General features: G+C 45.5%; 3 protein-coding genes across 4 annotated transcripts; 1 reads left to right on the forward strand and 2 right to left on the reverse strand.

Annotated features, from left to right (window-relative positions):
• Nucleotides 1–3,003: 3,003 nt before the first annotated feature.
• PPME1 (protein phosphatase methylesterase 1) lies at nucleotides 3,004–36,457 on the forward strand. Of its 2 annotated transcripts, none has more exons than XM_040426521.1 (15): nucleotides 3,004–3,108; nucleotides 7,447–7,544; nucleotides 7,631–7,724; nucleotides 8,024–8,116; nucleotides 8,662–8,719; nucleotides 8,825–8,876; nucleotides 9,137–9,291; nucleotides 11,751–11,841; nucleotides 11,924–11,989; nucleotides 12,518–12,647; nucleotides 12,859–12,988; nucleotides 25,897–25,941; nucleotides 27,416–27,480; nucleotides 34,737–34,804; nucleotides 35,497–36,457. In XM_040426521.1, the coding sequence occupies exons 2-15, from the start codon at nucleotides 7,450–7,452 to the stop codon at nucleotides 35,513–35,515; spliced, it is 1,161 nt and encodes a 386-aa protein (XP_040282455.1). In that variant the 5' UTR covers nucleotides 3,004–3,108; nucleotides 7,447–7,449; the 3' UTR covers nucleotides 35,516–36,457. The 2 variants fall into 2 exon arrangements, with proteins under 2 accessions (XP_040282455.1, XP_040282456.1); XM_040426522.1 differs by having other exon boundaries at nucleotides 3,071–3,121.
• A 16,526-nt stretch (nucleotides 36,458–52,983) lies between these two features.
• Nucleotides 52,984–87,026, reverse strand: P4HA3 (prolyl 4-hydroxylase subunit alpha 3). The gene is made up of 13 exons (XM_040426523.1): nucleotides 86,715–87,026; nucleotides 79,988–80,130; nucleotides 76,916–77,139; nucleotides 72,225–72,374; nucleotides 70,547–70,598; nucleotides 70,094–70,260; nucleotides 69,307–69,483; nucleotides 65,428–65,492; nucleotides 58,982–59,141; nucleotides 57,336–57,398; nucleotides 57,037–57,105; nucleotides 54,891–54,987; nucleotides 52,984–54,245 (listed from the first exon to the last, which is right to left on the reverse strand). Exons 1-13 carry the CDS (start codon nucleotides 86,891–86,893, stop codon nucleotides 54,175–54,177), a joined length of 1,617 nt encoding a protein of 538 aa, XP_040282457.1. The 5' UTR covers nucleotides 86,894–87,026; the 3' UTR covers nucleotides 52,984–54,174.
• Nucleotides 87,027–108,675: 21,649 nt separating this feature from the next.
• On the reverse strand, nucleotides 108,676–109,458 carry LOC120994045 (odorant receptor 131-2-like). The gene has a single exon (XM_040422505.1). The coding sequence runs from the start codon at nucleotides 109,456–109,458 to the stop codon at nucleotides 108,676–108,678; it is 783 nt and encodes a 260-aa protein (XP_040278439.1).
• Between the last annotated feature and the right edge of the window lie 34,721 nt (nucleotides 109,459–144,179).

The following is a 144,179-nucleotide window of genomic DNA, read 5'->3' on the forward strand; positions in this document are numbered from 1 at the left end:
CGACAGAGAAGAAATATGGTGAAGATGACCCCACGAAGACTACATACGGAGCCGGCGTGACTGACCAACTTAGCCTCTTCCGTATCTATTACTTTAGTTATGGGTTTTCTTCTCTGTTGGTAACAGAAGACCATTGTAAGTCCTTGCGATTAAAAAGGGTTACCCATAGGGCCTGTGTTGTTGATGAATACATGCCATTACACATACTACCTGCTACATCTATTACTCTTATACTGATGTTAGATATTTAGGCCCTAGGGTGAGCAATGGTCATATGCTCGCATTAGTGAGCCTTGCTATAGTTTTAACTTTACCCCCCTCCTCACCTCAGATACCTATCTTTAACACCACCGAAATAGGACAATGTTTTCTGTCTTATGTGAGGATGATATATCTGACCAGTTTATTCAATTGTTCTATTGTTTTATACCTTGCATACCTTTTTTACCTTCCCTATTTTTCCCTTTTACCCTGATATCTGTTTTTCGATTTTGCAGAGATTCTATAGCAATTCCTGGTGTTCGCTCTGGTACTCCATGGATACTGTAAAGATTTGCTCATGTAATGTGAGAGGCTTTTAAACACAGACCTAAAAATGTTTGCTAAAATGATAACATTAAAGGGAACCTGTCACCAGGATTTTGTGTATAGAGCTGAGGACATGGGTTGCTAGATGGCCGCTAGCACATCCGCAATACCCAGTCCCCATAGCTCTGTGTGCTTTTACTGTGTAAAAAAAAGGATTTGATACATATGCAAATTACCCTGAGATGAGTCAGGGACAAGACTCCTCTCAGGGACAGGACTCCTCTCAGGGACAGGACTCCTCTCAGGGGCAGGACTCCTCTCAGGGACAGGACTCCTCTCAGGGACAGGACTCCTCTCAGGGGCAGGACTCCTCTCAGGGGCAGGACTCCTCTCAGGGGCAGGACTCCTCTCAGGGACAGGACTCCTCTCAGGGACAGGACTCCTCTCAGGGACAGGACTCATCTCAGGGACAGGACTCCTCTCAGGGACAGGACTCATCTCAGGGACAGGACTCATCTCAGGGACAGGGCTCATCTCAGGGACAGGACTCCTCTCAGGGACAGGACTCCTCTCAGGGACAGGACTCATCTCAGGGACAGGACTCATCTCAGGTTAATTTGCATATGTATGAAATCGGTTTTCTTTACACTATAAAAGCACACAGAGCTATGGGGACTGGATATTGCGGATGTGCTAGCGGCCATCTAGCAACCCATGTGCTCAGCTCTATACACAAAATCCTGGTGACAGGTTCCCTTTAAGACTGAAACGTCTTCTCCCTCACATCATAAATAGTAAACAAGTAGGCTTTGTTTTGGGGAGAGAGGGGAGAATGAACACCACACGTTTACTACATATCATTAACCATGACTCTCGACGTTCTGCGCCTTTAGTCCTGTTGGGTACAGGCTCCGAAAAGGCGTTTGATCGCATAGATTGGATTTTTTATGCAACGAACCTTACATAAGTTTGGGATCCCGGATCAGTTTATTTAATCTATCATGGCAATGTATGAGAACCCTTCCGCTAAAGTTATGATAAATGGCACTTTCTCACCTCCCTTTAAAGGGGTTATCCCATCTTAGACAATGCTAGCGATATGCCCCCACTGTCTGATATGTGCGGTGCACCTACAAGGAGAACGGAGCGGAGAAAGTTGAGGAGGGCGCATTTTACGGAGAATTTACGGAGCATGTCCTATTCTTGTCCGCATTTGCGGACAAGAATAGGCATTTCTATAGGGGTGCCGGCCGGGTGTATTGCGGATCCGCAATGCACTACGGACGTGTGAATGGACCCTTACTCATTGCAATAAACAGAGAGATAGTTTTTGACCCACCTGTGTGTCACTGTCTGTCTCTACCACGCGTGGATATTAACCCTCGGGGTACCTTGATTTGGAGCACCAGAGTGTATCTTAAATGCTTTAATTAAAGCAACAATAGGCTATGGTTTTGCACTGCGACTGCGACAAGACAGTTACAAAAAATACAACCAAGATGGATTTTTCTGTGACTGTCGCGTCGCAGCATGTCACATGTCGCAGTGCAACACCATAGACTATCATTATAAAAATTGTCGTGCAACATCAATGTCACGCGACACATGTAGCAGCGTAGTTGTGCCCTATGTGTCGTGCGACTTATTGTCGTGTAGCCCTGGCCTAAAGCTGACCTACAGCAGTGAAAACGGCTGGGTTGTTATGGCAACCTGATGTGAAACTGTGTGTATGTGGAGACTAAGGGCCTGCGAGCTTCTATTGGCTGATAAGGGACATGTGACCGTGTGTATGGCAGTTGGGATATGAAGAGAAAGACTTGCAGGCTTGTATTGGCTAATGCAGGTGATTTTTTGGGAATATCTCAGGAACGGTACGTCCTAGAGAGCTGAGACCCCCACAAGGGATGTGTATACCAAGTTTCGTTGAAATCGATGGTTGCGTTTTTGAGTGATCGCGGAACATACACACATATATACGTCCTTCTTTATATATATTGATTATTGTTTTCTGATTTGTCCGTAAAAAATGTTGGCTGTCCGTGATTTTGAGATACGTTGTCCAGAAAAAAGAAAAATTCTGGTTGGCAAGCCTGCAAGAAAAGTTATCATTGTTCGCATTTCTCCATAATAATAAAGTTATTGCAATATTTTAAAAAAAACTGATTCGTTTTGTATAGAATAATAAAGTTATTGTTAAAAAAAAGACAAGAAAAGCTATGGTTGTTCGGATTTCTCCATACTAATAAAGTTACTGCAATATTTAAAAAACTGTTTACTTTTATACAGAACAATACAGGTATTGAAATATTGTAAGACAAGAATTCCTGTAATTGTTCGCATTTCTCTGTGCTAATAAAGTTATTGCAAAATTTCAAAAAGCGTTTACTTTTGCATTGAATAATAAAGTTATTGTGAAAAAAAAAGACAAGAAAATCTGAACAAATCAGGACGCGTCTCCCAGCGTACTCTGCGCCGTGACGTCAGATATGGAGGCAGCAATTAGTGGGTGGGGCTTGCTGTCTCCACGGAAACCTCCAGTGGCTGGTGGGCTGAGGCCTGCAGGGGACGGTTACAGTGACGGTACGTCTGACGGGTGGGCGCGGGGTGATGTTTACGGGGCGGGGGCAGTGTGACCAGGAGGAGCCCCCCCTCTATAGAGGATAGAGTCTGTGTGGGGGAGGGGATGATAAATAAGAGCATGAAGTGGTTTATTATAGGAGTCTATTATATCAGGGGGTGATTATAATGACATGGGGGCTGTTATAACGGTTTCTCAGGGAATGTGTGATTGGGGGAGGTGATCGCTGGCACCGAATGAGAACTCGGGGGTCTCCACTTCTTCGCATGAATAGAACTGCATGTAAACCCTGTGTAAGGAGCCTCAGCTGTTGCAGAACCTCTTGGGGGGGAAAGGAGTGTTTGACTGATATGAAGCTGTTGCTTAAAAAAAGAGGTTCTGCAGCAGCTGACCTGTATATTATAAGCTGTAATGTGGGAGCAGGATTCACACTCGTGAAAGATGGTGGTCGTGTATAAACGCCCGGTCACCTCAGAGTCCGGTGCCCCCCGCTGCCTGCGCACGGTTCAGGGGAGCGGTGGCTGTCCTCCATTAAAAACAAGAGAAGGTGCAGAATGTGTCAGGCAAGCGACACCTGGGTATGTCCTAAATGATGGGAGTCATTCATGTCTGTCACATGGTGTATAGTAGAACTGGCTTAGTTGCCCATAGCAACCAATCAGATTGACCCTTTCATTTTCCAACGGAGCTCTTAAAAATGAAAGGTGGAATCTGATTGGCTGCTAGGGGCAACTAAGCCAGTTCTACTATTCACCAGTTTGATAAATCTGACCCTAGGAGTCCTGCTGGGTCTCGCTAGTAAAAGCCATGAGGCTGTAAACTGTGCCCATGTATGTGGGAAAACTCTGGACCATTCCTTTAAGATTTCACAACAGGAAGTTCATTGCTCCTTGCTGTTAATTCTGAGGTTCTGCAGCAGCCGAGGTGTGCACTAGGAGGTTCTGCAGCAGCCGAGGTGAGTATTACAGTAGCCGAGGTGTGCACTAGGAGGTTCTGCAGCAGCCGAGGTGTGCACTAGGAGGTTCTGCAGCAGCCGAGGTGTGCACTAGGAGGTTCTGCAGCAGCCGAGGTGTGCACTAGGAGGTTCTGCAGCAGCCGAGGTGTGCACTAGGAGGTTCTGCAGCAGCCGAGGTGTGCACTAGGAGGTTCTGCAGCAGCCGAGGTGTGCACTAGGAGGTTCTGCAGCAGCCGAGGTGTGCACTAGGAGGTTCTGCAGCAGCCGAGGTGTGCACTAGGAGGTTCTGCAGCAGCCGAGGTGTGCAGCACATTATTCGCGCTCCTTTTCTTCACGCCGCTCATGGCTGACATTCATATTGTCACATACAGTCAGGACTCCAGATGGCGACCAAAATGGTCACCAATGCGACTTTGAATTTACAAATGGCGACAAGACTTTTTAGTCTTGTCGCCATTTGCGACTAGACCCGCAGCTCTGCCGTTGAATACAGCGGCGGGGCACAGGAGCTGATAGTTCTCTGCCCCGCCGCCGATGTTCTTCTCAGCAGCGCAGTGGAGGAGTCTCTCCCTCCCCCCTGTGCTGCCGCCGCCGCCAATAAGAAGAGAGACGGGAGGAGGAGGAGGGGCTGTGGCCACTGCGCCACCAATGAAGATAACTGACCTGTTAATACAAATACAGGAGGCGGGTGCCGGAATCAAATAGCCGGCACCCGACCTCTATGACAGGGACCTGTGATCAGCGGCTGTTAACCCTTCAGGTGCGGTACCTGAGGGGTTAACTGCAGCGGATCGCAGCTCCCTGTCATAGAGGTCGGGTGCCGCTATTTGATTCCGGCACCCGCCTCCTGTATTTGTATTAACAGGTCAGTTATCTTCATTGGTGGCGCAGTGAGCCCCCCCAACACCCCAGTATAATAAACATTGGTGGCGCAGTGCTAATCAGGGCTAAAAAATAAAAAAAAATAGCATTCTTTAATACAGAATGCTTAGTAGGTCAATTGAGGGTTAAAATTTTTAAAAAAATGAACTCGCCTCCTCCAATTGATCGCGTAGCTGCCGGTCTCCTGTTCTTTCTTCAGGACCTGTCAAAGGACCTGTGGTGACATCACTGTGCTCATCACATGGTACATCACATGATCCATCACCATGGTAATGGACCATGTGATGAGCTCAGTGACGTCACCACAGGTCCTGAAGAAAGAACAGGAGACCGGCAGCTACGCGATCAATTGGAGGAGGTGAGTTCAAGTGATGCGTGAAAATCACCGCTCATGTTTACAGCCCCATAGAAATGAATGGGTCGGTATTCAGTGCGGGTGCAATGCGTTCAACTCGCGCATCGCATCCGCACGGAATACTCGCCTGTGTGAAAGGGGCCTTATCCGGGGTTACAGTTCCGAGGATATGAAAAATATCCTCCCGGGGTCTACAACAATCCTTAAAAATTGGCCGATTCTTCCGATTTCTCATACACCATCTCGATTGTGCGGCAAAATAGTATCCTTTAAGGAAGGGGACAGATAATCCTCCTTCTTGTTCTTTATTATATGGATACTGTAGTTTAATTCTGACCCTTTTGCGACCCCCATATTAGTTTGTTAAAGAACATGTCTTCAATCATTATCGGGCTCGCGTTCAGTACATATAATAACCTCGGTAGGGAAGTCATTTTTAGAAGATCTCTACGACTGAGGGAGTTTTAGCCACTTTCTCCTTTACTTTATTTACCATTGGGGAGATATTCAGTTTCGTGTAGTTCTCCAATTTCGTCCCGATATGAATACCAAGATACAGCAAAGAATCAACTGGGTTTAGGATACAGACCCTAAAATCCTGACCCGAAGGCACCGGACATTTTAGCGGAAGGCATTTAGTTTTTTCCCAGTTTACCCCATAACCGGATAGATATCCAAAGTCCTCTATATTTCCCATAAGCCTGGGTAAGGTGACATATCCTTTTTTCGTCCACATATAGTCTTATTTTATCACCATCCCCCTCACAGCCAAAACCCAATATTTCCTCATCTGCTCAGATTTTTCATGCAAGAGGTTCAAGAAAGAATGAAAAGAGCCGAGGGGAAAGGGGGCATCCCTGACGTGTTCCTCGTGTTGGGGAGAGCGGCGATGAATATTCCCCATTAATACGAATTCTGGATACAGGGTTCCGGTATAAAATCTGAACCCATCCAGAGAAGTAACTGCCCATTTTCATTCGGGTCATCACCTTCCAAATATCTCCTATGCGGCGAGCGCCGTAACAGAAATAAATAAATAAAAACCATGCGATCCGCCATTTTTTTGTCATCTTGTCACCCCAAAAAATAGGATAGGACTGTTCTATTATGGGCCGAACGTTTCATAAAATGCTAAATGCACGCGGCTTTTTTTTTTGGTGTTTTTTTTTTTTTTTTTTGCGTGGTATTGAGTATCGCAATACTTTTTTTATGGTGACAAAAGCGAATTAAAATTTGGATTCGGTTTCGATTTGGCTCCTAAATTTTTTAGTTCAGGAGCCAATGGCTACTAGGTGTTTATTTTTTTTTAGTCTGGAGCACTGTCTGATGAAGCCAAGGTTGAGCTTTTTGGCCATAATTCCAAAAGATATGTTTGGCGCAAAAACAATACTGCCCTTCACCAGAAGAACACCATCCCCACAGTGAAGCATGGCGGGGGCAGCATCATGCCAAGGGGCTGTTCTTCTTCAGCTGGAACTGGGGTCTTAGTTAAGCCAGAGGGAATTCTGAACAGTTCCAAATACCAGTCAATATTGGCACAAAACCTTCAGGCTTCTGCTAGAAAGCTGAACATGAAGAGGAACTTCATCTTTCAGCATGACAACGACCCAAAGCATACATCCAAATCAACAAAGGAATGGCTTCACCAGAAGAAGATTACAGTTCTGGAATGACCCAGCCAATGCCCAGACCTGAATCCGATTGACAATCTGTGGGGTGATCTGAAGAGGGCTGTGCCCAGGAGATGCCCTCGCAATCTGACAGACTTGGAGTGTTGTTACAAAGAAGAGTGGACAAATCTTGCCAAGTCAAAATGTGCCATGCCCAAAAAGACTGAGTGCTGTAATAAAATCAAAAGGGGCTTCAGCAAAGTATTAGTTTAAGGGTGTGCACACTTATGCAACCATATTATTTTATTTTTATATTTTTTCTTCCCTCCACCTAAAAGATTTCAGTTTCTTTTTCAATTGAGTTGTACAGTTTATAGGTCACATTAAAGGTGGAAAAAGTTCTGAAATGATTTATCTTTGTCTCGTTATTTTACATCACAGAAAGCTGACATTTTACCAGGGGTGTGTAGACTTTTTATATCCACTGTATGTCACCCTCTCCGCGTCGTCTCATGTGGCAGCTTCTTGTCTTCCTCAGAATATGTCTGCCTTGGAAAAGCAACTATACGTGGGAATGTTGCCCCCAAGACCACCCATGCCTGGAGGCCTGCAGTCCGGGTCCAAGATGAGGATGGGGTAAGAGAAGACGCGCCGTCCCTGTGTATATAATGGGTATTTGGTCTGTTCTTCTGGGATTTGATGACTTTTTTTTTTCTTTCCAGGCCAGGAAGGAAGCGAGATTTCTCCCCAGTTCCCTGGAGCCAGTATTTCGAGTCCATGGAAGATGTGGTCGTGGAGAGTGAAACTGGCAGAGATATATCCTTTACTGTGTAATGGGGGTGTAGACTGCCCCCTATTTATTACCAGAGGAGAAAAATTGTGTGTGTGAAGCTGACCATAGACAGACCGCCCCCCCATGTCATTATCGTATACAGACCCCCCTCCTCCATGTCATTATCATATACAGACCCCCCCCCCCCCCATATGGTCCTCCAGAGCCCCAGAGGCTTTATGAGGACATGTAGACAGAGGTCGCCCCACTTAATCATGAGTGTATGGGACGTATCGTCATCTCATGGAGGCCTTGGCCCAGTCCCTTCCTTAACTGGGAACACAGCTTCCGTATTTACAAGAGCGGATCCGAGGGGCCGGTCCTGCTGCTTCTTCACGGAGGGGGACATTCTGCCCTGTCCTGGGCTGTGTTCACTGTGAGTATAGATATGGAGGCTGAGGATTCAGGAGGACAGGGCACAGAGTGGTACAGGGGATGCAGGAGGCCATTGATGGAGGAAGATGTTTAGGAGAATGAGCCGGGATCGGCAGGGAGCATGCAAAAGGAGGGTCACAGGGGTGTGAGAAGCCATGATGGAGATCAATGGAGCATGTTGGGTATGGTCACAAGGGTGCAGGAAACCATGATGAAGGTGAAGTGGAGCATGTTGGGTGCACGCAGAAAGCCATGATGGGGGTAGAGGTGAAGTGGAGCATGTTGGGTGGGTTCAGGGGTGCAGGAAGCTATGATGAAAGAGTTGAAGTTGAGCACGTTTGGTATGGTCACAAGGGTGCAGGAAGACCTTTTGGAGGTATGACTGTAGTGAAGAATGATGGGCGGGATGATAGGGGTGCAGGAAGTCATTATGAAGGTGCAGTGGATCGTTTTGGGTGGGGTCAGAGGGGTGCAGGAAGACATCAGTAAGAAGATCAGACTAAGTCTTGTGTAACCACCGGAGCGCTGTCCTTTTTCTCCTTCCAGCCAGCAATCATCGGCCGGATTCAGTGCAGAGTGGTTGCAGTAGACCAGCGAGGACATGGTGAGTGCCCGGCCCTGACAGGAATATGTCTGCACTCGTCTCTTTGTCCCTGTTCTAGAATCTGGTTGTTGGAAATAATTTTTACATGTTTGTTTTGTCTTTCAGGAGAAACTAGAGTGAAGAACCCCGATGACCTGTCAGCAGAGACCATGGCCCGGTGAGTCTGGGGCGCACCTATAGGTGCCTGACAAATGCTTCTTTAGTCCTCCTCATCAATATGGCTGCCTCTACCTAGTTTCGTGTCCCTATTACAGTTGTACCCAGCACCTCGGTATTGGTCGGACATCTCAGCCCTCATCTTCAGCAGCCATTCTCTTACATGACTTTATATGTCAACAAAGTATGATGAGGTCAGGCGGCACTGCGTGCTGGTCGGTGGGTGCTCGATTTATGCGGATGTAATTTATATGTCAACAGGGACATTGGGAGTGTGGTGGAAGCCTTGTACGGAGACCTCCCTCCTCCCATCATGCTTATCGGGCACAGTATGGGGGGAGCCATTGCCGTCCACATCGCCGCATCTAATCTCGTCCCCAGTTTGCTGGGCCTCTGCATGATCGACGTTGTGGAAGGTGAGTGCCAAGGGTTTGTAGTATTTCAGCCATTCAGTGGTAGTCTGCAGTAATTCCTACAGTTTTGGGTTAAGGGCATCTGTCAGCAGTTTTGTCCCTATGAAACTGGCTGACCTGTTACATGTGCACTTGGCAGCTGAAGGCATCTGTGTTGATCCCATGTTGATATGTGCCCGCATTACTGAAATAAACTATGTTTTAATATATGAAAATGAGCCTCTAGGAGAAATGGGGGCGTTACCGTTACACCTAGAGGCTCTGCTCTCTCTGCAACTGCTGCTCCCTCTGCACTTTGATAGGGCCAGGCAGTGATGGCGTTTCCCTGCCTGGCCCTGACAATCAGTGCAGAGGACGCGGCAGTTGCAGAGAGAGCAGAGCCTCTGGTTGTAACGGTAACGCCCCCGTTGCTCCTAGAGGCTCATTTGCATACAGTTAAAATCTTTTTTTCTCAGCAAGGCGGGCACATATAAACATGGGACCAACACAGATGCCAGTTTCATAGGTACAAATCTGCTGACAGATGCCCTTTAAAAGGGGTTGTCTCTCTTCAGGAAATGGCATTTATCCTGTAGACAAAGTTAACACAAGGCACTTTCCATATTGTCTCCTTTACCGGCTGGATTACATTTTCCATTACATTATACAGTCGTGGCCAAAAGTTTTGAGAATTACATAAATATTGGAAATTGGAAAAGTTGCTGCTTAAGTTTTTATAATAGCAATTTACATATACTCCAGAATGTTATGAAGAGTGATCAGATGAATTGCATTGTCCTTCTTTGCCATGAAAATTAACTTAATCCCAAAAAATCCTTTCCACTGCATTTCATTGCTGTCATTAAAGGACCTGCTGAGATCATTTCAGTAATCGTCTTGTTAACTCAGGTGAGAATGTTGACGAGCACAAGGCTGGAGATCATTATGTCAGGCTGATTGGGTTAAAATGGCAGACTTGACCTGTTAAAAGAGGGTGATGCTTGAAATCATTGTTCTTCCATTGTTAACCATGGTGACCTGCAAAGAAACGCGTGCAGCCATCATTGCGTTGCATAAAAATGGCTTCACAGGCAAGGATATTGTGGCTACTAAGATTGCACCTCAATCAACAATTTATAGGATCATCAAGAACTTCAAGGAAAGAGGTTCAATTCTTGTTAAGAAGGCTTCAGGGCGTCCAAGAAAGTCCAGCAAGCGCCAGGATCGTCTCCTAAAGAGGATTCAGCTGCGGGATTGGAGTGCCACCAGTGCAGAGCTTGCTCAGGAATGGCAGCAGGCAGGTGTGAGCGCATCTGCACACACAGTGAGGAGAAGACTTTTGGAAGATGGCCTGGTGTCAAGAAGGGCAGCAAAGAAGCCACTTCTCTCCAAAAAAACCATCAGGGACAGATTGATCTTTCATAAGGCAAAAATGATAACTAAGTGGCTCGGGGACCAAAACGTTGACATTTTGGGTCCATGGCCTGAAACTCCCCAGATCTTAATCCCATTGAGAACTTGTGGTCAATCCTCAAGAGGCGGGTGGACAAACAAAAACCCACTAATTCTGACAAACTCCAAGAAGTGATTATGAAAGAATGGGTTGCTATCAGTCAGGAATTGGCCCAGAAGTTGATTAAGAGCATGCCCAGTCGGATTGCAGAGGTCCTGAAAAAGAAGGGCCAACACTGAAAATACTGACTCTTTGCATAAATGTCATGTAATTGTCGATAAAAGCCTTTGAAACGTATGAAGTGCGTGTAATTATATTTCACTACATCACAGAAACAACTGAAACAAAGATCTAAAAGCAGTTTAGCAGCAAACTTTGTGAAAACTAATATTTGTGTCATTCTCAAAACTTTTGGCCACGACTGTACACTGCTTGTATCCAGGGGTTATGACCACCCTGCAGTGCAGCAGAGGTGGCCGTGCTTGCACACTATAAGAAATATTGCCGACCTCTCTGGTGACTGCAACGGTGGGAGCGCACCCAGGCACACATCCGCAGCAGCTCCTGTCCCAGTTGTAACCCCTGGAAACAGGAAGTGTATAATGTGATGAAAAAATGTGTCAGGCCAGCAAAGGAGGCAATATGGAGAATCACAATACATTAGTAAGTGCCTTTTTCTACATGATAAATGCCATTTGCTGAGGTGAGAGATCCCCTTTAATGGTATCAAATAGGGATGAGCGAGTCGATTCGCATAAAAGTTCGCTCCAATTCGGTACCACTTGGAACCAAACCCGAGTTCGGGAAATGTTTTTTTATAGACTTCGCGAAGCAATAACTTCAGCTCATCGGAGCCAATACATTCTTATACTGTACGGAGCTCCTGCTCCGTACAGTATTGGAACCAGCTTTTATGAGAATCGGATGTTCCATCCGAAGTTGATTCGCTCATCCGTAGTATCCACATGATACTGGTCTTTAATGAACATGGATACACTCATACTTTAAAAAACCACTTCCTATTTCTCAGGCACTGCAATGGACGCTTTGAACAGCATGCAGAACTTCCTGCGCAGCCGCCCCAAGACCTTTAAGTCGCTGGATTGCGCCATTGAGTGGAGGTCAGAAATCACTGATTTAATTTTGCGCCATTGTGGTTTCATGTATCAGAATGTAGGCAATAACTCTTACTACTTTCTTCAGCGTGAAGAGCGGTCAGATCCGGAACGTGGACTCGGCCCGGGTCTCCATGGTGGGACAGGTTAAAAAGTGAGTATTTAACTGAAAATGGGCAGTAGTGCAGCCTGCACCTCGGAGCTCATCTAAAGCCTGCCAGACGCTAGCGTCTCCCAACATCTCCTTCCTCCATATGCAGACTTGGCTTGGCTGAGCATGCATGTTTATCTCAATGGTGCGCCCTGCTGCCGCGGTTCTTCCGGGTCTGACATCCTTGGCAACATCACATGAGCGTCCCAACCAGTCGATGCAGTGATTTATTCCCCCTCCCCCCCCCCCCCCCTAGTAATGTCATGGCTGTTGTTGCTGTACACATCGTGCCATTGTACTGCTCTTAGAACTAAAAGTGTGTGAGAGGCACTATGGTTGGATTTTAATTGGAGTAAGATGGCGTCCGATGTGCATTGACTGTTTGATCTGTAGGGGCAAAGGAAGTTCTTTCCAAAAGTGTCCTACCTTTGCCGCCTGCAGCGATAGGAGCTTCAGGTGTTGAAGTGTAGACAGGGCCGCAAGGATGTACAATAACCAGATGTAACATGGCGTGTGCTGCTTTACCCGTAGATGTGAAGAAGCCACACGTCCTGAAGGACCAAAAGCTCTAGTAGAAGGAATCATTGAGGAAGAGGAAGAGGATGAAGAGGAGAACGGAGGACAATCCATTAACAAAAGGAAGAAAGAGGATGATTCAGAGGTAAGCGATTATCACTGGGTCTTCAGAACCCACCAGCGCTCCTGTGGTTAAAGTGGTTTTCCGGGTCCATATTAATGGCCATTCGTGTCTGATCGCTCTGACTCTTGACACCCCACCCATCAGCTATTTCCAGTGGGCACACTGCAGCATATAGTAGTCGCTGGCAAATGTATGAGTCTGATTTCTTCTCTTCGTTGCTGTTCTATTTCAGACCAAAAAGGAGCACCCCTATACCTGGAGGATCGAGCTGTCAAAAACAGAGAAGTACTGGGAAGGTTGGTTCAAGGGCCTTTCCAACCTCTTCCTCAGCTGTTCAATTCCTAAACAGCTCCTCCTGGCAGGTGAGTGACTTCTGCTGATAGAAATCTTATAGGGATCGACCGATATTGATTTTTTTAGGGCCGATACCGATAATTTGTGAACTTTCAGGCCGATAATTTATACCGATATTCTGGGAATTTTCATTTTAAAAAAAAAAAAAATCCTACACAAATCTGCTGAAAATGTATGTTTTTTTTTGTTGTTTGTTGGTTGTTAACGTGTATTTTTATTTTTTTTGTAAATCTTTCTTTTTCATTTATACTTAATATTTTATTTTATTTTTTCAAACTTTTAGCCCCCTTAGGGACTAGAACCCTTTCCCTATTCACCCTGATAGATCTCTATCGGGGTGAATAGGATCTCACACTGTCCCTGCTGCTCTGGGCTTTGTGCACACAGCAGCATGGAGCTTATCATGGCAGCCAGGACTTCAATAGCGTCCTGGCTGCCATGGTAACCGATCGGAGCCCCAGGATTACACTGCTGGGGCTCCGATCAGAGAAGGAGGGGAGAGGGGACCCTGTGGCCACTGCCACCAATGATTAATACTGGGGGGGCGCACTGCGCCACCAATGAACATAAATCTCTCATTAATTCATATACAGGAGGCGGGAGCTGGCTGCAGAATCACATAGCCGGCTCCCGACCTCTATGAGCGGTAGCTGCGATCCGTGGCACCTGAGGGGTTAACTACCGCAGATCGTAGCTACGCATATAGAGGTCGGGAGCCGGCTATGTGATTCTGCAGCCAGCTCCCGCCTCTTGTATATGAATTAATGAGAGATTTCTCTTCATTGGTGGCGCAGCGACCATAGCCCCGTCCCTTCTCTTGTCCTCCTTCCTCTCACTGGCGGCAGCAGCACAGGGGGAGGGAGACACGGCTTCCTTCTCCCCTGTGCTGCGGAGGGAACACTGAGAACGCTGTCAGCAGCCCGATCTGTGTTCCCAATACGTTATCGGAATATCTGCAAAATAGATGCCGATACCGATAACTGTCAAAATCCTGAATATCGGCCGATAATATCGGTAAAACCGATAATCGGTCGATCCCTAAAATCTTCCCTGCAAAACCACATCAGGTCCTACTCTCATTGGGGTACAAAACGTGACGGAGCCGCGTAAGACCACCAGTTATGGCTTAAATGTTTGTGATCTGCCCATTGAGTTTAAAGAGGCTGTGTCAGCATGATCAACCCTATTAAACCTGGCATACTGGTTTATTTATGCCTGGTGTAATAGGGTTCATGCTGACAAAGCCTCTTTAAATATTTGGGCAGGCAGTTCAAAGGGATTGTCCGCTTTTATAATAATGACGACCTATCCTTAGGGCTCATGCACACAAGTGTTGTTTTTTTTTTTTTTGTGCATGGCATTGGGGGACACAGCACCATGGGTATATGCCCAGCTGCCACTAGGAGGCTGACACTAGAAACAAAAAAAGGGTTAGCTTCTCCCAGATGGGCTATACCCTCTGCACACAGCCGAGAGAGATCAGTCTTGTTCTAGTGTCCGTAGGAGGCAGACCTGACCTGCCCTTTTTTGCGCAGGTCATCCTGCTATTTTTTTATTTTAATTTTTTCCCCTTTTTTCTTTTTCCTTCTCTGCAGGTTCCGGCCTGCTGCAGGGGTGGCTCCATCGTGAACCACTTTAGTTGCCCCCCTGCGGGCGCGTACTTAGGTACCTGGCAGCCACCCAGTCCCCAAATCTGCTTCCGCAGTGGAATTCCGGCAGTCCCACGGTTCCCGTGTTGAGTCCGCCGAAGGGGTGGTCATGCTGCGCCTGAAGACATCTGAGGGTGAGTATGTTCCCTTAGATTAGGGTCTCCTCTCTGGGCCTGGGCACGTCCCCCCCCCCCCCCTTCCTCTCCCTGCTCCTTCCAAGTCCCATGGTGCTGGTCTACCTGCATCTTTGGCCTGTATCCTGGCCCCAGAAGCCCTCTGGCTTTCCCTTCTTTCTTCCCTGGTGGTCGCTCCTGCAGATCTCTCTCCCCCACCTGGCCCTCGTCCGTCGCGGCAGCTCCGGAGCACTCCCGCGGGTGCCTGTCCCCGGCCGAACTCCATAATCTAGGCCCCGTTTTTTTCGGTCCTAATAGGCCGCAACTCTCCGCCCACTCCGGGCTTGCTCCTGTCTCCTCCCCTCGGGGGGGAGAGTCTGGGAGGGGCCTCTCCTGCCTCTCCAATCGGCTCCAGCACTGTCTCTCTGCTGGAGTCCTCCCTCTGGTCACGTGGGGATGTTCCTTCTTATGCTGCCGACTTCTCTTCACTGCACACCGGGTCGCCATCTTGCTGCTCCCCTCCTGGATCTGCGGCTGCTTCTCTGCTGGGACACAGCACCTGGGGTCTGTTGGGCAGCCCTCTGACTGAATTTTCTTTGGCAGGCTCCTTCCCAAGCCCTCATGTCTTTTTCTGGTCGGGATCCCACTCTCCCTGCAGGGATTACCACTCATTATGCATGTTCCCTTTGCAATAAAGTTTTCTTGCGGCCAGTCTAATTCACTCTGCGCGCAGTGCCTTGACCCCAGGCCCGCCCAGGCCGCCCCTGCTGCTCCCTCCGTGTCGGTTCCTCCGGAATGGGCTGCTACCCTGTCCCAAGCCATAGGGAACCTTGCCAGCTTCTCCCACACCCTGGCGCAGTCGCTGGATCACTTGCCTGCCCAGATTGCAGCCGCCTGTGGCAGGGACCCCTCCACCCCTGCTGGGGACGTCTGTTCTCGCTCCGGCACGCGGTCCCGTAAGCGACCTCGTAGGGTCCCAGCCGGGTCCCATTCATCCTCAGCTTCCTCGGATCTATCCCTGGATAGGTCTGAGGCGGGCGAAGTTTCCTCTTCTGCCGTTTCCGCCGCTCCTGGGGACTCCTCTGACTCCGATTCCGAATCGGAGCGGGGCATGGCGATGTCTGCAGCCGTACAGGATCTCATCAAGGCTGTTAGGGACGCACTCCATGTGCAGGATGATCCTTCTTCCTCCTTCCAGGAGTCTGTGTCCTTCCGCCGTTCCAGGCGCCTCGCTTTGGTTTTTCCTAACCACGCGGAGCTCGACGCACTCCTGGCCAAGGAGTGGCGTCATCCTGATAGGCGCCTCTACCATACCAAGGCTTCGGATATCCCTTATCCCTTTTCCGAGGATTCCGTCAATCTCTGGACGGTTCCTCCTAAGGTAGATCCCCAAGTGGCACGCTTGGCGAAGGCCACTACCCTTCCCTTGGCTGACGCGGCCTCTTTGTCGGATCCTTCTAACAAACGGATCGACTCTTTGGCCAAGTCCACTTTTATAGCAGCGGGTGCTGCCATCCGTCCTGCTTTTGCAGCTTCCTGGGTGGCCAAGGCCTGTGTGGTCTGGGCCAAACAGCTCATCCGTGCCTTGCCTCCGGATTCAACTCGGGGGGGAACTTGCCGTGCTTGCCTCTCATATCTGCTAGGCATCCAAGTTCCTTTTGCAATGCCTCTATGGAATCGGCTCACCGCTCTGGACGCCGCTTCCAAGAAGGCCCTCATATCCCTTCCCTTCCTGGGTGGGAAGCTTTTTGGGAAACGCCTGGAGGAGCTCATTTCTGAGGCCACAGGGGGTAAGAGTTCCCTTATTCCCCAAAACCAGCCTCGCCGTCACCGGCTTCCTTGGTCGTCTTCGCGGACGCAGAATTTTTGCTCCTTTCGAGCGCCCGGCCAGACAGGAAGTCCGCACGACCTTCCTTCAAGGCCAAGCCCTCCTGGCATGCCAAGCCCAAACCCGCTCGGCCCCAGTCCACTAAGCCACCGTCCGCATGACTCTGCTCCGGCCAGGGTGGGGGGGCGCTTGCTTGCCTTTCAGCGCATCTGGCGGGCAAGCGTAGAAGACGCTTGGGTTCTGGAGGTTGTCTCCTCCGATACAAGATAGAATTTTCCAGTCTTCCGTCGGGAAGGTTCTTCCTGACGTCGCCCCCCAAGTCACTCGTCAGAGCAGAAGGGTTTTTTCGGGCCATTCATTCCCTTCTCTCCCTCGGGGTCATCGTTCCAGTCCCGGACTCGGAACGTTTTCAGGGTTTCTACTCCAACCTGTTCACGGTTCCCAAGAAAGTCGGTTCGCTCCGCCCAATCCTGGATCTGAAGGCGCTCAATCACTTCATCCAGGTCCGTCACTTCATCCAGGTTGGTGATCGCCTCCTTGGAAGAAGGCGAGTTCCTGTCGTCCATAGACATCCAGGACGCCTACCTCCATGTCCCCATCGTCCACTCCGATCAAAGGTTCCTTCGCTTCGCGGTGGGTTCTCTTCATTTTCAATTTGTCGCCCTGCCCTTTAGTCTGGTTTCCGCCCCAAGGGTTTTCACAAAGGTACTTGCGCCCCTCGTGGCGCTTCTCCGTGCCAGGGGGGTCGCGGTGGTGCCTTACCTGGACGACCTTCTTGTCCGGGCCCCGTCCCTGGAGGACAACCTGTCCAGCCTCCATATCACCCTCTCGGCCCTGTCTCGATTCGGGTGGCTCATCAACCACTCCAAGTCCTCTCTTGTCCCATGCCGGAGGATGTCCTTCCTGGGCATGATCTTCTACACTCTCCTCGGGCGGGTGTTCCTTCCCCCGGACAAAATTGCCTCTCTTTAAGCAGGGGCGACTCGTCTCCGCGAGCCGTCCCCCCTGCCCATCAGGACGTGTATGCGCGTCCTTGGCAGGATGGTGGCCTCCTTTGAGGCCATTTCCTATGCACATTTCCACTCCTGGGATCTGCAATTATTTATCCTGTCCAAGTGGAACAGGTCTCCGGCGGTCCTCGATTGTCTGTCTCATCCGCCTTCCCCCAGAGCTTTGCCAGAATCTCTCCTGGTGGCTGAACTCTCGGACGATATCCCTGGGCCGGTCCTTCCTCCCTCTCTGTTGGCGAGTGATCACCACAGATGCCAGCCTCACGGGTTGGGGGGCGGTTTTCGAGTCCCTCACTGTCCAGGGCCTGTGGTTTGCTCAGGAGTCCTCCCTGCAGATCAACGTCCTGGAACTCAGGCCGATCTTCCTAGCACTGTCCCACTGGACCTCCTGTCTCCGCGGTCTACCGAATCGGATCCAGAAGGACAATTCCACCGCGGTGGCCTATCTGAACCACCAAGGGGGCACCAGGAGCGTGATGGCTCTAAAGGAAGCCTCCCGAATCCTGCGTTGGGCGGAGGAACACGTTCCGGTCCGCCGTTCACATTCCCGGGGTCGATAATTGGGCGGCAGATTTTCTCAGCCGTCAGCTGGTCGACACGGGCGAATGGTCTCTTCTTCCAGAGGTGTTCCTCTAACTTTGCCACCGTTGGGGAACTCCGGACGTGGATCTCTTCGCCTCTCGCCTCAATCACAAGCTCCCACACTATGCCGCGCGGTCCAGAGACCCTCAAGCTCTCGCGGTCGACACCCTAGTTTTTCCTTGGGCTCAGTTCGACCTTCTGTATCTCTTTCCCCCCATTCCTCTTCTACCCCGGGTCCCAGCGATCCTGGTGGCTCCGGATTGGCCCCGCAGGGCGTGGTACGCGGACCTGGTTTTTCTGCTCGCCGACGTTCCGTGGCGGCTCCCCCTGCGTCACGATCTCCTTTCTCAGGGCCCTCTGTTCCACCCGAATTTACGTTTGACGGCGTGGCTGTTGAGACCGCCATCCAGAAATCCCGCGGTCTCTCGGACTCAGTCATCCGGACGATGCTTCACGCTCGCAAGCCCCAATTGGCCCGTATTTACTACTGGACCTGGAGAGCTTACTTTGCTTGGTGTGAATCTGGCTGTTTTCGCCCTCTCAGGTTTTCTGTCCCTAAGATCCTGTCTTTCCTTCAGGCCGGGTTCGATAAGGGCCTGGCTTCACTTAGAGGTCAGATCTCGGCTCTCTCTGTTCTTTTCCAGCGACCTTTTGGCTTCGCGGTCCCAGGTTAGGAATTTTCTCCAGGGGGTTGCTCGCCGGGTCCCTCCTTTCCGCTTTCCAGTGGAGCCGTGGGACCTGAATCTCGTGCTGGACCCCCTCCAGACATCGCCCTTCGAGCCATTGGCAGAGATTTCTCTGTCCTTTGTCTCATTTAAGGTGGCCTTTCTCGTGGCCGTCACCTCCATCCGCCGGGTCTCTGAACTTGCGGCGCTTTCTTGCCGTTCGCCCTTCCTAGTGTTTCATCAGGACAAGGTGGTCCTGCGTCCCGTTCCTTCCTTCCTTCCTCCCGAAGGTGGTTTCCTCATTTCATATTAATGAGGAGGTCGTTCTTCCTTCCTTTTGCCCCAATCCTTCCCACCCGAGGGAGAAGTCTCTCCATTGCCTGGATGTTGTCCGGGCCCTTCGCCTTTATCTTCGCCTCACAGAATCCTTCCGGCGTTCGGATTCTCTCTTTGTGGTCCCGGCGGGCCCCCGGAAAGGTTTGCCTGCTTCCAAGGCCACCATTTCTCGCTGGGTTCGGTCGGATGCCAAGGAGGCCTATGTCGCAAAGGGGCGTGTTCCCCCTTCCAGAATGACCGCACACTCGACTAGGGCGGTTGGGGCCTCTTGGGCGGTGCGCCATCAGGCCTCGGCTTCCCAGGTCTGCCGGGCCGCCACTTGGGCGTCGATTCATACTTTTTAAAAAGTTTTATCATATTCATTCGTTGGCATCTGCTGACGCCAGTCTGGGATGCAAGGTTCTGCAAGCGGCTGTGCTTTAGATTGTTTGTTTGCATGGCGCTGTTTCTTCCCTCCCTCGTGGACTCCTTTGGGACGTCCCATTGTGCTGTGTCCCCCAATGCCAGGCACGAGAAAATTTAGATTTTTTTTTTTGTACTCGCCGTAAAATCCTTTTCTCGTAGTAGGCATTGGGGGACACAGATCCCTTCTTGAGTTCTTCCTTTTTTACAGTTTCGGCTTGTTCCTGAGCTCGGTTGTGGGGTTTCCCCCGTTGAAGACTTGTTGTCTTCTCAGTTTTTTGTTAGGTGTGGCTTTCCTACTGCTTTTGTACCGACTGATCTCTCTCGGCTCTGGCAGAGGGGTATAGCCCTTCTGGGAGGAGCCAACCCTTTTTTTTGTTTCTAGTGTCAGCCTCCTAGTGTCAGCTGGGCATATACCCATGGTGCTGTGTCCCCCAATGACTACTACGAGAAAAGGATTTTACGGTGAGTACAAAAAAAAAAATTTTTTTGCGGTCCGTTTTTAATTGATCCGTTGTTTTTGTATCCTTTTTTTTTTTTTTCTGTTTTGTGGCCGCATCCATTCCGTTATGCCACAAAACATACCCGTATGGTTTCTGTATGCGATCCGTTTTTCTAGTGCATGGCATTGGGGGACACAGCACCATGGGTATATGTCCAACTACCACTAGGAGGCGACACTAGACATAAAAAGTGTTGGCTCCTCCCCGTTGGGCTATACCCTCTCCACAGGCACTAGGCTGATCAGTCTTGTTCTAGTGTCCGTAGGAGGCAGACCTGACCTGCTTTTTGCGCAGGTCATCCTGCTACTTTTTTATTTTATTTTTTCTTCAATCATATTTTATTTTATTTTTTTCTTCTCTGCAGGTTGCGGCCTGCTGCAGGGGTGGCTCCATCGTGTTCCACTTTAGTTGCCCCCCTGCGGGCGCGTACTCTGGTATCTGGCAGCCACCCAGTCCCCAAATCTGCTTCCGCAGTGGAATTCCGGCAGTCCCACGGTTCCCGTGTTGAGTCCGCCGAGGGGGTGGTTATTGCTGCGCCTGAAGACGTCTGAGGGTGAGTATGTTCCTTTAGATTAGGGTCTTCCACCCTCCTGCCCGGGCCTGGGCGCGTTCCCCCCTCTCCTCCCTTCCTGGATACCTTCATCTCTTAGCTGTATCCTGGCCCCAGAAGCCCCCTGGCCTTCCGTTTTTTCTCTCTCTGGGGGTCGTTTCTCCAGTTCTCTCCCCTACCTGGCCCCTGTTCATTGCGGCAGCTCCGGAGCACTTCCGCGATCGCGGCCGTTTGTCCCCGGCCGCGCTCCACTAATTGAGGCCCCGGATTTTCGGGTCTGCTAGGCCGCAACTCCCCGCCCACTCCTGAGCTTCCCGGGCTTGCTCTGTCACCTCCCCTCTGTGGGGGGAGCCTGGGAGGGGCCTCTCCTGCCTGTCGAATCCAGCTCCAGCGCGGGTTCCCTGCTCTGTCTCAGAGGGGCGGTTCTTCCTCTTGCTGCCGGCTCCTTCTCTCACCGGGTCGCCATCTTGCTGCTCTCATGCATGGGGCACGCTGGGATACAGCTCCTGGGGTCTGGTAGGCAGCCTCTGGCTGATTTGCTTCTGCAGGTTCCCCCCCCCCCCCCCCCCCCCTCTCTCTCTCTCAATTGCCTCATTCTCCTGCAGCCCTGATCTATAGCTGCTGCGGCACCTCTTGGGAATTTGGCATCCGGGGCCAGATACGACAGCCCTGCTGCTCTGAGGGCCTCCTCTCCCAGCCTCCCTATCGGATCGTTACGTATTTCACGTGCGTCCGTTGTCTACGGAGGTTTCCATGTGGTCAGCTTGTCCCCCCCCCCCCCTCCCACCCTTTTGTGTAGGTCCCCCCTGAATGGGCTCCCTCCCTGTTGAACCATGGGAACCTTGCCTGACTCTCCCAATCCCTGGCGGAGTCGCTGGACCGCTACCTACCCAAATTGCGGTCACCTCCCCCTCCATGGGACACCTCTGCACCGATTCCCTCGGAACAGAGCATCAGGCGGTCTTCTACCATACAGAATCCCTCTGTGAGGTCAAGACAAACGTGCACGGAGGAACCTACCCTACCCAGGTTTGGTGCCCCTCTAGTGGACTTTCGGATGGCGCTCTCCTGACTGCACAGGTAATTACCGCACAGGTAAGGCAGCCGTCACCGTGCTTAGCAACTGGGACACCTACGCGGTGTCTGTGGTATGTACACCCTCGTAGGCTGTACACGACAGACCTTCCTGGTTCCCCTATACCAAGGGCTATGTTCTAGGCAAGCTGATAATTCAGGCAAACGCCTCTTGTAGGGTTGGTAACCCTTCTCAGCCTCTAAAAGGTCTTTTGTAGTGCCTGTACCAGAGAATACAGGCCGGCTTCTATTGCCGTGGCGATTACATCTGTCTGTTTCCAGCCGCCTTGTTACTTCCATAGGTAGAGTTCCTACACCTACTCCAGATGCTGTAGCCATTACTCCTGGCTGGCTCTATGGTGTTCCATGCGGCACTATTTCCCCCTACCGGGCGAGATACACAGGCCGCCTTCAATTGCCGTAGCAATTGCACCTGTCTGTTTCCAGCCACCTTGCTCCCTTCATAGGTAGAGTACCTACACCATCTCCTGATGCTGTATCCAATATCCCTGGCGGGCTCTATGGTGTTCCATGCGGTACTATTTCTCCCTTCCGGGCGAGATATAGAGGCCACTCTCAATTGCTGTAGCAATTGCACCTGTCTGTTTCCAGCCACCTTGCTCCCTTCATAGGTAGAGTGCCTTCACTATCTCCAGAGGATGTAGCCGTTGCTCCTATCTGGCCTTAGGGTGTACCTTGCGTCACTATTTCTCCCTTACCGGACGAGATATTGAGGCCACCTTGTATTGCCGTGGCCACTGCACCTACCTCATCATAGTGTGCACCAAACAGCCATCTTACTTCCTTCATAGCTGAAGTTCCTGCACCATCTCCAGATCTGTTGATGCGGCCCTGTTTCCCTCTTTTCAGGTGGTTGTTGGCCTTTGTGCTAGGGTTGCTCTTGCCATCCCTATAAAATACTACTGTCTGCGGCACTCCGCGTTACCCCATATTATAAAGGAGTACCCGCGTTGTTTACTATTACAGGGCGGACCATTCCTGGTGGAGTACAGTGATCTCCACTGGATCTTCTCCGTGTTGGGGCACGTAGCTTGGTGAGCACCGGCCGCTGCAGCAGTTTTCGGTCATCACTGGATGTCCTCCACCACACGGAATCATTCTGGGGTCAGCGACATTTTCCTCGCTGGACGTCCTCCCTGATGAGTCAGGGACAGAACCACTGAGCGCCACACACCTCCCTGGTAGGTGAATTTTCTGCTGATTGTTCTGGCATCGGACAGGGTTCCGTAGTTCCTTCTGGGTCCGGGTGTTCCCTTATATTCTCTGCTTAGTTGTACTATCCAACAGAGGGCAGTCCCCTGGGACCTTGCTATTGTCTGCGCCTGTCTGGTACTCTCTCCCCCTGGGAGCCTTCTGTATGTCGGTCGCAGCTGGTTTCTACATTTCGTGTAGTCACTCCCGTTTCTTTTATGGCGACTTCATTCCTTATGCATATGGATGTCTGTCGATTTAGTGGTACAACCCAAGCCGCTGTACTTGCCCTCCCCGCGACAATGTATGCAGATTGCTAGCCACTATTCTTAGAATGGCTAGTTGTCCATGGCCAATTCCTTCCCATATGATGGTTCTTTTAATTTTTTCTTGGATATTCTGGCTTTTGTTGTCCTCTGGTTCAGTTCCTGGTTCCTTGTGAGCCCATAGCGGGTACTCCTTTCTGGATTCCTTGTCCCCGTTCATTTGACCACACAGATTCTGTATGATAATCGTTGTTTGGGGAAGGGGGGTGGCTGGGTTGATTGTTCCCCTTGTGGGTTCCAATGGCCTTGTGGACCTCTTGGGATTCGTGTCTATCTTCCCATCCTCCCACGCCAAGTATCTGGTATTGAGTGGTTTAGTGCTATGGTCTGCATTTCCACCTTATAGTCTCCTTTGGGAGGGACTTCCTCCTGTTTGTAGAACCTTCCTCCTTAGACTGTTGTGAGTGCTCTCCTTCTCCTCCCATGTCTCTCAGTCCAGTGTGTCCTGCTGAGATTTCCTGGGCCTGCATCTGGTCCCCTTTTTTCCCTGATACTTCGTTTGGCCGGAGTTCCTCCAGTCTTGCGCTTCTCAGCGATATTTTGTTTTCAGAGGCTCGTTCCTTGTCTCCTGGTTTTGGGATGCAGGTCTTATCTTTTCTTTTCTTTTTTTCTGGCCTTTACTTACTACCCCCTCCCTTTCCAAGGGTTGGCGGTTTCCCTGAGAGCCTTTGGGGTTTTCTCCTTTCAATAGGGCGCTTAACTTCTTCACCTGCTTAGCGGTGAGGGGAGACCTGCTCCCTTCACATGTGAGCCTTGCTATGGCTTCCCTCACTCGTTTGGCCTTCAGTGATTCCATGTTCCCTTGCTCCCCTGGCCCGTCAGGGGTTGGCCTCAGGGTGTTTGTGCTTTCGCCTGAGACAATTGGGATGTTGGGTAGATCCAATACGCGGTGCTGTCCTACTTTCTCTCCAGCCTTCGGCTGAGCTGGGTGTTCCCCTTTGCCTTCTTCTTGCATTTGGGACTTTCTCCCAGGCATTTGTCCTGGGGTGCTGGCAGTCGTCACTGTGGCTTCCTTGGGGTTTCTCCCTGGTTATGTGGCTTCCTGCCTATTCCATGCTTTTCTCCTGTTGGGTCACATGGTTCTCCCGCACCTGTATGCCCAACCGGTGGCAGTTCTTTTCCCACCCTCGGGGACTGCTTTGGGACGTCCCATGGTGCTGTGTCCCCCAATTCCATGCACGAGAAAATTGGATTTTTTGTACTCACCGTAAAATCCTTTTCTCGTAGTAGGCATTGGGGGACACAGATCCCTCCCTATGTTGTTTTACTTCCGCTTCTCCGGGCTGGTCTCTTGATCTTTCCCGGTACGGGAGTTGTTGGTTCCTTGCCTTTCTTCTCTCTCCTACTGCTTTGGTACAAACTGATCAGCCTAGTGTCTGTGGAGAGGGCATAGCCCAACGGGGAGGAGCCAACACTTTGTATGTCTAGTGTCGCCTCCTGGTACAAACAGGAAGTTTATCATTACTGTAATGTTTGCAAACGGTAAACACATGGGCGAAGTGGGCATGGATCCGCAAAATACAGATGACATACGGATGTGTTCCATATGCATGCCGTATTTTTTGCAGACCCATTGACTTGAATGGAGCCACGGACCGTGATTTGGTGAGAATAATAGGACATGCGCTACTTTTTTGTGGAACGGAAATGGAATGCAAACGTCCTTTCCGTTGTTTTTGCTGCCCCATGAATGGTTCTGCATACGGTCCGCAAAAAAAAAAAAAAACGGAACGGACACGGAAAGAAAATATGTTTGTGTGCATGAGCCCTTACTAACAGATCAGCACGAGGCCGACTGCCGGCCCTCCCACCGATCAGCTGTTATGTGCGCTGCGTTCTCTTCTCTGTTTACCTGTTCACTGTCGACATCGCAGCGGTGAGCAGTGTAATTACATCTCAGCCGTCCCATTCACCTGATGGTGAGCAGGTGAACAGCGAAGAGAATTCGGATTGGATGTTTAAATGCCCCACAAAGGTTTTTTTTTTTTAATTGGGAGCCCAAAGTGTAAAATAAAAAGAATAAATAAAATATAGCCCAAATGCCACAACACGTGTCGCTGCATCTTCTTGTCCTGCCCTTGGTGACCCAAAATGACCGTTATAGAAAGTGGACATAATTTAGAAAAGTATTTTACTAGCCTTTGTGCTAGTAAGAACAAAAAAATATTAAAATGAACAGGAAAAAAATGTTATGGCTTTCAAAGATATATATGTACTAAGAAAAATGCGTCTGGGCTGGATTAGAAGAAATAGATACAGTTCCCAGTACATTCTGTGCCTCTCCCAGCCTGGAGGGAAATGTCATGGGTAAGAATAGTGGGGTGTGGTGCCCAAATTATTATTATTTTTTTTTTTTGTAATAATCTTTTTATTGTAATTTTCAATTACAGTACATATAAATAAAAGGTATAACAAATACAAGTAATAAAACAGTTGTGTATATTAAGATATAAATTAACCATAAATCTCATGGTCCCACAAATCTAGACCAGTGAGACGATGGCATATATACATGGAGGCATCGTCTGTGCACATACTACATGTATGAGGATTGTATGCCTGTTCGTTGTAACACAAGGTCATTGTATGTAGTGATGTAATCGGCACCGTGGATCTGCCTGATCTTAGATTTGGATGATGAGACCTTTCACGTTTTGTCTTTTCAGGAGTGGACAGATTGGACAAGGACCTCACAATAGGACAAATGCAGGGTAAGACCATTGGTCTCTTCATACCCCCCCCCCATGCCCCATTGACCCTTCATGTTTGTGTACAGTACATTCTTCACGCAGCCAGGTCCCGCAGTTGGCGGTATTACATGTTGTCATTCTAATTATTGGGTGACCTTGTAACACAGCCCTCCAGAGCAGGAGCTATTATTTTAAAGGGGTTGGATCCTATCGCTAGGATATACCACCGAGGTCAGATAGGTACTGACCCCCACCTCTGGAACCTGCACCTTTCTCTCCAACGAGGCCCCAAAAGCAAAGGAGAGAGCGGCATGCATGCGCGGCATGCTCTCCATTCACTTCTGTGGGAGTTCCGAAAAGAGTCAAGCCGGCGCGCTCGACTATTTCTATCTGCGTTCACATAGCCGTATGAGAGCTTGGCATTTACGTGACAAGTTGTACTTTTTAGTGGCACCACTGTATATTGCACACAATGTAGTGGGAAGCTAGAAAACAATTCCAAATGGGGTGCAGTTGGAAAAAAAAATGAAATTCTGCCACAGTTTTATGGGTTTTATCTTTACGTCGTCCCCTATGCAGTAAAACTGACCTGTGCCCTTCATTCTCCGGGTCGGTACGATAAGACCGATGCCACATTTACACGGGTTTTTCTTGTGTTTAGGTCTACATAGCTGTGTAGGGGCTACTTTTTTTTTCCAGGACAATATGAAGTTTTTATTGATACAGTTTTGGAATGTGTGAGACTTTTTTTTGATCACATTTTTATTCAAATTTGTCTGGTAAGTGAAGCAATGAAAAAAATAGTGGCTGCGGCAATGCCTATGATCTTTAGTATTTTTTATTATTTATTGTTATTATTCTAGGGAGAGAAGCTGATTAAAATGTTATGTATTTTTATTCTTTTCTATATTGCAGCGATGTGATGAGTGCAGACAATGCAATAGATTGTAGGTCAATAGGCCACCTGCAGGCCTCCACAGGAACTACAGCTGTGATACGCTGGGTCTATTCAGAGGGAGTGAAGGGACAGCTGCCGCCATTTACTGCATGGGGCAGCCGTTCCTGGCCCGGAAGAGCGTGCTTACGGGTTTTCAACACTTTAGATGTCGTGGTCAAATGTAGTGTAAGTGTCTGTGATTGGCATTCTCACCGTTTGCAGACATTAGACTTGGGCCGCTGCCGAGACCTGTCAGAGAGCCGGCACCATATATAAATCCCCTCCACATGTACGGGGCTAGGACTCGTCTGGTTCCCCAGGGTCAGTGCACCACTGTTCTGCAGGCCATCTCGTTTCTGGAATCGCACTAGTGGAATCTTCTTCTGCTCAGGAAGGTTTCAGTAAGAATCCGGGATGTCGGATGAGATACTTTCCCAGGACGCCATAGAGGGTGGGAGGTCAGCAAGCCAAAGCTCTGACTCCACAGCCCTGGGGCCATACCTCAGGTTGGGGGCATGTTGCAGAAGCTCATGGATGTCTTATGTTTTTTCATTACAGGAAAATTCCAGATGCAGGTTCTCCCTCAGTGTGGCCATGCTGTACATGAAGATGCTCCAGATAAAGTAAGACCCTTACCCTCTGTGTATGGCTGATACTGTAGGTGGCGTTTAACCGCTGTGACTACTACTGAGACATAAAGCAGAGGTTAAAGGGGTTTCTGGGACATGGGTACAGATCACCTATCCTAAGTATAGGCCATCAATATTAATCCCCTTTAACCCCTTAAGGACTCAGCCCAATTTCACCTTAAGGACCAGGACATTTTTTGCAAATCTGACCAGTGTCACTTTAAGTGCTGATAACTTTGAAACGCTTTGACTTATCCAGGCCGTTCTGAGATAGTTTTTTCGTCACATATTGTACTTCATGACACTGGTAAAATGAAGTAAAAAAAAAATAGGTTTTATTTATAAAACAAATAACAAATTTACCAAAAATTTGTAAAAAAAAATTGCAAATTTCCAAGTGTCAATTTCTCTACTTCTATAATAGATAGTAATACCTCCAAAAATAGTTATTACTTTACATTCCCCATATGTCTACTTCATGTTTGGATCATTTTGGGAATGATATTTTATTTTTTGGGGATGTTACAAGGCTTAGGCCTCTTTCATACGGGCGTTGCGGGTTGGGGCCGGATGCATTCAGAGTGCGTTCAGTGAAACGCGCACTATTTTGCAAGCAAGTTCAGTCAGTTTTGTCTGCAATTGCGTTTAGTTGTTCAGTTTTTTCCGCGCGGGTTCAATGCGTTTTGATGCGTTTTTCACGCGCGTGATAAAAACTGAAGGTTTACAAACAACATCTCTTAGCAACCATCAGTGAAAAACGCATCGCACCCGCACTTGCTTGCGGATGCAATGCGTTTTTCACGCACCCCCATTCACTTCTATGGGGCCAGGGCTGCGTGAAAAACGCAGAATATAGAACATGCTGCAATTTTCACGCAACGCAGAACTGATACGTGAAAAACAATGCTCATGTACACAGACCCATTGAAATGAATGGGTCAGGATTCAGTGCGGGTGCTATACGTTCACGTCACGCATTGCACCCGCGCGGAAAACTCGCTCGTGTGAAAGGGACCTTACGGGAACACCCGCGATTTTTCCACGTGAGTGCAAAACATTGTAATGCGTTTTGCACTCGCGTGAGAAAAATCGCGCATGTTTGGTACCCAAACCCGAACTTCTTCACAGAAGTTCGGGCTTGGGATCGGTGTTCTGTAGATTGTATTATTTTCCCTTATAACATGGTTATAAGGGAAAATAATAGCGTTCTGAATACAGAATGCAAAGTAAACTAGCGCTGGAGGGGTTAAAAAAAATAAGAAAATAATTTAACTCGCCTTAGGGCTCTTTCACACCTGCGTTGTTGTGTTCCGGCATAGAGTTCCGTCGTCGGGGCTCTATGCCGGAAGAATCCTGATCAGGATTATCCTAATGCATTCTGAATAGAGAGAAATCCGTTCAGGATGCATCAGGATGTCTTCAGTTCCGGAACGGAACGTTTTTTGGCCGGAGAAAATACCGCAGCATGCTGCGCTTTTTGCTCCGGCCAAAAATCCGGAACACTTGCCGCAAGGCCGGATCCGGAATTAATGCCCATTGAAAGGCATTGATCCGGATCCGGCCTTAAGCTAAACGTCGTTTCGGCGCATTGCCGCATCCGACCATTTAGCTTTTTCAGAGTGGTTACCATGGCTTCCGGGACGCTAAAGTCCTGGCAGCCATGGTAAAGTGTAGCGGGGAGCGGGGGAGCAGCATACTTACCGTCCGTGCGGCTCCCCGGGCGCTCCAGAGTGACGTCAGGGCGCCCCAAGCGCATGGATCATGTGATCGCATTGGACAAGTCATCCATGCGCATGGGGCGCTCTGACGTCATTCTGGAGCGCCCGGGGAGCCGCACGGACTGTAAGTATACCGCTCCCCCGCTCCCCACTACTACTATGGCAACCAGGACTTTAATAGCGTCCTGGGTGCCATAGTAACACTGAACGCATTTGGAAGACGGTTCCGTCTTCAAATGCTTTCAGTACACTTGCGTTTTTCCGGATCCGGAGTGTAATTCCGGCAAGTGGAGTACACGCCGGATCCGGACAACGCAAGTGTGAAAGAGGCCTTAGTCCACTTGATTGCGCAGCCGGCATCTCTTCTGTCTCCTTTGCTGAACAGGACCTGTGGTGACATCACTCCGGTCATCACATGATCCATCACATGATCCATCACATGATCCATCACCATGGTAAAAGATCATGTGATGACCGGAGTGACGTCACCACAGGTCCTGTTCAGCAAAGGAGACAGAAGGAGATGCCGGCTGCGCAATCAAGTGGACTAAGGTGAGTTTTATTATTATTATAATTATTTTTTTTTTTTTAACCCTGCCAGCGCTGTTTTACTATGCATTCTGTATTCGAAATGCTATTATTTTCCCTTATAACCATGTTATAAGGGAAAATAATAATGATCGGGTCTCCATACCGATGGTCTCCTAGCAACCGTGCGTGAAAATCGCACCGCATCCGCACTTGCTTGCGGATGCTTGCAATTTTCACGCAACCCCATTCATTTCTATGGGGCCTGCGTTGTGTGAAAAACGCAGAATATAGAGCATGCTGCGATTTTCACGCAACGCACAAGTGATGTGTGAAAATCACCGCTCATGTGAACAGCCCCATAGAAATGAATGGGTCGGTTTTCAGTGCGGGTGCAATGCGCTCACCTCACGCATCGCATCCGCGCTGAATACTCGCCCGTGTGAAAGGGGCCTTAGAAGTTTAAAAGCAAATCTTGAAATTTTCAAAAACCCAATATTTAGGGACCAGTTCAGGTCTGAAGTCACTTTGCGAGTCTTACATAATAGAAACCACCCAAAAATGACCCCATTCTAGAAACTACACCCATCAAGGTATTCAAAACTGATTTTACAAACGTCGTTAACCCTTTAGGTGTTCCACAAGAATTAATGGAAAATAGAGATACAATTAAAAAATTTCACTTTTTTTGGCTGATTTTCCATTTTAATAATTTTTTTCAGTTACAAAGCAAGGGTTAACAGCCAAACTAAACCGCTGTACGGGCACACGGCAGGGCACAGAAGGAAAGGAACGCCATACGGTTTTTGGAAGGCAGATTTTGCTGGACTGTTTTTTTTGACACCATGTCCCATTTGAAGCCCCCTTGATGCACCCCTAGAGTAGAAACTCCAAAAAAGTGGCCCCATTTTAGAAACTACGGGATAGGGTGGCAGTATTTTTGGTACTAGAGTTTAGGGTACGAATGATTTTTGGTTGCTCTATATTACACTTTTTGTGAGGCAAGGTAACAAGAAATAGCTGTTTTTGGCACCGTTTTATATTTTTTGTTATTTACAACATTCATCTGACAGGTTAGATCATGTGATATTTTTATAGACCAGGTTGTCACGGATGCGGCGATACCTAATATGTATACTTTTTTTTATTTATGTAAGTTTTACACAATGATTTCTTTTTTGAAGCAAAATTTGCGGGATGAGGTGACGGTTAGATTGGTACTATTTTGGTGGGCAAACGCCTTAAAGGGACACTGACAGGCCTTCTGAGCATAGTTAGCTCTTTATATGCCCCCCTAGGTCTTATAATAAGTTCCCAATTCATATAAGTATTATCCCTGTGCGCATTATAAAACGTTAAAAATAATCTTTATAATCACCTCTCCTTTCTGCCCAAGGGGCGTTCTTTGCGGCGCATTTGTGCCCAGCCGCGTCCCAACTGCCGGGTCCTTAGACACGCCCATCTCATTAGTATTCACTTGGCGCAATGTGATCCCGGCGAGCGAGGGTGCCGGGCGCATGCGCATGATCTCCGAATGTCGGGGACTGAGAAATACCGCCCAGCGAAGTGAATACTAATGAGATGGGCGTGTCTAAGGACCCGGCAGTTGGGACGCGGCTGGGCACAAATGCGCCGCAAAGAACGCCCCTTGGGCAGAAAGGAGAGGTGATTGTAAAGATTATTTTTAAAGTTTTATAATGCGCACAGGGATAAGGGTCCATTCACACGTCCGTTTTTTCTTTCCTGATCTGTTCCGTTTTTTGCTGAACAGATCTGCACCAGATCTGGACCCATTCATTTTCAATGGGTCCTGAAAAAAATCAGACATTGAGCTGTCCGTTTTTTTCCAGGACCCATTGAAAATGAATGGGTCCAGATCTGGTCCAGATCTGTTCAGCAAAAAACGGAACAGATCAGGAAAGAAAAAACGGACGTGTGAATGGACCCTAATACTTATATGAATTGGGAACTTATTATAAGACCTAGGGGGGCATATAAAGAGCTAACTATGCTCAGAAGGCCTGTCAGTGTCCCTTTAATTTTTTGTCCCACTTTGGGACTTGAACTTTTGCGGGTCTAATCCTTTACAATGCAATCCAATACGTCTGTATTGGAATGCATTGGCTGTATGAGTAATACTGTGTGTATTACTCATACAGCTTCCGGCCTGTGAGATCCAGGGGGCTGGATCTCACAGGCTCGTCACCGGAAGGCAGCGTGATGCCTTCCTTAGACATCGCGCTGTCTTCCATGCCATCGGGTCCCCCGTACAGCCGCATGGGGACCCGATGGCACACCCGATCACCGCCGCAAGCACAGGTAAAAGCTGCAAACCGCAGGGATATAAATTATTTACAAAAGCCTCCGAAAAAAATACACACATTCACCTCAATGTTCCTTGGCTAATATTATCCCTACGCTTCGCCGATCACCTGCTCAGCTGATCCCTGACCGCAGTGGTGCCCCTGTGTGTTGAGAGGTACAGACTGAGGCTTTTATAATGTGTATGCCCAGTCAACCCAATTAAAGGGTATTCTCACCTAGCAACAAGCCATCGGTTTATGGTGCCAGCGGTTGGACCCTCACAGATACTGAGAGTGGAGCGGATGTAGCTACCCAGCTGTGCTTGGAACTGCAGCCTTCCCAATTCACTAGAATAGAGCTGTACTGTAGTTCCCCATAGAGCCGGGTGGCGAGGACGACGCTCTACAGGGAAGGACAGTAATGGGGACGCAGCGCTAAACCATAGCTGTGTCCCCTGCATTCCCTTCATCGGTGAAGGTCTGACCTCTGGAGTCATAAAGTGATGACCTATCTTACCGATATGCCATCGTTTTGCACGACGGGTGTACCCCATAAACTGAAGAAATGCAAGGGGTGGTCCCTTAGGGGTGGTGCGAGGGCACCCCCCGAAATAACTACTCGTTAATTGAAACTAAGTGAAAGAGAGGAGTAGTAACGTGTTAAAACCTAACTTTTATTAGGATAATTAGAAGTCCCAATGATGGGAAGAGAACCCCTACCAGACAAATAAAACACACAACTACAGGGGACCTGGGGTGGCAGGTCGCCTGATGGTCAGATACACATTCACGTCTCTGAGTAAAGCGGGAGGTGGACTGTATAACCTATAGACATAAACAAAAAGTGGAGACCGTGGCAGGTCTGCCGTGGTCTATAAACATGCCATAAGGCGAGATAAGGGTGGGTCTTACCGGTGGTGGACGAGAGGACCGACAAGTCCAGTACCCCGAAGGAGGTGTTCTCACATGTGGATACGTCCTCCAGTTGGCGGTCACTTTGTACAGGAGGGCCACAGGGAAAAATCTGTCCCTGGTAATGCCCTACTTGGCCTATTAAGCCCTAAAGTGCCTGCTAACACGGGGTCCTATCCCCGCAAGGGGTGGCCCCGTCCGGAACCTAACCCTAAAATAGATGCCCCTAGGTGACCCTGTGAGGACAGGGAAATGGCCCAGTGGGGCTAACGGACCCGGGTAGACTATTCATATAGGGGTAAAAACTAGTATGGAGATATGCTCTAAGTCCCTACGCGTTTCGTTGGAGAGTATATCCTACTATATATATCCTGCAGTAAGGGAATAAAGACGACTACCTATAACAGACCCCTTAACTCGTCAGGGGACAGGGGTACAAGGTAGAATAGGAGCGGGGGTTCATATTCTACCTTGTACCCCTGTCCCCTGACGAGTTAAGGGGTCTGTTATAGGTAGTCGTCTTTATTCCCTTACTGCAGGATATATATAGTAGGATATACTCTCCAATGAAACTCGTAGGGACTTAGAGCATATCTCCATACTAGTTTTTACCCCTATATGAATAGTCTACCCGGGTCCGTTAGCCCCACTGGGCCATTTCCCTGTCCTCACAGGGTCACCTAGGGGCATCTATTTTAGGGTTAGGTTCCGGACGGGGCCACCCCTTGCGGGGATAGGACCCCGTGTTAGCAGGCACTTTAGGGCTTAATAGGCCAAGTAGGGCATTACCAGGGACAGATTTTTCCCTGTGGCCCTCCTGTACAAAGTGACCGCCAACTGGAGGACGTATCCACATGTGAGAACACCTCCTTCGGGGTACTGGACTTGTCGGTCCTCTCGTCCACCACCGGTAAGACCCACCCTTATCTCGCCTTATGGCATGTTTATAGACCACGGCAGACCTGCCACGGTCTCCACTTTTTGTTTATGTCTATAGGTTATACAGTCCACCTCCCGCTTTACTCAGAGACGTGAATGTGTATCTGACCATCAGGCGACCTGCCACCCCAGGTCCCCTGTAGTTGTGTGTTTTGTTTGTCTGGTAGGGGTTCTCTTCCCATCATTGGGACTTCTAATTATCCTAATAAAAGTTAGGTTTTAACACGTTACTACCCCTCTCTTTCACTTAACCCCATAAACTGACCATTGCCGTTAGTAAGAGCCAGTACCCAGTCCACCCAGTGAGGATTTTTGAAGGCCATCTGTCAGTAGATTTGTCCCTATGACACCGGCTGACCTGTTCCACGTGCACTCGGCAGCTGAAGGCATCTGTGTTGGTCCCATATTCATATGTGCCCGCATTGCTGAGAAAAATGACGTTTGATATGCAAATGAGCCTCTAGGAGCAACGGGGGCGTTACCATTGCACCTAGAGGCTCTGCTCTCTCTGCAACTGTAGTTTGGGTGACAGAGACAGGCAGTGTAAATGTAATCACTGCCTGGCCCTGTCAATCACAGTAGAGAGGGTGCGGCAGTTGCAGAGAGAGCAGAGCCTCTAGGTGTAATGACAACGCCCCCGTTGCTCCTAGAGGCTCATTTGCATATATAAAAAAATCATGTTTTCTCAGTAATGCGGGCACATATGGACATGGCACCAACACAGATGCCTTCAGCTGCCAAGTGCACATGTAACAGGTCAGCCAGCGTCATAGGTACAAAACTGCTGACAGATGCCCTTTAGCGTGTATATTTCTCCAGGCCGCGCTCTAATGACGTCTCTTCCTCGCAGGTCGCTGAGGCTGTCGCCACATTTCTGGTGCGTCATCGGTTTGCAGAACCAGTTGGGGGATTTCAGTGGTAAGACCATGAGATAGAACCTAATGTTATTTAATATGTCCCTTTCAGAGGGGTGAAGATTAGTGCTGAGCGAAGCGAGCGTCGGATGAAGCATCCAAAGTCGCTTCGTTCATAACTTCGGAATAATACTGTACAGAGATCCGTCTCCGCACCGTAATAGAATGTATGGGCTCCGATGAGCCGACGTTAGTTATTCACAAAGTCGCGCGAGACTTTATTGAATAACTTCGGAAGTTGATGTTTAAAGTGGAAAACCGCTTCAAAACTTGAAACCGAACTCGGCTTCGGTTCTGACTGTTACCTCGGAACCGAAGCCGAGTTCGGTTTCAAGTTTTGAAGCGGTTTTCCACTTTAAAAATCAACTTCCGAAGTTATTCAATGAAGTCTCGCGCGACTTTGTGAATAACTGACGTCGGCTCATCGGAGCCCATACATTCTAATACTGTGCGGAGACTGATCTCTGTACGGTATTAATCCGACATTTTGAACGAAGCGACTTTGGATGCTTCATCCGACGCTCGCTTCTCTCAACACTACAGAAGATCTTCAGGCCCGGGTTCGGTGGGTACAGCTGGATGCCTGCTAGTTGTGGGAGCCATCTCTCTACAGGGGGGTCCTGAGGGGAGGAACTCCACCTGTACAACATGCACTCGTGTTTTTGTGTCTTACCAGTCCTCCTTTGTGTTTTCCAGTGTCTACCAGGCCTGTTAGTGCCCTGCAGTCGGGGGGCACCCAGTCGTCTTGTAAATAACTTGCTCCAGAGGCCATAGCGATGACCCAGTTCTACATCGTCCCTGGTACAGCAGAGCGACGCTTCCAACAATACATGCCAATCAATACACAAGTCAAGTGTCCGCGGTGTTTCCTTTCCCTCCTCTTCCAGGTCGGGGGCGCCGTTGCTGTGTTAGCGTGGCCATCACGCAGCCGGCCCTCAGTGGACCGATGACCTGCTTCTCGTCATTGTAACCTATGGTCGGAGGGAGGAGCACAGTCTTCTGTGGGGGTTCACAAGTGCCCCCTGTTAGTGAGGCCAAGTGTGCACATTATTTTTTTTATTTTTATTTTTATAGCTTTAGGATGTAATTTATAGTTTACAGTAATCACGTTAGAAGGAGAGAGACCCACTGATAAAATTCTGCACGTTTCTGACCTACCTTCCCCATTTGGTGCTTTATAAGCCATTCTCAATCGGAAATTCGCTGGTGTAAACTGTGCAAAATTTATTTTGAGGTGCGCGCATCTTGGGCTGTCCTAAAGACAGAAAATGCTGGGGGCAGGCATAGATTTGGCCTAACATTTGCACCATTTGCTGTCTTTAAAAGTATTAAATGTTTCAGAACTTGGCTGGCCACGCCCCCTACATCCAGTCGTCCCCGCCCACTTTCTTTGCACTTTTCAAAAGTCGCTGCCAAAAATTGCAGATTTGGCGTGTGACAATATTTACAACTTTTTGCCGCAATTGATTTAATAAATGACCACTTGTTCTAAATTCTCAATACTTTCTGTTTGCTGTCAGTGAATGGTAACCTTCTTATTGACATCCAGGAGCTGAATCTCTTGAAGGGCATCTGTCAGCAGTTTTGTCCCTATGACACTGGCTGACCTGTTACATGGCAGCTGAAGGCATCGGTGTTGGTCCCATGTTCATATGTGTCCACATTGCTGAGATAAATGAGGTTTTATTACATGCAAATGAGCTTCTGGGAGCAACGGGGGCGTTACCGTTACACCCAGAGGCTCAGCTCTCTCTGCAATTGCTGCGCCCTTTGCACTTCGACAGGGCCAGGCAGTGAAATCATCATCACACCTGCCTGGTCCTGTCAATCAAAGTGTAGAGGGCGCAGCAATTGCAGAGAGAGCTGAGCCTCTGGGTGTAATGGTAACGCCCCCGTTGCTCCCAGAAGCTCATTTGCATGCAATAAAACCTCATTTTTCTCAGCAATGTGGACACATATGAACATGGGACCAACACCGATGCCTTCAGCTGACATGTAACAGGTCAGCCAGTGTCATAGGGACAAACCTGCGGACAGATGCCCTTTTAAGGATCTAATACTTTTCACGGCTGAAGCTCCGTTACAATTGTATCCGGTGTTGACACTGGATTCACTGATACATTGTGGCAAACTATCAGCATTGCAGGGAGGTGCATGCTGCTCACAGAGCATTGTCAAGAATGTACATTTAAAAGACCCTGTCCTGTCCTAAACCTTTCCAAAGCTGAGTGTTTGTCACAGTTGTATCCAGTCCAGACAACCTTCCGTGAGGTGATCACATCAGCAGCACAAATCTCTCCTGCCCTAATAGTTTTGTTACAATGTGTCAGTGCAGGGTGACCTGCATCAGACTAGACTTCCAGGCTCCATCAGCATTGGAATGTATTAGGTCTGAAGCCCATTTCTCTATTCCCTGACAGCAAACAGTGGTCTTTAAAAATGGTAAGGAATTGCAACACAACGTATTTGAGAAAATTGAGGAAATGTTGATTATACAAAGTATAGGACAAGTTTATCGCTTATCCACGGGACTGAGGATAACTGTTAGGTGTGTGGGGGTCACAATGCTGGGACCCCAATGATCACGAGAACAGGGGTCCTGCAGTCCTATAGAAATGAATGGAGGGGTGCACAGGTACCCCTTTTTTTGTGATCGGTGGTGGTTCTGGTAGGTTGCTTGGTTCCTGTCGCACACAAGGCCAGTAGATGTCACTGCCGTACCGCCAAGGCCTCCTCTATCAGAAGCCACTGGGTTCTCCAGCGTCCATTGGTAGCAGTGGTGCCATAAAGCAAGATGCTGTAATCTGCAGACTGCTGAGCGATCACATTTGCATCTCCTGCTGCCGTCGATTTGTAGCGGCCGTCGCTGCGTCCCTCCGTGACTTGTACAATAAGAGCCGACTTTGCTTTGTGGCCGGAGTGGTTTCTTTCTGTTGATGAATGTAAAACCTTTTATTTATGGACAGAAGTACGAGAAAATGAATAAAGCGACAAGAAATCTTCACGCCTGACTGCAGCGTCCAAATCAGTGGCCCCACAATAAAGGCCGTGCGCTCCTCCGGTGTGATAGGGGCGCTGTGTGGTGTTACATGGGATCGGGGCTTTATTATCCCATAAGGTTATATTAAAGGGGTATTGCAGTAGAAAAAAATATGTGGTATGGACATGAAATGGTTAAAAAAAAATAATAAGAGACCAGCTTATACTAAACACACTGATTTATTTTTTTCATTTATTTTTCCCCCTCTCTCCCCCTCCCCCGCGTTGGTGCCGCGTTTCCGCTGCGCTCTACTTCCTGCTCCTGTCCCGCCACGGCAGGAAATGGCTGGGTATGCCGCTCAGCCAATCACTGGCTACAGTGATGATCCGCCCCATCCGGTGATTGGCTGAGCTGAATTTCCTGTTGTGTCGGGACCCGGGCACCGTGGGGATGAGTAAGGCGAGTATGAAGTAGTTTCTATTTAACCATTTCATAACCCTCTGACAGTTTTTTTTTTTTTTTGCCCCCCTAGTGGAATACCCTGTTATTGACACTTCCCCCAAAAAATAAGGGGTGAACTCTGACAACTGTTTACCAGGGTGGGAAAATAGTTGTCATGGACGGTACAGTTACTGAGCCAGTGCGGGGCCTGGACAAACACCTTGTTAACGCCGTTTTACTATTGAAGGTTTTAATTTTATGATGCAATGGTGAGTGCCCTTTGTCTCCCCCTCTTTGGGGCACTTCAGGATGAGCAAGAAGAGTCCACAAGTGTGACCGTGGTCAGTGAGAGCGGCAGACATGGCGGCCATATTATAAGATAATTCTGTTTTATAAGACATCTGTGGTTAGAAGAAATGAACGCACCGCCATATACACCTGTATGTATACAGAACGCAGAATATATAACCGCTATGTCCTGTACACACCATTTACATTCTCCACATGGCCACCAGAGGGCACCCTATTTATGGATCTGAGCAGGATTCCTGCAATCCTATCCATACATGAGGCTTGTGTGTGATACTGTCTGCTGAGCTGTGTATCTAATCCTATCCTGTGTGATACTGTCTGCTGAGCTGTGTATCTAATCCTATCCTGTGTGATACTGTCTGCTGAGCTGTGTATCTAATCCTCTCCTGTGTGATACTGTCTGCTGAGCTGTGTATCTAATCCTATCCTGTGTGATACTGTCTGCTGAGCTGTGTATCTAATCCTATCCTGTGTGATACAGTCTGCTGAGCTGTGTATCTAATCCTATCATGTGTGATACTGTCTGCTGAGCTGTGTATCTAATCCTATCATGTGTGATACTGTCTGCTGAGCTGTGTATCTAATCCTATCCTGTGTGATACTGTCTGCTGAGCTGTGTATCTAATCCTATCCTGTGTGATACTGTCTGCTGAGCTGTGTATCTAATCCTATCCTGTGTGATACTGTCTGCTGAGCTGTGTATCTAATCCTATCCTGTGTGATTCTGACTGCTGAGCTGTGTATCTAATCCTATCATGTCTGATACTGTCTGCTGAGCTGTGTATCTAATCCTCTCCTGTGTGATACTGTCTGCTGAGCTGTGTATCTAATCCTATCCTGTGTGATACTGCCTTCTGAGCTGTGTATCTAATCCTATCCTGTGTGATACTGTCTGCTGAACTGTGTATCTAATCCTATCCTGTGTGATACTGTCTGCTGAGCTGTGTATCTAATCCTATCCTGTGTGATACTGCCTGCTGAGCTGTGTATCTAATCCTATCCTGTGTGATACTGTCTGCTGAGCTGTGTATCTAATCCTATCCTGTGTGATACTGTCTGCTGAGCTGTGTATCTAATCCTCTCCTGTGTGATACTGTCTGCTGAGCTGTGTATCTAATCCTCTCCTGTGTGATACTGTCTGCTGAGCTGTGTATCTAATCCTATCCTGTGTGATACTGTCTGCTGAGCTGTGTATCTAATCCTCTCCTGTGTGATACTGTCTGCTGAGCTGTGTATCTAATCCTATCCTGTGTGATACTGTCTGCTGAGCTGTGTATCTAATCCTATCCTGTGTGATACTGTCTGCTGAGCTGTGTATCTAATCCTATCCTGTGTGATACTGTCTGCTGAGCTGTGTATCTAATCCTATCCTGTGTGATACTGTCTGCTGAGCTGTGTATCTAATCCTATCCTGTGTGATACTGTCTGCTGAGCTGTGTATCTAATCCTATCCTGTGTGATACTGTCTGCTGAGCTGTGTATCTAATCCTATCCTGTGTGATACTGTCTGCTGAGCTGTGTATCTAATCCTATCATGTCTGATACTGTCTGCTGAGCTGTGTATCTAATCCTATCCTATGTGATACTGTCTGCTGAGCTGTGTATCTAATCCTATCCTGTGTGATACTGTCTGCTGAGCTGTGTATCTAATCCTATCCTGTGTGATACTGTCTGCTGAGCTGTGTATCTAATCCTATCCTGTGTGATACTGTCTGCTGAGCTGTGTATCTAATCCTATCCTGTGTGATACTGTCTGCTGAGCTGTGTATCTAATCCTATCCTGTGTGATACTGTCTCCTGAGCTGTGTATCTAATCCTATCCTGTGTGATACTGTCTGATGAGCTGTGTATCTAATCCTATCCTGTGTGATACTGTCTGATGAGCTGCTGTATCCGATCCTCTCCTGTGTTATCCTGTCTGCTGTATCTGATCCTCTCCTGTGTGATACTGTCTGCTGTATCCGATCCTCTCCTGTGTGATCCTGTCTGCTGTATCCGATCCTCTCCTGTGTGATCCTGTCTGCTGTATCCGATCCTCTCCTGTGCGATCCTGTCTGCTGTATCCGATCCTCGCCTGTGCGATCCTGTCTGCTGTATCCGATCCTCGCCTGTGCGATCCTGTCTGCTGTATCCGATCCTCGCCTGTGCGATCCTGTCTGCTGTATCCGATCCTCTCCTGTGCGATCCTGTCTGCTGTATCCGATCCTCTCCTGTGCGATCCTGTCTGCTGTATCCGATCCTCTCCTGTGCGATCCTGTCTGCTGTATCCGATCCTCTCCTGTGTTATCCTGTCTGCTGTATCCGATCCTCTCCTGTGTGATACTGTCTGCTGTATCCGATCCTCTCCTGTGTGATACTGTCTGCTGTATCCGATCCTCGCCTGTGCGATACTGTCTGCTGTATCCGATCCTCTCCTGTGCGATCCTGTCTGCTGTATCCGATCCTCTCCTGTGCGATCCTGTCTGCTGTATCCGATCCTCTCCTGTGCGATCCTGTCTGCTGTATCCGATCCTCGCCTGTGCGATCCTGTCTGCTGTATCCGATCCTCGCCTGTGCGATCCTGTCTGCTGTATCCGATCCTCGCCTGTGCGATGCTGTCTGCTGTATCCGATCCTCGCCTGTGCGATGCTGTCTGCTGTATCCGATCCTCGCCTGTGCGATGCTGTCTGCTGTATCCGATCCTCGCCTGTGCGATGCTGTCTGCTGTATCCGATCCTCGCCTGTGCGATGCTGTCTGCTGTATCCGATCCTCGCCTGTGCGATGCTGTCTGCTGTATCCGATCCTCGCCTGTGCGATGCTGTCTGCTGTATCCGATCCTCTCCTGTGCGATCCTGTCTGCTGTATGAGGATGGAAATGTGTCCTTTGTGGTCATTCAGAGGCTGATTTTTCTCGGAGGCTCCGGGAATGGACTGCGCCTCGCTATCGGCGACGCTTCTGGACTACACACAATGATTCCTAATCCCCTGCACGCGGACCTGAGCACTGTGCGTACACCATGTATTACATCTATGCTGATATCATATATATGCTGATGGGATATTCGGCCCGGCGTAATGTGCATCCTGCAGATTCCCACTGGAAACAATGGGGCACGAGCACAACATTCACCTGTAATTTCCACCCTTATTTCTGCTTCCAGTATTCCAGAAAATCTGGACTGCAGTACTAAGCACAGCCACTATACAATGGATGGCGCTGTGCTTGGTGTACTGGGAGGAGGCTGCAGTGCTCACCAGAGATATCTACGCCCAGCAAGTGAGCTGGCAGAGATGTAAGCAGGTGGCACTGCCAGTGCCTTAGTTATGTAGTGGCTGGCGCCTCTGTATACTGTAACTGAGGCTACCTTCACATCTGCATTTTTGCCGGATCAGCAAAAACGGTCCCGTTTAGGATAATACAACCGGCTACATCCGTCATGAACGGATCCGGTTGTGTTATCTCTAAAATGACCAAGACGGATCCGTTTTCTTTCGCGTCCAGTTTCCCATGACGCACACAAAAACGCTGCTTGCATCGGTTTTGTGTCCGGCGTGGGAACGGAACCAAACGGAACAGAATGCTTTCTGGTGCGTTCTGTTCAGTTCAGTTTTGTCCCCATTGACAATGAATGGGGACAAAATGGAAGCGTTTTCCTGCGGTTTTGAGATCCTGTGACGGAGCTCAATACTTGAAAGGAAAACGCTGATGGGAAAGTAGCCTCAGGCCCCTTTCACACGAGCGAGCTTTCCCACGCGGATGCAATGCGTGACGCGAACACAGCACCCGCACTGAATCCTGACCCATTCATTTCAATGGGTCTGTCTAAATGAGCGCTTTTTTTTTTCTTCACACATCAGTTCTGCGTTTTTCACGCAGCCCTGGCCCCATAGAAGTGAATGGGGCTTCAGTGAAAAACGCATCGCATCCGGAAGCAAGTGCGGATGCGATGCGTTTTTCACTGATGGTTGCTAAGAGATGTTGTTTTGTAAACCTTCAGTTTTTTTATCACGCGCGTGAAAAGCACATCAAAACGCATTGCACCCGCGCGGAAAAAAACTGAACGCAATCGCAGACAAAACTGACGGAACTTCGGCTGACAACGTTTGGGTCCATTCACACATCCGTGAATGGGTGCGGACCCATTCATTCTTTATGGGCCAGGAATGGATGCGGACAGCACACAGTGTGCTGTCCGCATCTGCATCTCCGGAACGCGGCCCCCGATCTTCCGGTCCGCAGCTCTGGAAAAAAATAGAACATGTCCTATTCTTGTCCGCAATTACGGACAAGAATGGGCAGTTCTATGGGGGTGCCGGCCGGGTGTATTGCGGATCCGCAATACACTACGCACGTGTGAATGGACCCTTATTGCAGACTGCATTTGCCGTTCCGTGGGCATTCTGCATCACGGATGCGGACCCATTCACTTCAATGTGTCCGCAAATCCGGATAGGCGGAATGGAAGCACTACGGAGTGCTTCCGTGGGGTTTTGTCCCGTACTTCCGTTTCGCAAAAAGATAGAACATGTCCGGACGCCGACTGAGATGGCCGCCTGAAAGACCAGCTCCTGCCCGCACCGCAGCTTTCTGGCCAGTGACTCCTCTGTTCCGGCTCTTATGGGGAGAAAAGTGGCTCTCAAGAAGACCCCTCTCCCTTCCCGATCCCCCTCACCTGCCAGGACCCTTGAACAGTGCTGGGATCGCACTCCGGGTCCAGCGCTTCCACCGCGCAGCACCAAGGCACAGAGGGCCTCCCGCCATTCCTCCCTTCCCCCGCCTGACTCCCGCGCTGCAAACCTCTGCTGGAGCTCACCAAGTGACTGGATTGCTGCTGGCGTTGTCTGCGGACGGAGTCTCAGTGCTGGGGCTCTCACCGGCTGCCCTGAAATTTCGGCCAACCGCTGCTGAAAGGAGGACTCCCACCATGATGGCTCCTGGACTCACCCCTCAGAGGGAGACATCACGCAAAGGTACTGTGGCTCCTGTTAGGGGATGAGATACTACCCCTGTGGACCCTGCACCTAGCCTTCCTAGGATCCACCTGCATGAGCTCTGGCAAAATAACCAGTCCCCAGCCCCACCCTTGCTGGATCAAGGGGACAGCAGCTCTCTTCTGACATCTGGGCCAGATCGCCAAGCCCCCCATTACTTGCTGTTATGGACCCCCCAGCCCTGTCTGAACCTCCACAGCCCTGGGCAAGCTATTTTAGCAGTTTTCCTACAAAATAGGACTTTCGGGCTCTTATCTCTGAAGTTACAGAAGCCTGCAGAGCTGAAATTGCAGCAGTTTGCACTGATATTAAACACGTGGTGGACCGGATGGCAGCAGGCAATACATATCCACTCTTCATGAATCCATTTCTGCCCAAACGGCTTTGCTCAGGGGCATGGGGCGGCATTTAGAGGACTTGGATAACCGAGGCCGCCGGAATAATATCCGGGTACGGGGCCTTCCAGAGGCTACCGGAGACGAGGATCTCTTTGCCACACTGGAAGCCATATTTAACATGATCTTGGGACAACCATCCTTGCATAAGATCAAGCTGGACAGAGCTCATAGAGCATCCAAGCCCAAGGGCTCTGCTGCACGTCCTAGGGACGTAATTTGTTGTGTCCATGACTTTACCCTTAAAGAAACCATCATGGCTAAGGCGAGATCTCTACGCAACTTTGACGGAGCTCCGGTACAATTGTTTCCTGACCTATCCTGGTTCACACTCCAGAAAAGGAGACATCTTCAGCCTCTCCTCACATCACTCAGGGACCGCCAGATTGCCTATCGCTGGGGATTCCCCTTTGCCCTGATGGTCCGTCATCAAGGAAGAACAGAGACTCTCCGTTCCTTCTCGGATCTTCACCCCTTTTGCGAATCGCTCGGAATTCTTATACCCGACATGTCGGATTGGGAGTTTGAGTCACTAGCGCTTCCGCCACCACGCATTTGGTCTCCTGTAACCAGGAAAAGAAGACCTGGTCCAAGTGCATCCTCTTCTCCGCAGTCTCCTCCGTCGTCAGGGCATCGTCCACCTGCCTGACCGCCAAAGGCTTGGAGGACTTGATCGTCCTGAACTCTGCCCTTAATCCTTCACGCTCTCAGGATCGACCTAGAAGGGATTGCATCTCTGGGAATAGTTGTTTACTGCTATCTGTTTGCCTATCTTTGTGTTGTCTCGTCCTGTCCTCGTGTACCTCAGTCTTGCCTTTGATCCGTTGTTCAACTAGTGTGAAGTCACTGACGTATACGGACTCCCTCAGTGAGCTGTACCCTGCATATATTATATATCATCACATACCCACATGGTGCGGTGCATAACCTTCAATGTCAAGGGGCTCAACTCCTCAATTCTAGACCCGCAGGGGCGTTATATTATTCTCTGTGGCCATTTAGCAGATAAATCCATCACCTTATGTAACATTTATGCCCCAAACACTTCCCAGATCCGCTTTCTCGGCGGAATCATCCACAAGGTTTTTGTTGAGGGAGTGGACTCTTCGAAGCCCCTGGTCCTCCTAGGTGGGGACTTTAATGCAGTGTTTTCTGAATCAATGGATCGCCTGGCCCTCCCGGGCAGACTAATACATTCGACACAGCAGCGCTTAGCCAGGGACTTTCGTAAACTGGTGCGGAAATACTCCCTGTATGACCTCCGGCGTCTCACTTATCCCACCGATAGGTCCTTCTCCTTTTACTCTGCCCCACATGGTTCCCACACCCGTATTGATTACCTCTTTGGTACCATTTCGACCCTCAGGATATTGGAAGGAGCAGACATGGGCCGAATCACCTAGTCTGACCATGCTCCTGTACTAGTTGACATTAGTAGTGAGTCGGGCCATGTTCGCCAATGCCACTGGAGACTTAATGACTCCCTCTTGAAGCAGCCCATCACTAGGGAGGAACTCCGCGAACACCTGAAAACTCGACTGCTTTGGTCAAGACCCTTACATCTCACTTGCGAACACTAGAAGACAAGATGGCTGCTCACCCCTCCCGGTGCACACTGAGACGAATTGTTGATACCAGGGCTCAATTGAAGAGTCTATCTTTAGGTCGTGTCAACAAGTTACTACTTTACACACGACAGCGTTATTATGCTTGGGGAAACAAACCTCATACTTTGCTGGCCAGACAACTCAGGAATCGCAATCCCCAAACGGGTCTGAGTGCTCTTAGGGGGACTGACGGAACAATCCACTATGACCCCAGAGTGATAGCAGAGAGGTTCTCGACCTACTACTCTTCCCTGTACAATTTGCCCTCCGACCTCCCCTCAGATGAGAGACTTAGGGATAGTACAATCCAGTCTTATTTGGCATCCTGTCACCTTCCTACCCTATCAACTTCCGATCTTGCCGCCCTTAATAGTCCGATCACGCCGGAAGAGATAGGGGAAGTGGTGGACCATCTGCCTGAGGGTAAATCCCCAGGGCCTGATGGCTTCTCGTATAAATATTAAGACTTTCAAGACCAAACTAATCCCTCACTTAGTAACCCTTTTTAATCATTTTCTAGCTGGCAACGCAGTACCAGCCCCAATGTCTCACTCTTATCTCACGATGATTCTGAAACCTGGGAAAGATTCTCACGAATGCCATAATTACGGGCCCATTGCCCTGCTTAATTCAGACCTTAAGATTTACACCAAAGCCCTAGCTTCACGACTAAACGTTTTTCTCCCCTCCCTGATCCACAAAGATCAGGTGGGATTTGTCCCAGGCCATCAGGGGGCCGACAACACACGAAGAAACATTGACTTGATAGATGTTATATCTCGCTCGGGTGTGGAGGCGCTACTTCTTAGTTTAGACACTGAAAAGGCGTTCGACCGTTTAGGTTGGCCTTTCCTTTTTGCAACCTTGCAGGCATATGGCCTTTCTGGTCCCTTCGTTAGGGCCATTCGTAGCCTATACTCCTCCCCCCACAGCGACAATCAAACTACCTCATGCTCAATCTCGACCCCTACACATTGCTAACGGGACGAGACAAGGCTGCCCCCTATCTCCGCTATTATTTCCCATGTGTATCGAACCCCTGGCGGCCAAAATCAGGGCATGTCCAGACATCAGAGGTGTTATGGTCAGGGACAGGGAGTTTAAGCTATCGCTATATGCAGACGACATCCTTCTTACCCTTACCAAGCTTCATATTTCCCTACCAAACCTCCATTCCATCCTGCTGGAATTTGGTCGACTCTTGGGGTATAAGGTCAACACCCATAAAACTGAGGCCCTCCCTCTTAATCTTTCTCAGATGGCCCTGGGCTCTCTTAGGGTTAACTTCCCTTTCCATTGGAAGACGGACTCCCTGCGATATTTGGGTGTTGACTTCACTCCCCGATATGTGGAACTTTATAAAGCTAACTTTCCACGCATATATGCGGAGATCAGGGGTCTCCTGGACGAGTGGCACGCTCTCCCACTCTCTCTCATGGGACGTATTGCTGCGACTAAAATGACGATCTTGCCCAAGCTTCTGTATCTTTTTGAGACCTTACCGATTATAGTTCCCCTTAAAGATCTGATATCCATTCAATCTCACCTCCTTAGATTCATATGGGCGGGAAAACGTCATAGAATCCCACGGTCAGTCCTTCTATCTAGTAGGCACCAGGGCGGACTAGGGGTACCGGATCTGTCCAAATATTACTGGGCGGCCCAGCTACGTTCTGTCACGGCTTTGGGCTTCCTTGCACCTATACTCTGTCTGGATGCAAGTAGAAAGACTCTGGCTAGCTCCTACACATCCTAACTCCATGCTATGGTCCGGATCTGACAAGACTCTACCAGTTAAGGATCTCTTAGGGCCCATGGCTTGTACTAGACTCATATGGCAGCTGTGCAGTGGTAAATTCCCTTCTGGTTTCCAATCACTCCGCCATGACCTCCTTTTGTATCACCCTGTACTCCCTCACTACTTTTTCAGGGATCACAGTTTCCCTCCCGACTCCCTTTGAACGCCTTTGTTGGGAAGGGGTACATGCGAAGGGTCTAATTTCTGAGATCTACGCCATATTGCTGACTCCCTTCCCTGATCGGGTTCAAAGGCATTCCTACATGGTGCGGTGGGAGGAGTATCTGCAGAAGGCCTTACCGGACTCACTCTGGCACCTTATATGGAGGAGGGCAGCGAAATCCTCTATGTCTGTACTTCATCAGGAGAACCAATATAAAATTTTAATGTACTGGTACCACACTCCTGACCTCCTCCATAGAATGAACCCAGTAGTCCCGGGAGACTGCTGGAGATGCGGCTTACATAGGGGTACACTGCCTCATATCTACTGGGACTGCCCCAAGATACGCCCCTACTGGACCGGAGTAGGCGCCCTCCTGAGTGATATCTTTGCAGTGGAAATCCGACCTGACCCTATGTCCTTCCTGCTTAATGTGGTCCCTATTCAAGTTAAAAAACACTCACTTAAGTTATTACTATTGATACTAACAGCAGCTCGTTGTCTAATCTCTCGATCTTGGAAAAGCCCTGAACCGCCACGGGTTTCTGATTTGTACGCTAGGGTGACGAAGGTCCAAACAATGGAATACTCCACGGCCATGTTTCAGGACAAAATAGTACTCTTCAATGCCATATGGGACCTGTGGGATAATTACTGGGCCACAAGGCAACCTTAACAACCTCATGAGAAAGAGGTGTCCCCCCCCCCCCCCCCCCCCCCCCCCCCCCCTTGTGTCATTGTCTATGTTATCTGTCTTGTCTTTTGGTTATTAGTTTGGTAAAGCATTACTAGCTGAGAAGCCCTGGGCTTTTGGGTCTTTAAGACTCCTTCACTACTACTTGATGTCTAATATACCGCTAAGTAGTCCTACTTTGGACTGATTAAAGATGGACACAGTCTCTCTTAGTACATTTTATTGATCTATTTCTGCTCGGTCTCTCATTTTTCCTCATTGATTATTATCGAGTCTTACAAGTGCTCAATCAATATGAATGGGATGCTTTTCATGTTTCATCCTTTACCTTGTACTAATGGGCTTGAATCTATTGTTGATGTGCATTTTCATTTCTATATTATTTAATAAATATACAATTCTATAAAAAAAAGAACATGTCCTATCTTTTTGCGGAACGGCCGGATCGCGGACCCATTCAAGTGAATGGGTCCGCGGTCCGCTGCGGCTGCCCCACTGACTGTGCTCGTGCATTGCGGGCCGCAGCACGACCGCGGGGCACACATGCCCGTGTGAAAGAGGCCTTAGGCTGTGATGTGTTTGTTTGCCAATCACGGCAAAAGCAGCAATTTTACCATAGTTTTTGAAAACCACAGAAAACACCGTGATGCACTAACGTAGCCCTAGATCAGGCATGGCCAACCTGAGGCTCTCCAGCTGTTGCAAAGCTACAACTCCCAGCATGCTCAGACTGCCTACAGCCTGCAGCAGGGCATGGTGGGAGTTGTAGTTTTACAACAGCTGGAGAGCCTGCCCTAGATGTAGAACCACATTGTAAAGCCATAGGACCAGGGGCGTAGCTAGAAATGCATGGGCCCCATAGCAAAAATAAATTTGAGCCCCCCCCCACATATCTATCGGGCCTCCCACCACCCCTTCCAGAGCTCCCACCCAAACACCCACCCTAGGTCTCCCACCGCCATGAGCATAGAAAAGTCTGAGGGTCTGGAGTTGTCACATCTGGTCTGGCACCTACCAATAAGGCCCCATTCACACGTCCGCAATTCTGTTCTGCATTTTGCGGAACGGAATTGCGGACCCGTTAATTTCTATGGGGCCGCACAATGTGCAGCCTGGACACGGAGTTGCGGACCCGCACTTCCGGGTCCGCAATTCCGTTCCCGAAAAAAAATAGAACATGTCCTACTCTTGTCCGCATCTGCGGAAAAAAGTAGGCATATTCTATGCAGTGTCGGCAATGTGCGGTCCGCAAATTACGGGACGCACATTACCGATGTCAGTGTTTTGCGGATCCACGGGCCCGTGGATCTGCAAAACACTTACGGATGTGTGAATGGGGCCTTACCATGCGTCTTCAGTTAGATGAGAGAGAAAAGTGCACTCATCTAACCTTTACAAGTCAGTCCCATCAGACTCCCAGTCCAGACTAGCCTGGTGCCTGCCACAGTAGGGCCTCTGCCACCACCAGCCCTGAGCCTGCCCAGAGTGGAACTGGAACCATCTACTGCGAGTACAGCAACCTTCAATAAGGAGCAGAACTTAGGGTAGTTTCACACTTGCGGCAGGACGGATCCGACAGGCTGTTGGATCCGTCCTGCCGCTATTTCGCCTTGCCGCCACTCCATCCCTATTGACTCGGGCAGTCAGAGAGCGCAAATCTGACTGGCGCCAGTGCGGCCGGCGGGACCACTCCCTCCTTAGTCACTCCACACCAGGTAAACCCCCTGCCCGGCCCCCTCCACCGCCTGAGTCCGCCTCCTCCCTCTAGTTACTAGGAATCATTCATTCTTTCCTGCGCTGCGGCCGGGCCTGCGGCGCTGTCTGGTGCCTGGCTCCGCCTCCGTCCCTCAGGTACGCCCCCATTCCGGCCCCCTCCACCGCCTACCTCATCTGCTGCTCGTGCGGCCGTGCGCCCCACCTGCTCCAGTCCTGACCTGACTCCTTGGCTTCCCCCCAGCCAGGCCCGAGCTGCGGACCGCCCACTACACTAGTCTAGTGTGGTGGGCGGGCGGTCGGGCCTGGCTGCCTGTGTGTAGTGTCACCGTGTGTGTTTGTTAATAAAAAAAAAAAAAACAGAAGCAGGTCCGGACGGGCCCCCAGTGGCGTAGGGCCCCATAGCCACTGCTATGGTTGCTATGGCGATCCCTACGCCACTGCATAGGACGCCTGTGGGCATTCGTCAACCCTTTTTGTGGCAGTCAAAAATTTTGGCACGCGGCAATTGTGCGCAAACATTTGTAATTTTACACCACTCACCACTCTTGAAAAGTGTGCATAGCTATTTTAGATGCTAGCACGCCAGATTAATCCCCTGCGACTTTTTAAAAAGTTGAAAGTTCCATAGGAGGATTAAAAAAATGTAAAAACATAAAAAATGGAAGTAAAATAAAAATCATGTTGTAATGCAAAAAAATAAAATAAAATGCATGGCCGAGTGACTTTTTTTTGTACTCCCCCCATATATAATTTTTTTAAAAATAAATCATAAAAAATCTATATATGTATGGCCCCTGTCCTGCAGCAAAGCTCTGATATCTGATCTGTGAGGAGCCCCGGGCTGAGCTGGAGACCATCTCCCAGCACCAGACTCCTTGTCAGACGGATGAAAGAAGAACATTCTTCTGCTGCTGATAGATCGACCTTCTTCTTGTGCAGAATATCTGAAGGCTCGGGCTGCAGCATTCCAGCTCAGAGAATCCTGATTGGATAGTATTTTGGAATTGGCGCAGCACTTCGGATACAAGGATCTCTGCTGAGCTGCCTTAAATGTAAAAATGTAAAAATATTCACAATCTGTGAAGTGAGTAAATAAAAGTACAAGACACTTTTTTTTTTTTTTTAAAGTGACGGGCATTTCACTAGTTGTGCGGCACCGCTTTCTCGGAGATTCAGCTAGTAATGGAAATCTCCTGTAGACAGCACGCCTCTGGCAATTCGCTTAGAAATACTCAAGTTAAGGTCCGCATTCGTTCAGCAATTCACTTTCAATGGGGCTGGAACGGAATTTCCGGGATCCCCATCCATTTTCTCGGGATCCGTTTTTTCAGGATCCGCAATTTCGTTCCTGAAAAAAAATAAAATAGAACACGTCCTATTCTTGCCCGCAATTGCGGACCAGAAAAGGCATTTTCTATTATAGCGTCTGTGAGGTGCGGATCGCACATTGCAGGTGTCCGTGTTTTGCGGATCCGCAAAACACATACGGAGGTGTGAATGGACCCATACCGGAAAACATGGCTAGCTCGGGAGACGAGGCCTTAAGTTGAGATAACAGTCTAGGTTAGTTAATGGGTTAATGCAAAAATCCCTGGTGGTCAGGAACAGTGAAGTGGTTACTGTCAGCTAACTTGTAGTCAAGGGCAATGAAGAGGTTAATTTCAGCAGTCTATGGCAGGGAAGCGTTTAATTTCAGCCTATTTGGTCTTCTACAGCAGGGAACAGTGAGTGTCGGCATCTCTGGTGGTCAAGGGCATAGAAACAGTTAATTGCAGCATCCTTGGTGGCCTGGGCATGATTTCAGCATGACTGGTTGTATAAGGCAGTGAAGTGGTTAATCAGCATCCTTAGTGGCCTAGGCCAGTGGAGAGGTTAATAGTTTCATCATTGGTAGTCTATGGCAGCGGAATGGGTCATTTTCAGCTTCCTAGGTGGTCTAGGGCAGTGGAGAGGTTAATAGTGGAGAAGCTAATTCCATCGTCCCTGGTTGTGTAGGGCAGTGAAGTGGTTCGTTTTCAGCATCTCTGGTAGTCTATGGCAATGAAATGTTTAATTACAGTCTCTATGGTGGTCTAGGTCAGAGATCAGCAACCTTCGGCACTTCGGCTTCCAACTCCCAGCATGTACATTTACTCGGCTGTTCTTGCAACTCCCATAGGAGGATTCTGGGAGTTGTAGTTTCCGAACAGCTGGAGTGCCGGAGGTCGCTGATCCCTGGACTGGGATACTTCAGCATCCCCAGTAATATAGGGACGGGGACAAGTTTATTTCAGAATCTTTGGTGGTCTAGGACAATGAAGAGGTTAATTTCAACATTCCTGTCGGTCGAAGACAGTGTAGAGGTTATGTTCAACATTTCTGGTGGTCTAGGGTTGTAAGACATGTAACTGCGGCATCCCTGATGGGCTAGGGCAGTAAACTGGTGAACTTCAGCTTCCCTAGTGGTCTTAGGCAGCATCCGAGGGGGTCTAGGGCAGTGGACTAGTTAATATAATCTCTGGTGGTCTAGGGCGGTAATTAAGTTAACATCAACTTCCTGGTGGTCTTGGGCATCTTTCAGCATCCCTAGTAGTTTAGGGCAGTGCAGCATTTCATTTCAGCCTCCTTGGTGGTTAGGAGTAGTGAAGAGGTTAATGTCAGCAGTACTGGTGGTCTAGGGAAGTTAAGCAACCACTTCTCTGGTGGTCTTAGGATGCTGAAATCAACCACTTTACTACCCTAGTAGTCTAGGGCAGTGCAAGCGGTTAATTCCAGCATCTTTGGTGGTCTAGGACAGCAAAGCTATTTTTAGCATCTCTAGTAATCTAGGGAGGTGAAACAGTTAATTCCAGTGTCCCTGGTGGTCTAGGACGGTGAAGCGATTCATTTTTGTTTGGCTATGGCCAGTGAAGGGTTTAAATTCACAACCACAGGTGGTCTACTTGCAGAACACTGATGTTCCTTTCAGAGGAGGCTACCACTGGGACCACTGGACCGCTCCAGCACCCATGTCCCCTGACGTACCACACGCAGCATGTGAACACACCCTACATGTACCACACGCAACACGTATTAGAAGACAAAAATGTATGCGCACAAATCAGAAACTCAAATGATGCAAGATGTTTATTGCATTTGCAGCTCCACAACCTACTTGGATTAATGGAGTAAGATTTCAAGGTCAAATTTACTCTGAAATACTCTGTGCTGCTGAAGTAGGCGTTCCTTCCACTATGTAACTGCAACCTTCCACCAGATCAGCACTTCCCTCTCATGAAATACTCTGTGCTGCTGGAGTAGGCGCTCCTTCCACTATGTAACTGCAACCTTCCACCAGATCAGCACTCCCCTCTCATGAAATACTCTGTGCTGCTGGATGACCCTGCTTCTTCCACTATGAAGCTTTTAATCTGAGCTACCTACAAGATCAGTGCACTCATCACCTGAAATGCTAGGTTCTGCTGGAGTCGATGCTCCTTCCACTATGAGCCCTCAATCTGTGCTCTCCCATTTGTCTCTACTTCCCTCTTCACTGTCCCATTACATGTCCTCACTAACATCTTATGAAGTGACATGTCACTGCCCCCACAGAGGATCAGCACCCCCCGATCGAGCGATTTAACTGATGGTCTGCGACCTCCTACAAGATTGGCCTGCTATGACTGGCGTTTCCCCAGGTTGTCAAGTTTTGCTTTTGGGCCTTGAGGCTTCTTCAGGTTTGTGATTTCTGTGATTGTCTCCATCCACTTTTTTGTCACCTTCCCCTTGTTCCTTTACCCTTCCTAAGAGGAACCGTCTTTTCACATATGTCCAGAATAGGACAAATCTTTGGTCTGGTCACCTTAGCTTCCAGTTAAAGTTTGGTCTTACATTGGTCAAGAAGCCATTTGACTGTATTTCTTTCCACCCAAGAACTTCTCCATGAAAGATCTAAGGTGCCAATACTTTCCTTGTATTGTCTACGTCCACATACAGCCATAGATAACACCAGATCCTGGACAGTCTTTCATTTCTAGATGTATAATTACAAGAACCTTTCTAGATCTTCCATTCTTGCTCTAGAGGTACACATTATAGATGGTTCCAGGATCTGGACTAAGGTGACCACTGTTTCCTGTCCCCTGTGGCTACCTGCACATGTTGCAGATTATGCACGTTTTTCAGGATTCTATAGCTTAAAGGAGCTTAGAGGCATCGGCCATGACATCATCCATACATAGAAGGGCCTCCATTCACACTCCTGGTCCTCGGCTCCTCTATATCTTCTCAGGAGCCATGAAGTCCTCCTCATCTCCTAAGACATCCATCTGTCCACTCTTAATCTCCAGGGTTTACTCCACATGGTCTGTTGAACTCTTGGCCATACTCATGGATCCATTTGTTCGCCACTGATAAAACATATAACACTTTAAACAAATCTAAGGTTCTCTCGAAACTTTAGAGACATGACAGAAGATACTATCTTCAGGGGTCTGTGAGCACAGAAGGATTCTCCAACCAAAGGTTAAAGTATCGTGAGCATGGAGTCAGAGAATCCAAGTGATACGACTCTCCTACCAGTGCTGAGATGGATCCTCCTTGTTTCAGGAATTACTGGAGGTTCCAACTCAGGGACCCCACTAATGGTATCTTCTGAAATGTCAAAAAAAAAGAGAAAAAAGCATGGATCGCATATCCCCATTTGATGCATTGATCTAGTATTGCTTCTCAGCATAAATGATAGTATACCAAGCCCTAATCTACATAGCGTACACGAGGCATTAGTATGCGTTTTGATCAAGGTTGCCTCCAGGGTCGCTCGGCCTGCTCGTGCAGTACTGCAGCGTCGGTGCCATGCCAAATGAGAGTAGGTCTCACTCGAGGAGGCAACCTTGGTGTGGTGAGTGGGCTTATGCATTTTGATCAACTGTGCTGAGAAGCAGTTATAGATCAGTGCATGGCATGTGGATCTGCAATCCATGTTTTTCTCTTTTTTTTGGGATATCTTCTTAAATGTATGTGTATGTATAATATGGTTTCTAAGAATTACTCACCCCATTTGCTCCCGACCAGTACAGGGCAGCCGGCATGCAGTGTGTCCTCATTACCCTCACCATTCCTGTGGAGGTTCCACCAGAAAACAGCAGCATTCTGTAGGAAAGAAGAGAAGGGTGTGTAATAAACACTGTCCTTTACCACATATTAATATGATCTGTTATTATATGTGTAATATATACCCACCGAGGGATATGTGTGCAGACAGCCTATCACACTCCTTATATACCCACCAAGGGATATGTGTGCAGACAGCCTATCACACTCCTTATATACCCACCGAGGGATATGTGTGCAGACAGCCTATCACACCCCTTATATAACCACTGAGGGATATGTGTACAGACAGCCTATCACACCCCTTATATACCCACCGAGAGATATGTGTACAGACAGCCTATCACACTCCTTATATACCCACCGAGGGATATGTGTGCAGACAGCCTATCACACCCCTTATATACCCACCGAGGGATATGTGTGCAGACAGCCTATCACACCCCTTATATACCCACCGAGGGATATGTGTACAGACAGCCTATCACACTCCTTATATACCCACCGAGGGATATGTGTGCAGACAGCCTATCACACTCCTTATATACCCACTGAGGGATATGTGTGCAGACAGCCTATCACACGCCTTATATACCCACTGAGGGATATGTGTGCAGACAGCCTATCACACCTTATATACCCACCGAGGGATATGTGTGCAGACAGCCTATCACACGCCTTATATACCCACGAGGGATATGTGTACAGACAGCCTAACACACCTTATATACCCACTGAGGGATATGTGTGCAGACAGCCTATCACACCCCTTATATACCCACCGAGGGATATGTGTACAGACAGCCTATAACACTCCTTATATACCCACCGAGGGATATGTGTGCAGACAGCCTATCACACTCCTTATATACCCACTGAGGGATATGTGTGCAGACAGCCTATCACACACCTTATATACCCACCGAGGGATATGTGTGCAGACAGCCTATCACACCTTATATACCCACCGAGGGATATGTGTGCAGACAGCCTATCACACGCCTTATATACCCACCGAGGGATATGTGTACAGACAGCCTAACACACCTTATATACCCACTGAGGGATATGTGTGCAGACAGCCTATCACACCCCTTATATACCCACCGAGGGATATGTGTACAGACAGCCTATCACACTCCTTATATACCCACCGAGGGATATGTGTGCAGACAGCCTATCACACTCCTTATATACCCACTGAGGGATATGTGTGCAGACAGCCTATCACACGCCTTATATACCCACCGAGGGATATGTGTGCAGACAGCCTATCACACCTTATATACCCACCGAGGGATATGTGTGCAGACAGCCTATCACACGCCTTATATACCCACCGAGGGATATGTGTACAGACAGCCTAACACACCTTATATACCCACTGAGGGATATGTGTGCAGACAGCCTATCACACCCCTTATATACCCACCGAGGGATATGTGTACAGACAGCCTATCACACTCCTTATATACCCACCGAGGGATATGTGTGCAGACAGCCTATCACACTCCTTATATACCCACTGAGGGATATGTGTGCAGACAGCCTATCACACGCCTTATATACCCACCGAGGGATATGTGAGCAGACAGCCTATCACACCTTATATACCCACCGAGGGATATGTGTGCAGACAGCCTATCACACGCCTTATATACCCACCGAGGGATATGTGTGCAGACAGCCTATCACACGCCTTATATACCCACCGAGGGATATGTGTGCAGACAGCCTATCACACGCCTTATATACCCACCGAGGGATATGTGTACAGACAGCCTAACACACCTTATATACCCACCGAGGGATATATGTGCAGACAGCCTATCACACCTTATATACCCACCGATGGATATGTGCAGACAGCCTATCACACCCCTTATATACCCACTAAGCCAGCTCAGCACACATGGCTTTTTTCATGAGCTACATGCTGCCGACGTAGAAAGTGGTCAGAATAATGTGACTTGACTGTGTGTGCACCATGTTTACCTCACATGTAATATACAGTATATTGTCATTTACCAGGTATATATAATATTTACTGCCCTGTACCACACATGTATAATATGATATTTACGGTACCTTTACCACGGGAGTACTGATGTTGGCGTATACAAATGCTGTAGATCCTCCCAGGTGTACGGAGCTCAGCTGAAATAAAACAATTAAGGTAAATCCTCAATAATAGTCAGGATCCTAATATTACTAATACTCATTAGGTCCCTGAATGCCTCCCACTCAGTTTCATATCGGGGCCGGGTTACTCCTCTGAGGGCACTCCCCTGCATAGCAGGACCCTTAGAGATGTGACAGAGCTCCCCCTATTGGTGAGGTCAGGAGGTGACTAGAGGCAGTGATTTCAGTAACCAGGGCTGACTTACATAAATCATGAAGGTGGCTATTCTGTTCCCAGTGTTGGTGCGGTACAGGGGGCTCTTTCTGGACTGAAATAGAAAAAATGGGTCGAAATGAGTGGGAAGAGACATAAGACATTAACATATCTCAAACTTGAAGGGTATTTCCACCTTCACAATCAAAAAATGAAGCACGTTTGTAAATAATCTAAATGTAATGTATTGTTTTTTGTCTACAGCTCCTGTGCAGACCTACATATCTCCATGGTAACAGACTACAAACAAACTGTGTGTAGTCTGATGCTACGGTAACACTCCATTTTATCGTTCCCCTACGTCTTGCAGACCTACCAAATGTACGGAGGGGACAGATGGATGGGAGTATGATCATCAGATTTTCTCAGTTACTACGGAGACACATAGATCTGCATAGGGGCTGTGGACTCAAAACACTACGAAATGTGAGACCAAATCAATGGAAAAAAAGTAAACTTCCAGAAGAAGGCATAGGGAAGTCTGTATCTAAGGCCTCATGCACACGGATGTTTTTTTTTTGCGGTCCGCAAAAACGGTTTCCGTTGTTCCGTGATCCGTGTCCGTTTTTTCATCCGTGGGTCTTCCTTGATTTTTGGAGGATCCACGGACATGAAAAGTGAAAAAAAAAACTAAGTCAAGTTTGCATTGAAAATGATAGGAAAAACGGACACGGATCACGGACGCGGATGACTATCTTGTGTGCATCCGTGATTTTTCACGGACCCATTGACTTGAATGGGTCCGTGAACCGTTGTCCGTGAAAAAAATAGGACAGGTTATATTTTTTTCACGGACTGGAAAAACGGATCACGGACGCGGAAGCCAAACGGTGCATTTTCCGATTTTTCCACGGACCCATTGAAAGTCAATGGGTCCGCGAAAGAAAACGGAAAACGTCGTGTGCATGAGGCCTTAGTCTCTATTGTCTATACTGAAGACTGATGGCTTGAGGTTACAGGCCCAAAGCCTGAGGCTGCACTACTGAGAGTGTCTAATTTCCGTGAGGTACAGTGTTGTCATGGAGACCACATCTACATCAGTATCCTGACATACACCGACATATCTGTTATAATTAAAGAAAAAATCTTTATTCCCTCACCTGTTAGAAAGGTGCAGGATGTAATGTGTAATGAAGGTAATCTTTTTAGCAGTGACTGTATTTGTGAGTTATAACCTCCCTTCTTATCCTCAGCTGAGTCATGTGACCGCCACTCAGACTTTCCAAATGATGCAGCATCTGATGTGTGGACAAGAAGTCAGTTTCTCTATTTATTCCTATGGGGGGCCTTACTCTCAGCCTGATAGGAATGAATAGAGAAGTAACTGACTTCCTGTCCTGTGTCAGTTGGAGATCAGAGAGCGGGTCACATGACACAGCTGAGGATCGGAAGGGAGGTTATAACTCACAAATACAGTCACTGGTAATAAAAAAAAATGACCTTCACTACAGTTTACGTCATGTGTCTTTCTAACCGGTTGGAGAATAAAAAATGTAGTGGGAGCGCTACTTTAAAGTCAGGCAGGATTTACAAATTGATGCGGTCTGTTTCCATGACAACCATGTACCTGACAGAAAAATGAAAGCAAAATGTAGGGTGGGAGCTCTCAGGCCCTTTACAAGCCTCCTCATCGCATACCGTAGCATAGTCAAAGTGCGGCTCGTAGTGTCCGCCGATACCGTAATTGACCACCTGGAGGTACTCAGCGTATGGAGCTTTGGCGTGTAAACCGGTCGCTGCTGCGATGCGGACGTCCAGATTTCTGAGAACCGGGTCGGCCGTGTCCTTCAGCCACGCGCTGCAATACAAGAGAATGGTACAGACGGATTCATGGCGGGGGCGGATGGGAATTTCACTCATATTTCTGAGGATGATCAATAATGACTGGCACTTGAGGGGTTAATGGCACTGTTTTGAAAGCACCGTGATTGGTGCAGCTATGGGGAATGTTTGCCTTGTGTGGTTATGAGGGGCACTGTGATTGGCACTGCCATGGGGGGCACTGTGATTGGCATTGTGATGCACTGTTCTGGTACAGTTATGGGGGTAGTGTAACTACCACTGTTATAGGGTATTTTCTCTGACGTTGTATTAGGGATATTTGCTGACATTGCTATGTGGGCACCCTGCCTGGCAATGTTATAGGATACTTTTTCATTGTAATAGGGGTGTTTTTTTCTATTATTCTTAATGTGTATTTGTTTCTAGCATTGTTATAGGGGTATTGTCTCTAGCAATGTTATGGGGTATTGTCTCTAGCATTGTTATGGGGTATTGTCTCTAGCAATGTTATGGGGGTATTGTTTCTAGCAATGTTATGGGGGTATTGTCTCTAGCATTGTTATGGGGGTATTGTCTCTAGCAATGTTATGGGGGTATTGTCTCTAGGAATGTTATGGGGGTATTGTTTCTAGCATTGTTATGGTGGTATTGTCTCTAGCATTGTTATGGTGGTATTGTTTCTAGCAATGTTATGGGGGTATTGTCTCTAGCATTGTTATGGTGGTATTGTTTCTAGCAATGTTATGGGGGTATTGTCTCTAGCATTGTTATGGTGGTATTGTTTCTAGCAATGTTATGGGGTATTGTCTCTAGCATTGTTATGGGGTATTGTCTCTAGCATTGTTATGGGGTATTGTCTCTAGCATTCTTATGGGGGTATTGTCTCTAGCAATGTTATGGGGGTATTGTCTCTAGCATTGTTATGGGGTATTGTCTCTAGCAATGTTATGGGGGTATTGTTTCTAGCATTGTTATGGTGGTATTGTTTCTAGCAATGTTATGGGGGTATTGTCTCTAGCATTGTTATGGTGGTATTGTTTCTAGCAATGTTATGGGGTATTGTCTCTAGAATTGTTATGGGGGTATTGTCTCTAGCATTGTTATGGGGTATTGTCTCTAGCATTGTTATGGGGTATTGTCTCTAGCATTGTTATGGGGGTATTGTCTCTAGCATTGTTATGGTGGTATTGTTTCTAGCAATGTTATGGGGTATTGTCTCTAGAATTGTTATGGGGTATTGTCTCTAGCATTGTTATGGGGGTATTGTCTCTAGCATTGTTATGGTGGTATTGTTTCTAGCAATGTTATGGGGTATTGTCTCTAGAATTGTTATGGGGGTATTGTCTCTAGCATTGTTATGGGGGTATTGTCTCTAGCATTGTTATGGGGGTATTGTCTCTAGCATTGTTATGGTGTATTGTTTCTAGCAATGTTATGGGGTATTGTTTCTAGCAATGTTATGGGGTATTGTCTCTAGCATTGTTAAGGGGTATTGTCTCTAACATTGTTATGGGGGTATTGTCTCTAGCATTGTTATGGGGGTATTGTCTCTAGCAATGTTATGGGGGTATTGTCTCTAGCATTGTTATGGGGGTATTGTCTCTAGCATTGTTATGGGGGTATTGTCTCTAGCATTGTTATGGGGGTATTGTCTCTAGCATTGTTATGGGGGTATTGTCTCTAGCATTGTTATGGGGGTATTGTCTCTAGCAATGTTATAGGGGTATTGTCTCTAGCATTGTTATGGGGTATTGTCTCTAGCATTGTTATGGGGGTATTGTTTCTAGCAATGTTATGGGGGTATTGTTTCTAGCAATGTTATGGGGTATTGTCTCTAGCATTGTTATGGGGGTATTGTCTCTAGCATTGTTATGGGGGTATTGTCTCTAGCATTGTTATGGGGGTATTGTCTCTAGCAATGTTATAGGGGTATTGTCTCTAGCATTGTTATGGGGGTATTGTTTCTAGCAATGTTATGGGGTATTGTCTCTAGCATTGTTATGGGGGTATTGTCTCTAGCATTGTTATGGGGGTATTGTCTCTAGCATTGTTATGGGGGTATTGTCTCTAGCATTGTTATGGGGGTATTGTCTCTAGCATTGTTATGGGGGTATTGTCTCTAGCAATGTTATGGGGTATTGTTTCTAGCAATGTTATGGGGTATTGTCTCTAGCATTGTTATGGGGTATTGTTTCTAGCAATGTTATGGGGGTATTGTCTCTAGCATTGTTATGGGGTATTGTCTAGCAATGTTATGGGGGTATTGTTTCTAGCAATGTTATGGGGGTATTGTCTCTAGCATTGTTATGGGGTATTGTCTCTAGCAATGTTATGGGGTATTGTTTCTAGCAATGTTATGGTGGTATTGTTTCTAGCAATGTTATGGGGGTATTGTCTCTAGCATTGTTATGGTGGTATTGTTTCTAGCAATGTTATGGGGTATTGTCTCTAGCATTGTTATGGGGGTATTGTCTCTAGCATTGTTATGGGGTATTGTCTCTAGCATTGTTATGGGGTATTGACTCTAGCATTGTTATGGGGTATTGTCTCTAGCATTGTTATGGGGTATTGTCTCTAGCATTGTTATGGGGTATTGTCTCTAGCATTGTTATGGGGGTATTGTCTCTAGCATTGTTATGGTGGTATTGTTTCTAGCAATGTTATGGGGTATTGTCTCTAGAATTGTTATGGGGGTATTGTCTCTAGCATTGTTATGGGGGTATTGTCTCTAGCATTGTTATGGGGGTATTGTCTCTAGCATTGTTATGGGGGTATTGTCTCTAGCATTGTTATGGGGGTATTGTCTCTAGCATTGTTATGGGGGTATTGTCTCTAGCATTGTTATGGGGGTATTGTCTCTAGCATTGTTATGGGGGTATTGTCTCTAGCATTGTTATGGTGGTATTGTTTCTAGCAATGTTATGGGGGTATTGTCTCTAGCATTGTTATGGTGGTATTGTTTCTAGCAATGTTATGGGGGTATTGTCTCTAGCATTGTTATGGTGGTATTGTTTCTAGCAATGTTATGGGGTATTGTCTCTAGCATTGTTATGGGGTATTGTCTCTAGCATTGTTATGGGGTATTGTCTCTAGCATTCTTATGGGGGTATTGTCTCTAGCAATGTTATGGGGGTATTGTCTCTAGCATTGTTATGGGGTATTGTCTCTAGCAATGTTATGGGGGTATTGTTTCTAGCATTGTTATGGTGGTATTGTTTCTAGCAATGTTATGGGGGTATTGTCTCTAGCATTGTTATGGTGGTATTGTTTCTAGCAATGTTATGGGGTATTGTCTCTAGAATTGTTATGGGGGTATTGTCTCTAGCATTGTTATGGGGTATTGTCTCTAGCATTGTTATGGGGGTATTGTCTCTAGCATTGTTATGGTGGTATTGTTTCTAGCAATGTTATGGGGTATTGTCTCTAGAATTGTTATGGGGTATTGTCTCTAGCATTGTTATGGGGGTATTGTCTCTAGCATTGTTATGGTGGTATTGTTTCTAGCAATGTTATGGGGTATTGTCTCTAGAATTGTTATGGGGGTATTGTCTCTAGCATTGTTATGGGGGTATTGTCTCTAGCATTGTTATGGGGTATTGTCTCTAGCATTGTTATGGTGTATTGTTTCTAGCAATGTTATGGGGTATTGTTTCTAGCAATGTTATGGGGTATTGTCTCTAGCATTGTTATGGGGTATTGTCTCTAACATTGTTATGGGGGTATTGTCTCTAGCAATGTTATGGGGGTATTGTCTCTAGCAATGTTATAGGGGGTATTGTCTCTAGCATTGTTATGGGGGTATTGTCTCTAGCATTGTTATGGGGGTATTGTCTCTAGCATTGTTATGGGGGTATTGTCTCTAGCATTGTTATGGGGGTATTGTCTCTAGCATTGTTATGGGGGTATTGTCTCTAGCATTGTTATGGGGGTATTGTCTCTAGCATTGTTATGGGGGTATTGTCTCTAGCAATGTTATAGGGGTATTGTCTCTAGCATTGTTATGGGGTATTGTCTCTAGCATTGTTATGGGGGTATTGTTTCTAGCAATGTTATGGGGGTATTGTTTCTAGCAATGTTATGGGGTATTGTCTCTAGCATTGTTATGGGGGTATTGTCTCTAGCATTGTTATGGGGGTATTGTCTCTAGCATTGTTATGGGGGTATTGTCTCTAGCAATGTTATAGGGGTATTGTCTCTAGCATTGTTATGGGGGTATTGTTTCTAGCAATGTTATGGGGTATTGTCTCTAGCATTGTTATGGGGGTATTGTCTCTAGCATTGTTATGGGGGTATTGTCTCTAGCATTGTTATGGGGGTATTGTCTCTAGCATTGTTATGGGGGTATTGTCTCTAGCATTGTTATGGGGGTATTGTCTCTAGCAATGTTATGGGGTATTGTTTCTAGCAATGTTATGGGGTATTGTCTCTAGCATTGTTATGGGGTATTGTTTCTAGCAATGTTATGGGGGTATTGTCTCTAGCATTGTTATGGGGTATTGTCTAGCAATGTTATGGGGGTATTGTTTCTAGCAATGTTATGGGGGTATTGTCTCTAGCATTGTTATGGGGTATTGTCTCTAGCAATGTTATGGGGTATTGTTTCTAGCAATGTTATGGGGTATTGTCTCTAGCATTGTTATGGGGTATTGTTTCTAGCAATGTTATGGGGGTATTGTCTCTAGCATTGTTATGGGGTATTGTCTCTAGCAATGTTATGGGGGTATTGTTTCTAGCAATGTTATGGTGGTATTGTTTCTAGCAATGTTATGGGGGTATTGTCTCTAGCATTGTTATGGTGGTATTGTTTCTAGCAATGTTATGGGGTATTGTCTCTAGCATTGTTATGGGGGTATTGTCTCTAGCATTGTTATGGGGTATTGTCTCTAGCATTGTTATGGGGTATTGTCTCTAGCATTGTTATGGGGTATTGTCTCTAGCATTGTTATGGGGTATTGTCTCTAGCATTGTTATGGGGTATTGTCTCTAGCATTGTTATGGGGGTATTGTCTCTAGCATTGTTATGGTGGTATTGTTTCTAGCAATGTTATGGGGTATTGTCTCTAGAATTGTTATGGGGTATTGTCTCTAGCATTGTTATGGGGGTATTGTCTCTAGCATTGTTATGGTGGTATTGTTTCTAGCAATGTTATGGGGTATTGTCTCTAGAATTGTTATGGGGGTATTGTCTCTAGCATTGTTATGGGGGTATTGTCTCTAGCATTGTTATGGGGGTATTGTCTCTAGCATTGTTATGGTGTATTGTTTCTAGCAATGTTATGGGGTATTGTTTCTAGCAATGTTATGGGGTATTGTCTCTAGCATTGTTATGGTGTATTGTCTCTAACATTGTTATGGGGGTATTGTCTCTAGCATTGTTATGGGGGTATTGTCTCTAGCAATGTTATGGGGGTATTGTCTCTAGCATTGTTATGGGGTATTGTCTCTAGCATTGTTATGGGGGTATTGTCTCTAGCATTGTTATGGGGTATTGTCTCTAGCATTGTTATGGGGGTATTGTCTCTAGCATTGTTATGGGGGTATTGTCTCTAGCATTGTTATGGGGGTATTGTCTCTAGCATTGTTATGGGGGTATTGTCTCTAGCATTGTTATGGGGGTATTGTCTCTAGCATTGTTATGGGGGTATTGTCTCTAGCAATGTTATGGGGGTATTGTCTCTAGCATTGTTATGGGGTATTGTCTCTAGCATTGTTATGGGGGTATTGTTTCTAGCAATGTTATGGGGTATTGTCTCTAGCACTGTTATGGGGGTATTGTCTCTAGCATTGTTATGGGGGTATTGTCTCTAGCACTGTTATGGGGGTATTGTCTCTAGCATTGTTATGGGGGTATTGTCTCTAGCATTGTTATGGGGGTATTGTCTCTAGCAATGTTATAGGGGTATTGTCTCTAGCATTGTTATGGGGTATTGTCTCTAGCATTGTTATGGGGGTATTGTTTCTAGCAATGTTATGGGGTATTGTCTCTAGCACTGTTATGGGGGTATTGTCTCTAGCATTGTTATGGGGGTATTGTCTCTAGCACTGTTATGGGGGTATTGTCTCTAGCATTGTTATGGGGGTATTGTCTCTAGCATTGTTATGGGGGTATTGTCTCTAGGATTGTTATGGGGGTATTGTCTCTAGCATTGTTATGGGGGTATTGTCTCTAGCATTGTTATGGGGGTATTGTCTCTAGCATTGTTATGGGGGTATTGTTTCTAGCAATGGGGATTTCATGATGTCTCATCCCTCTACAACCCCTCCTGGCAGCTGAATACACAGTTCCCGGAGGAGCCCACTACCTTTTGCTGATCCTGTACTCGGCCTTCGCCTGCTGGACTCCGGAGGCCACCACCGACCGCTGCAGCTGGAGAAGACGATGGACACCTTTGTTACTACGTATCGTGTAACTTGTTAAATTTTGATACATTTGACACGATTTGAAGAATAGTAACAGAAATCCAATACATGGCACCCGTCACCCAGCTTTCCTAGGCCCTGATGTATCACTGTCTATCCTACTGAGGACTGCAGGAAAGCTGGATGACGATGTCCAGTGGGAAAGCTGTAATTCCAGTCATCCTGGCTGTCACCCAGCTTTCCCGGTGACAGATAATATGAAGGTTTCCCAGCTATCTCCGTGTATCTGAGACGGTTATACGTCGTTGTGAGGTTTCTCCATTCTCTCCTTTGGCGGTCGCAGCCAAATCTTATGAGCAGAAGGAAAAAGCGACGTCATTCTGGCGCATGAATCCTCAACCCGACTTCTAGGAATGTGTAATGAGGAACGTCCCGGCTCTGGAGCCTCATAAAATGTCTCCCCCTCTGGAGGGGGCGACGTTCTGTTCTGATCCAGAGTAACCATAGAGAACAAAAACATCCAGTAATACACTGTGAGAAGTGACATCACCGGCTGTATACCGCCTGAGGGCTCGCGATCCGCAAAACACAGATACCGGCCGACCCGTAATAGAACTGTCCTATCCTTGTCTGTACTGCGGGTGAGACTTGGGAAAGTGTATGATCTGAGTGCAGCTCTGGAGTATAATACAGGATGTAACTCCGGATCAGTACAGGATAAGTAATGTAATGTATGTACACAGTGACTGCACCAGCAGAATAGTGAGTGCAGCTCTGGAGTATAATACAGGATGTAACTCAGGATCAGTACAGGATAAGTAATGTATGTACACAGTGACTGCACCAGCAGAATAGTGAGTGCAGCTCTGGAGTATAATACAGGATGTAACTCAGGATCAGTACAGGATAAGTAATGTAATGTATGTACACAGTGACTGCACCAGCAGAATAGTGAGTGCAGCTCTGGAGTATAATACAGGATGTAACTCAGGATCAGTACAGGATAAGTAATGTATGTACTCAGTGACTCCACCAGCAGAATAGTGAGTGCAGCTCTGGAGTATAATACAGGATGTAACTCAGGATCAGTACAGGATAAGTAATGTAATGTACACAGTGACTGCACCAGCAGAATAGTGAGTGCAGCTCTGGAGTATAATACAGGATGTAACTCAGGATCAGTACAGGATAAGTAATGTAATGTATGTACACAGTGACTGCACCAGCAGAATAGTGAGTGCAGCTCTGGAGTATAATACAGGATGTTACTCAGGATCAGTACAGGATAAGTAATGTAATGTATGTACACAGTGACTGCACCAGCAGAATAGTGAGTGCAGCTCTGGAGTATAATACAGGATGTAACTCAGGATCAGTACAGGATAAGTAATGTAATGTATGTACACAGTGACTGCACCAGCAGAATAGTGAGCGCAGCTCTGGAGTATAATACAGGATGTAACTCAGGATCAGTACAGGATAAGTAATGTATGTACACAGTGACTGCACCAGCAGTAATAGTGAGTGCAGCTCTGGAGTGTAATACAGGATGTAACTCAGGATCAGTACAGGATAAGTAATGTATGTACACAGTGACTGCACCAGCAGAATAGTGAGTGCAGCTCTGGAGTATAATACAGGATGTAACTCAGGATCAGTACAGGATAAGTAATGTAATGTATGTACACAGTGACTGCACCAGCAGAATAGTGAGTGCAGCTCTGGAGAAAAATGCAGGATGTACTCAGGATCAGTACAGGATAAGTAATGTAATGTATGTACACAGTGACTGCACCAGCAGAATAGTGAGTGCAGCTCTGGAGTAAAATGCAGGATGTTACTCAGGATCAGTACAGGATAAGTAATGTATGTACACAGTGACTCCACCAGCAGAATAGTGAGTGCAGCTCTGGAGTATAATACAGGATGTAACTGAGGATCAGTACAGGATAAGTAATGTAATTTACATACACAGTGACTCCACCAGCAGAATAGTGAGTGCAGCTCTGGAGTATAATACAGGATGTAACTCAGGATCAGTACAAGATAAGTAATGTATGTACACAGTGACTGCACCAGCAGAATAGTGAGTGCAGCTCTGGAGTATAATACAGGATGTAACTCAGGATCAGTACAGGATAAGTAATGTATGTACACAGTGACTGCACCAGCAGAATAGTGAGTGCAGCTCTGGAGTATAATACAGGATGTAACTCAGGATCAGTACAGGATAAGTAATGTATGTACACAGTGACTGCACCAGCAGAATAGTGAGTGCAGCTCTGAAGTATAATACAGGATGTAACTCAGGATCAGTACAGGATAAGTAATCTATGTACACAGTGACTGCACCAGCAGAATAGTGAGTGCAGCTCTGGAGTATAATACAGGATGTTACTCAGGATCAGTACAGGATAAGTAATGTAATGTATGTACACAGTGACTGCACCAGCAGAATAGTGAGCGCAGCTCTGGAGTATAATACAGGATGTAACTCAGGATCAGTACAGGATAAGTAATGTATGTACACAGTGACTCCACCAGCAGAATAGTGAGTGCAGCTCTGGAGTATAATACAGGATGTAACTCAGGATCAGTGCAGGATAAGTAATGTATGTACACAGTGACTGCACCAGCAGAATAGTGAGTGCAGCTCTGGAGTATAATACAGGATGTAACTCAGGATCAGTACAGGATGAGTAATGTAATGTATGTACACAGTGACTGCACCAGCAGAATAGTGAGTGCAGCTCTGGAGTAAAATGCAGGATGTACTCAGGATCAGTACAGGATAAGTAATGTATGTACACAGTGACTGCACCAGCAGAATAGTGAGTGCAGCTCTGGAGTAAAATGCAGGATGTTACTCAGGATCAGTACAGGATAAGTAATGTATGTACACAGTGACTCCACCAGCAGAATAGTGAGTGCAGCTCTGGAGTATAATACAGGATGTAACTGAGGATCAGTACAGGATAAGTAATGTAATTTACATACACAGTGACTCCACCAGCAGAATAGTGAGTGCAGCTCTGGAGTATAATACAGGATGTAACTCAGGATCAGTACAGGATAAGTAATCTAATGTATGTACACAGTGACTCCACCAGCAGAATAGTGAGTGCAGCTCTGGAGTATAATACAGGATGTAACTCAGGATCAGTATAGGATAAGTCATGTATGCACACAGTGACTGCACCAGTAGAATAGTGAGTGCAGCTCTGGAGTATAATACTGGATGTAACTCAGGATCAGTACAGGATAAGTCATGTATGCACACAGTGACTGCACCAGTAGAATAGTGAGTGCAGCTCTGGAGTAAAATGCAGGATGTTACTCAGGATCAGTACAGGATAAGTAATGTATGTACACAGTGACTCCACCAGCAGAATAGTGAGTGCAGCTCTGGAGTATAATACAGGATGTAACTCAGGATCAGTACAGGATAAGTAATGTAATGTATGTACACAGCGACTCCACCAGCAGAATAGTGAGTGCAGCTCTGGAGTATAATACAGGATGTAACTCAGGATCAGTACAGGATAAGTAATGTATGTACACAGTGACTGCACCAGCAGAATAGTGAGTGCAGCTCTGGAGTATAATACAGGATGTAACTCAGGATCAGTACAGGATAAGTAATGTATGTACACAGTGACTGCACCAGCAGAATAGTGAGTGCAGCTCTGGAGTATAATACAGGAGGTAACTCAGGATAAGTACAGGATATGTAATGTAATGTATGTACACAGTGACTGCACCAGCAGAATGATGAATGCAGCTTGTATAATTTGGAGGAGATGCTCAGAGCTTCAACTCACCCATGGAGCAGCAAGTTCCTTGATCTTCTCTGCCTCATAGTCACTGACAAAGTCATGGTAGAGAAGGATGTAAGGAGCCAGGTTCACCACCTGCTTCTTCAGGGGCTGGAGGATGAGATAGGGGCTTCTGTTTGTGTCATAAGAACACGTCAGTCTTGGATCCTCATGTTGAAAAGGCTAAAGAGGAGATGACACAGCAGAGGATGAAAGATGGAGGAAGCCCCGGCACAGGAGTATCTCTGTCATATGAGCCCCCCTTTTATGTATTTAACAGTGTAGCCACTGTGGTTCTTCCCCCCTCCAGTCATGGTCCGGCCTATCTATAAGCTGCAGCGACATGTCCTGATGATGTCATCACACTGATGAATGTGTCACTATTTTAGGCCTCACGACCGTGCCGTTTTTTTGCAGTCCGCAAACCACGGATCTGCAAAAAACGGAAGCCGCCCGTATTGCCTTCCGCAAATTGCGGAACGGAACGGGCGCCGGCAATATAAATGCCTATTATTGTCCGCAAAGCGCGGACAAGAATAGGACATGTTATATTTTTTTAGTGGGGCCGCGGCACGGAGCCACGGATGCGGACGGCACACAGAGTGAAGTGAATGGGTCCACATCCGAGCCGCCAAAACGGCGGCTCGGATGCGGACCCAAACAACGGCCGTGTGCATGAGGCCTTACAGTGTACATAGATCCTGTACCCGATGATGTCATCAGACTCAGCACCATGTGATGTCACTGACAGGTCTCTTGGATATCTTTACCAGTGACATATCTCTGTCTGTACCTGGGACCCCATAGTCTGGCAGAGCCCCTCATACAGGTCTCGTGTCCTCAGGTGGGTGACGTTCGGCCTCAGCAGGGTTGGCTCCTCCACGGCCTCTCTAGCCGGAGTCTCGTCTAATATCTTTTCATATTTGGCGACATTTAGGGCCAGTCTCATGTTATAAGGATCTGCAGGAGAGAAGTAGGTTATGGTAATAAAGCATTTTTTTAGAGTCGAGTTGCAGTATAAAGCGCAGCACATAAAGTGTCCTGTTTATTCATGAATAGAATGCGAGAACTGCACTAAAGACTGACACTTAGGAAAATCTGTTGGACGGAGGGACTTGGAGAAATATAACCTTTACTTTTCTGTCATGTATTTTACAAACTTGATCAGTGTGTGAAGGGTTTAGAACGGAGAAGCAGAAGATGAGTCCGCGGCAGGCGACCTGCTTGCTGATGGTTTCTCACATACCGTACAGCAGACACTCCCTGGAGAGACGTAACGCCCGAGACACGTTCCCTGTCTTGAAGAAGAGCAGATTGTCATTAAAGGGGTCGTCCCATGGAAATATTCGACATTTTTCCAACCAGCAGCTGGATTTTTATACTTTTATACTTTTCATACTTCTATAGGCTACAGGAACCCCTTCACTAATGCAGACCCCCAGAAAAAATATTATTAACCCCTTCTACTGTCCTAGACCATCTGGATTGTTTCCATTCATCCCTTCTCTGACCTAGCCTACGGATGTTACTGTTAACCCCTTCATCACCCTTGGTGTTATTATTAACCCCTTCAATGACATAGATCCACCAGGAATGTTACTATTAATGCCCTAACTGCCGTAGACCGCCAGGGATGCTATCATGAACCTCTTCACCTCCCTAAACCATCAGGGTTATTACTATGGTCCCGTCACTGACCGAACCTACCAGGGATGTTATTATTAACCCATTCACTGCTCTAGAAACAAATCAGATGTGATTAACCCTTTCACTGCTCTGCACTGCACCAGATATCTTATTATTAACGCCTTCACTGCCATAGACCACCTGGGTTGTTACCATTGTTCCCCTCGCTTACCTAACCTACCAGGGATGTACTATTAACCCCTTCACTGTCCTAGACCACCAGCGATGGTTTTATTAATCCCTTGACTGTCCTAGACCATTTCAGATGTTACAATTGCTCCCTTCACTGATGTGGCCTGCCAGGGATGTTACTATTAACCCCTTCACTTATATAGCCTACTAGGGATATTACTGTTAACTACTTAACTATCCTAGACTACCAGGTATATTACTATTAACCTCTTCACTGCCCTACATCACTAGGTATGTTACGATTAACCCCTTCACTGACCTAGACCACCAGGAATGTTACTATGAACGCCTTCACTGACCTCTTACCAGGGATGTTACGATTAACCCCTTCACTGACCTAGACCACCAGGAATGTTACTATGAACGCCTTCACTGACCTCTTACCAGGGATGTTACGATTAACCCCTTCACTGACCTAGACCACCAGGAATGTTACTATGAACGCCTTCACTGACCTCTTACCAGGGATGTTACAATTAACCCCTTTACTGACCTAGACCAGCAGGAATGTTATACTATTAACACCTTCAGTGGCCTCTTACCAGGGATGTTACGATTAACCCCTTCATTGACCTAGACCATCAGGAATGTTACTATTGACCACTTCACTAACCCAGTACCAGGAATGTTAACATTAAACCCTTTACTGCCCTAGATCACCAGGGATGTTACTATTCATCCTTTATCTTCCCTAGACCCCCATGGGCAGAGTGCTAGCTCTGCCGCCGAGCATTAGAGTGGAGCTGATCTTAGTGCAGATCTTATGTTGATGTCACAATGTATGACTTGCGGTATTAAGCTTTTTCGGCAGGCATTTCTGCAACTAATTATCTAGATTCCTCGTGTCATTTCCCCGACCACAGGATGGAAATAAAAATCAGGCTGGAAATTTGTGTGAAATGGATATCCTGCAGAGGAGCGAAGCAGTCAGCAGATCTTATTTCAGGTTTTATTTCTATGCTTATGAGGTAGGACGATTATAAAGTTCTTCTTCTACTGGATGACAACAGAGAGTAAAAGAATCAGCAGCCACTGATGTCACTCACCTTGTAGTAGGAAAAAGCTAAGTAATCCAATGCATCTTCCAGGGAGCCCTGATCCTCCGTTAACCAGCTGCCATAGGAATCCCGGAACTTACTGACTGCCTCCTCGAGCCATGGGATAGAGTGGTAAAAGTCCTCCATGTCATAGGCCACCTGTGGGGTACAATGGAGGATGAGAGGCCATATAATATGGCATAAAATGAGATGTTATGATGTCATTAGTCATCTACAGGGATGGGCATTTCAATGTAAGATCAACAGATTTAGGTTATTATCATTAGAGGGTCAGCAGAGTCATCTCATTATCATTAGAGGGTCAGCAGAGTCATCTCATTATCATTAGAAGGTCAGCAGAGTCATCTCATTATCATTAGAGGGAGAGGACAGCAGAGTAATTAATTATCATTAGAGGGAGAGGACAGCAGAGTCATCTCATTATCATTAGAGGGCAGGTTCAGCAGAGTCATCTCATTATTATTAGAGGAGAGGGTCAGCAGAGTAATATCATTATCATTAGAGGGCATGCTCAACAGAGTCGCTTATTATCATTAGAGGACAGGGTCAGCAGATTTAGTTTATAATCATTAGAGGGCAGGCTCAGAAGAGTCACTTATTACCATTCGGGGAAAAGGGTCAGCAGAATCATCTTATCATATAAGGACTGGGTCAGAAGAGTCATCTTATTAGAGGACAGAGTCAGAAGAGTCATCTTATCACATTATCATTAGAGGATGGGCTTAGCAGAATCACTTATCATTCAAGGAAAGGGTCAGCAGAGTCATCTCAGTATGATTAGAAGGTAAGCAGAGTCATCTCAGTATCATTAGAGGGCAGGTTCAACAGAGTCATCTCATTATCATTAGAGGGAGAGGGCAGCAGAGTCGCTTATAATCATTAGAGGGCAGGCTCAGAAGAGTCACTTATTACCATTCGGGGGAAAGGGTCAGCAGAGTAATCTTATCACATTATCATTAGAGGATGGGCTTAGCAGAATCACTTATCATTCAAGGAAAGGGTCAGCAGAGTCATCTCAGTATCATTAAGAAGAAATGTCAGCAGTCATCTCATTATTACAAAGTTGTTTTATTATAATTAGAGAGCAGGAGGTATAATGGCAGCTCCATTGTTCTGCTGAGGGTATATATAAGGTCACATAGGCCCTTTTACAGTTGTGGCAATTATCAGGCCCTGTGTAACTGGTGCCACCCGTCATTGAAACGCTTGTTTATTAGGCAAGCCCATCTTTTATATAGAACAATCATCATTTACTGTCTGTAAACCATTGCTGCATGGACAGTAAATGCAGCTCTCCCATCGACACAACAATCGGGCAATTATCAGGAACGTTTGGTTCATTCCCGGTAATTGCCTGTGCATCGGCCTGTGTAAAAAAGCCTAAACACTATACACAGAAAAAAATACTAATAGTGACTAATTTTCACATTTCACTGAACGTCGAATGAGTTATTTGTGTATTTTTTTTAGCACAGTGTTTTCTTTTTGAAAAATAATCACAATTATTGAGTTGTCTTTTTGCTTTTTTCTCTGTAATTGTGGGATTATGTTTCTTGAATTAGTACAGAACGTCTCTCTTCTGTGGCACCTCCGCGTGCCCCCCACATATGTTCCGAATTAATATAAGATTTGCTGTCGATTGATTCCAGACTTTTAAACCACTCACCACGTGGGCAGTTTTTATATCTCAGTTACTTGCAGCCTAGTTCTAGACATAAATAAGAAGAAAAGTAAACTCTGGGGCATCTTCTTAAAAATAATGACTACATTTTTGAAGCATGATGCATGTCAATGAGGCACAACATTTAAAATGAAAAATAATGATGGCAGGAATGGCGGATGGCATCTTCGTGCAGCACATTTTAGGCTCAGAGCTGAGGGTTCAGAATATATAGTATTTTTTATACTAAAATATGCATATGAGGTACAAACCCCTCCACTGCCCTAGACCACCGGTGAAGCATTAATTACTGCACTACCTAGACCACCAGAGAAATTGGCATTAACCGTTCCATTATCCTAGACCACCAGGTAAATGGGTATTAACCCTTCTATTACCCTAGACCAGCAGGGAAGCATTAACCCCTCCACTACCTTAGACCACCAGGGAGATCGGAGCCTAGATCATCAGAAAAGCAGACCTTAAATCTTTTATTAGTGTAGACCACCAGGGACACATTAACCCCTCCACAGGGATATATTAAGCTATTCAGTACCCTTAGACCACCAGGAAGCATTAAGCACTTTACTACCCCTAGACCAACAAGGAATGGGCATGAACCCTTCCAATTATCTTAGACCACCAGGGGAATGGGTATTTACCCTTCTATTACCCTAGACTACCTTAGACCACCAGGAAAATGGGTTTCTAGATCATCAGAAAAGCAGGACTTAAATCTTTTGTTACGTTAGACCACCAGGGACACAGGGAAATATTAACCTATTCAGTATCCTTAGACCACCAGGAAGCATTAAGCACTCCACTACCTTAGACCACCTGGTAATAGGCATTAACCCTTCCATTTATCTGGACCATCAGGGAAGCAGATCTTAATTTTTTTCTTAACCTAGGACACCAGGGAAGCATTAACCTTTCTAGTACTCTAGACTACTAGGGTCACAGGTATTTCCCCTCCCATTACCCTAGACCAACCTAAATGCAAACAACCCCTTTACTGCCCTAGACCACTAAAGAAGCAGACATTAACCTCTCTAGTACCCTAAACCACCAGGAAAGCAAGCATAAACCCTTCCATTATCCTAGACCACCATTAAGCTCTCTACAATGCTAGCCTTCCATATATGTTAGAATTTCCCCCCCGTAGTAAGCGTTAATCCTTCTATTACTCTAGTCCTCTATAGAATTTGGCTTTAACTTCTCTTTTTCCTTAGACTATCAGGGTAACTTGCAATAACCCTTCACTACTTTAGACCACCAGGGTTGACTGAAGTATTATCCCTGTTATCTACACTGCGTGCAGAATTATTAGGCAAATGAGTATTTTGACCACATCATCCTCTTTATGCATGTTGTCTTACTCCAAGCTGTATAGGCTCGAAAGCCTACTACCAATTAAGCATATTAGGTGATGTGCATCTCTGTACTGAGAAGGGGTGTGGTCTAATGACATCAACACCCTATATTAGGTGTGCATAATTATTAGGCAACTTCCTTTCCTTTGGCAAAATGGGTCAAAAGAAGGACTTGACAGGCTCAGAAAAGTCAAAAATAGTGAGATATCTTGCAGAGGGATGCAGCACTCTTAAAATTGCAAAGCTTCTGAAGCGTGATCATCGAACAATCAAGCGTTTCATTCAAAATAGTCAACAGGGTCGCAAGAAGCGTGTGGAAAAACCAAGGCGCAAAATAACTGCCCATGAACTGAGAAAAGTCAAGCGTGCAGCTGCCAAGATGCCACTTGCCACCAGTTTGGCCATATTTCAGAGCTGCAACATCACTGGAGTGCCCAAAAGCACAAAGTGTGCAATACTCAGAGACATGGCCAAGGTAAGAAAGGCTGAAAGACGACCACCACTGAACAAGACACACAAGCTGAAACGTCAAGACTGGGCCTAGAAATATCTCAAGACTGATTTTTCTAAGGTTTTATGGACTGATGAAATGAGAGTGAGTCTTGATGGGCCAGATGGATGGGCCCGTGGCTGGATTGGTAAAGGGCAGAGACGCCAGCAAGGTGGAGGTGGAGTACTGGTTTGGGCTGGTGTCATCAAAGATGAGCTTGTGGGGCCTTTTCGGGTTGAGGATGGAGTCAAGCTCAACTCCCAGTCCTACTGCCAGTTTCTGGAAGACACCTTCTTCAAGCAGTGGTACAGGAAGAAGTCTGCATCCTTCAAGAAAAACATGATTTTCATGCAGGACAATGCTCCATCACACGCGTCCAAGTACTCCACAGCGTGGCTGGCAAGAAATGGTATAAAAGAAGAAAATCCAATGACATGGCCTCCTTGTTCACCTGATCTGAACCCCATTGAGAACCTGTGGTCCATCATCAAATGTGAGATTTACAAGGAGGGAAAACAGTACACCTCTCTGAACAGTGTCTGGGAGGCTGTGGTTGCTGCTGCACACAATGTTGATGGTGAACAGATCAAAACACTGACAGAATCCATGGATGGCAGGCTTTTGAGTGTCCTTGCAAAGAAAGGTGGCTATATTGGTCACTGATTTGTTTTTGTTTTGTTTTTGAATGTCAGAAATGTATATTTGTGAATGTTGAGATGTTATATTGGTTTCACTGGTAAAAATAAATAATTGAAATGGGTATATATTTGTTTTTTGTTAAGTTGCCTAATAATTATGCACAGTAATAGTCACCTGCACACACAGATATCCCCCTAAAATAGCTAAAACTAAAAACAAACTAAAAACTACTTCCAAAAATATTCAGCTTTGATATTAATGAGTTTTTGGGGTTCATTGAGAACATGGTTGTTGTTCAATAATAAAATTAATCCTCAAAAATACAACTTGCCTAATAATTCTGCACTCCCTGTATACATAGAGACGTCTTATAGTCTAGTGTATAACATATTCTGTAAAATATGTTACATATCTCTATGATTATTCAATGTTAGAACGTGATCCCCTGAACAAGAAACTGAGAATGCCGAAGACTCAGCAGAAGAAAGTACACTCTGGAGAAACACTTCTACAATACCTTGCCAATATGGAAACAGTCATCTGCTGACATGCTGGAGACCTGGTCCAGCTTGTGTAGAAAACGAAGGTGTGAAATGGGTCCACTCTGGAATACTCCTTGTGTCAAACCCTTAACATTCAAGGAGTAGACATCTTGTAATCTCATGAGAGCTTTGGCTGCTCCTTCAACATCTTCTGGGACTGGAAGGTTCTTCTCCATCTTCTCATAACCGTCCTTCAGCTCTGAGAAAAGATGTAAGGAGACAAAGAGGAACTTCATGTAGAAGACGGAATCTGCTTTATTTCTAGCTTGATCTTTAGTGACATGCTGACTGTGTCCGCATACAACTAGTGAAACTTGGTGGGACCATTAACCATGGTGGTAAACTAGTAGATATGTTTAGAACCCATACAGTGCTTGATCCACCTCCCAACAGAAACTATTTTGCTCCAGCTGGGATGGAAGCCGTGACAGCTCGCACTGAGGAGGTCATCAGCAATATTAGAGTCCTGAATATCAACTTACTTAAGTAGGCACTAGGGTAAAAAAATGCCTGACCAGAATTTTCAACCACTTGACAGAAGAGTGGTATACACTCATTGACAAAACAAATACCGCACCCAAAAGAAAATCGGGATCTGATGATGGTCAGGTTAGAGTATGGAGGCCTCGTGTTGAGAGCGTCAATCCTGCATTTGCTGTGGAGGACACACTGCCCCGACTGCTGGTATGATGATCTGGGGAACCATTGCAGAAGACAGCTCAGTAAAAGGTGCAGGACATCCTGTGGACACGTGTTCCTCTCATGGCAGCTTCAGCAACTTATGAGTGTCCAGAATCTATAGGCCCAGCTGTAACATCTGTGGGCAAATGTGCCACAGGATACCAAAGAGAACCTGTATGCCACCATGCCCAACTGTATCTCATCTTGTATCCAGGCTAGAGGCCATATCTCATCTCGTATCCAGGATAGAGGCTGTATCTCATCTAATACCCAGGCTAGAGGCTGTATCTCATTTTGCATCCAGACTAGAGGCCGTATCTCATCTTGTATCCAGGCTAGAGGTCGTATCTCATCTTGTTTCCAGACTAGAGGCCGTATCTCATTTAGTATCCAGGCTAGAGGCCATAGCGCATCTTGTATCCAGGATAGAGGCTGTATCTCATCTAATACCCAGGCTAGAGACTGTATCTTATCTTGCATCCAGACTAGAGGCCTTATCTCATCTTGTATCCAGGCTAGCGGCCGTATCTCATCTTGTATCCAGGCTAGAGGTCGTATCTCATCTTGTTTCCAGGCTAGAGGCCGTATCTCATTTTGTATCCAGGCTAGAGACTATATCTCATCTTGTATCCAGGCTAGAGTCCGTATCTCATCTAATACCCAGGCTAGAGGCTGTATCTCATCTTGTTTCCAGACTAGAGGCCGTAGCTCATCTTATATGCAGGCTAGAGGCCATATCTCATCTTGTTTCCAGACTAGACGCTGTATCTCATCTAAATCTAGGCTAGAGTCCGTATCTTATCTTGTATCCAGGCTTGAGGCCGTATCTCATCTAGTATCCAGGCTAGAGGCTGTATCTCATCTTGTATCCAGGCTAGAGGCCGTATCTCATTCTGTATCCAGGCTGGAGGCCGTATCTCATCTTGTATCCAGGCTAGAGTCCGTATCTCATCTTGTAACCAGGCTTGAGGCCGTATCTCATCTTGTATCCAGGATAGAGGCCGTATCTCATCTTGTATCCAGGCTAGAGTCCGTATCTCATCTTGTATCCAGGCTTGAGGCTGTATCTCATCTTGTAACCAGGCTTGAGGCCGTATCTCATCTTGTATCCAGGATAGAGGCCATATCTCATCTTGTATCCAGGCTAGAGGCCGTATCTCATCTTGTATCCAGGCAGGAGGCTGTATCTCATCTTATATCCAGGCTAGAGGCCGTATCTCATCCTGTATCCTGGCTAGCAGTATCTTATCTTGTATCCAAGCTAGAGGCGGCCTACAGGGTCCTAGAGCCTCCTTTCAGTTGTACAGTTCATGCATAGAAAGTTTCATTCCAAAATCTCCCTCTTGGTGCAGGATTTTTCTTTTGTCGGAGTGTATATTTCAGATATATCATATCTGGACCATAAAATGCACCTTTAAGCTCGTCTTACACAATATGAGTCCCTGGAAAACAAGCAAAGCTGATCATTTTCAAAAAAATATTTATAAAAAACAGATATATAGTAATGCTTAGATACCAAGCCCACGCCATACAGCCAAATAACACCGCCATACAATGCTGTAATAATACCACCATACAGTATCCAAATAATGCTACCATATAATACCCACATAACACTGCCATATATTTTCCATATAATATTGCTATTTAGTGCCAAAATAATACCACTATATAGTACCTAAAAGAAACCTCCATATGGTATCCAAAATATACTACCATATAGCTAGTGCCCACTTAAGAGTGCCATATATCGTCCATTATATTGTCCATACAATACTGCCATTCAGTGCCAAAATAATATTCCTCCATACAATGCCTAAATAATATCTCCATATGGTATCCAAATTATACTGCCATATAGTACCCACATAACAAAGCCATATATTGTCCATAAAATACTGACAATCAGTGCTCTAATAACACTACCATATAATGTCTAAATAATAGCTCCATATGGTGTCCAAATAACACTACCATATAGTGCCCACATAACACTGCCATATATTTTACATACAACACGGCCATTAGTTGCCAAAATAACACCGCCATACAATGCTATAATAATACATATATACAGTATCCAAATAATAACGCTATATCGTTGTTACGGCGTAGTGTGGTAAATACACTCCACACTGAACACAGAAGGGAAGGGAACAGGTATTAGGCCGGGAACCTGGGGGTTCATCCTTAGAGGCTCACGGCAACTGCCCAGTTTTTCACCGCCTAACACCAACCTGTTGGAGATTGCATGATTTAAGGTGGCGGTAGCCATTTTTACACCTATGGACACGTGTTGGTGTTGCTGTCTCTGGTGGTTCTTCTATGATTTTTAGAATGTCTAGTGATTTTTGATCTTTCCTTACCTCTGATGCTCTCGCTGTTCTCGAGACTGTTGACCATGTTCATCCACTCGGACTGCAGCCTCTTCAACAGGGTGTAGGCAAAAATGGGGTCCGACACTGGAGCACCGGCGCTGAGGTGGAGAGTCTTCACTTTGTCGTAGAACCTGCGAGACAATGTATGGGTTTCATCTAGGAAATAGGATATGGTGAGGTCATCTGCAAAGGGTTAAGTGATGTGATCTGAGACTCCTCTGACTTCAGATATCAGGAATCTCAGACTCCGGGTGACTCTCTCTGCCACGTATGTGATTTACACGGTGAGATTAGTCATCCATCAGAGGAAGAAAATGGTTAGAGAAAACTTCCAGCTGGGTCATGGGCCATGGAGGCCTCTGGGCAGACATAAGGTGGTGGCATCTGGGTACCTTAGATCATCTGCCTTTTCTGCACAGGCCACCACTGGGGCCACTGAGCAGTAGAGAGGTGTGTGTCACACTAATGATCTAGTAAGAAATTGGCAGTGGCAGGGACGGGGCTCGGTGCTGGACCCGATGCACTCATGACAGGTCTTTATAGTTTGACACCATGACTGGTCTCCTGACCATGATCCCAATCCCGAAGAGCCCCTTTAATACTATCAACCCCTATTAGGGTGGCCAGACAGACTGGTTTCCTGGCTCCCTGTCCTCCATCCGGCACAGGGCCTTGATGGACACTGGGGTGTCCTCCTTTGTGCTTCTCCCACCCCCAGTCAGTCACTAGAGCCGGCGGACTGAGGGTGAGAGAAGCACTCGGGGCCCCACACAGCTCACCTTCAGGTCTTCCAGTCCTTTTGTTGTCTTTGTCCGGCACTCTTACTGGGAAAGGAGCGTGGCTTAGCAGAGTTGGGGGATTGACTTAGCAGAGTTGGGGGTGTGTGGCCTCGAATGTCCGGATTTTTGGAGTGAAGCAAGTGGCCACCCTAGCCCCTATCCACATGTGGAGGTAGAAATTTGCAGCATTTGACCACAACATGTGAATAGACCTTTATGCAGAGAGCCCCCCTCCCCCCCCAAGCAGCAGATGCAGAGGATGGGAGTGGTAGTGGGCCTGATGAGATGTTATAGTGTCATAGTGTCCTACCTCAGGAAATCGCTCCCTGGGGTCCGGTGCTAGCTGACAATGCCTATTTTACTCTGGCCCCTGTGGTGTCCACTGTGGGACGGAGGCTTCTAGCTAAGCCTGACCTGTGGTGATGGTGTCTTGACATGTTCCCCACCACCTTGCAGAAGGGTCTTGATAACTTGGGCACTGCCGACACAAATATGCTGTAGTTTACAAATCTTCTGTGGCCTAGGACCCTGCAGTCTCTCTGGGGCAATGATGTCCGCCTGACGATGAGTCACCTCTGTAGTCCATCTGGCCTGGAGGAGCAAGAGATGGATTGCATGCTCCCTCACTCCTCACTTACTACATTCTCAACTGAACCTAACTAGCTCTGCCTCTCGCTAGATAGGAAGTTGGATCAGCCCACTCCTATCAAGAGGGGTGGATTTGGATGGTAAATCCCATTCCTGTTACTAAAGACTGCCCACCCTACCCTATCTGCTGGTTTACAATTGTATAGCATGAAAGGTGACATAACATGGATATTACAAACCATTACCAACAAACCAATTGTAGTACCCCCAGGTCTGGGGGTTCTATCAGGGGCCAGCTGTTTCGTTTAGCAAAAAACGGAATGCACACGGACATCATCTGTATTTTTTGCGGATCCGTTTTTTGCGGACCGCAAAATACTGAAAAAGCCATACAGTGGTGTGCAATAGGCCTAAAGCACACGGGATGCATCATCAGCGTGCAGGACAAAATTGGGCCCAGGGGGTGACTTTCCATCATATTCCGATGAGGGCTCATTCACACGATCGTTGGTGTCCCGTGCCCGTGCTGTGAACCACAAATTGCAGTACACAATGCACGGGCACCTTCCGTGGGGCAGGCGCATGGGGATGGGGATTAACTTGAATGGGTCCGCGATTCCCTCCGTTCCGCAAAAAGATAGAGCAAGTTCTATCTTTTTGCGGTGCGGAGGCACGAAACGGAACCCCAGAAAGCGCTCCGTAATGCTTCCGTTCCACATCTCCGGATTGGCAGACCCATTGAAATGAATGGGTCCGCATCCGTGATGCGGAATGACAACGGAGCGGTGCCTGTGTATTGCGGATCCGCAAATGCGGTGAACGAGCCCTGACACATTCAGATTTCAGCAGCTGCAGAATTTTTTCACTGGGCAGAAATTTTGCTTCCTTCACGTTGGAGCCATCTGTTGTAAACTGATCCCGCGAAGTAACACAAGACGGAGCCGAACTTCACCCCGGAGACACGACGCGGAGACCTGATTGTCAGCACCAAATATTTGCACCTCTTCGCCAATTCGCACTCGCCTGTCAATCTTCTCAGGGAGTATTAGAAGGACGTCGAACCAATTAACCGTTTAACCCCCACAATCTCAATGGGACTGGCTGCTGTCAGACTGGTTGCGATTTTCCACAAAGACCACCGCCCCGCGTCTTGAGAATCGCCGCGCGCACCATTTACAGCTGATTTTCCTGCACGACTCCAGTGAGTGACTGTCGAGAAAGAGGGACGCCGTCAAGGTGAAACGTTGATAAGTATGGATCATATGAAAATGACCTTATATGAGGTTGCCATGCAGACCCTGTCCCTAGCAACCAGTCTGTCTCAGGTTACTCAACTCCGTCTCCATATCTCATAGCTGAATTCAGAGGGCTGGTGCTGGTGCGTACATAACCCAAAATGGGTATTTATAGGAGATGTCATTTTTTGGAAGATCAGAGCTGGGCTTCCACATGTTGGGAGTTGTGCTCCACAAGGGACAAGGAGGATTGACAGCGCAATTCTAGATTTTTATTGCCTTAGTATTCAGATTTTTGTAGATAGAAACTTTTGGGGTAATTTATCAAATTGGTGTGAAGTAGAACCGGCTTAGTTTCCCATAGCAACCAGATTCCACCCTTCATTTCCCAAAGGAGCTGTCAAAAATGAAGGGTGAAATTTACACAAATGTTGGGACAGATTTGAGAAAACTGTCTAAAATGAAAAGATGTCGCTGTGGCCCATAGCAACCAATCACATCACAGCTTTCATTTTTCAGGCGCACAATAGGAAATGAAAGCTGGGCTGTGATTGGTTGCTATGGGCAACAAAGACCTTGTACAATAATATGATCTTGCCTTAGGACGAGGCCCCAAAGGAGTCCATAAATAGGAGCTGACTGCTACTGGGCCCTAGGAAAGAGGCTTTTAGTACAGAACCTATGAAGGGCTCCATTATTACCAAGAAACGGGGTGAGGAACTGGCAAAGAGGGTGGACAGAGACACAAACAGAATCACACGTGATAAGATTAGATACAGGAGCTTAGCAGACAGTATCACACAGGGTAGGATTAGATACACAGCTCCGCAGACAGTATCACACAGGATAGGATTAGATACACAGCTCAGCAGACAGTATCACACAGGATAGGATTAGATACACAGCTCAGCAGACAGTATCACACAGGGTAGGATTAGATACACAGCTCAGCAGACAGTATCACACAGGGTAGGATTAGATACACAGCTCAGCAGGCAGTATCACACAGGATAGGATTAGATACACAGCTCAGCAGACAGTATCACACAGGAGAGGATTAGATACACAGCTCAGCAGACAGTATCACACAGGGTAGGATTAGATACACAGCTCCGCAGGCAGTATCATTCATGATAGGACTAGATACACAGCTCAGCAGACAGTATCACACAGGATAGGATTAGATACACAGCTCAGCAGACAGTATCACACAGGATAGGATTAGATACACAGCTCAGCAGACAGTATCACACAGGGTAGGATTAGATACACAGCTCCTCAGACAGTATCACACAGGATAGGATTAGATACACAGCTCAGCAGACAGTATCACACAGGAGAGGATTAGATACACAGCTCAGCAGACAGTATCACACAGGGTAGGATTAGATACACAGCTCCGCAGGCAGTATCATTCATGATAGGACTAGATACACAGCTCAGCAGACAGTATCACACAGGATAGGATTAGATACACAGCTCCGCAGACAGTATCACACAGGATAGGATTAGATACACAGCTCAGCAGACAGTATCACACAGGGTAGGATTAGATACACAGCTCAGCAGACAGTATCACACAGGGTAGGATTAGATACACAGCTCCGCAGACAGTATCACACAGGATAGGATTAGATACACAGCTCAGCAGACAGTATCACACAGGAGAGGATTAGATACACAGCTCAGCAGACAGTATCACACAGGGTAGGATTAGATACACAGCTCCGCAGGCAGTATCACACAGGATAGGATTAGATACACAGCTCAGCAGACAGTATCACACATGATAGGATTAGATACACAGCTCAGCAGACAGTATCACACAGGATAGGATTAGATACACAGCTCAGCAGACAGTATCACACAGGGTAGGATTAGATACACAGCTCAGCAGACAGTATCACACATGATAGGATTAGATACACAGCTCAGCAGACAGTATCACACAGCATAGGATTAGATACACAGCTCAGCAGACAGTATCACACAGGATATGATTAGATACACAGCTCAGCAGACAGTATTACACAGGATAGGATTAGATACACAGCTCAGCAGACAGTATCACACAGCATAGGATTAGATACACAGCTCAGCAGACAGTATCACACAGCATAGGATTAGATACACAGCTCAGCAGACAGTATCACACAGGATAGGATTAGATACACAGCTCAGCAGACAGTATCACACACAGGATAGGATTAGATACACAGCTCAGCAGACAGTATCACACAGCATAGGATTAGATACACAGCTCAGCAGACAGTATCACACAGCATAGGATTAGATACACAGCTCAGCAGACAGTATCACACAGCATAGGATTAGATACACAGCTCAGCAGACAGTATCACACATGATAGAATTAGATACAGGCTCAGCAGACAGTATCACACAGGATATGATTAGATACACAGCTCAGCAGACAGTATCACACATGATAGGATTAGATACACAGCTCAGCAGACAGTATCACACAGCATAGGATTAGATACACAGCTCAGCAGACAGTATCACACAGCATAGGATTAGATACACAGCTCAGCAGACAGTATCACACAGTATAGGATTAGATACACAGCTCAGCTCTTGGGGGGGTATAGATGTTGAGCAGATAGACGGATTAAGTGCTGATGTAGAAATCTCAGTCCAGATGCCGGAGATCTAATCCTGGATGATGGATTATTATTGTGCAAACTATTGGGAACCTAAAAAAAATAAAAAAATTAATCTGATATTAACCCTTCTGTGCCCAGCACTTCATGAAGCTTTGTGCATCTTCTCATCTTGTCATTGCCTCAAGGTTCCAGGGATTGATACCAATAACCCAGAGACACCGGACAAGTCCTCATCCGGAAAACCCACTACTCAGGGCAGTATGTCCGAATTGTGGACCTGCCCTAGTAGCACCCATAGGTATAGGAATATCCTGCCACTGTGCCAGACAGTCTCTGGGTACATACGGTAGCTCTATTCAGTGCCCAGAGTGCCATACAGTGCCATTCTACATGATACTTATACAGTGCCCAGAGTGTGCCATACAGTGCCATTCTACATGATGCCCGTACAGTGCCCAGAGAGTGCCATACAGTGCCATTCTACATGATGCCCGTACAGTGCCCAGAGAGTGCCATACAGTGCCATTCTACATGATACTTATACAGTGCCCAGAGTGTGCCATACAGTGCCATTCTACATGATGCCCGTACAGTGCCCAGAGAGTGCCATACAGTGCCATTCTACATGATGCCCGTACAGTGCCCAGAGAGTGCCATACAGTGCCATTCTACATGATACTTATACAGTGCCCAGAGTGTGCCATACAGTGCCATTCTACATGATGCCCGTACAGTGCCCAGAGAGTGCCATACAGTGCCATTCTACATGATACTTATACAGTGCCCAGAGTGTGCCATACAGTGCCATTCTACATGATACTTACTACAGTGCAAATTAAGGCTGAACTGCATTACCAGACACGACCCATGTACAAATGTGGCGCTGTTTTTGGAAAATCCCTTTTTCCCATCCTGGACGGCCGTTCAAAGGAGAATTCCTCACCCCCCAAAATAATCATTCTGCTTTTTTAGTTTATAGTGATTCCCATCCAAAGCAAACACAACCCAACCCGGAGGGCCCCTGTCCTTTTTTCTGATTTTTGGCTCCCCCGACTCCCTGGTCTGACAACCTATAGTCTGATAAACGTAATCCCTGCCACTTCTGGTAATCAAGAGGGACAGATATGGAAATGTTTGGTATTCTGAAGGGGTTCGTAGATTCCAGAAGATTAAATCCAAGATCATTTTTGCATTATGTATAATTAAATGGCGGCCAAACGAACGCAAACTCACACCAGTATAGATTGCAAGCTCTTGGGCCAAATGATCGTTGGGTTCATCAGACCATTGTAACTTTTTGTTTTTCCCCCTAGCCCATTGGTTTAGTCTACAGTTTCAATTAGGACAAAATTTTGAAATAAAAAAGTGAAACTTTTTGAAAATATGCAGCAACTTCTAGTCCTACAGCAGCGGGGGATCCACATGTGCCAATATCAGCCATAGCTTATGGGCCCCACCCTGCAGTAGAGCAGTATTAGTAGTAGCATACCTGCGGAGGTCATTGAGCCGGTAGGTCTCCTCTTCCAGGTACGCCCCCAGGTGCTGCATCAGTACCTTCTCCGTGTCCAGAGCCTGCTGGATGGTCAGCATGGAGCTGTACATGTCCCCAGAGGTCACCTCTATATATCCCAGGTAGAAGAATAAGGAGATCCACACACATGGACACATGCCAGAGGAGCAAGAGAGACCATAAAAACCCAAAAATGTGCAGGGAGTGGAGCTGTGACCGGCTGGTGGATGAGGTTGTGCAGGATGGAGAAGGCAGGGTGTCAGCTGCCAGACGGTGACTGGGAGTTGTGGATTTGGCAAGTTCTACAGACTTCAGCCGTCTAATAATTCTGGGAGAGCCCACAGTGAGGGGGGAGGGGGGGAAGGGGGGGGGGGGAGAAAGGAGGGGAGGGGGGGGAAGAAGAAGGGGAAGAGGGGGAAGAAAGGAGGGGAAGAGGGGGAAGAAGGAGGGGAAGAGGGGGAAGAAAGGAGGGGAAGAGGGGGAAGAAGGAGGGGAAGAGGGGGAAGAAAGGAGGGGAGGAGGGGGAAGAAAGGAGGGGAGGAGGGGGAAGAAAGGAGGGGAGGAGGGGGAAGAAAGGAGGGGGAGGGGGGGGGGGCGGAGAGCGAAATAATCTCATCTTCTCTGAACGTCTTTTTCTCACAAATTTTCTTTTCTCAATTTCTTCTTTTTTCTTTTTTTTCCCCTTTCATTTTCTATCTCTCATATCTATTTATCTTTGGCTCTCAAATCTATCTATCTATCTATCTGTCTATTATCTATCTATCTATTATCTATCTATTATCTATCTATCTATCTGTCTATTATCTATCTATCTATTATCTATCTATCTATTATCTATCTATTATTTATCTATTATCTATCTATATATAATCTATCTATTATCTATCTATTATCTATCTATCTATCTATCTATCTATCTATTATCTATCTATCTATCTATCTATCTATTATTTATCTATTATCTATCTATCTATTATCTATCTATTATCTATCATCTATCTATCTATTATCTATCTATTATCTATCTATAATCTATCTATTCAAACGGAAAATGCAAATGTGATCGCACACTACATCCAGCACTCTGCCCTCCATGCTGGATGAGACATTGGTTTATATTTTGGCCAAAGCATAGTAAGCCACTCACCGCGTCAAGGCTGTCTCATGAGTGGTCCCTAACTCTTGTTCCTACCTGTTCATGGGCCATGACAGCCACATAAAATCCAGGGAATGCAGGTCAGCATGCAAGCCAAGTACACTTTGCTTGTAACCCCGTCCGGTGCCATTACAGCTTTCATCGGATCCAGGGATGCAAGTACCAACATGCATGCTGAACCCACCATATACTTCTCCTGGAGCCAGATGGCTAATGGTAGGTTCTATACAAGCAGACTCAGTTTTATACTGACTTTAAAACCAGCCTCAAGGACAGATTAACTGGTCAGGTGTGCAATGACTCCAAGGAGATCGCCACGCCTCCAATATATACTACAAAGAAAAAAATATGGGGTTGGGTCAGCACAACCTGCCTGTAGGTGCAGATCGCTATGGCGAAATACATATACATGTATATATGTATATGTATTTCGCCATAGCGATCTGCACCTACAGGCAGGTTGTGCTGACCCAACCCCATATTTTTTTCTTTGTAGTATAATCTATCTATTATCTATCTATTATCTATCTATTATCTATCTATTATCTATTATCTATCTATCTATCTATCTATCTATCTATCTATCTATAATCTATCTATTATCTATCTATCTATCTTCTATCTATCTATCTATTATCTATCTATTATCTATCTATTATCTATCTATCTATCTATTATCTATCTATTATCTATCTATTATCTATTATCTATCTATCTATCTATTATCTATCTATCTATCTATCTATCTATCTATTATCTATCTATAATCTATCTGTCTATCTATCTATTATCTATCTATCTATCTATCTATCTATCTATCTATCTATTATCTATCTATAATCTATCTGTCTATCTATCTATCTATCTATCTATCTATTATCTATCTATCTATCTATCTATTATCTATTATCTATTATCTATCTATAATCTATCTATCTATTATCTATCTATTATCTATCTATCTATCTATCTATAATCTATCTATCTATCTATTATCTATCTATCTATCTATCTATCTATAATCTATCTATCTATCTATCTATTATCTATCTATCTATTTATCTATCTATCTATCTATTATCTATTATCTATCTATCTATCTATCTATCTATTATCTATCTATTATCTATTATCTATCTATCTATCTATCTATCTAGAAAAGTTGATGAGCAGCACACAAATCCACAGCGGTGCAATTCCTTGAAACGGACCCGGTCCTATTAGATATATGTAAAAAAAAGGCCAAGGCAGCTCTCGAATATCCGTGATAAAAAGGGTTACCCAATCACCCCTGTGCAGACAGTAACGTTTCCGCTCTCTCCATGGAGCCGTTGTGAAGCCATAATACACCGTGCAGTCAGAGCTTATATATCGTACATGATTAACAAAGTGATTACAGGATTATACATCAATTTCTACAAAAACCCTATTAAGAACAATGTAAATCAAGTGGACATAGTTGTATCACAATAAAAACAGATCATATATCATGAAGTGCTGTGTGTCAGAAGTTCTAATCAAATATCCATCTGATTTCAGCGCCTAATATCATTAATCAATAATTCATATCTCATGGACATGATCGTGCTGATTAAAAACCAAATATTCATCTATTAAAGAACTCTCCCATGCAGCTTGAGACGGCAGGACTCAGTCGGCGTCCGGAATGGGAAACTCCTCGTCCCGCGAGACTATCTAACACATAGAACACATAGACGCCCACATCCAAGATGGCGACCCAGCACCAGACAGAAACTGAGCATGCTCGTTCCCGAATCAAGGTGGAAACAGTCTGACATATGCATGCCATGTGACGTGGTCACATGACCGCCATTCGTAACACTGGACCGATCATACTACAACATTTCTTTAGTAATGGCTCAAAGGACTGGAGTCAAACAATGTAGACCGGGCAATGGCATGCCGCCACTATCCCCCTTGGTCTCATACTCCCACTTCCTCATCTATCAAAGGTTATGTCCCTAATGGTCCACAAATCATAGGCAGTCACACTTTATCTCAAATGGCGCGGCGCCTCCGCCGGGGGTCCCCCGATCAGAGGCAGCACACCCAGATGGGGGCCACAGACGCAGCCGTCGCCGCAAAGCGACTCCGCGTCCTGATCCCCATCATGAGAAGACCATCCAATCGCATGCAGACTGTGTAATATCCTAGGGAACCAATGTACACAAATACAGCGCCTATGACCCCGGCCAACTACACTGTGTCAAAGGTCCCATGATGTGCGGAAAATATTGCAAAAATGTGTGGTACTGGGTCGCGTCCTGTCCGTGTCATCATATGTCCCATTATAATTACATACAGACAGTGAACATTAAAGGTAAAATATGAAAACATCTTCTTCCACAGATCAATAGTTGCCGGTACGGTCCGGCTGTCTTATAGCCTCCAAGGAGGTAATTCAGTGTAGAACAGATTCGCATCTCCGTCTATATAGAGAATCCATAAAACCAAAAATCTATTGTTGGATTGAATATAATAATTGCACATACAGTACAGACCAAAAGTTTGGACACACCTTCTCATTCAAAGAGTTTTCTTTATTTTCATGACTATGAAGGCATCAAAACTATGAATTAACACATGTGGAATTATATACATAACAAACAAGTGTGAAACAACTGAAAATATGTCATATTCTAGGTTCTTCAAAGTAGCCACCTTTTGCTTTGATTACTGCTTTGCACACTCTTGGCATTCTCTTGATGAGCTTCAAGAGGTAGTCCCCTGAAATGGTCTTCCAACAGTCTTGAAGGAGTTCCCAGAGATGCTTAGCACTTGTTGGTCCTTTTGCCTTCACTCTGCGGTCCAACTCACCCCAAACCATCTCGATTGGGTTCAGGTCCGGTGACTGTGGAGGCCAGGTCATCTGGCGCAGCACCCCATCACTCTCCTTCATGGTCAAATAGCCCTTACTTTCAAAGTTTTCCCAATTTTTCGGCAGACTGACTGACCTTCATTTCTTAAAGTAATGATGGCCACTCGTTTTTCTTTACTTAGCTGCTTTTTTCTTGCCATAATACAAATTCTAACAGACTATTCAGTAGGACTATCAGCTGTGTGTCCACCTGACTTCTCCTCAACGCCACTGATGGTCCCAACCCAATTTATAAGGCAAGAAATCCCACTTATTAAACCTAACAGGGCACACCTGTGAAGTGAAAACCATTTCAGGGGACTACCTCTTGAAGATCATCAAGAGAATGCCAAGAGTGTGCAAAGCAGTAATCCAAGCAAAAGGTGGCTACTTTAAAGAACCTAGAATATGACATATTTTCAGTTGTTTCACACTTGTTTGTTATGTATATAATTCCACATGTGTTAATTCATAGTTTTGATGCCTTCAGTGTGAATCTACAATTCATAGTCATGAAAATAAAGAAAACTCTTTGAATGAGAAGGTGTGTCCAAACTTTTGGTCTGTACTGTATATAGAACCCATACGGGAGAGGCGAGGAAAGTTAATCAGAACCATAAGACAAAAAAGGGAAAAAGAAACAAGAGGGAAGGAGGGGGGAGGAAGAAAAATAGACAAAAAAACACAAAAGGAAAAAGAAAAAAGGAGGAAAGAAAAAAGAGAAAAACCCACTGGTGAGAGATCTTCATATGACCCTGAACTCCACATTGAGCCCTCTAGGTTTGAGAGTTTGTAACTCAAAAACCCAATAGAGTTCTCTTCTTCTTAGACATATCGTCCTATCTCCCCCCTTCTGGACAAAGGCACTTGTTCAAGTATTCTGAACTTCAGATCTCGCTGGCAGTGTCCGGCCTCCTTAAAGTGTTTGGGCACAGGTAGAGCCAGCCTCTGCTTTCTTATAGTGTATCGATGTTGGTTTAGGCGTGTTCTGACGTCCCAAGTTGTCTCACCAACGTACCGCAGTTTACACCGACATGACGGTAAATAAATCGCATAAGTACAATCACACGTAAGAAATTGTTGAATTCTTATTGTTTTACCAGAGGCTGGATTTACAAAGGAATCACCTCGGATCATACAGGAACAATTCACACAATTGCAGCACGGATAGCAGCCCTTACGTGTAGAGCCGAAATAAGTACTGCAGTCAATTTTGGAGGACCCAACGTCAGCCCTGACCAATTTATCTCCTAAATTGCGACTCCTACGAAAGGAGTACAAAGGGGGGACCCTAAACTCCTCTATATTGTGAAAACCACTGGCTAAAACCCACCATAGAGGAAACCTGGGGACCGCTGATGCAATCATCCGTGACAAAGGGAATCCTCGACATCTCAGTCTTGGGCTTCCTGCGGTCACCATCCTTCATTCTGATTTTCGTTTTTACTGATACTATCAGAAATATCAGGAAGCCCAAGACTGGGATTTATTTACCGTCATGTCGGTGTAAACTGCGGTACGTTGGTGAGACAACTTGGGACGTCAGAACTCGCCTAAACCAACATCGATACACTATAAGAAAGCAGAGGCTGGATCTCCCTGTGCCCAAACACTTGAAGGAGGCCGGACACTGCCAGCGAGATCTGAAGTTCGGAATACTTGAGCAAGTGCCTTTGTCCAGAAGGGGGGAGATAGGACGATATGTCTAAGAAGAAGAGAACTCTATTGGGTTGTTGAGTTACAAACTCTCAAACCTAGAGGGCTCAATGTGGAGTTCAGGGTCATATGAAGATCTCTCACCGGTCTGTTTTTCTCTTTCTTCTTTCCTCCTTTTTTCTTTTTCCTTTTGTGTTTTTCTGTCTGTTTTTCTTCCCCCCCCCCCTCCTTCCCTCTTGTTTCTTTTCCCCTTTTTTGTCTTATGGTTCTGATTGACTTTCCTCGCCTCTCCCGTATGGGTTCTATATATGTGCAATTATTATATTCAATCCAACAATAGATATTTGGTTTTATGGATTCTCTATATAGACGGAGATGCGAATCTGTTCTACACTGAATTACCTCCTTGGAAGCTATAAGACAGCCGGACCGTACCGGTATGTAATTATAATGGGACATATGATGACACGGACAGGACGCGACCCAGTACCACACATTTTTGCAATATTTTCCGCACATCATGGGACATTTGACACAGTGTAGTTGGCCGGGGTCATAGGCGCTGTATTTGTGTACATTGGTTCCCTAGGATATTACACAGTCTGCATGCGATTGGATGGTCTTCTCATGATGGGGATCAGGACGCGGAGTCGCTTCGCGGCGACGGCTGCGTCTGTGGCCCCCATCTGGGTGTGCTGCCTCTGATCGGGGGACCCCCGGCGGAGGCGCCGCGCCATTTGAGATAAAGTGTGACTGCCTATGATTTGTGGACCATTAGGGACATAACCTTTGATAGATGAGGAAGTGGGAGTATGAGACCAAGGGGGATAGTGGCGGCATGCCATTGCCCGCTCTACATTGTTTGACTCCAGTCCTTTGAGCCATTACTAAAGAAATGTTGTAGTATGATCGGTCCAGTGTTACGAATGGCGGTCATGTGACCACGTCACATGGCATGCATATGTCAGACTGTTTCCACCTTGATTCGGGAACGAGCATGCTCAGTTTCTGTCTGGTGCTGGGTCGCCATCTTGGATGTGGGCGTCTATGTGTTCTATGTGTTAGATAGTCTCGCGGGACGAGGAGTTTCCCATTCCGGACGCCGACTGAGTCCTGCCGTCTCAAGCTGCATGGGAGAGTTCTTTAATAGATGAATATTTGGTTTTTAATCAGCACGATCATGTCCACGAGATTAGAATTATTGATTAATGATATTAGGCGCTGAAATCAGATGGATATTTGATTAGAACTTCTGACACACAGCACTTCATGATATATGATCTGTTTTTATTGTGATACAACTATGTCCACTTGATTTACATTGTTCTTAATAGGGTTTTTGTAGAAATTGATGTATAATCCTGTAATCACTTTGTTAATCATGTACGATATATAAGCTCTGACTGCACGGTGTATTATGGCTTCACAACGGCTCCATGGAGAGAGCGGAAACGTTACTGTCTGCACAGGGGTGATTGGGTAACCCTTTTTATCACGGATATTCGAGAGCTGCCTTGGCCTTTTTTACATCTATCGATCTATTATCTATTATCTATTATCTATTATCTATCTATCTATTATCTATCTATTATCTATCTATTATCTATTATCTATCTATCTATTATCTATTATCTATTATCTATTATCTATCTATTATCTATCTATCTATCTATCTATCTATCTATCTATCTATCTATTATCTATCTATTATCTATCTATCTATTATCTATCTATTATCTATCTATTATCTATCTATCTATCTATCTATCTATCTATCTATTATCTATCTATTATCTATCTATTATCTATCTATCTATCTATTATCTATCTATTATCTATCTATCTATCTATCTATCTATCTATCTATCTATCTGTCATCTATCTTGTATCTCATATCTATCTATCTATTATCTATCTATCTATTATCTATCTATTATCTATCTATTATCTATCTATCTATCTATCTATTATCTATCTATTATCTATTATCTATCTATCTATTATCTATTATCTATCTATTATCTATCTATCTATCTATCTATTATCTATCTATCTATATATCTATCTATTATCTATCTATCTATCTATTATCTATCTATTATCTATTATCTATCTATCTATTATCTATTATCTATCTATTATCTATCTATCTATCTATTATCTATCTATCTATATATCTATCTATTATCTATCTATTATCTATCTATCTATCTATCTATCTATCTATCTATCTATTATCTATCTATTATCTATCTATTATCTATCTATCTATCTATTATCTATCTATTATCTATTATCTATCTATCTATTATCTATTATCTATCTATTATCTATCTATCTATCTATCTATTATCTATCTATCTATATATCTATCTATTATCTATCTATTATCTATCTATCTATCTATCTATCTATCTATCTATCTATCTATTATCTATCTATTATCTATCTATTATCTATCTATCTATCTATTATCTATCTATTATCTATCTATCTATTATCTATCTATTATCTATCTATTATCTATCTATCTATCTATCTATCTATCTATCTATCTATCTATCTATCTGTCATCTATCTTGTATCTCATATCTATCTATCTATTATCTATCTATCTATTATCTATCTATTATCTATCTATTATCTATCTATCTATCTATCTATTATCTATCTATTATCTATTATCTATCTATCTATTATCTATTATCTATCTATTATCTATCTATTATCTATCTATTATCTATCTATCTATTATCTATCTATTATCTATCTATCTATTATTATCTATCTATTATCTATCTATCTATCTATCTATCTATCTATTATCTATCTATTATCTATTATCTATCTATCTATTTATCTATCTATCTATCTATCTATCTCTCTATCTATCTATCTATTATCTATCTATCTATTATCTATCTATTATCTATCTATCTATTATCTATCTATTATCTATTATCTCTCTATCTATCTATTATCTATCTATCTATTATCTATCTATCTATTATCTATCTATCTGTCTATCTATTATCTATTATCTATCTATCTATCTATTATCTATCTATTATCTATCTATTATCTATTATCTATCTATCTATCTATCTCATATCTATCTATCTATTATCTATCTATTATCTATCTATCTATTATCTATCTATTATCTATCTATCTATCTGTCTATCTATTATCTATCTATCTATCTATCTATCTATCTATTATCTATCTATCTATCTATTATCTATCTATTATCTATCTATTATCTATTATCTATCTATCTATTATCTATCTATCTATTATCTATCTATTATCTATCTATCTATCTATCTATCTATCTATCTATCTATCTATCTATCTCTCTATCTATTATCTATTATCTATCTATCTATCTATCTATCTATTATCTATCTATCTATCTATCTATCTATCTATTATCTATCTATCTATCTATCTATCTATCTATCTATTATCTATCTATTATCTATTATCTATCTATCTATCTATTATCTATCTATTATCTATCTATCTATCTCTCTATCTATCTATCTATTATCTATCTATTATCTATTATCTATCTATCTATTATCTATCTATCTATCTATCTATCTATCTATTATCTATCTATCTATCTATTATCTATCTATCTATCTATCTATTATCTATCTATCTATCTATCTATCTATCTATTATCTATCTATCTATTATCTATCTATCTATCTATCTATCTATTATCTATCTATTATCTATCTATCTATTATCTATCTATTATCTATTATCTATCTATCTATCTATCTCATATCTATCTATCTATTATCTATCTATTATCTATTATCTATCTATCTATCTATCTATCTATCTATTATCTATCTATCTATCTATCTATCTATCTATCTATCTATTATCTATCTATCTATCTATCTATCTATCTATTATCTATCTATTATCTATTATCTATCTATCTATCTATTATCTATCTATTATCTATCTATCTATCTCTCTATCTATCTATCTATTATCTATCTATTATCTATTATCTATCTATCTATTATCTATCTATCTATCTATCTATCTATCTATCTATCTATTATCTATCTATCTATCTATTATCTATCTATCTATCTATTATCTATCTATCTATCTATCTATCTATCTATTATCTATCTATCTATTATCTATCTATCTATCTATCTATCTATTATCTATCTATTATCTATCTATCTATTATCTATCTATTATCTATTATCTATCTATCTATCTATCTCATATCTATCTATCTATTATCTATCTATTATCTATTATCTATCTATCTATCTATTATCTATCTATCTATCTATCTATCTATTATCTATCTATCTATCTATCTATTATCTATCTATCTATTATCTATCTATTATCTATCTATCTATTATCTATCTATTATCTATTATCTATCTATCTATCTATCTATCTATCTATCTATCTATCTATTATCTATCTATCTATCTATCTATCTATTTATCTATCTATTATCTATTATCTATCTATCTATCTATTATCTATCTATTATCTATCTATTATCTATCTATTATCTATCTATCTATCTATTTATCTATCTATTATCTATTATCTATCTATCTATCTATCTATTATCTATCTATCTATCTATCTATCTATCTATCTATCTATTATCTATCTATTATCTATCTATTATCTATTATCTATCTATCTATCTATCTATCTATCTATTATCTATCTATTATCTATCTATCTATCTATCTATCTATTATCTATCTATTATCTATCTATTATCTATCTATCTATCTATCTATCTATTTATCTATCTATTATCTATTATCTATCTATCTATCTATCTATCTATCTATTATCTATCTATCTATCTATATATCTATCTATTATCTATCTATTATCTATCTATCTATTATCTATCTATTATCTATCTATCTATCTATTATCTATCTATTATCTATCTATCTACTATCTATCTATCTATTATCTATCTATCTATTATCTATCTATTATCTATCTATCTACTATCTATCTATCTATTATCTATTATCTATCTATCTATCTATCTATTATCTATCTATCTATCTATCTATCTATCTATTATCTATTATCTATCTATTATCTATCTATCTATCATCTATCTATCTATTATCTATCTATTATCTATTATCTATCTATCTATCTATCTATTATCTATCTATCTATCTATCTATCTATTATCTATCTATCTATTATCTATCTATTATCTATCTATCTACTATCTATCTATCTATTATCTATCTATCTATCTATCTATTATCTATCTATCTATTATCTATCTATCTATCTATCTATCTATTATCTATCTATTATCTATCTATCTATTATCTATCTATCTATTATCTATCTATTATCTATCTATCTATCTATCTATCTATCTATCTATATATCTATCTATTATCTATCTATCTATTATCTATCTATCTATTATCTATCTATCTATCTATTATCTATCTATTATCTATTATCTATCTATCTATCTGTCTATTATCTATCTATCTATCTATCTATCTATTATCTATCTATCTATCTATCTGTCTATTATCTATCTATCTATCTATCTATCTATCTATCTATCTATCTATCTATCTATCTATTATCTATCTATCTATCTGTCTATTATCTATCTATCTATCTATTATCTATCTATCTATCTGTCTATTATCTATCTATCTATCTATCTATCTATTATCTATCTATCTATCTATCTATTATCTATCTATTATCTATCTATCTATCTATCTATTATCTATCCACTGCAAAGTTGCAAAAAAGGTATTTCTGTGTAAAACATGGGGAACCAGAGGGAACATCATTTCTAGAATGGGCACTATTATGGGCATTACTTCTTGGGCACTATCTGTGTGGTACTAGTATTTTCAGGGGTATTATCTGTTTCTGCAGTACAGTATTTGGGATCACAGCGGGCACAGTATCGGGGGGGGGGGGGGGGGGGGCAGGATGGTGAGAGGAAGATGGAAAACTAGGAAACTAAGATGTCTGTGTGATGAACTCTGCAGAGACGAGACTTGGCTGCAAGAAGTTGCCATGGTGGTCTGGGCCGAATGGAGATGATGATGAAAGAGAACGTCTACATCAGAGGAGATGTCACTGGTTATATGAGGTATGTGGAGCTGTATTCTCCTGTGTGTTTGGTAGAGCATAATGTCATTTATAAAGTATTAGTTATCCACCATTGGGGGTGTAGATGGGGGGGTGATGTTATAGGTTGTCACTCAGCTTTCCCGTTTCTTGAGGGGACTATAGCTTATAGCTAGTCCCTGGCTGGGAGCCCCCACAATAAGACTGCTAACAGCTCCCCCACAGGAAATATGAAGCATTGCATATTATGGCAATCAAAGGCACTACATATGAGGATAGCGCAATGTAGAGGAGATGCAGGAGGCATATCTGTCAAACTACTTTTTGAATATTTTTTATGAATATTTTTGAAGCTTTCTACAGTTCTTTGTCTGTGGATGGTTTGTGGCAGATGGACTATTGTCACTACAGTCCCAGTAAATACTGCTTCCTGTAGTCCAAGACTATTCTGCTCTGCCTGATTGATGACTGTGATGGGGGATGGGGGGGGGGGGGTCCCATTTCCTCAAGACAGGAAGCTAAATAAACACCTTTGCCTCGAGGAGGTGACCCTGTGACCTTGAGGTGGAAATGATTCTTCAATATGTGGTCAGAGAAGATCCACAGAATATGCACATTCCATGACTATAGGAACTCTGTTACAGTAAAAGAGAGCAAGAGAGCCACCTAGTGGTCATATTGTAATATTACTATCTATCTATCTAGAAAAAAAGGGGGGTCAGTCAGCACGTCCCAATGCGCAGGTGCACGTTGCCGTGGCTGAAAACACAACGTAAAAAATACAAACCAAATAAAGTAGAAAAAAGTATTCTAATGCTAATGCTATGCTTATTATGTAAATTAGAGATTCGTGGCAAATACATTTTGTACAAAATTATTTGGGCCCGTCTGCCGCATTTTGGCACCAAAGATGACAGCATGCATGTGGAACCTACAGTCCCTGAATTGTATGGTAGCCGTCATGGCACATAACAGGTAGTATTTAGTGTTAGGTTCCCGTCTTACAGCGATCGCTTTGACGTGTGGCAGATGGGCCCAAAAAATTTTGTACAAAATGTATTTGCCAACAATCTCAAATTTACAAAATAAGCGTAGCATTAGCACCAGAACATTGTCTATTACTATGGCATTATTGTACTTTATTTGGTTTGCAGAGTGCTGTTGCATTGTATTTTTTATCTATCTATCTATCTATCTATCTATCTATCTATCTATCTATCTATCTATCTAAAGAATAGCTAGGATTTTTTTACACAGGGTGAAAACCATGTCTGAGGCTTTCGTGGGCTTCCAATCCAGGTGACCATTACCAATAGCACTCAATACAGACTGAATGAAGCCAGTATACAGTTACCATATACTGGTAGATTCCTACCACCAGTGGTTTGCAGACCATGTACATGAATACAGTATGGTTATATCCAGTGATCACAGGTGATGTCATCTCTGATCACAGTTGTCCTCCTGTCCTGTCTTTTCCTTCTGGCCCAGACCACCATGATGACATCTTCCAGCCATGACCTGCATCTGCAGAGTTTGCTGTCTAGACATCTATGACTTCACTTTTCCATCATCCTCCCTACATTTTGCTCACCTACACAAACTCCCCATCCTGATAATGCCCCCAATTCTGTGCCTGTTCCTGCCTGACCTACACTTATTACTGCACCTGCTGTGTGGCACAGTGCCCACAAATATTGTATTTTCAGATTTAATGGTGTTGTAAATATAATTAACTCCCCAAATTATGCCAGACAGCATTCCTTATAAAAATATTGCCAGATACATAATGCCTTATATTGAGACTAGTGTTGATCGAGCACCATAGTGCTCGGGTGCTCGGATGCTCGAGTAGAACACCTCGGGATGCTTGGGTGCTCTACCGAGCACCCGAGCACAATGGAAGTCAATGGTAGAACCCGAGCATTAAACCAGGCACCGCCTGCTCTGAAGAGGGGAGGGTGTCTGGTTCACCGGCACTCCAATACACCCTTTATTACACATAATGGAGGGCATCATACACACCCTTGAAAAATTATAATTGATGGCCTGCTGGTGACCCTCTAACACATTTGGGGCGAGGGCCTGCTGCTGATCTGACCATCTAAAACATTAGGGGTGAGGGCCTGCTGCTGAGCTAACCATCTAAAACATTAGGGGTGAGGGCCTGCTGGTGACCCTCTAAAACATTAGGAGCGAGGGCAGCCTAATAAGCATGTTGATATGATGGAGGATGAGGAGGAGGACGAGATTGAAGCATATACCCTTGTTTGTGGTGGTAGTGGTGCATGGGAATACAGTGTATTCAATACACCATAAAAGCCACAATTAAAGTGCCTTTATGTCCAGCCGCTTTCCTTTGGTGGAGTAGAGAAGTCAGGGGCAATCCAGGCCTTGTTCATTTTTATAAGAGTCAACCTGTCAGCATTTTCAGTTGAGAGGCGGATGCGCTTATCAGTTATAATGCCCCCAGCAGCACTAAATACCCGCTCTGACCAAACGCTGGCGGCAGGGTAGGCCAGCACCTCCAAGGCGTAGAGCGCCAGTTCGTGCCACGTCTCCAGCTTGGACATGTAACACCCCAGAGTTGTGTTACGACACGCCTCTACCCTGCTACTGTCTCCTAGGAGCCTTTACCTTGTCATCTGATATGATTTTGCTCATGTCTTCACAACTGTGCATTTAAAACTATGTTAAATGTAAATTGTCTTGTAATTTTCCATGTTCACCAGCAGGTGGCAGCAATGCATTGGTAAGGAACTAGGTCCTAGTTTAGTATATCTAGGCTGGAATGAATCATTCCAGCTTAGCTCCCCCTCTGTGGAGGTGTGGACTGTTCCCACATCCTGTATCTTGGGTGGAGAAGGAAGTTAGGTTCAGTGTAGCCCACCCCCTGCTAGGGGTAGAGTGTGTGTGTAGGAGATCCCCTGGATAGAGAAGGAAGCCAGGATCTTGTCTCGGCTGAGACATTGATCACTTCCCCAGCCTGAGAACCCTCAGCCCCGGCTGGATGAAGAAAGCAGACAATCTCCAGAGTTCCAGGATGAAAGCATTCCCTGTGAGCCTATCTGTGAGTAAAGTCCAGAGACCTAGGAGAAGCCATATTCCTCCTCAACTAGTCAGTCCCCACATAGCAGAAGATAAAGAGAAGTGCAGAAGCTAAATTCCTGCCGCAGTTATAGAGCTAACAAGCAGACGTCTTTTCCTGCAAGCTCTTAATTTATAGTAAGAAAAGAACACAAATGCAATAGCACTCTGCAACCAGCACTCCGCCCTGCCTCCATGCTGGATGTTGAATGAGGCATTGGTGTACATTTTGGCCAAAGCGTAATAATAAGCCACTCACCACGTCAAGGTCGCCTCTATGAGTGGTCCCTAACACTAGTTCCTACCTGTTTATGGGCCATGACAGCCACACAAAGTCCATGGAGCGCAGGTACAGCATGAACGCCAGGCACACTCTGCTTTTAACCCCGTCCGGTGCCATTACAGCTTTCATCGGACCAGGGATGCAAGTACCAACATGCATGCTGAGCCCACTATATACTTCTCCTGGAGCCAAATGGCTACTGGTAGGCCCTGTAGAAGTAGACTCAGTTTTATACTGACTTTAAAACCAGCCTCCAGGACAGACTAGCTGGTCAGCTGTGCATGACTGCATGGAGATCGCCACGCCTCCAATATATACTACAAAGAAAAAATTTGGGGGATTCAGTCAGCACAACCCTATATGCAGGTGCACATCGCTATGGCGAAATACATATACAAAGAAAAGAACACAAATGCAATCGCACTCTGCAACCAGCACTCCGCCCTGCCTCTATGCTGGATGTTGAATGAGGCATTCAACATAAATCTTAATTTATAGTGCAGAAGATTTATTCCTGCCAACCATTGCCAAAACCTGCTGGGACCAGAGGCCAAAGCTGTATTCTGCATGGATGAAAGTTATCTTCAGTAAAGACAAGTTTGAACTTCACCTAAAGGTCTGAACATCAATTTCTGCAGCAAAATCCCTCTTTTATTCCTACTATTACTATGCTCAATTTATTGCAAGTGAGCCAGGAGTCCTGCTGTACCCAGGTAGGAGACACCGTTGACACAATTATCACCATGTATAGAGACATTATAGGCCATTACACCACTTTGGCATTCCTAACCTGGGACGTGCGTTGTAACACCTTGGGAGGGCCCTGTGATAGTACCCTGCGCACGCTGCAATTGGCGTCACGAACAAACTATAGACTATTAACCACCCATATCCTGACCCACTGCATAAGTGGCGTCAGTGTACCCGTTCCTGGTCACTACAGACACCCAATAGTTGTAAGGCACAGAGGGACCACTGAGGACACTGACATGGTCTGCTATGTACTCCTTCACCATCTTCCAAAACTTTTCCCTCCTTGTGACACTAGGCCGTGCATCAGGGTGAGGGTGCTGGCGGGGTGTCATGAAACTGTCCCAGGCCTTGGAGAGTGTTGCCCTGCCTCTGTTGGAACTGCTGTGTGTTCCCCTCCCCTCCTCAGTTGCCCAAGGAACTACGTACTCTGCCACTAGCGTTGTCAGCTGGAAATTTTTGGAGCAATTTTTCCACAAGGACCTTCTGGTATTGCACCATTTTGCTTGTCCTATCCACCAGAGGAATGAGAGATGAGAAGTTCTCTTTGTAGCGGGGGTCGAGAAGGGTGAACAACCAGTAATCGGTGTTGGCCAAAATGCGTATAACGTGAGGGTCACAGGAAAGGCAGCATAACATAAAGTCAGCCATGTGTGCCAGAGTACCAACAGACAATACTTCGCTGTCATCAGGAGGATGACTCTCATTCTCCTCATCCTCTTCTTCGGCCCATCCATGCGGAACATATGGAATAAACCTGCCATGGGTACTACCCTCTGTAGCGGAGGCAACCGTATCCTGCTCCTCCTCCTCTTCATGATCCAATTTGCGCTGAGAAGACGAACTGAGAGTGGTCTGGCTATCACCCTGTGTAATGTCTTCCCCCATTTCCACCTCTTGAACATGCAAAGTGTCCGCCTTCATTGAGAGCAGCGAGCGTTTCAGTAGACACAGCAGTGGGATGGTTACGCTGATAATAACAGCATCACCGCTCACCATCTGTGTTGATTTCCTCAAAGTTGAGTAAAACCTCACAGAGGTCAGACATCAATGCCCAAGCTGACTGGAAAGGAGACGACCATGTTGCAACTGGCAGCTGTAGATGACTTTCGGAAATGGGCACACACGCGGCGTACCTTCACCAGCAGGTCAGGCAAATTGGGGTAGGTTTTGAGAAACCGCTGAACCATTAAGTTGAACACGTGGGCTAGCCATGGTATGTGTGTGATCTTGCCGAGCTCCAAAGCCGCCACCAAGTTACGGCCATTTTCAGACACAACCATGCCTGGTTGTAGGTTAAGTTGCGAGAGCCACAGCTCAGTCTGGTCCCTTATACCCTGCCACATATCTGCAGCGGTGTGCTGTTTGTCCCCCTAAGCATATCATCTTAAGCAGGGCCTGTTGACGTTTTCCCACTGCAGTGCTACACTGCTTCCAGCTAGCGACTGATGTTTGACTGGTGCTGTAAGATGATAATTCAGAAGTGGAAGTGGAGGAGGAGGTGGAGGAGGAGAAGAAGGGTTGCAGCCACTAATGTAGGTGGTAGAGCCCGCAATCCTTGGCGTCGGTAGCACCTGTGCCATCCCAGGGCACGACTCGCTCGCGGCCTCCACAACGTTCACTCACCGTCAGGGAAATGTAGTGTCCCTGGCCAAAAGCACTTGTCCATGTGTCAGTCGTTAAGTGGACCTTCCCAATAACTGCGTTGGTCAGGGCACGGGTGATGTTACGGGACACATGCTGGTGTAAGGCGGGAACGGGAAAAATAATGAGGGACGGCCATTGCCATCAGGCTGCGGAAAGCCTCAGTGTCCACAAGCCTAAATGGCAACATTTCCAGTGCCAGCAATTTGGAAAGGTGCGCATTTAGTGCTATGGCCTGTGAATGGGAGGCTGGGTATTTTCACTTTCGTTCAAAGGACTGGGGTATGAACATCTGTACGTTGCGCTGGGACACAGAAGTGGATGTGCTAGCTGATGGTGCTTGTGAAGGTCCAGGTGCAGGGCAGGAGGCATTCGGGCCTGCTTCTTGGACAGGGGATTGGCCAGCACGTAACACAGGGGAAGAGGAGGCAGTGGTGTGACCCGCAGACACTAATTGTGGACCCAGGCATTCGGCCCACCTATTATGGTGGGGTCATGCTGGTGGTGGTGAGGTTGCTAGTGTTCATGCCCCTGCTCATTTTGCTATGGCACAGGTTGCAAATGACAATTCTTTTATCGTCACTTTCTTCCAAAAAGCGCCAGACTGCGGAACACCTACCCCTTGGCAAGGGAGATTGCCGCAAAGGGGTGCTCCAGGGAACAGTTGCAGGCCTGTTTGGTGTGGCCCACCTTCTCCCTTTTGCCACTGCCTCTTCCAGCCTGTTGCGGTGCTGCGGATCCCTCCCCCTCTGTACTGCTGTCCTCGCTCGGCTTGCCACCTTCCCAGGTTGGGTCAGTGATTTCATCGTCCACCACCTCCTTGTCCACTTCCTCACTCTGGTAATCCTCCTGACTTGTTGACCTAACAACAACCTCACTTATTGACAATTGTGTCTTATACTCATCGTCAACCTCTTGAGACACTAATTGCCGTTGACTTATTCGCAAATGTGCCTCATCATCATCATCCACCTTGTGAAACACCAGCCGTTCCCCACCGTCATCTTCTTCTGACTGTGGATGCTCAAGAGTTTGGTCATCAGTGCACAAGATCATCTCATGTCCCTCTTTAAACGGGCTTAGAGAGAGGCCCAAATCAAGGAATGGCGATGAAAATAGCTCCTCGTAATATCCGAGTGTGGGATCACTTGTTTGCCAAGACTCTCCATGGTGGGAGGAAGGAGGATCAGGGTGAGGATTCTGTTGACCAGACTCTTGGCTACTGAGGCTGTACTTTGTGGAAGACAAGGTGGTGGTTAACCAACTGGAAGCATTATCTGCTGCAATCCAACCGACCACCTGGTCGCACTGGTGTGACTTCGAGCGTGGTGTCCTGCGCCGCCCTGCAAACTGGGACATGAAGCTAGGTATCGTGAATGAGTGTGTTTCTTGTGCTCTGGCAGCAGGCACAGTTTTACCGCGCCCTGAGCCACGGCCTCTGCGTGCCCCATCAGCAGCACGACCACTTCCCCATCCCTTACTGCTCGTCTTGAGCATATTAAATGGTATATATCTTTGCAAGTATGTCACATGTACAGTAGAGCAGGTTTTGTAAGTGTATGTGCAGTGTCCCACTACGTGATTGTGGGCAACGCAAACTGGTTTTATTGTGTTTTATTGTCATATATTATGCCTGTATGCTGTAATTCATCTCATGTCATATTCTCCCATGTCACAATGTGATTCTACATGTAAGATCCTTTACACGGGCCTAGTTAGGGTGCACTACACTAGTGTTACAGTGTATATATAGCTTAGCTCAGGCCCATCTCCAGTTAAAACCCAGAGGACAGATAGGCCATCTGTCAGAAAGCACTGGAAAATAGGAGTTCAATGACTCTGCAAACCACCTTCAAGTCAGGTTAGAATCAGGATGAGAGTTTTTACCAGCCAAAGACTTTTATTTCTTCAAAGCCTAGTCTGAAGCAGTAGCTTTCTTACATATATATTTAGGAATAAGAGCCTGTTTCTTCTGATGACTTACATTTCCCTACCCCTGTTTGCATGAGACTTTATTTCATACTTGGATGTACTAGAGACTGTTTTATACTTGGATGTAATGTTACTGGGAGCAACGTTCAGTAAAAGTTATAATTTGGATTGCACCATCCTTGTCTCAGTCTTCAGTTCCTCAATTAACACTACAGTAAATGGTTGTACCACCATATAAAAAGGTACTGGCGTCACGGCTACAAGGAACCTTGCCATAGGCACATTAATACAGACCATCAAGGGCACCTCGGACCACCATCTGGCCTGTGTCCCTTACACCAGAGTGTGCCCCAGAGAATCCCTGTGCCGTTCTCCTCATCACTTGTGCGAGCCTGCCCAGGGACGACATAACCGTGAGTAACCAGAACTGTATGTACCTCAGCCCACCTAATGCTCACACCGTGACCTCACGTGTAATTCCCCTGTTGGTCTGGCATACCGCATATGCGCAAATAAATTACACTGAATGTCACAGATATTTAGGATAAGCAAACGTTATACAGGAGATGTAGCGCAGGTAATGTCACTGTCAGCAGCAGCCAAACAATTGCCCTGAATGTATGGCAGCAGCCAGTACGTCCCTGAATGTTTTTTGTCTGCGTAGCAGCCAACAAACGTACGGGGAGGAGACTCGAGCATCGTGCTCGAGCACACACGGTTCGATTCAAAATGGTGTTCGGCCGAGCATGCTCGCCCAACACTAATTGAGACCTGAGCAGTTTCATTGCACCACATAGTAAAATTTTTGTGTCCCCCACAAAGTCAAAATGCTCAGTGTTGTGTCCACTAGAAAATGATAATGGCAGCTAGAAAGTTACGTTGCTGCCTGTGTTTCCACTAGAAAGTAATAGTGCCCCCATTTTGCCCCAAATAGTAATAATGCCCCATTTATGCCCCTTAGAACATAGTGCCCCTATAATGTATTATTGCCCCTACATGCCCCTAAAAGTAATAATGCCCCTAAAAAGTGATATTGTCCCTGAGACCATAGAAAAAGTAATAATGCTCCTGAGACCCCAGAAATAGTAATAATGCTCCTGAGACCCCAGAAATAGTAATAATGCTCCTGAGAGCCCCTAAAAAAGTAGTAATGCCCCTCAGAGCCCCTAAACAAGTTCTAATGTCCTTGAGGGCCCTTAAACAGTAATAATGCCCCTGAGAGTCCACAACATGTAATAATTCCCCTGAGAGTCCCCTAAAACTGATAATGCCCACGAAGGCTCATCTGAAAAGTAATAATGTCCCTTAAAGGGGTTGTTCCACGAAAAATATTCCACAGTTTTCAAACCAGCACCTGGATTTTAATACTTTTGCAATTGCATGTAAATTAAAATTTTGTATAGCTACTGAGTTATTTTATAAAATGTATCTGTATAGCACCACTTCATTTCTTATTTCTTTGTCCTGCTCCCTGAGATGGCCGCACATGCTCAGTTTCATCCTTCAACTGCCTCCTTAGCTGTGATAGGGAGAGCAGAGACACGCCCCCTGAGCTGCAGCAGAAAAGCCACTCCCCCTGAGCTGCCAGTTTGATATAAATCTAGCATAGCAATGAACGGGTAGATCTCTGGACTCACGTGAGGTACAGGGCTGGTTCTAGCTTTGTTGGAAAGAGATTCTCATGTATTATATGATGTCTGATTTTCATTTTTTACATTATTCATGGGATAACCCCTTTAAAAAGAAAATGCCCCCTGAGTTCCCCCTTTAAAAGTGACAATGGCCCTGAGTGCCTACTTACTAAGTAATAATGCCCTGTATGTTTACTTTAAAAGCACTGATGCCCACTAAGTGCCCCAGCGAGGCGACTGAGTCTTCTTGTCTGCACAGTGTCCCGATGCAGGTGGTACAGTACAATGATGTTATTGTCCCATCTGCACTGGGAGGCTGATGTACTGTGTGTGGACCCCGAGGTCCTGTAGACCACAGACCTGAAGCAGCCTGCAGCCTACCAGACTGGGAATGAGGTGGCCCGACCTATGGAGGTGGACTTTTCCTAAATCTTTATTATTGTTGAGCATGTCCACCTAGAATAACAGTTAAGAAGTGACCCCCACCCCCCTATATATTGCATTTCTTGCTGTAATGGTCAGGAAACCTGTGTGACAGCCCTTGTAGAACCTGTAGTGGTGGCCATTATGGTAGTCATCAGACCTTCCTAGAAATCAGAGATGTGGTTGCAAAGATTTTTCTGAAATCGCAACAGAAGAAGACAACTCAACAAATTAGACGTATATGAAATTATTATTTTTTTGGACATTGCAGGACACACACTGGGAAGCCATCCTCTTCCCAGACCCAAATGACTGATAACAGAGAACAACAGATTACTATATCAATTAAATCTCTAATGGAGATGCTTCCATAAAGACTTTTTGATGTGCTTTTTCAGTTCTTCATCCCGGAATCCATAGATGACGGGGCTGAGGAACCTCGGCACACAAGTGAAGACAAAAAAGTTTGTTATTGGCATGTATTCGATCATCGTGGGCAAAAATGTTTCAGTGAGCGTGGACAGTAGGGAAGACATACACAACAGTAACTGAAATGCGTGAAGCATGACGGTCTTTCCAGCTTTGGAAGCAGAAGACGATTGAGAACTTACTTTGCGGGCAACCAGCATGATCTTAACATAGGTAAGTATGAGGATGATTCCCACCAAGCCGAAACATAGGACGAAGCCGAAGGTCCTTATGACGTTCTGAATGGGATTTACCAGTAGGGTATCATGTAAGCAGATGGCATAGCGATATAGATTTGTAACGGATGAGAACATAAAGAACAGCTCGGCACCATGTAGGATTATGAGTAACACCCATATTGAGACATAGGCTATATTCACTCTTTTTTTGGTGCACAGCGCTGCATAGCGAAGTGGGTAACAGATGGCCATGTAACGTTCCAGAGCCATGGCGGCAAGGTTGTATGGAGTTACCCTAAATACACTCGATGAAATGGCATACAAGATGAAGCAGACAGGTACAGGGACATAAAATAAATACTTTGCTGCCATCACTAAGTAGAAGGCCAGGAATAAATATATTGTGTCGTTTAAAAGCATGTAGATGAAGAGGAGATAGCGGGTGCTCTCCTGGAGTTGAGGACTGACGAAGAAGATGTTGAGCATCATGGCCACGAAGCAGATGAAAAAGCAGAGGCCAACTATGATCAAGAAGATGACTGACCATCGGATAATCTCGGCTGTCTTGTTCATGGTGATGGACACTTGGGTGGTGTTGTCTTGAAGGGTTGATGAAGAGTTCACCATAGTTGGAGCAGGGGGGTTATTTCTGCTCATACTGGAACAAGAGGAAAGAGAGATTATGAAGCCCTTATCAGAGACTGCATCCACCAGTAGAGACTACAACCAGAGACTGTAACTGCAAAGCAGTGTGCCCAATACAGACTGTAATAACCAAGCTGTGTGCCCATCAGAGACTGCATCCACCAGCAGAGACTACAACCAGAGACTGTAACTGCAAAGCAGTGTGCTCAATACAGACTGTAATAACCAAGCTGTGTGCCCATCAGAGACTGAATCCACCAGTAGAGACTACAACCAGTGACTGTAACTGCAAAGAAGTGTGCCCAATACAGACTGTAATAACCAAGCTGTGTGCCCATCAGAGACTGCATCCACCAGTAGGGAATACAACCAGAGACTGTAACTGTAAAGCAGTGTGCCCAATACAGACTGTAATAACCAAGCTGTGTGCCCATCAGAGACTGCATCCACCAGCAGAGACTACAACCAGAGACTGTAACTGCAAAGCAGTGTGCTCAATACAGACTGTAATAACCAAGCTGTGTGCCCATCAGAGACTGAATCCACCAGTAGAGACTACAACCAGTGACTGTAACTGCAAAGAAGTGTGCCCAATACAGACTGTAATAACCAAGCTGTGTGCCCATCAGAGACTGCATCCACCAGTAGGGAATACAACCAGAGACTGTAACTGTAAAGCAGTGTGCCCAATACAGACTGTAATAACCAAGCTGTGTGCCCATCAGAGACTGCATCCACCAGCAGAGACTACAACCAGAGACTGTAACTGCAAAGCAGTGTGCTCAATACAGACTGTAATAACCAAGCTGTGTGCCCATCAGAGACTGAATCCACCAGTAGAGACTACAACCAGTGACTGTAACTGCAAAGAAGTGTGCCCAATACAGACTGTAATAACCAAGCTGTGTGCCCATCAGAGACTGCATCCACCAGTAGAGACTACAACCAGAGACTGTAACTGCAAAGCAGTGTGCCCAATACAGACTGTAATAACCAAGCTGTGTGCCCATCAGAGACTGAATCCACCAGTAGAGACTACAACCAGTGACTGTAACTGCAAAGAAGTGTGCCCAATACAGACTGTAATAACTAAGCTGTGTGCCCATCAGAGACTGCATCCACCAGTAGAGACTACAACCAGAGACTGTAACTGCAAAGAAGTGTGCCCAATACAGACTGTAATAACCAAGCTGTGTGCCCATCAGAGACTGAATCTACCAGTAGAGACTACAACCAGAGACTGTAACTGCAAAGAAGTGTGCCCAATACAGACTGTAATAACCAAGCTGTGTGCCCATCAGAGACAGCATCCACCAGTAGAGACTACAACCAGAGACTGTAACTGCAAAGAAGTGTGCCCAATACAGACTGTAATAACCAAGCTGTGTGCCCATCAGGGACTGCATCCACCTGTAGAGACTACCACCAGAGACTGTAACTGCAAAGCAGTGTGCCCAATACAGACTGTAATAACCAAGCTGTGTGCCCATCAGAGACTGCATCCACCAGTAGAGACTACAACCAGTGACTGTAACTGCAAAGAAGTGTGCCCAATACAGACTGTAATAACCAAGCTGTGTGCCCATCAGAGACTGCATCCACCAGTAGGGACTACAACCAGAGACTGTAACTGTAAAGCAGTGTGCCCAATATAGACTGTAATAACCAAGCTGTGTGTCCATCAGAGACTGCATCCACCAGTAGAGACTACAACCAGTGACTGTAACTGCAAAGCAGTGTGCCCAATACAGACTGTAATAACCAAGCTGTGTGCCCATCAGAGACTGCATCCACCAGTAGAGACTACAACCAGTGACTGTAACTGCAAAGAAGTGTGCCCAATACAGACTGTAATAACCAAGCTGTGTGCCCATCAGAGACTGCATCCACCAGTAGGGACTACAACCAGAGACTGTAACTGTAAAGCAGTGTGCCCAATATAGACTGTAATAACCAAGCTGTGTGTCCATCAGAGACTGCATCCACCAGTAGAGACTACAACCAGTGACTGTAACTGCAAAGCAGTGTGCCCAATACAGACTGTAATAACCAAGCTGTGTGCCCATCAGAGACTGCATCCACCAGTAGAGACTACAACAATAACACCCCTGTTGCTCCTAAAGGCTCATTGGCATATACAGTACAGACCAAAAGTTTGGACACACCTTCTCATTCAAAGAGTTTTCTTTATTTTCATGACTATGAAGGCATCAAAACTATGAATTAACACATGTGGAATTATATACATAACAAACAAGTGTGAAACAACTGAAAATATGTCATATTCTAGGTTCTTCAAAGTAGCCACCTTTTGCTTTAATTACTCCTTTGCACACTCTTGGCATTCTCTTGATGAGCTTTAAGAGGTAGTCCCCTGAAATGGTTTTCACTTCACAGGTGTGCCCTGTCAGGTTTAATAAGTGGGATTTCTTGCCTTATAAATGGGGTTGGGACCATCAGTTGCGTTGAGGAGAAGTCAGGTGGATACACAGCTGATAGTCCTACTGAATAGACTGTTAGAATTTGTATTATGGCAAGAAAAAAGCAGCTAAGTAAAGAAAAACGAGTGGCCATCATTACTTTAAGAAATGAAGGTCAGTCAGTCAGCCGAAAAATTGGGAAAACTTTGAAAGTAAGGGCTATTTGACCATGAAGGAGAGTGATGGGGTGCTGCGCCAGATGACCTGGCCTCCACAGTCACCAGACCTGAACCCAATCGAGATGGTTTGGGGTGAGCTGGACTGCAGAGTGAAGGCAAAAGGGCCAACAAGTGCTAAGCATCTCTGGGAACTCCTTCAAGACTGTTGGAAGACCATTTCAGGGGACTACCTCTTGAAGGTCATCAAGAGAATGCCAAGAGTGTGCAAAGCAGTAATCAAAGCAAAAGGTGGCTACTTTGAAGAACCTAGAATATGACATATTTTCAGTTGTTTCACACTTGTTTGTTATGTATATAATTCCACATGTGCTAATTCATAGTTTTGATGCCTTCATAGTCATGAAAATAAAGAAAACTATTTGAATAAGAAGGTGTGTCCAAACTTTTGGTCTGTACTGTATGAAAGCATCCTTTTTATGAACATGAGACCAATATAGAAGCCTTCACAAGCGCACATGTAACAGGTCAGCCAGATTCATAGGTACAAATCTGCTGACAGATGCTCTTAAAATAACTAAATTCTATAGTAAATGGTTGATAATATTGAAAAATTGGACTTTTGGCCTGCCCATTTAAATCCATCGCTCTATGGACCCTAACAGATGTACATTTCCTAATTTTATTTTATTCAAATGAAGTTGGTGACAAGATGGACCTTTTGGCATCTAAGGCTACTTTCACACTAGCGTCATAGGATCTCAATACCGGAAAAAAACGCTTCCGTTTTGTCCCCATTCATTGTCAATGGGGACAAAACGTAACTGAACATAACGGAGCGCTCCAAAATGCATTCCGTTCCATTCTCATACTGGAGAGCAAACCACAGCATGCTTCGGTTTGCTTTCCGTCCTGAGATGCGGAGCACGACGGATCCGTCATGACCCACAGTGCACGTTTTCTCTGACACAATCTGACACAATAGAAAACGGATCCGTCCCCCGGCACTCCCCTCTAATCAGCTGTTTGAGGTGGGTTACCAAGCATGTCGCAGTCTATGATGCTTGGTATTGCAGCCCAGGCCCATTCACTTGAATGGGAATAAGCTGCCCCTAGGCCATTTGACTGATGAATGTGACGTTGCTGGCCTATGAAGAGGCTGCAGCGTTCGCCGGAGCACAGTGGCCTCTTTAAACGGCTGATCTGCGGGCGTGCAGCTGAGTCGGACCCCCACCAATCTGATAGCGAATACCAGGGCTGGATTAAAGGAAGGGCACCTGGGGCACCTGCAAGGGTCACAGTGGTCACAGTGGAGAGAACTGAAGCACAGCGCTGGCCTCAGAGATGCGGCCTCCACACAGGAGGTGAGCCCCACATGTCCGTGCTGCTATCAAGGGAGAAGAGATGGGAGGAGAAGGATGCCACTTTAAGTTTTTCTACCTGTACTCCCATCAAGCCCCTGACACCCACTGTCTCCTCTATCCCTCCCACTGGTGTCTTCCCTCTGACCCTACCCCATAGAGCCCATGGCAGTCTGTGTTTCCCAATACCCTTCGATGTTCCTTCTGTGCCCTCCCCTGTAGACCGGACCCTATTTGCCCCCCTCTATACCTCTCAAACAGCAGCGTCACATCATGTCTCTCCCTTACTCTCTGCACTGCCCCTGCTACCTGTGCCACTTTCAGTTCCTCTGCCCCCAAGGGTGCATTTACAAGACCATATGTATTTTGCCTTTGGCCCCACCTGCTTTATATAACTTATATTGAAAAAAAGTGCCACACATACTTCAAATAATGGCGCTTATTCTGAACATCATATTTCTCTATCTATTTACACCAGAAAACAGACAGAAATGCATTGATAAATCTCCTTCTTCTTTTCTATTACAAAGCTAGCTGCCTGCAGCCACCACTAGGGGGAGCTCAGTGGATAGGAATTAATACAACTACCATAGAAGCTGTATTCTCTTTGCACTGAGCTCCCCCTAGTGCAGACTGCATGAAAATGCAGTATTTACACCCAGGGAACAGAAGAACAAGTTCTGTGCTGGGCTCCCCCTCCCTCCAGGCCCCATAGCAGTTGCATGGTCTGCCTCTATGCAGGTAAGCCACTGACCACAGTGTTTATATCAGACTATGGACCGACTGCAGCTGTTACATTAGACTATGGACCGACCGCAGCTTTTATACTAGACTATGGACTGAATACAGCTTTTACACTAGACTATGGACTGACTGCAATATTTACATCAGACTATGGACTGACCGCAATATTTACATCAGACTATGGACTGACTGACCAGAGAGTTTACACTAGACTATGGACTGACTGACCAGAGAGTTTACACTAGACTATGGACTGACTGACCAGAGAGTTTACACTAGACTATGGACTGACTGCAGTGTTTCCACTAGACTATGGACTGACTGCAGCATTTACACTAGACTATGGACTGACTGCAGTGATTACACTAGACTATGGACTGAATGCAGCGTTTACACTAGACTATGGACTGACTGTAGCTTTTACACTAGACTATGGACTGACCGCAATATTTACATCAGACTATGGACTGAGCACAGCGTTAACACTAGACTATGGACTGACTGACCAGAGAGTTTACACTAGACTATGGACTAACTCCAGCGTTAACACTAGTCTATGGACTGACACCAGTGATTACACTAGACTATGGACTGAATGCAGCGTTTACACTAGACTATGGACCGACTGCAGTGATTACACTAGACTATGGACTGACTGCAGTGATTACACTAGACTATGGACTGACTGCAGCGTTTACACTAGACTATGGACTGACTGCAGCGTTTACACTAGACTATGGACTGAATGCAGCGTTCACACTAGACTATGGACTGACTGCAGAGTTTACACTAGACTATGGACTGAATGCAGCATTTACACTAGACTATGGACTGACTGCAGCATTTACACTAGACTATGGACTGACTGCAGCGTTTACACTAGACTATGGACTGAATGCAGCATTTACACTAGACTATGGACTGACTGCAGCGTTTACACTAGACTATGGACTGACTGCAGTGATTACACTAGTCTATGGACTGACTGCAGTGATTACACTAGACTTTGGACTGAATGCAGCATTTACACTAGACTATGGACTGACTGCAGCGTTTACACTAGACTATGGACTGACTGCAGTGTTTCCACTAGACTATGGACTGAATGCAGCATTTACACTAGACTATGGACTGACTGCAGTGATTACACTAGACTATGGACTGAGCACAGCGTTAACACTAGACTATGGACTGACTGACCAGAGAGTTTACACTAGACTATGGACTAACTCCAGCGTTAACACTAGACTATGGACTGACTGCAGTGATTACACTAGTCTATGGACTGACTCCAGTGATTACACTAGACTATGGACTGAATGCAGCGTTTACACTAGACTATGGACCGACTGCAGTGATTACACTAGACTATGGACTGACTGCAGTGATTAGACTAGACTATGGACTGACTGCAGTGATTACACTAGACTATGGACTGACTGCAGTGATTACACTAGACTATGGACTGACTGCAGCGTTTACACTAGACTATGGACTGACTGCAGCGTTTACACTAGACTATGGACTGAATGCAGAGTTTACACTAGACTATGGACTGAATGCAGCATTTACACTAGACTATGGACTGACTGCAGCGTTTACACTAGACTATGGACTGACTACAGTGTTTACACTAGACTATGGACTGACTGCAGAGTTTACACTAGACTATGGACTGAATGCAGCATTTACACTAGACTATGGACTGACTGCAGCGTTTACACTCGACTATGGACTGACTGCAGCGTTTACACTAGACTATGGACTGAATGCAGCATTTACACTAGACTATGGACTGACTGCAGTGTTTCCACTAGACTATGGACTGACTGCAGTGATTACACTAGACTATGGACTGACTGCCGCGTTTACACTAGACTATGGACTGAATGCAGAGTTTACACTAGACTATGGACTGAATGCAGCATTTACACTAGACTATGGACTGACTGCAGCGTTTACACTAGACTATGGACTGACTACAGTGTTTACACTAGACTATGGACTGACTGCAGAGTTTACACTAGACTATGGACTGAATGCAGCATTTACACTAGACTATGGACTGACTGCAGCGTTTACACTCGACTATGGACTGACTGCAGCGTTTACACTTGACTATGGACTGAATGCAGCATTTACACTAGACTATGGACTGACTGCAGCGTTTACACTAGACTATGGACTGACTGCAGTGATTACACTAGTCTATGGACTGACTGCAGCGTTTACACTAGACTATGGACTGACTGCAGTGTTTCCACTAGACTATGGACTGACTGCAGTGATTACACTAGACTATGGACTGAATGCAGCGTTTACACTAGACTATGGACTGACTGTAGCTTTTACACTAGACTATGTACTGACCGCAATATTTACATCAGACTATGGACTGAGCACAGCGTTAACACTAGAATATGGACTGACTGACCAGAGAGTTTACACTAGACTATGGACTAACTCCAGCGTTAACACTAGACTATGGACTGACTGCAGTGATTACACTAGACTATGGACTGACTGCAGTTTTTACCCTAGTCTATGGACTGACTCCAGTGATTACACTAGACTATGGACTGAATGCAGCGTTTACACTAGACTATGGACCGACTGCAGTGATTACACTAGACTATGGACTGACTGCAGTGATTAGACTAGACTATGGACTGAATGCAGTGATTACACTGGACTATGGACTGACTGCAGTGATTACACTAGACCATGGACTGACTGCAGTGATTACACTAGACTATGGACTGACTGTAGCGTTTACACTAGACTATGGACTGACTGCAGCGTTTACACTAGACTATGGACTGACTGCAGCGTTTACACTAGACTATGGACTGACTGCAGAGTTTACACTAGACTATGGAAATAAAATAAAATGAAGTCTCTGTAGAAAATACTCGTCCTCTCTAGCGCTGCAAATCCAAAGACAATGTGGGAAAAGTCCGTTGTATAGGAGTATATAGAAGGATTGCGCTGCAGGAGAGAAATCTTATTTGTGTGAATAAATGTTCCTTTTATCAGTCTTCAACCAGTGTGAACACAGGCCAACCTCACAATCTGACACTGGTATGGAGACCTGTGGTGTAATAAAAAGCGCACTATGGTGTAGCAAATTCCAAGCACTTAACGCACCATGTGAATAGATTATACTCACAGGATTTCCAGTGGGTAAATGCGTGTAGAAAACTGGATGGTATCCTCAATTGGATTCTGCTGAAAGAAGAGAACTATAGCGTAGTATGTAGTGACACTTAATGCGCCTGCAACAAAATTCTACTCACAGAACTTCACTGGTAAAGTGCATGGAAAAATTCTCTGCGGAGTCTTCACAGACAGCTGGGCAAATGGAACAGGCACGAATCAGGACACTTAGGCATGAGAAATCCTAAAAACAGTCCAGCAGATGAAACGCTTCTACACCTAGATGGCAATGAACCACAGCTTCCAAAAAGGACTAGCAGGTAGGATGGATACGCACCAAAGGGTCAGATAAAAAATTATTTAATAAAAGCCAAAAATTACAGCTTTAAAACATATATTAAAAATCTCTGTAATGCCCGACCCGGGTTTCGCCGTGATGCTTCGTCTGGGGCGTTGATGAGTAAAAGATATAAACAACGCCCATACAATACCATAGATCAACATCGTCCATCTAGATCTGGACATGTCCCGACATATCCTACTCGGGAACAACTTAGATTAAACAATTGTAAGAGTCCATTTTTAGCCAATAAGAAAAGTGGAGGGGAAACCATTAAAACAGACACAGTCATCCATCCAACACCTACTGGGGGGAACAACGTTGTACAGCAGATGACCCTTGAACAGATAGGGACAAAGGACGGTAAAGCAAAACCATCGACCATGGTGGATTCACACGAGAGGGACCTTAGCCAGAATTTTCCCCACCAGAGTATGCGGGGGGTACAGAGGGACCCCCCTCAGGAGAAGATAATTCTAGAGACAACAAGAACGCCCCTAAAAAGAAGTTACACCGAGGACATAGAGGTGGGGGACGGAAATCCAACCCCGGGGGGGAAGAAAAGCAAGGGGAGTCAATAGGAATCTTCAACCTCAGCAGACATCCGTTATCCAAAGAAGAAAAACTGGTTTTACAAAAGGGACTAAAATTTGCACCTAGCAATGGTATAAACAAGTTTAGTTTATTTCTCGATATCCATAGATATATCAGAAAACTAAATATAGCAAAGTACTATCTGAACGCACAACCATCTTTGCCGGCCAACACTGTGACCACCACGGGGGTCTTGCACACTGACCTCCGAAATAGATCAAAATTTTGTCCAAAAAACAAAAACAACGAATGTATAGATGCTTTTAAAAGAAGCCTCCTAAATGAACTAGAGAAGATGGATCACAATCCCAAGAAACAGAATCTTTCAAAAGGGGAGAAGGAAGCATTAAAACAGTTGGAGAAAAATGATAGGATAGTGATAAAACCGGCAGATAAGGGGGGAGGAGTTGTCATAATGGATGTTGAGCAATACACTATGGAAATGGATAGGCTGCTTTTGGACAGAGATACTTATTTAGTTTTAAAAAACAATCCGCTTGTTGCTTTCAAGGGGCAATTGGAGGTTATTCTGAAGAAGGGTTTGGAGAAGGAGGTGCTGAATAAAAAGGAATATGATTACCTTTTTTTAAAATGTCCTGTTACCCCTGTCATATATTTTTTGCCGAAGATGCATAAAGATCCCATCAATCCACCGGGGAGACCTATTGTGTCAGGGATTAATTCCCTTAGCAGTAGAGTCTCTGAATACATTGATTTCTTCTTGCAGAAATATGTGACAGTGGCTCCCTCCTATCTTAAAAACTCCACCAGTGTCATTGATTTAGTCAATGACATTGGAGAAATTCATGGATCCCTGTGGTTAGCCACAGTCGATGTTTCCTCCCTCTATACCTGTATTCCTCAGGGTTTAGGTATTAGGGGGGTTCAGGAAGCTTTGGACACTGATCCAGATATGGGGTTGGATCAAAAAACCTTTATCTTGGAATGTGTTGATTTCTGCCTCACTCACAATTATTTTCTTTACAAAGACAATTTTTATCTTCAGCACTCCGGCGTGGCGATGGGAGCGAAATTCGCCCCAAGCCTCGCCAATCTTTTTATGACGATGTGGGAGAGGGAGAGTATTGACCAGATCCTCAATAAGGATTTGGGAGGGGGTCAGCTATTAGTGTGGCGAAGGTATATAGACGACTGCCTTCTCATCTGGTCAGGTGAGAGGGAAGGTCTGGATGCCTTCATAGCGGGCATTAACGTCAACAGTTTTAATCTAAAATTCACTAGTCACATCAGTGCGATCTCTGTGGATTTCCTTGATTTGGTTATATTTGTGGAAGAGAGGAGACTCAGAACCAAGACCTTCTTCAAAACGGTTGATGTGAATACGTATATAGAACTCAACAGCTGTCACCATCCATCATGGCTTAAAAATATTCCCAAAAACCAATTCTCACGTATTTCTAAAAATTGTAGCAAGTTAGAAGATTATAGAGAACAAGGACAGTTGGTCAAAAATAGATTCTTGGAAAAAGGATATGAAAATGAATTTTTAGATCACTGCAAAGACGAAATAGAACAAAAGCGCACCATTTCACAGACCACTATTAATAGTAAAGAACATAAGAAGGATTTCAGATACACATTTTTGACCCAATTTAATAGTAAGATGGGTTGTATTAAAAACATGATTCGCAAAAATTGGCATATCCTTCAAAATGATCCTGTACTCAGCAAAGATCTGCCAGAAAGGCCTCCTGTAATATTTAAAAGAGCCGACAATCTTACCAATAAATTGGTCCGCAGTGCCAGTTTCGCCACTAGTAAAAAACGCGTTCGCACAGATAAAGGTAGGTTCACATGGTGCGGCTTTTGCTTACCTTGCAAAAACCGTATCCTAAAAGACCGAGGCAGGTTTGTGGATACAATCACCAGTAATAAAACAAAGGATACCATCCTGAAAATTAGGGGCCAATTTTCCTGTCATAATGTTGGCGTAATTTATCTTTTGGAGTGCCCTTGTGGCCTCCAATATGTCGGTAGGATTACACGGAGTCTAAAGACTCGGGTGCAGGAACACATACGCAATATCAAAAAAGGTCTCGAGACCCACAGCGTCTCGTTACATTTTAAAATCCATCACAATAAAAACCCTAGAGGTCTGCGATTTTTTGGTCTGGAACTAGTGCACACACCCACCCGTGGAGGGGATTTTATTTCCTTAATAAATAAAAAAGAGGTTGAATGGATGTTCCTCTTGGGAACAATTCAGCCTCAAGGGTTAAATATAGAGTGTGACGTTAATGCTTGCTTATTTTAATATATTTGCCATTAGCTAATTAGCCTTTTATTATATTTTATCTGCTTGTATGCATTTGTTCTTACTTTGTATTTCTGTGGATGTGTCTATGACGTGGTATAGGGGAGGTTCTCCTGGTAATTTAAACTCTGTGGAATTCAATTACTCATCAACGCCCCAGACGAAGCATCACGGCGAAACCCGGGTCGGGCATTACAGAGATTTTTAATATATGTTTTAAAGCTGTAATTTTTGGCTTTTATTAAATAATTTTTTATCTGACCCTTTGGTGCGTATCCATCCTACCTGCTAGTCCTTTTTGGAAGCTGTGGTTCATTGCCATCTAGGTGTAGAAGCGTTTCATCTGCTGGACTGTTTTTAGGATTTCTCATGCCTAAGTGTCCTGATTCGTGCCTGTTCCATTTGCCCAGCTGTCTGTGAAGACTCCGCAGAGAATTTTTCCATGCACTTTACCAGTGAAGTTCTGTGAGTAGAATTTTGTTGCAGGCGCATTAAGTGTCACTACATACTACGCTATAGTTCTCTTCTTTCAGCAGAATCCAATTGAGGATACCATCCAGTTTTCTACACGCATTTACCCACTGGAAATCCTGTGAGTATAATCTATTCACATGGTGCGTTAAGTGCTTGGAATTTGCTACACCATAGTGCGCTTTTTATTACACCACAGGTCTCCATACCAGTGTCGGATTGTGAGGTTGGCCTGTGTTCACACTGGTTGAAGACTGATAAAAGGAACATTTATTCACACACTAGACTATGGACTGACTGCAGCGTTTACACTAGACTATGGACTGACTGCAGCGTTTACACTAGACTATGGACTGGTCACCAAGTTGGACAAAGCGCAACACTAAGGCAGGTGGACATTAAATGATTGTGGCAATAGCAGACAGGGATACAGCTCAGGGCGCCCTCATTTTTCCAGTTACTTTGGGCCCCTCCAGATTTTTTGCCCAGGGGCCTTCACCATGCTTGATCTGGCCCAGTGGAAGACCTATTCTGAAGATAGGACATCATTATCAAACTCTCAGACAACCCCTTTAAAGGGATTGTGTCAAGTATTAAAGTTACCCCCTATCTCCACCATAGGGGATAACTAACTGATTGCTGGGCGTCCAACCGCTGGGACTACCACTGATCTCAAGATGGAGAAGCAGGTGAAGCATGTGTCCTGTCACTCCATTCATTCTCTGTGGGACTGCTGGAGATAGCCAGCACTTGGGTCTTTCTCACAGTCCCAGAAACAATGAATAGAGCTGCAGGATGCATATATGGTTGCAGCTTCATTCCAGTGGGAGAACATGGGCCCCTGTTCTAGTGGTCATCAGGGGCTCTAGTGGTCGGACCCCTGCAGATCATAAAGGTATCCATTATCCTACTCATATATGTCTTTGAATCTGATGAGTCCAGATCCCTATTTTTTATTTTCCTGCTGCCCTTGTCTTCCCGCTGTCAGGGCACAAAGCTGTGCTGAAATACCTTGTCAGGACTACTGTGCATGCTCTTCTCCATTATGTTAGTGCAGCAGAGAAGTTTTCTTCCTGGATTTGACAGAAACATGGCTGACACCCTCTGACACTGCCTCCCCTGCCGCACTCTCTTATGGTGGATTTCATTTTACGCGCACCACCTGCTGCAGCGGTAAACAAGGTGGATGTCAACTGCTCCTTCAGCCCAACTCCACTGCCACCCTCCATTATGTTCCCTTCATTTGAAGTACACTCTGTCCGCATCGACTCTCTCTTCAACCTCCAAGTGACTGTCATCTACCTCCCTCCAGGTATATCCACTATCTTTTTCGACCACTTCAACACATGGCTTCTACACTTTCTTTTCACTGACATTGCCGCTATCATCACAGGGTTCAATATCCCCATTGACACTTTACACTCAGCTTCCTCCAAGCTTCTAGCACTCACTTCCTTCTTTGGTCTCTCCCAGTGGTCCTCCACTGCCACGTCACACACCGGATCTTATCTTCACCCGCCTCGGTTACCCATCTAACCTCTCTAACTCACCTCTCCCGCTATTCCACCATAATCTACTTACGTTCTCTTTGCTTGTCTCTTCAGCTGCCCCCCAGTCCACACACTAGTGGACGCTTGAAGGAACCTTAAACATCATGACTTTCACTTGCTCTCTAACTCTCTTCTGATGCTCTCTACTATGTGTTACCTCCATGTCGCAAATGTTGCTGCCACTTTGTATTACACTACAATAACTACAGCTCTTGACTCAGTCGCCCCCCCTCCCCTAGCGATGGAAGAAATCCCAATCTAATGAGCTCTTTGTCACATACAAACAATCCCTCATCAACCTGAAGTTCACACTCACTGCTACAGAACGGAGACGTCACATCTCTCATATCTTCCCTTTCTCACAATCCTAAACAACTATTTTGCACTTTTAGCTCTGTTCTCCATCCCAGGGTGCCCCATCCCTCAGCTCTCATCTCAGCCGAGGACTTTGCCACATACTTCAAACTAAAGATCGACAACATTAGAGAAAGCTTCAGCCTGCAGTCCCCTCAGCCCAGCTACACAACTATTCAATCCTCTTCCCCCAAAACCAGTTTCTCCACCATTACAGAAGAAACACTCTCCACCCTACTCTCCAGATCACATCTCACCACCTGTATGCTTGACCCAATTACATCCCACATTATCCCCAACCTCACCACAGTGTTTATCCCTGCCCTAACCCATCTCTTCAAACTATCTCTTACCTTCCTGTTTTAAACATGCTACCATCACATTCATACTAAAAAAGCCTTTCCTTGATCCATCTTCTTTGTCTAGCTATCATTCCATATCACTATGCCTCAAAGCTACTTGAACAATATGTCCACCTTGGACTGTCCTCCCACCTCACTTCCTGTTCCCTATTTGACCGGCTACAATCTGGCTTCTGACCCCACCACTCAACTGAAACTTCCCTTACCAAAGTCATAAAAGACCTGCTATCTGCCAAAGCCAAATGACATTACTTTGCCCTTCTCCTCCTTGACCTGTTCTCTGCCTTTGACACAGTTGACCACTCCCCTTTCTCCAAAGTCTCTAATTTCTTGGCATCATGGACCTGGCCCTTTCCTGGATCACCTCATACTACACAAACTGGACATTTAGTGTCTCCCACTCGCACACCACCTCCTCGCCTCGTCCCCTCTCAGTTGTTTGCCTCAAGGCTCTGTCCTAGGACCCCTGCTCTTCTAAATGTACACCTTCTGCCTTCAGCTCATAGAGTCCCATGGCTTTTAGTATAACATTTATGCTGACAACATGCAAATTTACCTCTCTGGTCCAGATATCATGTTCTTACCATCCAGAATCCTGCAATGCCTGTCTTCTACATCCTCTTCTTCTCCTCTTGCTTTTTAAAACGTAACATGGATAAAACAGATGCAAAAACACAAATGCAATCGCACTCTGCAACCAGCACTCTGCCCTGCCTCTATGCTGGATGTTGAATGAGGCATTAGTGTACTTTGTGTGGCTACCATGGCCCATAACAGATAGGAACTAGTGTTAGGGACCACTCATAGAGGCGACCTTGACGTGGTGAGTGGCTTATTACGCTTTGGTCAAAATGTACACTAATGCCTCATTCAACATCCAGCATAGAGGCAGGGCAGGGTATTTCGATGTGCACCTGCATACAGGGTTGTGCTGACTGAATCCCCTACATTTTTTCTTTGTAGTACATATTGGAGGCGTGGCGATCTCCATGCAGTCATGCACACCTGACCAGTTAGTCTGCCCTGGAGGCTGGTTTTAAAGTCAGTATAAAACTGAGTCTGCTTATATAGCACCTACCAGTAGCCATTTGGCTCCAGGAGAAGTATATAGTGGGCTCAGCATGCATGTTGGTACTTGCATCCCTGGATCCGATGAAAGCTGTCACGGCACCGGACGGGGTTGAAAGCAGAGTGTGCCTGGCGTGCATGCTGTACCTGCATTCCCTGGACTTTGTGTGGCTGTCATGGCCCATAAACAGGTAGGAACTAGTGTTAGGGACCACTCCATAGAGGCGACCTTGACGTGGTGAGTGGCTTATTACGCTTTGGCCAAAATGTACACTAATGTCTCATTCAAAATCCAGCATAGAGGCAGGGCGGAGTGCTGGTTGCAGAGTGCTATTGCATTTGTATTTTGCGTTTGTATGTGTATTTCGCCATAGCGATGTGCACCTGCATACAGGGTTGTGCTGACTGAACCCCCCACATTTTTTCTTTATGGATAAAACAGAATTTATAATTTTTCCCTCATCTCACTCATGTCCCCCATCAGACCTAGCTATCACAGTCAATGGCTGCACACTCTCCCTGGTCAACCAAGTCCAATGCCTTGGGTGAACCTTTGATTCTGCCCTGTCCTTCAAATCGCATATCCAAGCCCTTTCTACCATCTGCCGAATCCAACTCAAAAATATCTATTGGATCCGCACATTTCTCAATCCAGAATGTGCAAAAATGCATGTACTGTACATGCCCTCATCATCTCCCGCCTATACTACTGTAACATTCTCCTTTGTGGCCTCCCATCTAGCACCCTTTCAATCTATCCTCAACTCTGCTGCCTGACTAATCCACCACTCCCGCCGTTACTCCTCTGCCAATCCTTTCGCTGGCTCCCCATTGCACAGAGAATCCATTAACTATGACACACAAGGCTGTCCACAACCTGTCCCCTCCATACATCTATACATCTATGATGTGATCTCCCGATACCATCCTACATGTAATCTCCGATCCTCACAAGACCGCCTTCTTTCCTCTCCTCTTATCTCCTCTTCCCACAAATCGCCTTCAAGATTTCTCTTGTGTATCCCTCATACTCTGGAACCCTCTACCCCAACATATCAGACCCTCGCCTACAGTGGAAACCTTTAAAAGAAACCTGGAAACCCATCTCTTCAGACAAGCCTACAACCAGTGACCCTGTTGCCTCTATACCGCCATGACCAGCTTCACCCGCACCTACTGTGTCCTTCCTCCATACCATGTAGATTGTAAGCCCTCGCGGGCAGGGCCCTCTCGTCTTGTTCATGCTTATTGTACTTGTTTTTACTATGTATGTGCACCACTTATCATATGTACAGCGCTACGGAATGAATGGCGCTATAATAATAATAAATAATAATAAAGCCATATAAGGGCTTAGTTTTTGCAGGAAATGTATTGTTTAATGGTACCAATTTAATTATTTAATTTACTATATCTTGTACTGAAAAACAGGAAAAAAATGTCTTTGTTGGGTGAAGTAAAAAAAAACAAAAAAACAAAAAATATTTCTACTGTATTTTGGGGTTTTATTTTTGTGGTGCTCACTCTACAGTAAAATGGCACCCATAACTTAATAAAGTGCTTGACAAGACACTATAGTATATTGTTATTCCTCATCTTATATTTTATTCTTCTCCAGTTTTCTGTGATTAAGGGTACTTTCACACTTGCGTTGTTTGATTCCGGCAGGCAGTTCCGTTGCATTCCTGCCTGATCAGGCAAACTGTATGCAAACGCTGTCATTTTTTCAGACTGATCAGGCATTTTTCAGACTGATCAGGATCCTGATCAGTCTGAAAAATGCCTGATCAGTCACAAAAAAGCATTGCAAAACCGGATCCGATTTTCCGGTGTCATCAGGCAAAACCGATCCGGTATTTATTTATTTTCACATTTTTAAAGGTCTGCGCAATACCGGATCCGTCAATGCGGCAATTTGAATGCCGGATCCGGCACTAATACATTCCTATGGAAAAAAATGCTGAATCCGGCATTCAGGCAAGTGTTCAGTTTTCTGGGCCGGAGATAAAACCGTAGCATGCTTGCGATATCATCTCCGTCCTGAACAGTCAAAAAGACTGAACTGAAGACATCCTGATGCATCCTGAACGGAACGCTCTCCATTCAGAATGCATGGGGATAAAACTGATCAGTTCTTTTCCGGGATAGAGCCCCTTGAAGGGAACTCTATGCCGGAAAAGAAAAACGCTAGTGTGAAAGTGCCCTAAGGGCTTATTCAGACGGCCGTATGCTGTCCACAAAAATGTGGACTGTTTTTTTGCGGACAGTTCAGCATGTCCGCAAAAAAACGGATTGCATTCCGTTTATTTGCTGACCCATAGACTTCAATGGGGCCATGTCCTGATTTTCACTGACAAGTATAGGACATGTTTCATTTGTTTTGATGAGCTGTGCAATGGAAGAAAAGGGCCCCATAGAAGTGAATGGGTCAGCATCTAATCCGCAAAAAAACGGATCCGCATTTTTGCTGACAGCATACGGTCGTCTGAATGAGACCTAATGCAGAACTGATTAACGTACAGACTCAGTTCAGACTGCATTTCAAAGCTCTCGGTGATGAGAGGTGTGGTATGTATTTCTGGCGTCGATCGGATTTCTAGTTTTTAATAAATTGACTTTTAAAAATAAAAAAATTCCCTTAGAAATGAATGCCAGAGTTCGGTAATTAATGCATCCCAAACCACCGAATGTACAGACTCTGTTCGAACTGAGTTTTGAAGATCTCTGCACTGAGAGGTGTGCTCAGTATTTCTGGAGTCGATTGGATTTATAGTTTTTAATAAATTTACGTTTAAAAATAAAAAATAAAAAAATTCCGCAAAGCGGCGTCGCGGCATGAGGTAAGGACGTGGGTGTGCCGCGGTCCCGCCCTCTCCCACCTCCTGCCTCCCCCTCCCTCCCCGCATGGTCTCATGCGAGGAAAGCCTGGTGTCCCTTGTTGAGTGCAGGGGAGGTAGACATCCTACTTGACAGCGCATCAGCCCTAGCCTCTGGGTTTGGTCGACCTGCATGAGGGCCTTGAAGAGGATTCGGTAAGCTGCAAAAAATTGGCGGGGAGAAAAGAGTGTACCAGCGGTAACGGCTGGTTATGTGGTGCAAGGATGTGGTGAGCTAATGGGGCAGCGGCAGATCGGTGGAGAACTATGACCTATGCCCTCAGTAGCCCTAGCGATGAAAAGACAGAGACCCACAAGTGACCCCGACGCGTTTCACCCAGCAGTATGGATTCCTCAGGGGGCAAGTATACAGGGTCTATGTATCACATCAGAAAGCATGAAAAAAGCCCAAAATGATCTGGCAACATCAAACACTATATCAGGTAATTAAAGCATGATAGCCAGACGTGGCTGAAAGATGCACACTATATGGATAAAGGACCATTATAGGACCAGACATATCTCACACAGTCCAGGAGTCCACCAGGATTCTGCTGGCTATATGATATTTGGACTCCCAGGAACATAAACACGCCACCCCTTGCTGATGCCGGATGCTGTGTATCTTTCAGCCACGTCTGGCTATCATGCTTTATTTACCTGATATAGTTTTTGATGTTGCCAGATCATTTTGGGCTTCTTTCATGCTTTCTGATGTGATACATAGACCTTGTATACTTACCCCTTGAGGAACCCATACTGCTGGGGGAAACGCGTCGGGGGTCTCTGTCTTTTCATCGCTAGGGCCACTGAGGGCATAGGTCATAGTTCTCCACCGATCTGCTTGGGGAAATGCGTCGGGGTCACTTGGGGGTCTCTGTCTTTTCATTGCTAGGGCCACTGAGGGCATAGGTCATAGTTCTCCACCGATCTGCTGGGGGAAACGCGTTGGGTTCACTTGGGGGTCTCTGTCTTTTCATTGCTAGGGCCACTGAGGGCATAGGTCATAGTTCTCCACCGATCTGCTGGGGGAAACGCGTCGGGGGCACTTGGGGGTCTCTGTCTTTTCATTGCTAGGGCCACTGAGGGCATAACAGTCGAGGTACGAGGACAGAGAGTCTCCACTATCAGGATTCGTCTCTGGGCTAAGGGGCACACAATAGGTTGACATTTAGGGTAAGTCTTTTCCCTCGCTGGTGACCCTGTACTCGTCCGTCATTACTTTTTACAATCTATTCAGTATCTCTAGATGATTGACTGGTTTTTGTATCCTAACTTTAGTTCGGGCATTAGGTTTTAATAATTAATAATAAATATTGTTATTTTAAGGGTCTTACTCTTTTGGGGAATTACTTACTGATTTATTAAGACTCATATCTTTTTGAATACCTTTCACATACGTAAATGTTTCTATATTTTCTTTCTACTTTGAAATGCAAAAAAGAATAACTCACTATTTGTAAGCCCCAAGGAGATACTGTGCTCTAACAGACATCGGAGAGTCAAGGTTTTAAAGACATAATATATATGGAGAAGAAATTATATATTTAATTATTTTTCCGGTCACTTTTTTTTTTCTCCTTAACTTTTGATGTAATGATGGGACATTGATTGGACATCTTGAATTATAGATTTGCCTTTTTTTTTTTTATGTAATTTATTAATATATTAGATCATGTTATTAAGAGTATGAAATTGCTTGCATAAGAATTGTCTCAGATTCAGAGGTAGCCATAGTCGGCTGGAGAGAGTGTGGGTGCATCAAGTACGGCATATCATAAAGGAGCAGTGCTTTTTATATTTCTAGGATATCTTTAAATAAGAACTCTGAAGAGCACCAAAGCATTTTAGCCCTTGTAAGTAGCAATGTGAGACTTTAACCCTAATAGCTTCATTACGAACTAAGGTATTAAAGACAAGTTACATATGGAGAAAAAATAATTTCAGCATATACGGATTTTATGCGGTGAAGATTGGTTGATCGCTCTCCCTTATTTAATGTGATCATCGATGAGTTTACTAATAATGCTTGATGTTCGTATGGGATATGTATTGGGTATTATGAATTAAGGGTCGATTCTCTCTTTTTTTTAAATTTAATCTACCAAGTTGGATCAAGTGTAAGGATTAATCTTTGTATGAATCTTTATTGATTACCGGGGGGGGGGGGGTAATTAGTGGGATCCTTGATTACAGGGGGGAAGGAGGGGATAAAGAAAGGAGAAGTGAGGAAAGAAAAATAAAAAATTAATAAATAAATGCCGGCTAAAAAGCCCAGAATAGGAAATCGGTGGGGGCGGTATCACCTAAAGGTCGGCGGGGCAGATAGCCCCTTAACAAAAGTGGTTCTGAACACCTTTCCCCATGGTTGGCAGAGGAACGTGCTCACAGGATTCCAACTAAAAAACCCGTAACGCCCCAGAGTGGCATTACCACCTTTTACGCCTCTCTACTATCTCATATGGTTAATATCATTTCATTCTTTGCATTTATTTCCATATCCTGCAAAATGTGTATTTATTTTCTATGCAACTGTTGTATTTATATGTAATGTGCCTGGTTCACCAGCAGATGGCAGCGAGTATGGCAGAGCTAGTTTACCTAGAATGGAACCCCTCTTTCCATTCTAGCCCTCTCTAGAGAGGGAGGAGTTTAGCTAGTGAAGGTCAGTCTGGCATACCCCCTGCAAAAGGGAGGTTGTGCAGCAGGACGTGCTGTCCCTTCTGGGCGAGCCCAGCCTTAGCCAGCAGAGCACCATCAGCTCTGTTGGACCTGGAGGCCCAAGCTACAAGCCTCAGGAGCCAGGGAGAGGAATATCCCCTGGATAAAGCAAGACAGAGACAGACCAGATGACAAAGTTAAGTTGCAGCATACAGCAAAGGAAAAGTTCCTATTTAATCCTGACAGCACAGCAGAGCTAGAGAGCAGTCGATGTAGCAGAGCCGAGATTGTTCGCCTGACAGAATTTATGCCAAAGCTTGCTGTCGACCAAGATAAAGTTGGAAGATTGTTACCTGATGAAAGTTTATTCAAGTAAAGCTGTTATCAAGTTCATCACAAGGTCTGGACTCAATTTATTTCTTCACACAGTATGCAGGCTAAAATTAAATACTCCATGTTATATCCGGCAAAACTGAGAATAATTTATAAGGATCAAGTTTTTTTCTTCCCTAAACCTAAAGAAGCTTTGGAATGGTTATATACCTAGGGATTATGAATCTACACTTGTGTTTATGTCGAGGTATGAGGATGTAGGTACATTCATGTATTTATGGGGGGGGGGGGGGGAGGTAGATGGTAAGAGGTTTATGAGGTTGTTCTTCCTCATGAACCATAAAGATGGGTTGAGGGGAGGGATTGATGGGAGGGAGGGATTGATGGGAGGGAGTGATTGGTGGGAGGAAGGGATTGGTGGGATGGAGGTGGGGTGGGAGGGAGTTTTCGCAGGAGCCTCTGAGGGAAATAGATGGTAGAAAAGGTTTTTCCACTCAAGACCGGGTTGTATTACAGTTCATTATAATCTAGGGAAATGACACATAGGGTATATTGCTGTGGAATGTGAGAGGGTTGGGGGATAAGACAAAAAGGAGAGCAGTTTTTGATCTAGTAACTAAACATCAGTCCGGCGATTGTAGGTTTGGTTGAAACTCACTTGACATTAGAGAATAGGAACTATATGAAAAATAAATGGGCTCAGTATGAATATCATTCATGTCTATCAACACACTCACGAGAGGTGAGTGTATATACAGGTGAAACTCGAAAAATGGGAATATCGTGCAAAGTTAATTTATTTCAGTAATGCAACTTAAAAGGTGAAACTAACATATGAGACTCATTACAGGCAAAGCGAGATATTTCAAGCCTTTATTTGTTATAATTTGGATGATTATGGCTTACAGCTTATGAAACTCCCAAAGTCACAATCTCAGGTCGCCTTTGCTCAGGGGGTATGGATTATTAGCTGACACTTTGAGCCGAGAATATTGAACCTTTTCACAAAATTCTAATTTTAAGCTGCATTACTGAAATAAATGGACTTTTGCACAATATTCAAATTTTCGAGTTTCACCTGTGTATATATATATATATAAGAAGGTGGAATATGAACCAATGAGATAGATGATAGATAGGTATGGGATGATTTGTGTGTTGGCTTTTGTATATATTCCTCCACCATTTGCAATGCAGGTTATGTCACGGTTAGCTGAATTTGCATGTAGTAGGAGTAAATGTCCGATATTAGTGGTGGGAGATTTTAATTGTATAATGGAGACGGAGAAGGATAGAGTCTCTACCATACCTGGTCAGAAAGAAACAATAGGAGATAGGAAAGCGTTTTCATGCTATAGTTGTTCATATAATGCTATGTCAAGAATTGATCTTGCATTGACCAGCCCTGATTTAATAGAAAAAGTGTAATGGTCACGTACACACACAGGGGGGAGGATAGTGACCACTGCGCTCCACCCTCACCCCTGGCCCAGCCTACTTGCCTCACGAGTCCTGATGACAGGGGACAACTGGACGGCAGTCCCTAACTTAGGGTTACGTGCGGGAAGGACAGACAAGACAAATAACGGATAGTGAATGGACCGGGTCAAAACCAAGAGGACAACGCAGTACAGAGGGAAAAGCAAAGAATGGTCAGGAGAAGCTGTGGTCATAAATACCAGGAGAGTCGAGAAGTACCAAAGGAGTCCGCAAAGAATAGTCAGGTGGAAGCCGAGGTCAATATACCAGGAAGGATGCGCAGTACAGGAGGAGCAGGCAAAGGATCGTCAGGGAACAGGTAAGTAAATTAACAGGCAACCTGTGGCCAGCAGGCTGCCTGTATTTATAGTGGGGAGTGAGGGTCATGTGACGTGGCCAGCGTCACATGACCGACAGACTGACCAGTCGAGCACCGAGTGATTAAGGCAGACCTAGGAGCAGGGAGCCTCCCAGCTAGCAAAGCCGCCCTGGGAACGAGGTCAAACACAGATCCTCGCTCCCGAAGCTAAGCAGCAGGTCTGCAGCTGATGGGAGACCGAGTGTGCCTTCGGCACCCCGTTACAAAAAGGTCATTAGTATGAAATATGAAGCGCACAGTGTGTCTGACCATTCCCCCATAATGCTGGTGGTGAAAGAAAAGGAAGTGGAGCGGGAGGTTAGGAGGTTCAGGTTGAACCCTTATTGGATCTTGTTAATTAAAGAACAAGATCTTATTAGTAAAGAGATAAAGGAGTTTTGGAATATAAATGTTGGATCAACCCATATTCATTTTGTCTGGGATGCATTGAAAGCATTCCTCAGGGTCAAAAGTCAATGATATTGGTATTTGGATGATAGTATAAATTAGGAGATGTGAGTATTAATGACATGATTTTTTTGTATTGTGCACTTTTTCTCATGTAATGAAATTGTGATCATGTTGGGATTGGATTGAATTTATGCTCCCTTTTCTTTTATTATGTGATAAAAATAAATAAAATAAATAAAAAAAAATTTCCCCCCCATAGATATGAATGCCAGAATTTTGTGATTAATACAGCCCGAACCGGTTTAGGCATAGACTCTATTTTAACTCCGTTTCGAAGCTCTCGGTGCTGAGAGGTGCGCTATGTATGTTTAGAGTCGATTGCATTTGTCATTTTTAATAAATTATTTTTTCAAAATAAAAACATCCCCCATAGAAATATATGGCAGAATTCTACGATTAATACAGCCCGAACCGCTTAACTCTATTCAAACTGTGTTTTGAAGCTCTCGGTGCTGGGAGGTGTGCTATGAATTTTTGCAGTCAATGAGATTAGTCATTTTTTTTATTTATTTTTTAGAAATTTATGTTTAAAAAAAAATAACCCCCCAAAAAAAGTAATGAATGGCAGAATTCTGCGTTTAATGCAGTCTGAACCTCTTAAAGTATAGACTCCATTCAAACTGCGTTTTGAAGCTTTTGGTGCCGTTTTAATTTTTAATTTAAAAATAAAAAAATCCCCCATAGAAATCAATAGCAGAATGTTCAGAGAATCACATTTTAACTGCCATGAATGATGTCCCAGGCACAGTCTAACTACCACCCAGGTTATATTTCATATACAGAGCTGTGTCGGGGCTTGTTTTTTTTGCGGGGTGAGCTGTAGTTTTTATTGGTACCACTTTGGGGTACATTCAAAGTTTTGCTTGCTTTTTTTTTAAAAAACATTTTTGGCAGGGGCAAGGTGACAAAAAAATTGGTGGCAAATTGTTAATTTAATTTTTTTTTCCCGTTACTGTATTCACTGTGCCAGAAAAACATTTCTATATTTTAACATTATGGACATTTTTGGATGTGGCAACACCTATTATGTTTCTTTTTTTATTATTTATATTTTTTGATGTAAAATTGGGAAAGGGGGGTGATTAATTTTTTTAAATATTTTTTTGTTATTTTTTTTAAATCATGTTTTAACACTTTTTTTTTGTTCTCTTAGTTAAAACATGATTTTAAAAAAATAACACAAAAATAAAAAAAATTGAATCACCCCCCTTTCCCAATTTTACATCTCAAAATATAAATAATAGAAAAAGAAACATAATAGGTGTTGCCACTTCCAAAAATGTTCATAATTTGCCCATCACTGTCTTAGGGGAACTGTAAATGCAGTCTTCTGATCGCTTGTACCATAGACTGCAATAGTATGCTATTGCAGTCTATGGGATGTTTACAGGCTACCTTGTACATGGCTCTGCAAATAGCTCGCTTCAAGGTCCAAGGCCGTCACAGCACTCAGATGACACAAATCGTTATTGACCCTGGCATATGAAGAGTTAAATGACTGGAATCAACGTTATCTCCGACCTAGGTCATTGTGGCTGGGTGTCGGCTGTATTACACCTGATGGCTCAGCTCCATACACCTGCCACTCCCATTAATGTACTGATATGTCAGGGGTGGCAAGGAGGTAAAAAGAACCTACCTGATTTGGTACCATTTGATTTCCCCCACATTACTGACCTGGTTTGTCTGACCTGTATCCAACATCGTTGCAGCCTCTCCTGGGTTTATGCCTCAAGACATCTTGCCCAGAACATCTGCAACAGGTGCAATCTCCCTATTTTAAAGGATAGGATCGCGTTGTTCAAAGTCCCATTCCTTGATATTTTTCATTTTTGAGGAAAAAAATTCAAAGATGAAGAAAAAACAAAAATGTTTAATTTATTCTAATACTTTCAAGTGTTACTATTTCCTTTCTAGATCGTTATCCATCTAACCCTATATTTTGGTCTAGCCTGTTGGGCGCTGTATTCTACCTGTATGCTTGGAACAATCACGTCATGTACTCACACAGTCCAGTGAAGCGTCGGCTCTCCAGCTGAGTGCCCCTAAATTCCTAGATCTGATCTGGGTATTTATTGACTTCATCCTCCCTGGTGTATAATCCACTGTAACCCTTTGCTGGATGAATCCGCAGACCTTCATAGCTAATAATAAACTGTGCCCCTGTGTCGCGGCTTTTCCCAGGTGTTTTCATATTACAGCTCAGAGATAATTACGTCCCTCTTATGTGCATTGCTGGCTGCCGGCCCAGTAAACATTCATGTCATATTATCTACAATTTTTACAAGGCCTTATTCCATGCTAACTCCTGTCCATGAAAGATTCAATGTATCTCTGATGAGAACATTGGGCTGAAGGGGACGTTCCGAGCCAAGATGGCGTTCAACTCCAATGAATGAAATTTTTAACCAGGCTAGTAGGATTTGCATTGAAGCAAACATCACTTACATAAACTGGAGGCCATTGCATAGTCATAGCCCAGGTGACTCCAAGGGGACCACCATCTCTGTGCTTAGCTTTCAGTGTAAAATGAAAGGCAGTTTGCATTGAAACTGGTACATCCTTTTATTTACAAAATTAGTTAGTATAACTCTTCCATCCTGTCTCTCCATTTAAATGATGTAGGTACAGATTGTACTTCCTCCCTGTCTCCACCTATGAATAATGTAAGTAGAGATAGTTCTGCCTCCTTGTATCTCTCTGTAAATGATGTAGGTATAGATAGCACTACCTCCCTGTCTCTCCCTTTCAATGATGTAGGTACAGATACTACTACAGTATAACAAAACAATAACAAGGACAAGTGCACACTGCAGTCTCACTAAACCCTCAAACTGATTTTAAAATTGAGAGATTAGTCAACATGTCCTACGGTGTAGAACATGTCTAAGCCCGGGCACCACGCCAAGGTTTCTCAAGTAGCCCGGGACCTAACACTCTCCTACCTGAGCCGTATGGGCAATACCAGGAGCCAGTGGGCAAATTACAGGAGCACAAGGCCGACTCACAAACAGCCCACCAGTTACCTCCAGCATGTAGCCATGCTTGCAATGGGAGGAGGGAGGAGTCTGTGAGTCCCACTCAAGACTTGCTGATATGTCCCAGGCCTCACAGGTGCACCTAAATGTGGCCTGTAGATGGAAAACAGGCACATTTAAATTGGAGTTTATACACCTCCAGGAATCTATATATACACAAACTGAAAAGACTAGCGTGGTATTAGCAGGAGGTGCTCAAACCCACATGCAGTTGTGCATATATATAGGGGAGCAAATCCTGCACTTGTGGCCCGTTGCTTATGGCAATCCCCAGCAAAATGCATACGGTGGAGGATGCCCGCGGCGAACCACAAGTACCACAATAGACATCCTACACAATGTAACAAGTGTGTATAAACTCCAATTTAAATGTACCTGTTTTCCATCTACAGGCCTGCCCGCCAAAAATTATTGATTTTAAACCGTCCGGAGCCAGTCAAGCCACTCAGGCTCCAGTAACAGATGTGGTGGCAGCGTTAATGGAGCAAGTTAACCATCTCACTAAGAGGCTGGAAAAGGTGTGCAGGAAAATAGAGGAATGGGAAAGACCATTGTTATTGGAAGACGAAAGCCCCCTACCTCAAAGGCTCCTCCCGCCTGCATATAAAGAGGTCTACCCCAAAGAACCCGATTGACGACCCGATTGAGTTACCGGTCTCAGAATCACAAGCAGCCCGTCTGCACCTATTGTAAAAAATATGGCCATACTGAGACGTGTTGGCAGTTAAACGGGCCACCCCCGAGGCCGAGGACCGCCCCTCGGGAGGTAGAACAGTAGGTCCAAAGGATCCAAGTTGGATGCCCAGATACGTAGGATCTCGTCCAAAAATTAACATATGTATTATCGGGATACCTTTTGAAGCCCTGCTGGATATTGGGTCTCAGGTCACCACCATCCAACGACCCACCTTTGACAAATTCTGGGATTCAAGTCTCCTCACCTAGCCACCGGAATCCTGGCTGGATATCATTGCTAGCAACGGCAAGCCGGTGAAAGTCCATAGGTACTGGGAACCTACCCTTCAGGTGGGGGAAGCCACCTTACCACAACAAGGTGTGATTGTGGTGCAACCAGGAGATAAAGGGGGACACCCCGTGAACAGGGACTAATGTCTTTAAAAATTGTTACTCCGAGGTACTTGAGGCCCTGAACCAATCCATACCTTCAGCTTCACCTGCTTCTAAAAGAGTCATTCAAAAGACTATCAGTGTGCTGTGTGCTCAGCAAAAATTTGCGAATGGAAAAGGAGAAATCTGTACTGCCCGGATCCGGGATAACCGGCCGGTAATCCTGCAACCGAATTCCCAGATCATTCTGTGGTGCCGTGCTGTACTAGGGATCCAGGGTCAAGACTATCAAGCCCTGGTGGAGCCTATTCAAATTGAAAATCATCCCTTCGTGCGAGCAGCCAAGAGCCTGGTGACTGTATCTCAAGGTAAAGTGCCTGTCCATTTGATTAATTTCAGTGATCACCCTGTTGCTCTCTCTCTAAGCACTGCCCTGTTGCTCAGCTTTTCCAGGTATCCTTCTAGTACGTTATCCGTCTGCCTGCCACGGAGACATCTCAAACCGCACAGAGCAGCAGCGCCCCTGCCAGCGCCTCTTCAGTATCCTGGTGGGAGGAACTTCATGTGGGGAACAAATCCACCCCGAAGGATCAAATGGAGGGAGTCCTGAATCTGGTGAAAGAGCACCACCAGGCCTTTAGCAAGCACTCCACGGACTATGGAGAGGTCAGTGTAATCAAACACACCATACCTACTGGCTCTCATCCTCCTATCAAGGAGAGATACAGACCCATACCACCTACTACATACCAGTCTGTAAAAGAGATGATACAAATGAAGGACTCTAATATAATCCGGGACAGTCATAGTCCCTGGGCTGCACCCCTAGTTCTTGTTCGTAAAAAAGATGGCAGCATTAGGTTCTGTGTGGACTATAGAAAAATCTATCAAATCACCCACAAAGACGCTTATCCGTTGCCACGCATTGAAGAGTCTTTAACTGCCCTAGGGTCATCAGCCTGCTTCTCAACTCTTGACTTAACCAGTGGATACTGGCAGGTGCCTATGGCCCCGGAAGACCGGGAAAAGACCGCTTTCACCACGCCTATGGGCCTGTTCGAATTCAACTACATGCCGTTCGGACTGTGTAATGCTCCAGGGACGTTCCAGCGGTTGATGGAGCGTTGTTTAGGCCATAAGAACTTTGAGACTGTACTGCTATACTTGGATGACGTCATTATCTACTCCAAGACATATGAGGATCATTTAAAGCATCTGGCCGAAGTGTTTCAAGTCCTCATTAAATATGGCCTTAAAGTCAAGCCGTCCAAGTGCCATCTGCTGAAACCAGCGGTAAAGTACCTGGGCCATGTTGTTAGTGCAGAAGGAGTCCAGCCTGATCCTGATAAACTCGCTGCTGTCCGTAATTGGCCTACTTCTACCACCGTGAAAGAGGTGAGAAGTTTCCTCCGTTTTGCGGAATATTACAGACGCTTCATCCCGCATTTTGCACAAATTGCGGATCCGATCCAGGAACTTCTGAGAGGGCATCCCAAAAAGAGTCCAAAGACTCCTATCCCCGTTGAATGGAATGAAGAACGGGAGATTGCCTTCCAGCTCTTGAAGAAGAAGCTGACCGAACCCCCTGTCCTGGGTTACCCAGATTATCAGAAGCCGTTCCATCTCTATACGGATGCCAGTAAAAGAGGCCTCAGGTGCAAGACAACAAAGAGAGGGTAATTGCCTACGCCAGCAGATCCCCCAGAATTATAGTTCCTTCAAGCTGGAATTCCTTGCTTTAGTGTGGGCTGTGACTGAAAAATTCAAGGACTACCTTGCTGCTACTCCGTTTGTCGCCTTCACTGACAACAATCCCCTGGCGCATCTGAATACAGCCAAGTTAAGGGCTCTGGAGCAAAGATGGGCCTCCCACCTTGCCAATTTTGACTTCACTGTGAAATACCGGGCAGGTCGCTCAAATGATAATGCTGATGCCCTGTCTCGGCTTCCCACTACAGAAGCACCAGATGAACCAAAAGATGCCTGGGAAGAAGTGGAGGTGCCGGCGTTTTACAACAAATTTGCTCAGCAAGATAATGTTCACACTGAAAATCACTCAGCTGCTGATCCCTCTCCACCGACTAATCCTGAGTCCAGGGGCGAACAAGAAAGGTGGATTAAGCTCCAGTCAGAAAGTAGAGTCCTCGGTGAACTGCTCGACTTCCTTACTAGTGGAAGAACTCCTGAAAGAGTCCGCAGGAAGAGTGCAGACCCAGAACTATTGAAATTGTAGAGACATCGCCACCAACTCTTCCTTCAAAAAGGCCTGTTGCTAAGAAGGAGCCTAGATCCAGTGTCCTGCGATAGGGTGTACCAGATCCTCATACCACGTCGAGACCCCAGTCTTGTGTTAGAGATGTATCTTAACCGGTCCGGACACTTTGGCGTGCAGAAAACTGAGGCCGCCATTCGCAGAAGGTTCTATTGGATTGGGATGAGAGAAGACATTGAAAAGTGGTGCCGGGAGTGTACTGCCTGTGCTGTCGGGAGAAGTGAGCGCCATGACCAGAGAGCGTCTCTCCACCCTATCGTGAGTAAAACTCCCCTGGAGCTTGTTGCTATTGATCATGTGAAGTTGGAGCCAAGTTGCTCAGGTTATACTTATGCCATGACCATTATTGATCACTTCACTAAGTTTGTTGTAGCAGTGCCTGTGAAAGACCTGACAGCCAAGACTGCGGCGGAAGCATTCTGGAAGCATTTCCTCCTGCCCTACGGCTGCCCAGAGAGAATCCTCACCTACCAGGGGTCTGCGTTTGAATCACAGTTGTTCCAGGAGTTGTGCCTGCTACATAATTGCCAGAAGGTCCGGACCACAGCCTATCATCCGCAAGGCAACGGACTCTGTGAAAAAATGAATCAAACTCTCATCGAAATGTTGAGAGCAGTGCCCCCTGAGACAAGGGGTAATTGGCCTACTCTGCTGCCACAACTTATGTATACGTATAACAATACAATTCACTGCTCCACCGGGTACACGCCTTTCTATTTGATGTTTGGCCGTCAAGGGAGGCTGCCTGCTGATCACTTCCTGGACGTGCAAATACCTGATGTCATCAACCCACTACCAAAGACTGATTGGGTGGTGGAGCATCAAAGACGTCTTCTTAATGCCAAAGAGATTGTTCAGGAGCGCATGGAAAGTGCCCGAGAGCGGCAGCAGAGACACTATGACCTGGCTGCTCATGCGGAACCTCTTGCTATAGGAGACGTGGTGTGGTTGAGGAATAACCACCGAACCAGCAAGCTGGACAGTAAGTGGGAGAGGACTCCCTACGTCATAACTGCTATTCCTAATGCTGAGACCCCCGTTTACCAAATTTCCAGGGAAGGTAAAGGCTCCCAGATCGTACACAGGAACCGTTTAAAGCCCTGCATAGAAGGAGAAACTGCAACAGAGGACATTGAGCCAGAGTCTCCTGAGCCAGAGTCGTCAGCCCAACCTGTGGATCCTATGCAGGCTGTTGAGAATTTGTTACATGACAAGGAGCCACTTCATTGGTTCCTCACACCCTGGTTGAACTTGTCGGTACCGGCTCCAGTTCCTGCTAGTTCTCGACCCCAGGATGACCTGTCCCAGGGTGTACCAGAAAGGGCTCCAGAGCCTGTGGATCCCTCTGGTCCCCTTGAGCCAGTAAGGAGGTCCACGCGGCCTACTAAGGGGCACCCACCTGTGAGATTCTGAGACTATGTTGTTGACCAGAGTAGCTCTCCCCGGGAAACTCCTGTTTAACTGTCTACAAGACCCGGGTACGGACTCATGTTTTTCCTTTGAGCCTCCAGGAACTTTTGTTACTATGACATTCTTATCATTATGGACTATCCTGGTTACTCCTGATACGCTGTACCAGGTCAGCGCCCCCGTTCCATGTACCAATTTATGAAGAGAACAACGCCCCTTTTCACCGCACTTGTCCTTTGCCAGCGGAGCTGCCTGCTAATTTCATTGCAAATGTACTGATTGTCGTATATGCCTGCTTTGCATTTTTGTCTTTTAGGTTACAGTTTCCAGCTGGGCGGGCCCCCTGTGTAGCGCCGAGGACGGGCAACCTCAAAGTAGCGGTGTATGTAGTGTCCCACTACGTAAGGGTGGGCACTACTAAGGGTCATGTTGCCCCACCTCCTGTGGGAAATTGCTATTGTGTTTTGTATTGCATTGTAATGCATATTTTCATGTTATCTCCTGTGTACCAGGCCTGCTAGGGGTGTAGTTTCTCCTCCCAAGCTGTAGAGGGAGCTAGGGAACCCCATAGTATATATAGTTAGGCCCAGACAGGAAAGAGTTAGTTCAGTCCAGTCCAGGAGGCTAAGTAGCTCAGTCTAGCCTGCCTGAAGTCCTGAGTAAGCAAAGCTCAGAAGTTAGTCCAGGAGAAGAGGTTCCCCCCTGAAGTTATCCTGCATCTTACAAAGTACAGAGCAGTGCTAATTTTAACCAGCAAAGTAGAAAGCTGAAAGGCAGAAGGTTATTTGCAGCAAGTGGATTCATACCAGAGGAAGGTTCCCCTCCCAAGGATAAAGCCAGCTATTAGGCATCCGGGCCTTGGAGAAAGTCAGACAGGATTCTGCAGAAAGTACAGCCTGATCTGTGAGTTTATTCCCTCTGAGTTATCTTGCTAGAATTTTACCTGCCATTTATGTCAAGCCTGCCTGATACCATTATCCTGCATATGGAACTTTATCTGAAGCCTGTAAATAGTTGAACTGTTCAGTAAAAAGGAGTTCTGGTTCACTACAACTGTGTGTACCTCAATTATTCCTACAACAAATCGGCGTGCCACCGTTACCGGCACTGGCGTCACGAACTATAAGGGATCTTTCCACCGGCACACAAAACTTCCAACACCCAGGGCACCTCACCTACCACCCTGCCTGGTCCCTATATACAGAGATTGCCCCAGAGGATCCATGTGTCAGCCTCTCCATCACTGCTGTACGCCTGCCCAGGGTCTTCTACAAATTGTGAGTACCAAGAGTAACCCTCGGTCTGCTAACTGACCCCCGTGACCTCACATTCGCTCACCCCACAGGACTGGCGTACTGCAGAGGCGGACACCAAAACGCTGCTTGCAGCGTTTTGGTGTCCACCTGGCAGTGCGGAGCCGAACGGATCCGTCCTGACTTACAATGTAAGTCAATGGGAACGGATCCGTTTACATTGACACAATATTGGTGCAATTGTAAACGGATTCGTCCCCTATTGACTTTTAATGTAAAGTCAGGAGTCCCTATTAATATACCATCGGATCAGAGTTTTCTCCAATCCGATGGTATATTTTAACTTCAAGCGTCCACATCACCATGGGAACGCCTCTATGTTAGAATATACCATCGGATTTGAGTTAGATCGTGAAAACTCAGATCCGACAGTATATTCTAACACAGAGGCGTTCCCATAGTGATGGGGATGCTTCAAGTTAGAATATACTGAGAACTGTGGACATAACGGCCCCCTGCTGCCTGACAGCACCTGATCTCTTACAGGGGGCTGTGATCCGCACAATTAACCCCTCAGGTGCTGCCAGGCAGCAGGGGCCAGACCCCCCTCCCTCCCCAGTATTAAAAGCATTGGTGGCCAGTGCGGCCCCCTCTCCCTCCCTCCCCAGTATTAAAAGCATTGGTGGCCAGTGCGGCCCCCCCTCCCTCCCCAGTATTAAAAGCATTGGTGGCCAGTGCGGCCCCCCTCCCTCCCTCCCCAGTATTAAAAGCATTGGTGGCAGTGGCCACAGGCTAACAAACCCCCTCCCCCCCATCATTGGTGGCAGCGGAGCGGCATTTCCGATCGGTGCCCCAGTTTAATCGCTGGGGCTCCGATCGGTTACCATGGCAGCCAGGACGCTACAGCAGTCCTGGCTGCCATGGTTACCTAGCTTATACTTACATGCGCTGTGTGTGGCCGGCCGGCGCTTCTCCTACTGGTAAGTGACAGGTCTGTGTGGCGCATCGCAATTGCATCCAGAGACCCTCACATGTTGCCAGGCATGCTTGTATGAAATTAATATAGTAAAAATGATTCCTCCATATATTAAACTCAATAGTAATAAGTAGATAAGATGTATGACTATGGAGGTCTCTACTGTAAAAGCAGTCACACTATGGAGGTCTCTACTGTAAGAACGATGACACTATGGAGGTCTCTACTGTAAGAACGATGACACTATGGAGGTCTCTACTGTAAGGGTGGTCACACTATGGAGACCTCTACTGTAAGAACAGTTACACTATGGAGGTCTCTACTGTAAGAGCGGTCACACTATGGAGGTCTCTACTGTAAGAGTGGCCACACTATGGATGTCTCTACTGTGAGAGCGGCCACACCATGGAGATTTCTACTGTAAGAAAGGTCACACTATGGAGGTCTCTACTAAAGGGTGGTCATGCTATAGAGGTCTCTACTGTAAGGCGATCACAGTATGGAGTTTTGTAATAATAATGTGAATGTTGTTGGAGAAAGAAAAGTCCACTTTTTCCACCACCAGGTAAAATCCAGGACAGGCCATTTTGTTTTTTTTTCCAACAATGAAGCTTTATTTTGATTATCAGACCCAGACACGGGAAGTATTTGTCACGTGCGGTGTCAAAGGGTAAAAGGGGATCTCAAAGGGTAAAAGGGGATCAGCCTTGCCAAAAGGAGTAATAAGGGAGCAGGTCACCTCCTACAGGGTCTCTAATCCTCTCCCTGACTCCTCACCGTATGAGCGGACCCCGATGGTAGGACGACTCATACTCAGGATTCCTAGAGACCCTAAGTCGCCCTGGTAATCCCTCATGAAGGAGCAGGGAAGAGACGACCTGTTCATCCCAGTCATGGAGGAACAGTAGTCTCTATCTGAGGCCAGGCTGCAAGGAGAGGGAAACACATACAGCATAAGGAGATGGCAGGTAAGCGAAACCAGTAACACACTTACCTGCCACAGACACCCTGACTGGAACCCGTGCACTAGTGCTGCTGTCCACACCAACATTAAAGGACACAGCACACACCACAAACCACACAGGAACCCAGGACACCCATAGCTGCAATAAACATGAGACAGGGGAATGTCTAGCAAACATGTTGGACACCAAACACCACCAGACATGTAACACCAAACTAGACATACAAACACCCTGAACATAACCCACTCCATACAAATAGGGACAGGAAGGGAAGGAGACACCGGGATGACATTGATGTCCCACTAGGTGGCCCTCACACTGGAAGATGGAACAACCAGACAAGGAGCATAACTCCAGCACACACCAAGGCTGGAGTACAACTAGCCACAGGTATAAGAAGCACCTAGTGACCACACCCAGCAAGGTAGTTAACCCTTACTGTTCAGACCCTGTTCACACCCCAAGGGCAGTTTAGTGGTAGGACCCCATGCGTGCTGAGACACCGTAACGTGGTGCATGAGAGGCTCCGATATG

This window comes from Bufo bufo, chromosome 3, assembly GCF_905171765.1.
Source record: "Bufo bufo chromosome 3, aBufBuf1.1, whole genome shotgun sequence".
Classification (NCBI taxonomy): Eukaryota; Metazoa; Chordata; class Amphibia; order Anura; family Bufonidae; genus Bufo; species Bufo bufo.

Bases quoted from the DNA above. Each gene is read 5' to 3' on its own strand.
- PPME1 (XM_040426521.1), top strand. From the start codon at position 7,450: ATGTCTGCCTTGGAAAAGCAACTATACGTGGGAATGTTGCCCCCAAGA. The intron at 8,117-8,661 runs GTGAGTATAGAT...TTCTCCTTCCAG, and splicing joins TGTCCTGGGCTGTGTTCACT to CCAGCAATCATCGGCCGGAT. The intron at 9,292-11,750 runs GTGAGTGCCAAG...CCTATTTCTCAG, and splicing joins CATGATCGACGTTGTGGAAG to GCACTGCAATGGACGCTTTG.
- P4HA3 (XM_040426523.1), bottom strand. From the start codon at position 86,893: ATGTGTCCATGTGTGTGGATCTCCTTATTCTTCTACCTGGGATATATA. The intron at 59,142-65,427 runs GTAGTGGGCTCC...CTTGTATTGCAG, and splicing joins GAGTACAGGATCAGCAAAAG to CGCGTGGCTGAAGGACACGG. The intron at 57,106-57,335 runs GTAAGTCAGCCC...GTTTTATTTCAG, and splicing joins TAGCCACCTTCATGATTTAT to CTGAGCTCCGTACACCTGGG.
- LOC120994045 (XM_040422505.1), bottom strand. From the start codon at position 109,458: ATGATGCTCAACATCTTCTTCGTCAGTCCTCAACTCCAGGAGAGCACC.